At 36.3% G+C, this 103796-nt stretch overlaps 6 protein-coding genes across 12 annotated transcripts; 4 read left to right on the top strand and 2 right to left on the bottom strand.

Moving 5' to 3' along the window:
* Positions 1-7922: 7922 nt before the first annotated feature.
* Positions 7923-33199, top strand: LOC139145878 (protein moonraker-like). Of its 3 annotated transcripts, none has more exons than XM_070717306.1 (15): positions 7923-8204; positions 13929-14726; positions 15210-15340; positions 17593-17655; positions 18085-18306; positions 18691-18901; positions 19371-19502; positions 21510-21745; positions 22408-22689; positions 23699-23785; positions 25914-25997; positions 27085-27255; positions 29247-29467; positions 30146-30409; positions 30594-33199. In XM_070717306.1, the coding sequence occupies exons 2-15, from the start codon at positions 13949-13951 to the stop codon at positions 30703-30705; spliced, it is 2994 nt and encodes a 997-aa protein (XP_070573407.1). In that variant the 5' UTR covers positions 7923-8204; positions 13929-13948; the 3' UTR covers positions 30706-33199. The 3 variants fall into 3 exon arrangements, with proteins under 3 accessions (XP_070573407.1, XP_070573409.1, XP_070573408.1); XM_070717307.1 differs by having other exon boundaries at positions 8044-8171; XM_070717308.1 differs by lacking the exon at positions 19371-19502.
* Positions 33200-38359: 5160 nt separating this feature from the next.
* LOC139145903 (enolase-phosphatase E1-like) lies at positions 38360-46749 on the top strand. 2 transcript variants are annotated; one of them, XM_070717350.1, is made up of 4 exons: positions 38360-39733; positions 42439-42578; positions 43319-43441; positions 44381-46749. In XM_070717350.1, the coding sequence occupies exon 1, from the start codon at positions 38438-38440 to the stop codon at positions 39305-39307; it is 870 nt and encodes a 289-aa protein (XP_070573451.1). In that variant the 5' UTR covers positions 38360-38437; the 3' UTR covers positions 39308-39733; positions 42439-42578; positions 43319-43441; positions 44381-46749. The 2 variants fall into 2 exon arrangements, with proteins under 2 accessions (XP_070573451.1, XP_070573449.1); XM_070717348.1 differs by having other exon boundaries at positions 38361-39303.
* A 238-nt stretch (positions 46750-46987) lies between these two features.
* On the bottom strand, positions 46988-64526 carry LOC139145896 (tRNA (uracil-5-)-methyltransferase homolog A-like). Of its 2 annotated transcripts, none has more exons than XM_070717342.1 (17): positions 64367-64526; positions 62826-63122; positions 61938-62029; positions 60503-60578; positions 59661-59806; positions 59195-59344; positions 58844-58892; positions 58630-58693; positions 58316-58351; positions 57506-57723; positions 56916-57019; positions 56201-56322; positions 55585-55706; positions 53026-53101; positions 52610-52729; positions 51828-51924; positions 46988-51213 (listed from the first exon to the last, which is right to left on the bottom strand). In XM_070717342.1, the coding sequence occupies exons 1-17, from the start codon at positions 64367-64369 to the stop codon at positions 50880-50882; spliced, it is 2106 nt and encodes a 701-aa protein (XP_070573443.1). In that variant the 5' UTR covers positions 64370-64526; the 3' UTR covers positions 46988-50879. The 2 variants fall into 2 exon arrangements, with proteins under 2 accessions (XP_070573443.1, XP_070573442.1); XM_070717341.1 differs by lacking the exon at positions 64367-64526 and adding an exon at positions 63852-64006 and having other exon boundaries at positions 50084-51213.
* A 23-nt stretch (positions 64527-64549) lies between these two features.
* On the top strand, positions 64550-71994 carry LOC139145904 (ran-specific GTPase-activating protein-like). 3 transcript variants are annotated; one of them, XM_070717351.1, is made up of 6 exons: positions 64550-64854; positions 66276-66385; positions 66729-66889; positions 68265-68393; positions 69027-69083; positions 69506-71994. In XM_070717351.1, the coding sequence occupies exons 1-6, from the start codon at positions 64840-64842 to the stop codon at positions 69733-69735; spliced, it is 702 nt and encodes a 233-aa protein (XP_070573452.1). In that variant the 5' UTR covers positions 64550-64839; the 3' UTR covers positions 69736-71994. The 3 variants fall into 3 exon arrangements, with proteins under 3 accessions (XP_070573452.1, XP_070573454.1, XP_070573453.1); XM_070717353.1 differs by having other exon boundaries at positions 64699-64854; positions 69515-71994; XM_070717352.1 differs by having other exon boundaries at positions 64699-64854; positions 69509-71994.
* Positions 71995-73958: 1964 nt separating this feature from the next.
* On the bottom strand, positions 73959-80447 carry LOC139145905 (endoplasmic reticulum resident protein 29-like). The gene is made up of 4 exons (XM_070717354.1): positions 80245-80447; positions 77247-77385; positions 74742-77101; positions 73959-74077 (listed from the first exon to the last, which is right to left on the bottom strand). The coding sequence occupies exons 1-3, from the start codon at positions 80356-80358 to the stop codon at positions 76602-76604; spliced, it is 753 nt and encodes a 250-aa protein (XP_070573455.1). The 5' UTR covers positions 80359-80447; the 3' UTR covers positions 73959-74077; positions 74742-76601.
* A 3422-nt stretch (positions 80448-83869) lies between these two features.
* On the top strand, positions 83870-101946 carry LOC139145898 (TBCC domain-containing protein 1-like). The gene is made up of 17 exons (XM_070717344.1): positions 83870-84260; positions 84950-85074; positions 85754-85851; positions 86615-86726; positions 87085-87145; positions 88053-88128; positions 88539-88629; positions 90412-90478; positions 94545-94665; positions 95424-95502; positions 96050-96098; positions 96260-96339; positions 96532-96654; positions 97176-97351; positions 97652-97749; positions 98297-98446; positions 99029-101946. The coding sequence occupies exons 1-17, from the start codon at positions 84171-84173 to the stop codon at positions 99101-99103; spliced, it is 1671 nt and encodes a 556-aa protein (XP_070573445.1). The 5' UTR covers positions 83870-84170; the 3' UTR covers positions 99104-101946.
* The last annotated feature ends 1850 nt before the right edge of the window (positions 101947-103796 follow it).

The following is a 103796-nucleotide window of genomic DNA, read 5'->3' as shown; positions in this document are numbered from 1 at the left end:
TATGTAATTTTGTCGATGATTTTAGACCAAATGGACATAAAATTTAACTGGCTACAGTTTCTTATCAAATTTTGGCAAAAATCTGAAAAAAGTTGACTGTGTACATTTTGTAAAGGCTACAAAAATTGACTTTGGCGCCAAAGGGTTAATCAGATTGGTCTAATGTGTAGAGATGGTGAAATCGTATAGCATGTAGCAAGGCGAATTTATAATTATAATGTTGTCTAGTATAAAAGTTAGACGTATCATAGCCAAACTCGTCAAGTTGGTGGAAATCACTGATTCAGTTTTTTCATTACCTGACCCACGTGGCCATACCCAAAGCAATTCGTGGTAATCACACTTTGATAATAACATCCAGTATGGAGGGTGATCTTAAATACTCTATCTAATCTATATGTTTTCATGGATATCGTGAAAATACCTTGTGACGCCTTCATTTTATACAACATTTGCATGCACGTTGCAAAGGGAATCCTGGTAGTAAGAAAGACAGAAGTCACTTGAAGTTTGCATGCAATTCGTTAAATTAAGATGGAATAGGTGTATGAAAAATTAACTTATATTCTCAAATCTAAATCACTGAAAAACAAAACGAAGAAAATGACAAGAAAAATATGCTGTGATTTTGGCGATCCATTTCTGCCAGCCGAACTTGTCTGAAAACCACAAATATTTACAGTTGCCCTTAGTGGCAAGAAATATCGTTGTTCGGAAATGTGCATTGAACTTGTACATATGACGTAAAATTTTAGAAACTGGCCAAATTGCTTCGGTGAAGAATAAGTAACTTGAGAATGGAGAACTCTTTCAAAAAACAGAAACCAAACTTCGCTAGCTCTAATAATGGGGATTCTATCTGTTGACATGTGGACGTTCAGGTCTTTGACGTGTACAAAAAAACAACAGGTCAAATGAGCTTACGACCTGAAGGCAAGAGAACTTTATAATTCAAGCCCGTTTTTTTTTTTTACATGGCTTACTAGTCCAAAGCTAGAATTCTGGCCAGGTCCAAACGCTGTAAAATAATTTCGTATTGGGCTTGAACCTCTGTCGTTACAAGTTTACTCGATATTTGTTAGTTGTTACAAAACTATCAATCGAGTACAAATCTTGTACGTTGTAGTCGAAGAATAATCATTTATATAAATCCCTGATCAATAAAGGGACAACATGGCTATAGGGGATAGATATTCGGGCTCTCAAATTTTATCGATTCTTTTCTGATATACCACTCTTGTGGGTTCTCATTCTAAAGCTCTTGATGTAAGAAAAGTCTTTATTACAGTCTTATTTTTTCGAAAATCGAAATTTTTATTTTTCCTATAGCGTTTACACAGGGATGGCGGCCATTTTGAAATTCAAATATCGGAAAATCTCTGGTAATGTCTTTCTAGTACCAAAATTTGCACGGTGACCTCTGAATTTTATTCTTGATTTGGTAAGAGAATAGTTGAAAGTTTAGCAAAGTTTAAGTCTTTTACTTTTGAGGCGCATACAACCTCAAAGATCATTTCGGATTTTGTCTGAACTATTTTGAAGATTTAGCGTGAATGTTCCTAAAATAACGTCATTCAGATTTCTTTAAATTATCTTTAAATTTGCATGTTTGCATGTTTTGGAATTTCGCCCTGAGGTGGTTGAAATATTCTCGCAAACCGATTTTAACAACGCAGAAATCTTTCTGCCAAATAGGGGACGATTCAGAATTTACTTCCAGGGGGGGGGGGGGTGGAGGATTTTCAGGGGGGGCCACCCATTTTTCCCAAGAAAATTTAGGGGGGGCCAGACAAAAATACCACAACCTTTTAGGGGGGGGGCCAAGGAAAAAAAACATCAATTCAATATTTGCCCAGAATTTCTGATCTCTACAAAAGAGAACCATAGACGCTACCTGGGTGACAGATAAACTCAACATGTTTAGTTAAACTCCTTTAGCTGCCAAATTCGGTAATATTCACAGTGGTTTTGTTTTATGCATCTACTGCAGTATCTTGTTCTCCTCCCTGAAGCGTCATGAAATGTCCAGTATTTAGCATGTCAACACAAACCATACAGTGAACAGTCAGGGTCGTTTTTGTTGAAAAGAGATCTCGAATCAAGTCCAGACTAGAATTCATTTATCAACAATAACAATGGTCATTTATGTTCACACTTGTATGTTGCTAAATACAGCATTGGGTGTTCCATGTAGTGATAGAATAACAAACAAATGCTGATACAAAGAGATGAACATTGAACAAATGCTAAAAATTACAGCAAATGTCTTTTTAAGGTTTGGTTTACCTTGTAGCTTGTAAAGCAGTTGAAAGTTGTATGATAAAGAAGTGTTAATTTATGCAAATGTATGCAAATCACCCGATTTCTTGGCTTCTTTTGCCTCCCAATTTCAAAATTTCCAAAGAATTTAACTCCACTCTGGCTGGGTCAAATTTTCTGAAATTTCACATTATGTTTTTTAACATGCTATATAACACATCGACAATCAATTGGTTTTGTTTGGCAATAAAGCTCTTACATTTTGAATAAGAGGCATTTTGAATAAGAGGCATTTTAATTTTGCTGATCATGATTTTAATCAATTATTAGTGTATCAGTCTTTAAACCCCTACAATTTTAAAATGAGGATGGGTAATGCCAAATAAAATAGTTGTTTTTTTCTACATATACTCTCCTTTCAAGTGAAATATTACATTTCAGAAAATACTGTCTAGTTTTTGACTTAAATTTATTTTTATCATTAATACCAAAATTGAGGTTTTTTACCCCAAATATACACCCACTTCATCCTTTGAGTAAACTACTGCTACCATACTAAACTTTAGAGTCTCTGCTTTTTGAAAATATATGGTATGAGGGGGTTTCCTTGTCATCTTTGATGAGAAATGTTGCTTTGAAAAAAACTATTGGTAACATGCAGCTCCACCTTAATTCAAAACATAACGACTTGCTACTCTGCCACTTCTTAAAGTAACATGGTCACGTTGGTTCTCTGGGATTTTGTCAGTGTCTGTGTCACTATCATATTCAGAACCAACACCATCATCATCACTCTCGATGACTCCATTGACAGAGGTTTCCAATTCAGAGTCACTGCTATCTGACTCTGACTCATCTGTGACATAAGTTGTTACAATATCTTTCCCTGACAGTTTTCTTAATTTGAATGAAGAATGTGCATGTATATGTGCGGTTATAATTTGAACTTTTTCAGCTTTCAATTCTTTTTTGTTTTGGTAATTTATGTTTATCAAGGTATTTTTTTTAATTCTTTTACGTTTAAATTTTGAAGGTTCCCACTCGAGAGCAACTTTAACCAGTCATAGTCCTCGTATTTTTTATCCTCTCTTCTTTTCTGCTCCTTTTTTGTATGTTTCATTCTCATCAATTTTACCCTTTCTAAATTTTTTAAATGTTCTACATAACTTTTTACAGTGCTTACATCTACTATAAACTTTTTTGAAAATAAATTTATGGCCGTCTCATCTTCAAGTTGCTTTTCAGCGAATAGTTTTTTAATGTTTAAAATAAAAATATTATGTATTACTGTCAAAAATATATGGTGATAAATTTACAAAAGGGTTGATTTTCCAATAATGCTGTATGTACATCCAGAAGATCATGTGGCACTGCATCAATGCTATAGTGTCGGATTGTTGAAATATTGTGTACACAAGAAATTTGCTGTAGTCCAAGAAGTGATCTCAATGTGTATGAGGCTAGGATAAATGTGGATAGGCTTACACATTGTGTATTGATGCTACAGTAATACTTTTGTGTCCCATTCATTCTAATATGTATAATCAAAGATTTCACAGTGGAGGCTGGCAGAAAAGGCAAAAAAAACCAAATTAACATGTATTGTTTCGTGTCATCTGAAAACATGTGCATCACGACTATTTTAAATTAAAGTTTGTTAAAAAAATTTGAAATATGAATGCTCTGTCAATTTTGAAAAATACTGCTGACAAAATGTGAACTTTGACTTACACAGGGTAATCTGCATTTTAATATGAACATTGGATTGTGAATGGAATGAGCAGAATAACATGTGAATTCATGTTTTGGATAAGGTGTTTTGTTCAAGAAATGTTCTAAAATATTCCTCAGCAATTGTTGCTTTCAGTGGCAGCTACTTGGTCTTATGACAACCAAATTAGAAAAAAAGAGAAAATTAAAAATAAGTTGGCTTTAACCAATTTTAATTCCTAATGTTTAAAACTTTCACCGTGAGTCTGCAAATATTCAGCATAATCAAATGAAAATGTGTGCTGAACGTGTGCATGTACATGTACATCTCACTTTCCAGAAATATCTGGATATCTGCAAATGATGTACCATTAAACTTCAAGATATATATCACTTTGCCAATTATCTGCTCCTCTGATTTTCTGTTCACTATTTCTAACTGACATCTTTGCTTGTCTTTGTGTGCATCATATTTATCACTGAGACATAACGAAAAAAGTATTCATATTTAGTAATTAACTTTTCTTCAGAAATTTACAACCAGATATGTTTATTGCTACCCTTTTCAAAAGTGTGCAACTTGCAGTCCCTGCAAATCATTATTTTTATAGTCACATAACCCTGAAATGATTTGTTATATCATCGATTATGTGTCCACTACAGTTCCTGCAACTTGTTAGACTGGATATGTCTATAATGTATAAGCATGCATGTATATATTAGGGGGGGGGGCATGGAAAAAAAACAGGAAAGATGAGGGGGGCCATAGATTTTTTCTATAATTACAAGGGGGGCCGTGGAAAAAAATCACCAAGAAAATAGAAAATCCTCCACCCTCCCCCTGGAAGTAAATTCTGAATCGTCCCTAGTGTTGGTGGATGTTACTCAGTACATATAGGCCTAATACATGAAAACGTAAACACGGTTGAGGAGTAAAATTGTACGGTTCCAGTGATTATGCGTGTAATCCGTCGCAAAAGAACCAATCGGTCGAGCAATTAACGGATAAAATTCTACTTTGATCGTTCGCACAAAATGTCATTTAAAGTCGGATGCTTATAACTATAACGATAAGTTTACTGATACAAATCACAGTTTTTGCTAAGCTAAGCTTTGTAAGATGATTACGTCAGAACTCAATCAGATTCATCTGATATCGAATATCACACTCATTTGAACAGCTGTTTTCATCCAATCATATCATTAATTACTTTTGTTTCTAAAATATTCACAAATGCCTTTTAACATAGGACTGGAAAAACCCTGGGTAGGCCTATACAATATCAGCAATATTGGAGGGGACATTGTAAATTTCGTGATCAATTGTACGATTTTACTGATAAAGCGTTATAGGGTCCACCGAATACGCAGTAAAGCAATAAGACAAGAAGTGTTGGAGATAATCTTAGGGACTGGACACAAATTACAGGGGGGGGTGGGCCGGTGTTTTTTGGGGGTGGGTCGCCATTTTCGCGCAAGCATTTTTGAAGGGTCATAAAATTTTGTGCAAGCCTATGGGGGAGGGTCACCTTTTTTCATGCATCAAAGCTGAAATTGCATGTGCACGTTATGGAATACTGAAAAAAGAAAAAATACCTCCTGGCACTTTCATTTTCTGCCATTACCATTTTCGGCGCGCCCTTCGGGCGCAAATTTCAGGTATAATAAACAATATATTGATGATCCAAGCAGCCACATTGATTTAAGTTGTCATGATTTCTACTTATTCAACACTATTGTGCATAACTGTCCCCTATAATGACTCTTTCAATAACAATTTGGGAGATTACTTATTTGACATCATTCTCCCATTGACAATACATTGGGTATAGGTCGGTGTCAAACGTTCATGTCACTGTATGTACATTTTTTATTTTTGAGGACATTGACAGAATACAAACTGTTCAGAATAGTGCATAGTGTCATCAATAACAACTGGAAGCTTCAGGTCGAACAACTTTTGAATAACAATTTAGGATCAGATAACCTATGAGTTATTTATAGTTTCCTCATAGCCTACAATGTATAGTGAATCAACATTTTGGTGAAATTCCAAAATCAAATTTCTTGCACAACCATTGACTTGAAACCACTCTAGTCTAATCATGAATATTAATACTAATAATTAGGTGTACATAAATGCACAGGTTTACCAAGTTTTGTATTGGAAAAAAATTATTCATAGTTTCATCATAGACTACCATGTATAGTGAATGGACATTTCAGTGAAATTCCAAAATCAAATTTCTTGCACACCCATTGACTTGAAACTACTCTAGTCTAATCATGAACATTAATACCAATAATCAAGTGTACATAAATGCACAGATTTTCCTATTTTTGTATTGGAAAAAAATTATTCATAGTTTCATCATAGACTGCCATGTATAGTGAATCAACATTTAAGTGATATGCCAAAATCAAATTTCTTGCACAACCATTGACTTGAAACCACTCTAGTCTCATCATGAACATTAGTACCAAAAATTGAGTGTACATAAATGCACAGATTTACCTATTTTTGTATTGGAAAAAAATTATTCATAGGGTTTCACCATAGACTGCCATGTATAGTGAATCAACATTTCGGTGAAATTCCAAAATCAAATTTCTTGCACACACATGGACTTGTAACCACTCTAGTCTAATCAAGAACATAAATATCAATAATCAAGCATACATAAATACACAGATTTGCCAAGTTTTGTATTTAAAAAAAATTATTCATAGTTTCTTCATAGACTACAATGTATAATGGATCCACATTTCATGCGAAATTCCAAAAACAAAGTTATTGTACACAGATGCACGTGTTCCCACCCTCTTCTAATCAAGCACAATTATGTCAATTATTCAGGGTCATATATACACAAATAGTGCATATTTTTAATTCTGAAATTTTTTTTTTACAGTTTTAATTGTCATAGACTCCCATGTATAGTGGATCAACATTTTATGTGAAATTCAAAAAACAAAGTTATTGTACACAGATGCACATTTTACCACCCTCTTCTAATCAAGCACAATTATGTCAATTATTCAGGGTCCATATATGCACAAATAGTGCAAATTTTTAATTCTGAAAATTTTTTGACAGTTTTGTCATAGACTCCCATGTATAGTGGATCAACATGAATTTGACTTTGTTTGTACTGTCTATTTACTGTCTGTTCTGTGCTGTTTTGTGTCTATGTTTACAACTATTGTCTACAAATTTTGACCTAGTGTTATTGGATTATGGATTGGTATGATTGCGATTATTTTGAGAGAAATTCCAAAATCAAATATCTTGTTCACATGTGCACTTGTAAACAACCCATGCTAATCAAGTATATCTATATCAGTTATTAAACATCTGTATATGAACAGATATAGCTAGTTTTATACTGGAAAATACACGTTCGTAGTTTTCTTATAGTCGACTACATGTATAGTGAATCAACATTATCGATAAAATCTAAAAATTACATTTTTTGTAAAGGCATGCACTTTTTACCTGCCACTTCAAGCAAAGTACATTTACATGAATTATCACACACATATGATTTGATATTTGATATTATATCGGCCACATTATGCCTTCCTTTCGGGAGGGCGACTTACAAAGTATAGCAAGTCAGAAGGGGGTCTTTAACACATTCCGGGGTTTTTTTGGGGGTATTGAGTAACAGGGGAGGGTCACTTATTTTCATGCACGGATAAGGGGAGGGTCACTAATTTTTGTGCATGAACTTTTGAAGGGTCACTATTTTTTACGCAGCGGTTTTTCGAAAAACACCGGCCCACCCCCCCCCCCCCCTGTAATTTATGTCCAGTCCCTTATGACCAAAGATAAAAAAAGTGAAACTTCAAAACTATGACAATATGCTTATCGCGGTTTGAATGTGAATGTGCGTTGGATATTTTATCATGGTTTAAATCACAGGCTCTAGAGTCAATGAAGGCGAACCGCTAGCCGTCACTGATACATTGTATTGTATCAGTGACGGCTAGCGGTTCGCCTGCATTGACTCTAGAGCCTGTGGTTTAAATGTGTCCGAATGACATTACCCAACTTCTCGATCGCTTCGTCGCAAAAACTTCGTCTTGACGCACAAGTGACGGTAATCACGCGAGACTTATCATGTGACCAAACATTCAATATGGCGGATCGTTTGAAAGGATACTGAACATCATCGGGGACGAAACTTTTGCTTCCGTGTGTAAGTTTCCGAACTTGTACAATTGTCCGTCAGGTAAGTAATGTGGTCTGCCTGTTTTGGACGGATAAATTATCCGCGATCAAGCTTGCAAATGTTCAAAAATCCCCCATAGTCACGAATTTTATAGAATGACTAGCTCAGTAACTGCAGAAGTTGCCGTGTTGACATGTTGCAAAGGACATGTTCAAGCATGTCGAAGTATTCCAAGTTTTGTACAGTTGAGAAAATGAGCATATCGTCTGCCATATTGAAAGAGATCGTGTTATTATTATCTTGGTTACGACAATTTGCCCTCAAGATTGACATATTTTCTTTGATTGTTGAGAGTTCAGTCGATATTATATTGTTGCATTGTAATCAATTTGTCACCCAAATTATGTATACAATCACCTTGGGAACGCCATGGAGAATGTTGTGTCCGAGGTTACGTGTGTAGACCGGGACTGTGGTCTGTAATATTTTTCTTTCGTAAAACGTGCCCCAAAGAGGGACATCTATGCACAGCTTACTCATTACATGGAGGTAGTAGAGAAGCTGTGCATAAACGTAAATCGGTACTACCTGTCACAATAGTAATACGTACCTGATCGGTGAGTGTGGGTGATTGTGGAGGTCTGTGTGTAACCTCCATGGGGCAATCAAAATCACTAGACAAGTTCTTGGTGCAGTTTAAATTTATAGCAGGCTTTGGGTGCGGGGTCCAGACACTTCGCACCAAAACCAGTTCGCCCCACACAACTTCGTCCCAAAACCATTTCGTACCAAAACCACCTCGTCCCAAGTACTACTTCACCCCACCCCACTTCGCCCCAAGTACCACATCGTACTAAAACCACTTCGTAAAAAGTATAGTACCGTCAACTCGTCCTGAAACAACGATGTTACGACGTATCACAAGGTTGTTTTTACCTGCAACTTGGAAGTATTAATGTGTTAGGACATTTTGGCTACCACGAACCATTTATTGTTGCATGAAACCGTAAACGATAGAACATGGAGGTAGCAGAGACCTCCATGGATAGAATAAGAAAAAAGAAACACGCAAATGTTACAACTCAGGTGCCGTGCGCGGAATTGTACGATGTCAATTTCGCGAAATGCGTACACTTTCAAGATTTCAGTCCCAGGATGACAGAAAGGTGGTTATTTTCAGCTTTACCAGTTAGCGATAAGTTTCAGGCAAAGTGGTTTGATGACATGACTTTGGGGGCGAAGTGGTTTTGGTACGAGGTTGTTTTGGTGCGAAGTGGTTTTGGTGCGAAATGGTATGGGACGAGATGGTATGGTGCGAAGTGGTTTTGGATGCGAAGTGTCTGGGAACCTTGGGTGCCATTGTCTGATTTTCTGATCGTGTTTTATAGGTTAACCTATTGAGATGACTACTTGGCAACACAATCAAACTGTAAACTATGGGTGCCCAGACACTTTGCATCAAAACCACTTTGCACCATACCATCTCGTCTAATACTATTTTCTACCAAAACAACTTAACACCAAAACAACCTCTCATAAAACCTCTTTGCCCCAAGAGTCATGTCCTCTAAAACCATTTCGGGGCCCCCCTCCCAAAAGCAATGCCGTTTTGCCCCAAACTACCACCAGCGGTATAAATTAGATAGCAGGCTTTTACACATTGTTTAAGTTGACGTACCATTGTCTGATTTTCTTATCATGTTTTATAGGTTAATTAACCTATTGTGGTGCCCAACATGATGATTACTGGGCAACACAATCAAACAGTAAACTATTGGTTCCCAGACACTTCACACCAAAACCATGCCGTACCACACCTTCTCGTCCAATACTATTTCGCACCAAAACAACCTCTTACCAAAACCCCTTTGCCCCAAACCATTTTGCCACCCCAAAACAACACCACTTCATCCCAAGCTATCGCCAACTGGTAAAGCTGAAAATAACCAACCATTGCCTTTGGAGTTTTCATGACCTGCATATATCTATCATCCGGCAACTAAAGTCTTGAAAGTGTACACGATTCAAGAAAATGACATCGCGCAATTCCATGCAATGTCCCATTTGTACATGTAGCTGTTAATAGTCATGTGTGTAGCGTGATAGCATGTCATACCTGCCACACTATTACTTGCTGATCAATGATAAAACGTACAAATTCTCTAAGTTTCTCAAGCACATTTGCATCATACTTTTTAGCTACTATAGACTATAGTCTATAGAAGCTATTGGGATGGGTATCCGTCCGGCGTCCGTCGTCAGTCTGTATGTATGTATGTATGTATTATGTATGTATGTATGTCCGTTTGTGAGGCGTCCGTCCACTCAAATATCTTGAGAACAGCAGTACTTACTGATTCGATATTTGTTGTGTAGATTAAAAATATGATTTTGAGAAACTATTTTTTTTAATTTTTTGATATTGTTGAAAATAGGCAAATTAATGCCAAAAAAGGTGTTTTTGATAAAAAATCTTCTTCTTCATAACCGCTGGTCAGACAGCTTTGTTATTTGGTATACAGGTCCCTAGGGGTAACCCAACTTAGATTTGTTCAAATTGTGATGAAATATGCAAATGTGTATTTTTAAGGATTTTTTTGTCATTTTTGGTCAAAATTTGACTTGCATTGTATGTAATTCTTGTACTGTATAAACCCTATCAATTCACCCAGAAAAAATAATTAATATGATTTTAAATAATTGAATTAATTAGGAAATCATCAAAGCCAAATAATTTTTATGTAGAATTATCAGAAAGTTCAACCTTTTTTGACAGTTCGTAGTGAAATGCTTACCATCTTGGAGGATTAAAACATGTAAACGCAACTTTCCTGAATCCCAACTTTGACATATTCTGAGCCGTCATTTATTGTGCCCTGTATGTTATCTAACAGAAATTGCTCAAAATAGTCAATAGAGATAGAGATAGAGAAAGTTCTAATTTCCATTTATGGTTGACTTGGTAAGGATAAAATAAAATTACTTTTTGAGGAAAAAAATAGAGTGGTCAATTAAAAGAGTGGTCAAAGTGATAGGGTTTTTATGGTAAAGCTTCGCTGTAAGATTCCTGATGTGCTATTTATAGCAATTGTGCAATCTGTGTAAACAGTGCAATGAAAGTTACATGATTCCTTATAATGCTTTTGATGACCTTGAACTTCTTAAGTTTCAAACATTTGTCTCTTCAGTGTGCTTTCTCTGCGTATGTACAGTCTCAACTTATTCAACAGAACTCACTTACAATGTTAATGAAAGATATCCACCTTCTTCATCAATACATGTGTCACAAAAGGTTATTCTCTACATATTACACAGCAGAGCTCTGTAAACTGTTGAGTTGCTTGTTTTTTCAAAACCGCTGGTCAGACAGCTTTAACATTTGGTTTACAAGTCCCTAGGATGACCTATTAAAGTGAGATAATTTCATACAGTCAGGAAATACTTAATTTTGTATCCATGTCTATTGTAGCTTCAGGGACTTTGGCCCTATGTTTTCTATTTCTACTGTTTATGATTTTATGCAAGAATCTAAAATGGTTCATGGTAGCCAAAATGCTGTAATTGACAAAGTTATTCTTCAGAATCAAAGATGTTCACAAACAACACTGATGCATCATGATTTTAGGATGAGTTGGTAGTTAGTATGGTACTATACTTGGGCATGGGATGAGGTGGTTTTGGTACAAAATGGTTTGGGATGAAGTTGTGTGGCTTGACCGGGTTTTGGTGTGTAGTGTGTGGATTCCAAACTATGGACTAGTAGCTAGCCTACAACAGCCAGAAATGAACTGATACCGGTAATTCCCTCGTGTACCATGGATACTGTTTGGGCATCCACAGTTCCTGGCTCTTGTTGACTACTGTATACTACAAAACAAATCTATCCCCTCATGTTCAGCACCATGTTTCAACCAAACTTTTATAAAACCATTTTCAACCTTTCAAGTCATCTAAATCTATACGCTATGATTGGCAGTTATTTACTAATAAACTGATTGACCAATAATATTGGTAGACAGGACTGCAGAGTACTGCAAAGTACTAGATACTGTATATCCCAAATTTATCCTGATTTCTGACGTCAGAAATTCAAGAAGCATGTCTCCCATATGTAAAGAAACTAGTAGAATTCTGAAAGGATACATGACAGTGCAGTGTTTTTCTCATTTTCCATTTTGAAGTGTTTTAAAAATCATGACTGATAAAGAGAGAGTTGCAATTTCATAAATTTTGTTCAGTCCAGCCACACAGAATATTTTAGAAGGAAAATAGGACAACAAATAACATCTGATGTTGAGTTGTTTTAGTATGAAGTTTCTAGGGCCTAGTTCGATGTGATGGCCTGCCTGGCTTACAGTTTTGCACTTAGCCAATACTTGAATGAATCTGTCTCTAAGGAAGATTAAATATCCACTTTAATATAGTATACACCTTGAAATTGAAAGACTGAAACTTTGGCGTAAAATTTCCTCTATGAAACCATTCCCTTTCAAAATGAAGAATGAAATAAGGGTTCACCATGCAAAGTTGGTACCGGTACTAGAGAAAGAAATTTAGGAACTTTTACAGACACAAGAGATTTAAGGCCACTATCCCTATGTAAACTTTATGCAGAGGTACTAAATTATTGATATTCAAAAAGATTGATTGAAAAGTTGAATCCAAACTAAGTAATTTTGAAAGTCTATGGTAACCTCTATTATATGAATGTGATGGCAAGAAACTTCTTTTCTAGTCACTTACCAACTCTAATAGCTTGTACATGTTTTCTTTGACTCTCCAGTTTTAATCATATCACAGCTGTGAATCACTTGCTGTATATCCACTAGTAATACAGAAACCAAGCAGTCAAAGTTTTGCATTCAGTGTGAATTAGTTGACCAATGACAGAACTTTGATTCATAGGTATTTAGAGTTTTACTTAAGTAATATATTGATTGCAAGTATGATTATTTTTATAAGCATGTACTTACATATCTAATGGGCAGTCTATTTGAACAGTCCAGCTACACATTTTCTAATACATTTATTATGATAAATATATGCATATTGTACATCCATTCATGAAATGAATTCTCATTCCTGATTCCATCTTCCCACTGAAACTAAAATGGTCAGACTACGTCCATGACACATCAAAAGCCTATAATATGAAGATTGGGCATTTCAACCAAATTTGCACAAGGTGCATCTGTTGAATATTCTGAAAACATCAGCTTCAATTAGTAAAGAAAGGTAAAGGGGAACAGGTCTACAAGAATCATACTTAGTTCAAATTATTCCTCTAAGCCAAGAGGGACCATGGTAAGGCCTATTATAAATCACTTAGATCATTCCTATGGGTCCTATCACTCAGAATATGTGTATTCATGCAGATCCAAAGCTAGCTGAAACAATAGACCAGGACGAAATAAAAATGGATCACTAGACTGTTGAAAAGTTTGAGTCCTCTTTTATTGACATGCAAAGACTGATTGATTGATAATTTTGAATGACAAGAGTTGATGGACTGCATAGTGTCATAAAGCATAGAGACATGATGTCATTAACTTTTTAGCGGAGTCTGTTATCACCAGATAATAGGTGACGTCAACATACTGGTACCACCACAAGCTGATGCCGCTGAAATTTTGAAAGTCCCCATGATTATAAATATTTGTTCCATATCATGCCGGGAAATGCTCTTGCACAGTTTTAAAACATGACTATCTTATCATTATTATTTGTCCCTTATTATTACTTCTAGATAGGGAAGACTTACGGTGATTTTTTTTCTCTGTTCAGATCTTTGACAGTTTTTTAACATGGCTGGTGACATGTACATGCCAAGAAATCAACTTGACTTTGGCGTTCCAAAGCCAAACATGTTCACATCATACCAGCAAGGTCCAATACACAAATCACCAGCCATAGTGATGGAGGATATTGTTAGAGATCCTGTTGAACATCGACAGAATCAGCTGCAATTTAACTTGGATGCACCTTCAGACCCTTCAAACCTAGCGACAAGATACCTTAAGCCAGGGCCAATAACCATTGAGAAACTGACAACCCCACAGTCAAGGAAGGCAGCGGGACCACGGTTCTCACCTATGCAGTTTTCTGTCATCTCTGAAGATAAGCTGTCCCTGGCTATGAAACTTGCCAAAAGGGACATCAAGAGGAAACTGCTAAGTCAGGGATTCACCATAGCGCAGCATCCAGAAACTGAGATACCTAAAAAGACTAAAGTTACATACAGCAAAGAATACAAACAAAAGCTGAAACAGAGGAAAGAACGTGAAAACTTTAAAAGTACTGAACCTAGAATTGAAGAACGTTATAGAAAGGGTGATGTCAAGTCATCAGAAACTCAGACTTCCAGGCCAAAGGTCAAGGGACGACACTTGACCTCAAGCAAAGGTCAAGAGAAGGCTTCTGAAGGAACAGTCCTAGTCCATATGAAGCATAGAGAAAATATAGACATTCCGTCTCCATCAAGGGATGCTGACAGTCCAGCAACCAAACAGGCTAAAGAAATACGCAGACTTAGGAAAGAGTTGAGGTATTACATTGAAAGAATTGAACAACTCTCCAAGACAGGTAAAACATTTATTTAATGGTTTTATACTTTTTGAACAAAATCCAACAATTTCTTTTCCTCAATGTTAGAGTTTGTGTAATGGTTCTGAGTGCTGCTGGGTTTCTCTTCAGTCAAACATGGAAAAGAGATACTTACAGCCAAACGATATATTTCTACAATGAAAATGAAATGGGAAACCATCATTTGCTCTGTATTTGCTACAAGTTAAACATAACTACAGCTGAGAGTATGAAATTGCTCTGGAAAAAGACAAATTGGAGAAAGATTGCAAATGGATTAAAATACTACCAACAATAAATGGTAATTGAGAGCTGTGCTTTAACACTGATAAATTATATTCAAATATGAAACAAACATGGAAAAAGATGATGATGTAACCATGTATTATGATTGGTTATGACATTACTCATGGTACTTACAGTTATCATTGAGGCATTCAATCTTTGGTTTACTTTTCTATTTCATAATCACTTACTCTTTAGAGAAATCAGGGCAGGAAAGGAAAGCAAAGTCTGAAATTCTTAGAATGGGTGAAGAGGATCCAAGAAAAGAAGCAAGAGAAACTGAACAAGCAAGTAGAAGTGCAAGACTGTTGTATGCCCTGCAACAACAGGTAAGAATTTACTTACTTTTATCTGTTCAAGCGTAACTCTGATATTATAGCTATGCCCAACTGTTACCAATACATCATACAGTGTATTTAATTATGTGTGATATCTGCCATTATCTCAGTTCTATTTCAAACACTAATAACAAGATAGATTTCAAAAATAATTCAAATTGAGTTAGTGGTTGGAAACACCAGTTTTCTGTCGGTGATTGTTAACATATCTATCTTGTATTTGTAATATAATCCAATGTCTTTACAGAATACTTTGTGTACAGACGTTAATGAGAAAGTACAAAATGGGAACAACCTTGTGCTACCCTAGTAGGCTTGACTGTAACCCTGTTCAGACAGACAACATTGTGTTGCCACTACAACAATGTAAATTTTATGTCAGTGTTATTAAGGTAGAACGCACCTCGGGGACAGACATTCGGACTCTGAAACTTTTACAATTCTCTTCTGATATACCACATGTGGGGGTTCATTTTAAAGCTCTTGGTGAAAGAAAACTTTTCACCGGCTTAGTTTTTTGAAATTCGAAAATTTTCATTTTTCGCTATAGAGTTAACACAGGGATGGCGGCCATTTTGAATTTTGAATATTGGTAAATCTTGGGTTATTTGTTTCTCTAGTACCAAAATTTGCACGGTGACCCCCTATTTTTATTTTTGATTTTGAAAGAGAAAGATTGAAAGATTCCTTGAGGAAAGTTAGAGCAAAAGTTTAAGTCTTTCACTTTCGAGGTGCATATTACCTTAAAGCAATCTGAATGATCAGTGCTGGCCTAACGGTGTATCAGTTTTGTCCCAATCAGGAGAGGGGTCTAGAGTGGACACAAAATCTTGGGTTGGCCCAGATTTTTGTGAGTGGATATGTAATGCCAGTCCTAGACCCAGATGATCACCAAGTTTAACAGTCAAGTTTACATTTACTTATAGTTTTCAAATCAGTCCTCATCATCCCATGTAGTCAGAACGACCTTTTCTAACCAACTTTCATCGTTTTGAAAATAAAATGTATTTGCCGGATTCACAGTGCTTGTACAACTGAGAGATGCACATGTGAACATTGTCATGAAAAACACCATGTACTGATTTTGAAATAGTCAATGGCGGTCATAGCACTTTTTGCGTGTAAAACAGGTACGAAAATAGTGAACAGTACAAACATGATGTTATCCAACTTCCAAGCCTGTCATTTTGAACTGTTGAAGATCAGAGGTCACATGGATGTCGGCGTATTTTTTCATTGCAATTATGTCTGAATGGAAACCATTAAAATTTGGTCCTTGGTCTTTTGCTGTGTCAAACCTGTTTGGCCCTGGACAAATTTTCCTGTAAGAAGCTGGTTTTTGCTTCTCTACATCTAGATTATAACTAAGTGACTTTGCACATAAGAACTGTAATGTTGCCAAGTATTTATTTACGTGTTCAAATTCTGTGGATGGTAGATTCATCAATCCACTGCTGTGTATACAGTTTACAAAGCTGTGACAAACCTTGAAGAGGTGGAAAGTTTAATATCAGCACTGTTCAGTCCACATGTTTCTTGTAACATTTACTGGCAATTATGCATTGTTTGCACGCAACCAATGATAGCGGAAATTAAAATCTTTGGTTGTCAGGCTATGAAGAGTGATTGTATTAATAAGCAAGTTGGTCGAAATATATGCTTGTTTGGTAATGTATTTGTCATGATTGGTATTTTCTGAAATCTTTATAAAAAATTGGATTGCCTCAAGAAGAATTATTTGGCAATGCTTTGTTTTAGTACTCTGTGATATATTTCAAACTGATATTATTGTACTGAAATTGAGAATGACATCGCTTTGGTCCATGAATCCTTCTGTCTGACCTGTACATTTGGTTAAATTTCATTGTCATTGTTTTTAGGCAGGGTTAGGGTTTGTGTTGTGAACTTGGCAAAATGAGCGAACAGCAATGCACTTGACTGATATCATTGTTGTAACATACTAATAAATATTGCAACAAATCAGTGTAACCTTGATATCACTGCAGCTCTCATCTTTCAACACTGCTGAAACACAACTAACATTTTTACCAATTAAAGCACATGAAAAATCCAGAACTTGTACTTGACAGTAACTTGGATTGTTGTATGCTATACCAACATTATCAACAATTGCTTGTGTAATGCTCTTTTCCTAAAAATATGTACCACAAGTAAACTATGTACTACTGTACAACATTTGCCACTGCTCATGTAAGAAATTAACAAATATAAAATATTTTCAGGTACGTGATATTCAAGGAGAATTAGAAAAAGCTGGTCCAGGTGGCGCAAGCAGTTCCAAGAAGGTTAGTTTTGTATTTCTTGAGGTTACAAAGTAGCATGTTATGGAAAACCTGGTCAAGAAATCTGTGAATATAATCGGTCTTGTGCATTAGAGGTACATCTTACAATGAGATATCACAGTAAATATCCAAGGATTTCTGGATCCTCTGGGCAGACATTGCCATGGCCTCTCATCAAAGAACAGCTGTGTATACTTAATACTACATATAAATTACAGGCAATTGTACAGAACTATGAATGATTATCAGTTATCATTCATAAATCTCCTTGTGAATGTATCTGGCTGCGGTAAAACTACAACAGTCAAAAATCTAGTGTAGAAGGAATTACCTACCCTGCTTATTCTGATAAAATGGCTGAAAATTTTGAAAATTCATCTACAAAAAAATCTTGATGTCACTTCTGTACATGATTTTCTGTCATTTATGTAGAGTCAAACACTGACAAGGTTAGCTGCAGCTCACAGAGGTGCCGTGAGGGCGCTGCAGATGTTTATCCATCATATGCCAGATGAACCAGATAGTAAAACAGGATTGCCAAAAGTCTACCATGAACTTGCCACTTTGATCAAACAGCTATCCATGGTCTGTGCCCAGCTTGAAATTGGTGAAAGTGGCATTCCTGATATGGTACTCAGACTACCCAATGCTAAGGTTAGTATTTAAGTTTGCAGAAATCTTATATTCAGAGATCAGAAATACACATCTGAAGTTCAAACACACAAAATATGAAGTAGGCATTCACAACAGATTTGAATATTAGTGACTTGAGATACCTTGTAAGTAAGCCAGCCAAAACTTTAAGATACTTTGAACACTTATCATATCATATTATTCAGTTGTGTAGTCTCTGAAATCACTTGGTGTCACTAACTAGCAAAACATTTCAATTCACCAATCACTCAGCCACTACTCTCTCCTTAACCAAATTTTTACTATGCTTCCATGATTCCTATCTATATCTGTAGTATGTTAGGTTACATTGAGTGTTTAATCATATTAGACATTTCTGTTTCAATGTTGTACTTAATATTTCAGCAACAGCATGAACTGTTCAGTAAACAGCTGAGATCTCCACCAAGGAAGAAGGAACCAATTGTGATGTCCAAGCCGGCACAGTCAAAACAAACCTCTAGACGGAAACTTCTGAGTGACTTCCAAGACAGTGAGTTTGAGAGGAAACCAGTCATTGAACCTTGGGATGATGAGAGGCAATGGATGTCTGACAAGACAAGAGATACCAAGAAAAGTAAGACACTTTATACAGTTGTCTGCACTAGAAACCCATGGCCAGCATCTCACTTTGGTAGCTGCTTTACACTATCAGTCATCTGTCTGTGATTTTCATTTGCGCACATAGTACTTTCATTTCCAAATGCCATCAGACATCATGATTGCTTTTCTCACCATATACCTTTTAGAATAATACATAGGCATAAAGTACTCAATCAACCTTTCCATCCATTCACACTGGTCACAAAGACATACATTTTAATTCATGTCTACATATGCAATATGATATATTTTAAATTACTGTTACTGAAAAGGTCTTGTTTCTATTTTGGAAGCTCAGTAAGTACAGCAAAGTACTGGCAACTGAACTTATCAAGAACAGAATCTTATTAAAATGCTTGAGAGAACAGTGAAAATGTACAGAGACAATAGCGTAAATGTGATAGTTTTCACTACGTATGACAACTTTCTGTGATTTCCTCTAGAGAAAAACAGGAAAGTAAAGTCCACAGCTGTGAGACAGAACACCATGATGTATTCCACTCCAGGATACATTCCAAGTCACATTCCAAGTCATAGAGTTATGGATAGACTGAAACAACCTGTCACTTACAAAGGTTGGCATCACTGATACTTTGTAAAATCAGACAAAGGATTCCCTTGTCTTAGAGGGAAATTAAACCGTTTACGGAAGTTCTTGCACATTACTAAAATTGCACACCTTTGTTTGTTCATGACCAGTACCTCATCAGTCTATTATTCACAAATGTTATCAGGGCTCGAAATAATACCTGTCTGCCTGTCCCGGACAAGTGAAATTTGGCCTGGGACAAGTAGTTTTGAAAAGTACTTGTCCAAGTGGACAGGTAGCTTTTTTCAGCCTGCAACCAGTATTTCAACCTATTGACTACAGCAAATATTCATAAGTTTAAATTTATATAACAGCGTTTCTGTTACAATTTCAAAACCTGCGTACGATTTTACGCAGCTTGGTTTTTATTTGCGTAAAATGTATCAACAACGCGTACGGTGTCGATGGGAATCGGTATCTGAAGTGAGTTGGGCAGTCTTTTCTGTCGAACTTGGGGGGTTTCCTTTAATGTGCATGCTCTATTAACAAAAAACAATAACGTGGGGGGCTTCATGGTATAGCAGCTCAACGTCGTGATGCATGTCTCGTATACGATCGTTGAGCAGCCTAATGACTTTATGTTCAAAGAAAATACTTTCTGACAATGAAATTAGTGTTTTCAAAGGGCCAACAAAAAGCAGATACTGATCAAAGTCCAGCGGGACCTCTCAAGATGCAACCCTACAGAGTGTAAATCGTCACCCGTAAACACTTTCCAAATAACATGCCACCTAATGACCATGATTCACTGTATTGTGTTACCACCAACATAGACTCGATGGATTCTCGAATTTTTTGCATCTGTAGTGTCATTGTCTATACAGAACTGATTGACACGATGCTTTGTGATGATGAAATACAATGTTTAATAAAGAGTTGCGGTCCGCTAAAGTCTAAAATGTTGCAATATCATGATAAATGTCACTTGCAAGCAGGTGCATAAGCATATGTTCTATTTTTGTCCTGCATTGACGCACGTTGACTTGAGGCAGTGCGAGCCAAGTATGTCCGTTTCATGGGGCAGCATTTCTCAATGCCTATTAGTTTACGCAGTCATGATTTTCTTTGCGTATTTCAGACTATTTTGCGTAAAATACACAGGATTTTGCGTTAACGGAAACGCTGTTACAGTATATACCTTTTACAATTTTGAAAATCATTATTTGGATATTTACCTGTCAGAAAAAAGTAAAAAAAAATTCGATAATATCTAATCACTGTTTACAGGAGGCAGCCATATTGATTTATCTAAGGTCACGTCACATTTTGGACAGGTACTTTTCTCACTGGGATAGGTACTTTTTATTTTAACTTGTCCAGTGGACAGGTGGTTGAAAAAAAGTATTTCGAGCCCTGGTCATATGTTTTATTTATTCATCATGCTATTACTATCACAGAAATATTTCTGGAAGTCTGGCTGTGTACACACATATTAACATCTCATTTCAGCACATTTCTCCATTTTATATCACAGACTTTTTCACCATTTTACAAATGTGAATGCATTTTACATCATCCTTATGCTCACTGCTTCAAAAACTCTCTCTGTCTTTATGCACTAAAGACCATCAGATGCTTTAAGTTAAAGATTTTTTAGAAAGTAAAGTATATAAAATGAGTCCAACGTCAACATTTCTCATCCATGACAGTTGACCATTGTAGTCTGAGGTTCTGATAAAGAACTTCGATAATGCAAGCATAGGATTTTGATTTCAAAACTGTGATCTGATGTTGAAGTTTCCATGTTCCATATATTGTAATGCCGATCATTTTATCTGTTCCTTTATGTGTAAGTGTCTACATTTCAATATATGTACTATCGACTCGATACATGTACTATCAGCTGACATTTTGACTGTATAGACAAATAAAAAATTTTCTTTACATGACAGGATGTTATCTGAAACAAGTGTTTCAGAAATTCTTTGTGATACCACAGTGTATTCTGTATATTATTTCTAATTTTTCTTGATTTCCATTTTTGATCTCTCAGCTTCAGTTTTTGACAGTCCAGACAGAGAGTCTGCTCTCAGAGCTGGCATTGTATCATTACTCAGGGCAGCTGATGAATCTGAGAGGACAGCACCACCATTACGGTCAAGGTCAAGAACAGCATACCCTAAACATGTCACTTACCGGACACAGCAACCCAGTAGAACTTCCAGACCAATTCCACTTTTCCCAACTAAGCCAGAAAAGACTAGTGTACTGCTTCCTTCAAAACTCAAGGTAGGATAAATAGTTTACAAGGACATCCCATAGTTTACACATCTCAGTTGTCACACCATACCAAAACCTTGTACATATTCACTGGAATACAAAATGAATGACGACAAAGTTTGATGAGATCATGATGTGTCTAATCTTTCTCAGATTGTTATTCTTTGTAGTTTGTTGTTGTTACTTTTACCAGCTAATAAACAACACTCAGGAGAGTCAGAAAAAATTTGGTTTTAATGAATGAAATGTCACTGTTAGATGCCTTCCTGTCAAATGTAAATTTTTCTGGTAAAAGTACATAAAGTGTATTGTATAGTCCATATCTTTAATTGTAAAAGGTCTGAATTGTAATAAAATGAGACACAAGTAACTTATCTTGGATAAAGTGACACCCAACTGTGAGATGATATTTCATATTGTTCAAAGTAAACTCCTTTGATGACAAAGTTTTCAGGCAAGTCATTCTGGGAAGAAGCCATCTTATAAAAAATGATTGTGTGAAAATCTAGTACATCTTCAACCTTAAACTACTACTAGTTATGGTCAAAAATTGTGCCTTTTGGTCTGTACTATTAGCCTAGTGCCTTTATCTTTTGAACGTAGTATTAATTAAATCAGTCAACTGAAATATTCACTAATGACAATTTTAATGTAATTGTTTTACGTGACAGCATCAGCGTGAGAAAGTAGCTAAAATCACAGTACCTGAAATTGATAATCCACGTTTTGCCGACGCCACTGTGGCTTCCAGTAAGAAAGAACGTGAGCCCATCATTAAGGAAACTGTCAGAACTCCTGATGGCAAACCAGTGTGGTCACCTCCAGGAAGTCCTAGTGCAAAGAGACGACTTGCCAAGGGTGCCGGGGAGATGAGTTTGCTAGGAGATCTTGAAATGAGTCCACGGTTACCAAGTCCAAGACGTGCCTGGGTAGAGTCAGACATAAGAAGACCAGTAAGAATTATTTCACTACAAATATGTAAAATTCCATTCTAGCATTCATCCACACCATCATGTAAACCTTTTGTAGAGTTACAAGATATTCCACCTCTTTGTATATGCTTTTGTTGACTCCCATTTGCCCTATATACATGTATATGGCAATGGAAGCTTATCAGATCACAGATCATATGGTAGCTGTTGTCTACCAGTATATGAATGAATGTCAATGTGTTTGTATGTCCATCCACTTTGATAACTTGCAAACTGTGGCATCTATTACTGTGATATGTCATATTTTCTTGTCTTGCCTTAATCATCATTATACTCCAATTCTGCTCTTTCAATTTGATCACTGCAGTGAGAAGTGATGCATAGGTTTATTGAGATTGTTAATTAACAAAGAGACATCAGAGTACTACTGAACCTTTCAAATTCTGTGAAAAGAAATTTATCTTTGACGTCATCACCCTTAAACTTTGCATCATAATTTTGCAATGGCTTGTTGCTGACACTAGAGGGTGCTGTACACATCTATCCTTCCCCACTCTCATTTTCTCATGAGGTCAAGTTTCAACCACAGCTCTCACAAACAATTATGGTTTATAAGTGGATTGTGTTACTTTAAAACCACTTGGTCTGACCTGTTTTGTAATTATTGCATTGAAACATTATCAATGACTAGTGTTAATACTTTATTGTGTCTTGTAGTATACAATGTACTAATAATTTTGATGGCAGAATGGCAATTCTGTTGAACAATGCTTGTCAGTGATCTTTCAAATCTAAAAATAGGAAGTATGAAATAAATTACTACATTGATTTTAAAGCTTGTTCTGCTATTTTCAGCTTTGCCAAAATTTTTAAAATTTCAAATCTAATTGTCATATTCAAAATAAATTTTTAGATCTTCAGTTTGAAATAATGATTCAGACTTTACTACTCCTTAGTGAGAAGAAATAAAATGGCAACAGAAGAGTTCAGTTTTTGTTTACTAATCAGCATTATCCTACATTATCACCAGGTACATAGACTGGGAGGTGATACCAAACTTACTGCTGCAGAGGCAGTTGTCTTATCCAAGTTGCAACCATTATTGGACCAAGCTGAGGTGAGTCTGGATTTAGATCACTGATAATATGGAGTAGGTGGAGTAGTTGTCTTTAGTTGTATGATCTGACATCTATAAGAAGACTTTGGTATTAAATAGCTAAATCTCTACAAAGCACAAATCTAAACTCAAATTTTTGGCCAAACTGAAAAAGAATTGACCCGCAGGTCTGTATGTACCTTTTTAATTTTAATTTTGGCAAGCTGTAATCCCCAAAAAACAGCAACATGTAGTACAATGGTTCATCATTTCTGAAAATGCAAAACAGAAGTTTTTTACATGTATTCAGTAGGTAGTTGCACTTCATTATATCATAGCTCTTTGCTTTGCCACATTCAGAATTCAAATTACAAAAAGTCTTGTGAAATGCCACCGGATAGATACTAGGTTGGTCAAGTGTCTTATTGTGTTTCCCTGTGCAAATGATAACCAACTATTCTCCAGCTAGAACATATTTCACATTAAGAAACTTCCCACCAATTGTCACAGAAGTTTGGTATGATTCTAGAAGGCACTGATCAACAGCTTTGTATCACTGTACCAGATAGATGTCTTTACAGCTATGCTTAACCAATCAAGCAAAACAAACACGTTCATATCACTGTTTCTGACATTTTGGAAAAGATGTCATGGATGAAATTGTCAAAGATCTTCCTGATAAGATTGTTGTACCTAAAAATTCCTTTGTTGCACAGTGTTTTGCTCAAAGCAAGCATGACTTCAAAAAACAACTGTTACATGTTGTGGTATGCCAAATGTCTGTATCCATCAAAATCATGACACATAAATTATGTGAATTACTAAATTATACCGATTGCAGTATTGTGCTAACAGGGTCTTATGTTTCAATATTGACGACATACCGGTAGTTTGCTATACACAAGGCAACTTGCCAACTCTGCATGGATTATACACATTATGGTATACATATACTTCTTTGTGTACCTTATGAATGCCCCCTAATCATTATTTATGTAGTATGCGCCTTGAAAGTGAAAGACTTTAAATTTTGCTTAAACTTTCCTCAATGAAACTTTTAACCATTGTCTCACCAAATAAAAAATAAAACTCAGGGGTCACGCTGCAAATTTTGGTATTAGAGAAAGAAATTACCTGACATTTACCGATATTTTAAATTCAAAATTGCTGCCATCCCTGTGTTAACTCTATTGAGAAAAACAAAATTTATGATTTTTGAAAACTAAGGCAGTGAAAATGTTTCTTCCTCCAAGAGCTTTAAAATGAGCCCTTAAAGTGGTAGAATAGAAAAGAATTGCGAAAGCTTGGGAGTTTGAACATCTGTCCCCAAGGCACATTACACCTTAAAGTCCGTAAGTATCCATGATGAAGAGAGAAGAAAATTTATGATTCAGAAGACAATCAATTGCTTTTACTGCAAATAAATAGTAACAGATAGCACAAGATCAGAATGCTAAACATTAACAGAAAACGTAATCATAATGGATATATCCAGTTAACACATCTAGAAGAGCGCCCTCTATGTTGACAGCTGTATTGAAGCCCAGAGACAAATGTTTTCCCCACACTATGTACTATTGTATTCAAAATGACATTTACAATAACATTCATTGATTTAGTTCTAGACAAATATTTAAGTTTAGTATAAGAGATCCCTATCATTAGACAAAATCAACTTGATTTACACATATGTTGAGGTGAAAATTTGAAATTGAAATTTTTGAAATGTCCAAAGATTGCTTGAAAGAAAGATTGCTTGTGTTTATAGTTTCAGCATTTCCAATTGTAAAATCATGCAATGTGATCAGATTTACAAGTTGAGGCTAGTTGTCTTTCTGAACTTATTATTAGGGCAAAGGTTCTCACAATGGGCAAAAGTTCATACAAGGATTGTTTATTTACTTAACATCTTTATCCAGTAGCATTTGGTTTGACAAGTATACAATTGCACCTGTTGTAAAAAGAAAGTTTATCTGTTCACCATTTTGGTGTATAAGATGTGGCAAATAAAAGAGCATGTGTGCAAGACTGATAATTGCTTTCATCACAACATTTCTAAATTCTCTTCAGTGTTTCAATTTGTATCATCCTGTTTGAATCCCAAAAGATGGTAGCTATTGATTTTCATCATGTGTCATTCCATCCACAGGATATTGCAAACAAGTACCAGGAGTTACAGCGAAGTACTCAACAGTCTCTGAGATACAAGCTTTCAGAGAGATCATCGGAGTCGGTGAGTGACCTTTGACCTCCATTCTAAACCCTACCAGCATTTTGTTTGACTCCAGACTGAAGTACTATGACCAAAAAGCACACAATTTCACATAAATTCTCTATGTGCACAACTGTTCTTCTAAAATGTTATTTTCACTTCAACAAATACTCCAATCTCAGTGATTTAGTTACACATAAAGATGACTGACAGACATGAAGTGTATGTGCATTAACAAAGTGACATCATAAAATTATACCCCTGAGTCTGTAATGTTTTACCCCTGAGTCTGTAATGTTTTTCCATATTACAAGATATATCCTGTATTTTACTTCATTCTTATTGAAATTTTGCTTTAGTCTGTTACAGCAATTTTGTTAAGTTTTAAATTCAGCAAATACAGAAAATGCCATAGACAATAAATTCCACAGTGTGAGTCAAACACTATCCCTGCAGATCTGATTTGTGGATCTCACGTACTGGACAGTTGACCTTACCATACCACAAATGCAGAAGCAGTAATCTCATTCCCCCTGTAGCCCTTGATATTTCAAATCAACTCAGTGTGCTGGATTTTAGTACCGTGATGCATAGTTGACCTTGCCTTCAGTTGCCTTGCATTTGTTTTGTTTATCATCCAGTGAGTCCATTACATATGTATGCATATTTATGATAACTTTCAGTTCCAGATGATTATACGAAGACTTGAATTTTTTAGATATAATAAAAATCAATGAAAAATAAAGCACTGATGATCATTGAAAGAAGGAAGGGGTTTTGAATCAGATGTGGGCTGCAGATTTGACCTGCAATGTCATTTCAAATGAAAACATGGGTGACCTTTGCACACGGCAACTTCTAATCATCATAACGCCCTTCGGTGAATTTCTCACCATTTTCTGGTTTTACAAAAATCCAAGTGCAATTCACTTCAGTGTGATTGTTCAAGGTCATTTTTGTCTTCTGCAGCCAGAAATGTTGTCAACAAATTTAATGCCTAGTTAATCTGCCAAAAGTATTCTTCTGTGAAAGAATTTTCCTCTGATATAAGGACCAGAATTAATGTCTCTGAATTTCCTTTAATCTCATTTGTTTGTATCACTGACAGGCAGCAACTAATGCAGAGTTACTGAGTGAACTGCTGCTTGAAGATATTCTACTAGACACAGCAAAAGAATTCCAGAGAGTGGAACATGAGAAAGAAATGGAAAGAAAAGTGTTAGAAATACAGGAAGCTCCCACAGTGGAGAGTCTGTTACAGAGACTTGAACGCATGGAGGTTAGTTTTGAATATTGTCTTGTCAAGAATTAATATAATTATATAAGACGTTTAAAGTCATTTTAGGTCATTTGCCACATTGAAAAATACCCTAATATTGACCATGAACTCACACAGACATTTTCCAATTCATTAGTATGTATTTCTGAAATTCAAGGAAATATTTTGGGTCCTTCATTATTCATTGTGTCTCCACACAAGGATGAAGGTATGGTGACCTTTCTCTCAGCATTTCTCAAGGTTCTACACGATATAGCAGACTTTCTAAAAAAATACAAAGTTGACAAAAATGTACCCATCATGGTTCAATACTTGGAATTATCTTGGTAAGAAATTTATCCTGATGATCATTCTGATAATAGACACTGGCTGTCTATGTTGTTATGGAACACAGTGTTTAGAGTATATATACCAGTGTATATGTCTGCAGATTTAGAACTATGAAACTACCTAACTGCTTTGTTTTCAGCAGTGATCATTATACATAATAAAATTCTCCAGAAATTGAGCATTATGATTGAAGGATAAACACTGAGAGTTAAATCAGTTTTGTCTCAGGAATTTTATTTTTACAAACTTTTTTTATTTCTTCAAGTTCATTAATACAGCAACTCATTAAAAACCAGATGGCCAGTTTTGTGTTGCTCAGAGCGTCCTTACATTAACATACCAATATTATCTGACCATGCAGCGTCATCTAGGTATACACAGGCACATGTTGGCTACACGTGTTTTAAAGTGATGACGCCTGCATTAACATAACAAGCTAGAAGCATGCCATTGTCAAGTCCCTCAGTTGTAAACATGAGAAAGCTCACTGAAGGCCAAATGCAAATACAAGATGAACCAAATAGTGAGTTAGTCACGTTACGAGTTCACACTTTTACAAGTGTGTATACATTGGAACCACGCCAAGTTCTCACGGCTTTGCTTGCAATTTTGTAAAAGCATTCATCCAAGTTTTCAACAAACATGCAAATTTTACGTTTTCTAATGCATAATTTCTAAAGAAATATTATCCCATATTTTAGCCTTAGTTGCACCAAAGTGCTGATTGTAAAACGTAATTCCTGAATGCACAATTAATCCACTCACATACTAATATTACACTTAGCTCAGATTGTGTACATATCTGGCCATTTTCCAACATACTTTACAATAGTATACTAGTATTAACCCTATCCATTGTTGTGGCCGTATGATGTATCTTCATTGACAGCAGAGAGGTTTAGTTACACATATTACGTTCTATCAGCATGTCAGCATGCGTAGCGTCTTTGTCACGTGATAACAGGACGTCTGGTACATGCAGCACATACATTCAGAATGGCAAACAACAATTCTACATGTAGTCATAACTACATGTAGTATTATTTAGATTTTCTTGATGTTTTCTGTGAATTCAGACAGATATTCTGTAGAGTTTGCATCAGTATAAGAAATACTTGCTATGATTTTGCATCATGAATGAAATGTTGAAGTCTCATTCCACTTTTTGTCTGACGCCTCAGCAAGATTTCTTTAAAGCCCAGAAATATAGCTGATTTAATTTGAGGATAGAATGAGGTGTAAGAGTAGTCATAAAGTGAAGAATTTAATTTGCCTTGAAAATTACATAAATCTTGCATGTTTCTTAGAAAAAAATTGGGTAAAATTATTGGGAACACACAAGTCACTTAACCCAAAAATGTCCACATTATCATGGATACATACATGGCACTGTAAGCTGTCAGATGTACACATACATGTGTAACTAAACCTCTTTATGGTAACTGCTTTTTATACAAACAAGACCCTAAAATTTTAATGTAGGATGGTTCTCCACAAACAAATGAAACACACACACTCTCAACATGGAACCTGTAATGAATATTTTTGGCATATATATGAATGTTTGTGTAATAAAGCATATCTTCGTGGTTTTAATTTACATTATTGATACTGTTTCAAGCAAATAATATTCACTTGTAATTTCACCACAAATACTGCAGACTGAAGAAGACATAATCAGACAGCGTTGGAGACAGGTTCAATATGATGATGTTGATAAACCTCTCCTGAGAACAGTACGACATCAAGAACCACTCAGCGATATCTTTGCTGACCCAGAACCCATACAGATCACTTCTTCAAGACACAGAGATGGAGTAACCATAGCAACTGATGATGAGGGACTTGAACTTGAATCAGCCGACAGAGATGAAATAGTAAGGTGTGTTTGGGGAATTTCAAACATTTTATGGACCCATAACTTTGAAGATAGAAGTTCTTCACCACCCAGACATATAATGTTGTGCTGGTACAAAATTTTGTTTCCTCTTTTAATTTCATGTTTGTTGCTGGTACCATGTGTCTGCCATTACAATTTACACAGACCACAGTCATCATCAACATTGACTCTACCGGAAGTAAACCACTAACCAAACTATCTAGATATGAACCAAATCAAATCTCGCACCACCCTTTGACTTTTATTTTCCACAATTGGTAACAAATGCAAAATTCCATGTATACTTCACCATTTTTAGCTGTATCTTTCCTAATGACAAATATTTCATAATTACATCTTCTGCTATTTCATATTTTTTTCATCAGGACTGTTATTTGTCTTTTTCCTTTGGTAGTAACCAAGATTAAATAAAAAATGCTGTCTCAAAAACTCTGTTTTTTTGCCACTAAAATTTCACAAGTCACTATTATGATGGGGCCCATGTATGTATTCAAGTTAAAATGCATTGTGGTTAGTTCACACAGAATGCCATGTAAAGCTTGATGTACTTAAAGCTTCACACAAATGTTGATAAATTCCACTTTTTGAAAGTTTCTTCATGATTCAATGACCATTGCTAATGCTGGGGACTTCTATTGCCATGGTGCATTGCTATTTCAGGATTGAAAGAGGTGATCTGCCAAAGAGTAATCAACTCGACTTCCGCCGATCCGACCTTGAACAGAGTGAGGCAGCAAAACACAGACAGAAGACAGCTGTAGTGGCTTCCATTAACAATACACCGGACAAAGCCCCCATTCCAGTCTTTGTTCCCAGTGAAACAATGGAGAACATTAGGGACTATAGGGATAAGTTTGAACAGCATTTGAAAAGGACGTCTACACAAGCATATGGAAGTTTTGATCCGTGGAAACTTGTTGATGAGTAAGTATTGAGGACAATATTTTAATAATGTTTAGTAAATGATCAAAGAAAACTCTTGAAACTTTTTAAATCAAAGTCAAATTGTAAACTATGAGTTGTAGATATGTTTTTGACTCTTGCAATTTTCTACAATTGGAACGCCAGTGTGAATACAACCAATGTTTTTCTTTTCTCTGTCCTTCAGTGTTGCTGATGACATATTTGAGGAGCTTGTGGCCAGTGTATCTCAAGAGGTTAACGGTGTTGTGGATACCTATGTAGAAGATGTTTACAAAGCAGAATTCGGACAAGGCTGAACTTGCTGAATGTCAACACTAGACATGTTGTACCATCCATTGTTGTCTCCAAATAAAGAACCAAAATAATTTCCGATGAAAATCATTCCACACAAAGCATTGAATCATTAGTTACGTGCAGTTTGCCTCTGAAAAATTCAAAATTGAAGTATGATAAGCATATCAATTTGTCGAATATTTAAATTGATAAAAATTAAACCATGTGAAACTCCAGAGCATAGGTTTAGCATACCAGGTCAGTGATTGGGGAGAATGATGATCAAACTTGGTTCAAAGATGAAAACTAACACCTTGTAAATCCCTCAGTATGGTGCAGCCAATTGGAATACCTAAACCTAGTGACAAACAATAACAAAGCAGGCAGGTTGTATAATACCCAGGAGAATGTACTGGATTTGTGATCCTACTGCAGCCCAGTGAGGTCATTGGCTTGTAAATCACAATCCATGTAAATAACAGGCTTACATTTCTTTTGTTGCATCTGTATGAGAGATGCCTAATCAAAGGCAAAGCCACCAGTGATAACACCACATAGAAGACAAATGCTTTATGGGAAATTCCAATTACTTGCGCAATAAATTTACAATTGTATCAATTAAGCATTTAGTCCACATATCAAACTTTACAATTCCTACAAAGGTGAAGTTACTCTATGCAAATGCATGCCATTCAGCACGCAGAAAAACATTTCACATATCATACAGTTTGTGTCATCATCAATTTGAATGTACATTCTGAAATCTTGTCTGTGGTTTTATTTCATGATTGCCAAATGTAAGTTAACCTGTTCTATCAGATTATTCCTTATCTTTCATAACCATGATAAACTGAAATATGTAAATTAGCAAATCTTGATATATTGATAAAATCATTTATCATCACATTGATGTAAAAAGTTCACACCTGAAAATTTCTGGATCTCACAGACCAAAACAAAAAAAACTTATGTGACATGTTGATAAGTACATATACAAAGAGTTTAACTCATGTAACTAGTCAGGTTTTACTTTTATCTGATAGAGAATGATCTCAAAAAAATATTTCTTATCATTGTTACAATATGATAGTGCAAATACATGCATATGACTCCTATCTCTCAGTAAACCAAAAAGATAAAGCTGCTTTCCATGGTGAACGTAGGCAAACACAAACCCATCTTTTGAAATGAATTGTATAACTATGGTCAGTTGCTGACATTGATCTGTATGCTTCATGTTGAATTAACAATCCTATTATACAGTGTAAATTGAATTTTACCAACATAACAAGATAACATGAAAATGATACCCTGGTGTTTGATCACAGTACTTTGTTGTAAGTCTGACCTCAGACTTGGAATAAATACGCATAAGGTGTGACTGTCACTGTCATTCATCTAGCTTGTTAAGCTATGTTGGTTTTAACTCTGTGTAAATTATTGTTTCATAAAATATTCTGTATTTAGATTTCTGTCTTCTGTGAAATCAGTAAGTAGAGCATTAGACCAAGCCAATCAATGCTAAACCAGGTATCTCTGGGTGTGTGCTAAATATGGTATATCGGTGTGTCTCAAGGAATATACAAAGAATTGGGCATGTCAGGGTTTAAGGTGTGCATTTCCAGCAGTATATGCCAAATTGATAGAAATCTGATATATTTCAATACAGCCAGCACTATAAGCGTGAACATTTTACTACACTCAAGGTCATATTTTCTTCAGAGTAGACTTAAGTTCCGGTGGTTTGATTACACATAATGTTTTCCATTTCTAAAGAAAAATATTTTGCCTACTATGCTTATGTTTCTATATGGTAAACCTGCTTTGTCCAAAGTTTGTGATATGTAGCATAAGATACAAAATACACCAAATAATGTAGATTATCTCACATTATACAATGAAACATGTCTGTCAATGTCACCCTGGCCCTGGGAATGGCAGAAATGACCTTTATGGAGAGAGAAATCTTTATTCAACTCGAAAAGTTCTGATTGAAAAAATCTGTCCTTAAAAAGAGAGAACTGATGAAATATAGGTATTGACAGGTTTTGTTGTATAGTAGCACCTCATGGTTATATCTCCTAAGCTTTCACTTTTTCAATATTCTTGAAAACAGAATGAAAACAATGAAAAAAGAAACATATCTTCTCAGGTTTTTCTTCAGATTGTATAGGTAACTTTGATGTTATGTGACCTCATCTGATTTAATCCTACAAGTTACATGTGATCACATTTCAGCGTTGATTCTGTACTCATGCTTTGATGCAGCTAACGAGGTTTCAGACATTTTGTTTTTCAGAACTATCAAAATCATTTTCCTTAATTTTAAGATGTCTAAATTCACATACAGATATTTATCTTTTTTACATCAAAAAATGAAGTAAGTTATGATTTGTGTATTAAAAATAATCTGTTAGATCATAGTTACCAGTAACCGTGGTCAGTGTATATATATATTTGTGATTCTGTCGACCACATCTTATAAATTTAATAAAGAATGAGGTATTTTAGATACAATTGTGACAGTGTAAAGCGAGTTTTCTTTTCAATTATCTTTTCAGTCTTTTCAATCTTGATGGGTTAGATGCATATTAATTAACAGAGCCGCTGTGCCAAAAAGAGGCTTGACATTATGGTCAATGATATGGAGCTGACCCAAAGCCCAATATGCATTCAAACCTCTTACACATGGCTGTACACATACAGCATTTAAAGTTCATTTCTGATACCAATGCAACTTTCCAATAAATGCTAGGACGAAAACATTCCTAACGGGATACACTGTGCAGGCCATTCTCCCTACAGGTGTTGGATGGGGTGACACGATGGCATCCCTGTATTCCACCATACTGACTTTGTGTCAGTACACTGTTGTACTCCAATGATGTAGGCATCGTGATGTTGCCCATGAGTAACTAAGCAACAACAACAAAAGCCACCGATATCATCGGTGTGCCATAGTTGGATTTGTTCATGGCCAAAGTCATCATATGTTACATGGTTGTTAATAAAAGGGACGCTTGAAGGCGGCTACACTACTGTAGAAAAAATGCTTGCCAAACGATATTCCACAGTGCGCCAAGGACTTTCAAATGGCCAACTATAGCAATGAAACAGACAGACATGCTACATGCTGTATGATCAGCAAAATGAAAAAATAAATATCAATAAGATCAGAGACAAATGTCCAAGCAATGCTACAAAATGTAGCTGGTATTCGTACCAGATGGTAATTCATATTTAGACATCAGTATTTGTGTGAAAATCTGTTTATAGTGTGATTAGAGTTAATCATTCCATGATATATAAACATGTTTCAGTTTCGAAGCTTAAATTCTCATCTGAGGAGCTCACAAATAGATACCTTTATCATAGCATGGACGTATAAGGGTCCGCTCGCCCTCCATTCTACTAACTATGCATGTATGTTATGTATCGTAGTAAATGCTCCAGAGCCAACCGTAACAAATGAATATTTCACTCCTTTACTATTCAGCCGTCTCTTTCGGGTTCCGCGAATAGAACCCGTTATTTTTCAGTGTTTATTTTTCTTCTTTCATTATTTTCTTAGGGGTCGTGTTCTTTGGGGTTTGTAGAACCTGAAACGTGCAACAAGATTCAAATATATTCCTTACATCTATTAAAGCATGATCTGGATCTTTTTTGTGAAAATTGCAAACAATTGAACTTCTGGGTTCAAATACCACACAATACAAGTAAATTCCGAGGAACAAGTGATTTCATGATTTCGTAATCTCGTTTTATCCATTGCGTAACTTTATAGGTCTCCCAGCCACTTTGGTAATACCATGGCATGCAGGTTTAAACATGAAGGGAGAAATGCGAATAATATCTAACGAGGGCTTTTGGGCGGAGCAAAGAATGAGAAGATAAATGGAACGAAAAAAGCTACCTTCTGTTCAAAAAAGTTCCATGAATGAAAGACTGGTCAGTTAAAGCATGGTTAAAGCTAACTTCGGTGTTTTGCGGAACTTATCATTCGGTCCTACAATCGACATATTTAAATATTGTTCGAAATCATTACGTCTAACTATACAACTCTTTAGATATCTCAAAGATGTTGATATCAAAAGGACGCTTTTTTCGCATCCAGTGCTATTTCCATGATGAAGTCAGCATACTGCTTATACAGGTATGATTCCAGGTCGTACGTGTGGGAAGGTCAGCTTGTCAAATCAACGCCTCGAATTTATCTGAACTTGGGCCAATTAGCAACGTTATTTGAACACAGCGAATCGATGCTCTAGGGCGATCCAGTACAACAAAACACAACCTGCACAACTACTGTGCTCATCACACTCACAACGTCACTGCGGCTCGGCTGTGTAAAGTCACGTTTCTCCCAGGTACCTGAACTTCAGGTCATTCACCCAGTGTTGAATAATTCATGAGTATACGACGCCTGGAGGTCATTGACTTTTCATGAATAATTCATGAATTGTCGGCTAGCCCCGGACCAGACAAACATTGATAATGGAAGAACAATGATCATGAATATGTACATTGGGTATTCGTATGCGTCCGTCTACACACTATGAACAAATGGATCAGCTCTATTGATGGCAGAGATAAACAACACGAGACGCCTTGGATTTTTTTATTGCTTTAATAATAGCGTACAACAAAATTGAAACTGTTGATGACAAAAATAAACAAATGTGTAAAATATAAAATACTGTCGGAGTCTTTGAGGGAAACGAAACATGTCGTTTTCTTCGTGTTTCCCGTAAATTTACTTCTTCTCGACAGCGATTTTCCGTGATTCAATACTAAAAATCTTTACAGTTGTTCAATTGCGTCGACGGATTGATTTTGAAATCAGAAGAGACAAATAAGGCATCATTGAAAATGTTTTGTGCTGGATGGCCGTCCTTTCAATTTTAGATATTTATAAAATTTCGGGTAAGCTTAATTTTCTTCCTCAACCTTTTGATTTTGTTCTTTGTTTATGAAGGAGAACAGTTTGCCTTATGAAAAGAATGAACAAAAAGTGTATATATAAAGTTTTACTTTAAAATACCAAATCTCGATATCGAAACCATTATCGATTGTGTTAAATGACGGTTGTAGCCAATCCACCACCTTGTATCGGGATAATATATCCGATGGGTTATAAACAGTGATGCAAAACACGTGCAGGGATTTGGGTGAAGTTGACCGCCTCGCGTCCTCACCGCAGGCAACACCCTATCTATCAGTGTTTTCGATCTCTCTTATTTACATAGCAGTTTCTCCGTTGTCAGAGGCCGAATGAAAAGACAAAGCAAGCGTTCCCTTTTATGTATGCCTAGCGCCTCGCCTCGTCAGCACATGCACATACACGTGTCGTTGAACACGCAAGTTAATTTTTCGAAAGAAGGCAAGGGGTGGGGTTACATGAGCTAGATTTATTTCAGACGGGCAGTAATTGTCTAATTCTTCCATAATTATCACAGTCACTTGGTAAAATGCCGATCGCGCCAAGGAAAATTTTACTGTTTTAAAATTAGTCCTTGTGTAAGTTTCTTTATCCAGTCTGCGTCCCAAGGGAGCCGTCATTACATACGACCCGGGGGTCCAGTAAATTTTAGTAACATATGTATGTATGTATGTATGTATGTATGTATGTATGTATTACACTTCAAGTACTTTGTACTTGAAGTAATTTATATTAATATTTAAGGCTTATAACGCTCTGATTTAGCATCGAGCACTGTAATTTCCCACTAGAACATCTGTATACTATATATATATATATATATTATATGTATACCGTTAAGATGTGGTGAAATCGTAAAAGTATTGGCAAAGCTGCCCTAAAAAATAATAACCTTTTGTGTGATTCAGATGGTGTGGGGCACTATAATAGCTGCCTGCGTCAGTTTAATCTGAGAAAAACAACATGCCTGGCAACCAATGGAGAGCTATTGGCAAAATGAACAACATCACCGTATACGTAGCAATTTTAAAAGATATCTTCCGGGAATCTTATTTAGATGTTTTACACACACAATTTTCTTAGTCCAATATTGATAAATTGTTCTGTCGGTAAGGAATGAATTTCGGAGAGTATGCTATTTTCATTTTACTTTCCTCGATATTAAATTTATTCCTAACCCGTACAATTCCTTGGACAAATGAAGGTAAATCAATGACTCTCTGTTTTGTAGACACTGTTGTTTGTGACCCATACGATAATTTCAGAGTAAGATACATCCAATCTTATGTAAATCTCTGAGTGGAGATCTTGAATAGGTTTTGTTGCAAATTTGTACATATTGTGGCCAAACATGACTCTTTTGTTATAGTAAATGGTCAGACGTAAAGCATACCTAACGTTGACTCGATTAAAGCGATTCCATCCTAAGCTATATACGGCATCACTTCCACATTTGCCAATTTTAGACCAATCCCAACGGAAGTAGCATTGACTATTTTGCCAAGGGCCAATGGCGACGGGTGTAGGATGCCGACATGGTACGCTTACCCATCCGGGATACTAAATACCACCAATTACGTGATTGTACAGTGGTTCAGAACTGTCCTATACTCAATGTAGTAAATAAATGCTCTAAGGACCTTGCAATATTTCGCCTTCGACGGAAGTGATTATTGGACCAGTTTTGTCAAATTAACACTCTAACCTTATCATAATCACGATCCAATTGATACTTTTGATTATGTTTTTCATCCTGGGGATAACAGTTATTGATTACATGTCGAATTACCACTGTGCAAAGTCAAAACAACATGTTTTTTTGTTATACTATAAGAAGAAAGCTGCAAAGTAGGCCGTAAATATCCCTTCTTAAACATCTTGGCTTAGAGTTACCAGAGTCACCAACGACTATGACGTAGTGTGATTACTGACATGACTATAGATGCAAAATACGTACAGTTTAAAGGGAAATTTCAGCGAATTTCACATTTATCCCTTCTGAAATAACTCTTGAATAAAATCCCGCTCGAATTTGCCACATACTTGTGCATGCGCCGACGGTGCAATTGCATTATTAATAATGTGACGTAATGTCTCGTTATCATGATGTTGTATGTAGATGGTCCTCGCAAAGAAACTCGAAATCAATCAATTTGGCGCAAAATCCATTGAAAATCCTTGCATAAACTAATATGAGGTGGATTAATTGCAATACAGGTAATTTCACAGCCAAGATTTTGCCCGGCACAATCGTGCGTGAACAATATTTGAGTAGCTCGCTTTCAATCCGAAAAATTGAGCGACTCAGCTGTAAGTTGTTTTTTTTTTTTTTTTGCAATGACACCTTTAATTCATACGACACCCCGCTTCTGAATAATGATGGTTCCCTTAAAGCTGTTTATATCCATGCCCTCCTCAGAACAACAGTCGGTAGGATGGAAATAAATATTGGTACAGCCGATGCGTCGCACTGTACACTTTGAAGTGTGGTGTGCTTTTCCTGACAGAGGCAATCCTTGGACTAAATGATAACCTGTAGGGGCTAGAAGGCCTACAAAACTTTCCTATAACGTACAGTTGGTCCTTTTATATTTTGTTATAACTTTTGACAAGACATTGAAGGTGAAAAAACGAAAAGTTGCTAACAAACTGCATCATAAATGTACAAGGCTGTCACCCATCACTTTTGCATCGTACCCTGTCGGAAAGTGGTCGAGTCTTTGATGCTTACATAATCCGAAAAACAGTGCAGTGGGCCAGCGTCGGTGTAACTGTACAGGGTCGTGATTCATAGTTTATCGCGCACAGACATCATCATGCCTAAAAGGAAGCGTGCAGCCGCAAAGAAACAGAAGGAGGTTGCCCCTCCTCCCGAGCCTGAAATCGAACCAGAACCCGAATTACCGCCTAAGAAGGCAAAGGAGGAAGAGCCTGAGCCGAAAGTTGTAGAGGAGGTAGCACCAGATGTTAACGGCGACGAAACTGAACCTCCTCCGAACGGCGAGCAGACCGATGCTCAGAACGGTGAAGAACCTGCCCCAGTTGGTGAGGCGGAACCGGAGGAGACTCCAGTAGAGACTGAGGCTGATGGGCCTGATGAAGAAATTGCACCCAATGAAGAGGCTGAAGAAGCTCCTGCAGAGAAGGAGGAAGAGACAGAGGTTGTTTCTCCCACGGATGAAGGCGACGAAGCTGCAACGAACGATGATGAGAAAGAGGCAGTTGAAACTGCAGAGGAGCCTGAACCAGAGCCCAAGGCAGAGGACAATGTGATCGACGATGCCGAAAATGGAGATGCCGCTGAAAATGAAATCGCTGAGGTGGAGAACGGTGAAGAATCTGCCGAAACTGAGGATGCCAAGACCGATCAGCCCGAAGCAGAACCAGCTGAAGAAGTTAAAGAAGAAAAGGAAGTTCCCGAGGAACCAGTGAAAAAGAAGCGCGCCACACGTGGACGTTCAAAGACCGATGAAAACGCAAACACGCCAGAGGAACCAGAGGTCACGCGAAGAACAACAAGAAGCGCCACAGCGAAAAAAAATGGACCAGCAGTAAAGGAAGATAGTTCTGCCGGCAAAAGGAGGGGTCGCTCTGCAGGAAAAACCAGATCGACGACAAATGGAGCCGAGACGGTACAAAGTGTGATCGGAAAACGCAAACTGAGGGTTAATATTGAACATTGGTGAGTACATTATTCACACGTTCATGTTCACTTCTCTGCCGAAGTGTTACTATCTTATCACGGGGTCCACACTCCTATGCTCAAGAGGGAAATATGAAACTATGTCAATTTAATGTTCGCGTTAAAATTCAAAAGAACAACTTTAACCGTGTTTCCAAAATAAAAACGGAAAATGTAATGACAAGAAGTTTTTAGTTTATTCTCACAGCCGTTATGAAAAAATCCTTTTTCTCTAAATATTCCATTTCCACGATTTTTTTTTAACATTGCCATATTATGTTACAGAACGTTGAGAAAAGAATCAAGATTTTTGTCGCGTTTGCTTAAGGTTATAAATATCGGATGATTTTTCTCCCGTTTGAACACATAGCGACGGGTTAACATTGCACCCTTGACAGTCCAGACCGGTCTCAACCAGTCATCTCACAAGGTAGCAGTTTATTAGACATACCTATTCATATGTAAATTAACTTATCCAGGCTTTTGAACTGCACCATGCACCATTGCCATAACAATTTGTGAATTTTCTAGACGGTCTTCAACTTGCTACTGTTGCTGTTTTTGTAAGCTTTATGGATAATTATATAGTTAAATGTCATCTGAACAATATGACAACAAATACTATCGTATTTAGCAGTTATGTGGCTTCAAATTTTGCTTTTTAAAAATTACCAATTTTCATAATAATTAATTCACAGGATGGGAAAATTATTAATTCAATTAACTCTTCATAGTGAAATATTTTATGTGCATTGCTGAAAGTCTGCACCCTGTGAGTTCTTGAAAATAAAATATTTGTACTTACAAATTTGTGAATCTTTAGCAGAGTGGAACATTTTCAGGATGTAGACCACCAGATGGTGATTTCAATCAGATTAAAAAGTGCAAACTATCTAGATTAGTTGTTCATAAGTTGGGATCATGGCTAATAAGAGTTCCAGATATTCGTAAAAGTGAAGTACTTCATGTCTGGTCACTCAAAATGCATCATGCACAGGCCTGTTCAAGTTTCAACTGTAATAAAGGATTACAATGTCACCTGTCGGGTAATAGGTAAAAATAGATTGCTCTCTTTTAATGCACATGCTGTTTTGCACAATCAGCTTGCACAATCAGCTTGCAAAATCACAGTCCTTTTTTTCGTATTCATTCCCTTTTTCTTGCAATTTCAACAATATGAAAGCGGAGTTGAAACCCTCACAGTGGCCATGAACGGCTGGCGCACAACTAACTGTAAACATACTACAGTATGCTAATTTGAAATTTGACCAATCAGATCTTTAGGCCTTGAAACATCCTTTGCTTCTTATTACAGTGTGTTATGTAACTAATGCCATACATTTGGTACATAAATAGACAGCCTTGAGAGGCGTTGCTAGGATACAGGTGTGATCAATGACATCACAGGATCTTTTACATACAATGTTTATCGTCTAAAAGAATTGTGAAATATGTTTCTGTTTTTTCAGAATAATTTACATTGAATAGGAAATCTTTAGCAGTGTCCTTGAAAACTGTAATTGTGAATGAGCAACAAAGGTGTTTCAAAATATCTCAAGGACATATTGGTCAATTTATGCATGGTCACTTTCTAGTCACATCTCAAGTAGCCTTGCTCAGCAATTCAAGATAATCTTCTAACATCTGTTTTGATCACTGTAATTTGATCAGACTCAGAGAATTCTTCTTATCAACCATGGGCTACCTCTGTGCCTCTATCAAGTTTAGAAAACACTAAATTAAAGCGTGTAAGAGTGACAGAATTAGAAGGGGAGACTGTTTGAAATTTGGAGTGAACAGGAATATTTGAGATGCATTGTAGCATGTAATGCTTACATCACATTGTTCAGTGGAAGGCATCTTGTCTCAACTCTTTCAATGCTCTGCATGCTTGCAAGTATGATCAGTATTAAAGTAGATGTGAACCAAAGTTTGATTGTCAAATAACAGTGGATTTCCTTGAGTGAAAAGCATATTCTGTTAGCTTTAAACAAGTTCACCAAGGCAAATGACGAGAACATTAATTTGTACTAGGGCAGAACCATTTGATTTGGAGGGGGGGCTGCAGAAAATTGGTATGTCAGCAAATTGTTTTTCCTTGCCATTGTTGCAGCAATTTTTTTTCTATTTTCTGTCATTACTAGACATTAAGACATTACTTGATAAATTTTTATTTTCTTCTTTTCACCTGCCGACAGATATTTTTTTCAAAAATGCTACAGCCCTTTCCCCAGAAATCAAATGGTTCTCCCATTATTGTACACATAATATTCACAGGAGATTCTTTTACAAGAAGATTAGATGATTTAAAAACTGATGCTAAGATAGGGGCTCCATGATGTCACGTCTAAGAAATATGGCTCCCCTATGGGTTTAGCCTGCAAAAATTCTTGGGAGACTGGTTTGAATTGTTACATTGTCATGACCTGACTGAAACACAATAGCAATTTTTTTCTCATTTCAGAAAAGTTACTTTGAAGCATTTCAGAAAATGAAAGTTAATATATAAGAGTCACTATCTTTTTTACCAAATTGAATTCAATGTTGATTGCCTGTTTCATGTCCTCATGATAGTTGTCTCCGAAGGGCATGACAAATTCAAGTTTTAAAGAAACTAAGAATTAGAATTGGTAGATTTTGAAGTAAAAATCTACAGTCCATACAGACTATGAATGGACTGTTATCAGGTGGCTTGCCTAATCAAATTGAACTTGTGTAAAAGAGATAGTTTTGACTGTCAAACTGCAATTTCATCCAAATCTGGACGTGCATTCTAGGAAATGCAACCTAGTGATTGTGAACAATGACTGTTTTGGACAACAATGACTGTTTTGGACAAAAGATTTTAAGAGAGACTGTCAGGTGGTTTATACAAGAAAACCGGTTTCAAAGTTGACTTAGATCACCATTTTAAAAATGCTCATTTTACTTTTGGTAAATAAAGGATACAAAATGTGCTTTCAAAACCAGAACAAGAAATCTCCAAATGTTACAAAGATGATCATTATCAAAGATACACTTCTCACATATTCTTCAAATCAAATGACATATTGCTGTATACAGTACAGAAAATGCCAAAGCATTGGATTATAGGTTCAGCTTTTTTACCGCTAGTGTTTTGTTCTGTGGTTTCAGTAAATCTTGACATGTATACAGACGCAATGCCAAACAACTATCAGAATCTCTTGGTGAAGCATTTCCAGATTCTCAGGTTGAGTCTGCAGTTGGTAGGTCCAAAAGCTTTGAATGTGTGCTGATCAAAGAAGATGGTACTGGTAAGTGTAGAAATCAAACTCTGCGCTTTTGTAGTAGTTGTTCAAATTATGAATGCTTTGATCAAGAAAGAAGTGCTTGACTGGTTGACATATATCAGAAAAGTTCCTTTACATTTTAATAACAGGTTTAATGTATTATAAAATGTAAACTGTAGAACAAAATCAACCTTCCATGACCTACAGCTCTGTGATGGCTACTCCTTGTTTCTTTGGCACTGATGAGTTTGATATTAAAGGACAAAAACATTCTTCTGTAAAAAAATGTGAGTGTTATACTGGCATTATTGTACACCCAATGGCCTTTCGTGTTCCAGGAAAACTCTTTAACTGAATAAACAATTATCCCCAATCAGGTCAGTGTATTTTTAGCTCTTAACTTATTCAAAGCCCATTGATATGTGCTCTTAGTTTTATCAATCAACTTCATTGAAAAAAGTTAAGTTATGTAATCTCCATATCATGATTCTCTGTACAAGAGTTCTTCTCGCACCATTGCAAAACAATGGATGTGAAATTCTTGTCCCAACTACTGGTAGTTTTTGTAGACTTTATAACAATTGTAGCCATTACCAGGACTTTTCATGCTGCCTTGCTGCATACAGATGTCTATTCCAACAATGGAATTTAATATGATGATGATCATCTAAAAAAGTTTATTTTCAGACCATTCACCTTCATTGACAAATACTTGTAACGTAGGATTCATTGCATTTATTGTTCCATTTTTTCAACACTTCCAGAGGTTCTAGTGTGGAGTGGTATTAAGAAAGGACCACCTCGCAAGCTGAAGTTTCCAGACCCAGATATCATTATTAACACCATCAAGAAACACATTTAACAAAATGATTGGATTCTATCTTCAAGTAAGTGATGCAACATTTGACCTTTAGATCCTGAGATGCATACATGAACAGATTTTAGGTGCTAATGATCTGGCATAAAAAGTATGTGCAGATATGCTGTGGTGATTGAATTTATCACAGAGCATTGTGACAAAGGTTTTGCAAGGATGAGCAAGCAAAATCCACTGATCAGTTCTTCCATAGAATCTGACAGTATGGCCTGCATGGCTGTATGGCCAATCATATATTCACTATGATAACAATGAGAAGTTTCCATTCAGAGGAGACAAACATCAGCCATTGAACTTTCATTTTGCTATTATAGCATCAGTTTCTTTACAAATATAAATCCTCTGTCTCCTAAGTTGTAGTTATTTCTGTGGTTTGTCTATAGAGCCTGCTAGAAAGATCTGGCACAGATCCAAATCCTTTTGCACAGCATTGCCAAGGAAAGAAGCTGGATCGATGCAAAAAAAGTTTTTATTTCATTATGGCTGTTGCAATTGCAGTAGTGAATAGCAGATCACGGGTCAAAATGCCCTGACAAACTCTACACTTGCCTAGAAACCTTGTAGAAAGACACATGAACCCTAAGTATCCCGCCAAGTTCATATTTTGCCATCAGGTCAAGTTTGTTAAAACATTAGTAAAGCAAAACATGTCCCACGTTGTTACAAAAAATGTATATTAGAAGGCCCCCTGAAAACAGATACTGTGTGCTAGACATAACTTTTATGGACTATAGCTGCTGTAACAGACAAAGCAAGTCGGTGAAAATATATGTTTTGACTCAATGCCGCTATATTACTGACTTGGAAGAGGGGAAGTGATGCTGTCTGGCAGAAAAAGGTTAATGTACAAATTTTATGCCCTCGAATGGCAGTTTATTGTGTTGCCAACCGATAACAAAATACATCAGCATTACTCAAACTGACTTGTGTGTTTTTTCCCTTACTATAGGTGGAATATTCTAGACCGGTTGCAGGGTATGGTATCCAGTCAGCATTCATGACGGAAAATAATCTCAAGTTCATAGTTATTTATCCTGACCCCCAAGCTGTGGCTACCAGACTCTGTACTTTGAAAAATCCAGAAAATTCCACCTGATGAAAGCTCGGATAACCTACCAACTTTAAACTTTAAACAGCATAGACTCCTGGCAATGACATTTAATGTCAGAAAAAAGATATCCTTATTGATCTGTGAATGCTTTACCATGATCATGTAGATGTTATGGCATATATTTATTTTGCTTGTGTTTTTTAAGAAAAGTTTCAAATAGTTTGGCATGAGTGGCATTGCAAGTTTGTTTTGCGAGGATTTGACAAAAGTTATATAGTACTCATATAGTTGCAGTCTGTGTAGATTCAAATAGAATGTTCTTTTGTTTTGGAACACAAAGATTTCTCTTTCAAGACTGAAGATTATTTTGTGGATAAACTTTGACAATTTGCAGAATTTTTCAGTTGTATTGCAGGTGCCAATAGTTTTTCAATGTAGACTGTATCAAATGGTGTTCGTCTGTAGTTGTGTGTCAACTGATGTCCTCTGCAATAACTGCCAGTCCAAATTACATATGCTACAACAACAAGTTTTGATGGTTACTAGCAGTGACCTCAATGAGATTTTGTTCAAATAATGGTAAAATTTGTTTTATTTACAAATTTCATCTTTTGACCAAATCTGATTGAAGTTACTTAAGAGAACCTATACAAATCAAACATGAAAACTGTCAGTAAGTCCTGTGGAGAAGATCTTTTTACACAAAAAACTCACTTTCCTGCTGTATATTTCTTCAGGTTTATTTGAGAGGAAACAAACATTTTCTGAAAAATAGATGGGACAAGTTTTTCACCGTACTGTGTATGTTTCTGTTTGAACATACCAAGTTCATGTGCCTGAAATACATACAAGTTGCCAAGAATTTAAACACAAATTTTACACCTGGTTGCTATGTCTATAATAGCACCGTAATACCAAGTATTCAGTGCTGCAGCCATAACAGGATACAAATTGCTAGCTAAATGGAACATTCACTGTTATGCTTGAAGAAAGAAAAGTTTGCATGCTGCAACATAACAGCATTATTTGCCACAGGACCTACAATACCAGTCTATCAAAAGAATTGCCATAACATAGTCACTATATTCACATATTACATATGCTCCAACAACAGCAAATTTTCTTAGGTCTTACCTATTGTGCTGACTTTTACCGTCTACATTTCATGCTTTGGGTTTGATCAGTACACATGGAATTACAGATGATAAGCTTTGTCCATTTTGTAAGCTTGAACACAGACATCAAATGGTAGACTTCACTCTAACATCTGATTGTGGTGAAGTCTTGTGCAGTTGTTGGAAGGAAAAGATGGTTGCATAAATCACACCTGCTTGCAAGAAAGTTGAACACACGATGAACACCTGTTGGTTGAACACCCACCGCACGGCTTGCTGTGGTTTACCTCATGTTTATGCAATCAGACAGAAAGACTCCTTTTGCCATTGTGAACAGTTTCAGTTCATTTCACTGTGAAATCTTGCATTTTATGTCTGTGATCTCTCTAATAAGGTAGTCCGAAGCAAGTCAAAATCCACATAATGTACATAAAACTTGTATCGTAAAATAACTGTCTTTTCTCTGACATAGTTTCAAAGTTCTAAACTTACATGTTTGATAGTTGTTTTGATGAATATTTTTCTGAAAAATTGAATTGTATAATGGTCAATACTGTTCCACTTGAGAAGATTTATGTATTTTGTTGTATTTTTTGCATGTTTCTAGTTTTCATGTTTATATCGAAGATTCATTTGAGAAAAAAAATTGTGTATTATTGGCAGCTTTCATTTCACGTAATTGTTCAGATTCGTATATCATTTTCATCCCAATCAATGACTACACTGACAATCGTTCAAAATGATTGACATTCGAATAACAGGGTATTCCACGGAATTCAAATCATTTCAGTTGTCTCCAGCAATACCAAATCTTATACTTTCCACAATGTCCACCATCACATGTCAGAACAATATCATGTACACTTTTGCAAGCACTTTTGCTTTAAACAGAATAATTTGAGAATCAGTCTGAGTTATTCCTCTTGTATACTTTACTCAATAAAACTATTTTATCGTCAGTATTTTTACAAATGAATAAGATTCCAAAAAAAGTCTAAAATTTAAGAGATATTTCAAAATTACAGTTTATATGTGTAACGTAGTTGTTATTTTGTTCTTATCTTATCCACACATTCCAGAAGTATTGTTGTTTTAGCCTTAACTCTTGTATCGGTGACTTGTTGATTCAATAAAGATTCTATTGAATTATGACTGTTCATAGGAAATTATTTACTTTGAAGCAGTGATGTGATATGTGGAATTTCAACACTTTATTTTCTCACATCACCTGGGGCAAAATTCTGAAGAACTGAAAACAAAAAAGGAATGCACTGAAAATGCACACTGTGTAAGTGGAAGGCAAGGGAAAAAAGTAAAAAAAGTATTTGGCTGTAGTTATTTGAGAAGATGATCCAAAACCACCCAGAGCATCAGACATCAGAGCACAAAACACTTTCCAATAAAATTTTATTCCAGTACCTAAGTAAGTAATATTATACTTCTGTTAAAGAACTTATCAAAGGTCAGGCAGTGATATTACTATATGCTCCTCATTGGCAAGTGTCAAGGTCCAAATGTGCTGCTGAATTTGATGGATATATTCAAACTTTGGTGGCAAAAAGGTTTTGTTAAGATTAATTACCAATTAGTATCTACTATATCATTGCAGTCGCTGGTGAAGTGTCTCTGCAGATATCACAATGACAGCTTTGCCAAGGTTTTATGCTTCTCACTTTCGTAGATATTTTATTCCGAATAACCAGGATTGGCAAATCCTCTGGGCATGGTATTCCCAAAATTCTTACTGATAGATCCTGAAGTCATGTAGAGTCCCTTGGTAGTCCTGCATACATCAATCATACAAGTCTAGCTGTCTCATCGGATTGTTAAAATGGCGGAGTCACAAGTCTGAGCAAATAATTGATGTCGTCACAGACCTTAAACCATTGGTTAACTCTCTCCTGATATGTACATAATATTGGTAGTGTTACTTTACGTTCTACAAGTGAAGTCTTTATGCCAAGATAAGGACTTTTAGAATGCTCCAAGTATCACTTTAATAAACAATTGAAGTTTCAATTAAAACACTTTCTCCTCGTGTTTTCTCTTACTGTCTATCTCAATATCAAAGCAGATGTAGAGCTTTATGACATTCATCTTGGATAGACATTTGCAGTCTTAAAAATTAACATCATCATTTGACCGTAAAATCTCTAAGAGATCAGTGATGGTTCTGAAGGATTGTATGAGATGGTTGTGATGAAAAGGTGACATCGGAAGAACTACTTTGTAAACACTTATTACCGGTAACCATAAAGATCGTCAGAAAACTTCCTTAGGGTTTGTCAGTTGGTTACCAAGACGACTGTTATAGGGATTTATAATCAATAGTCTTGGTTCTCAATGAATACTGATCAAGTGCCACCACATCTCAAGATGTTGCAATCTGATGTTATGTACGTCTTTTGGTGATTTGGTGATATGGTCAAACCTATCTATATGTGTACAGAATTCAGTTTAAGAAAAAAACTCATTGAGATGTCAGTACAATCATTTATAAAGGAGGAAGTGAAATGTATGATATGGATAGCCAGTTAACAACAATGGACGGCAGACTGTAAACCACAGTCCCTTCCCTTGGGGTGGGATGGAGTGGACTGTGTGTAAACACTTTGGTTTGTTAGAAAGAAAAATGTAGTGACCACTTCAACAAAGTGAAGTCATAACAGAAACCATGCATTTGGAAGTTATGTTTGAAGTCATTTAGTTCAAGGGACAAAATTGGTGTCCATGAAAGGACAAACTCTTTCTGTAAAACACGATAATTTCTAATAACATTGGTGTCTAACATATTATAATATTGTGTAATGTAATTGTGCTGTGCTGGAGGATGATCAAGACGTAAGCTTATCACTGTACACATTTTTGTATATCTGTTAGATACCTGCTACACCATCCTTTCTTTTATCTGCTTTGTGCTGGGTGAAAATATTTGTTTACACTTTCATGACAACTTTAAGATACTGAACGTTACGGCTGATTTTTGATAATATAGATAAAATATACTAAAACAAATATTTGTCTATAAGTTTTGATGAGACTTTTTGGCAACGAGTTAAACAAAAGGTGTAATTTATAATGGTAGCCATCAGTGTAATGGATGGAAATTGTAAAACTCAAATGTTATGGCACTAATGCCTGAATTGATACTTGGCTCAAAGTCAACAATTTTCCCGTAATTCTGCCATCAAAACTCTATTTTCTGACAGAATGATGGTCAAACATTGTAAACAAACAAAAGGGGGTCAAAAGTCTACATTTTGTCAATATTTCCTCAGCTGTGTCCCCCCAACATTTTGCCTTTTACTTGTTTTACGAAATGTCAATTTACAAATGGTTCATGGATATTTCTACAGAAATTGAAGATGAATGGTCGAGTATTGTGAGGTGCATGCCATTGACCCATGGTATATTGTTACATGAAATGTGTAGAGTACTAAATATGAAATGTTACCATAGTACTTCCATAGAATCAAAAGTTGCTCTGATGTTCACATTATGTTATTTCATAAGACAAAGGTGACTCACTCTACAGTAAACAAAAATATTTAACTTTCACCTTCACTGATATAGAAAAGCATGAAAGTGGATTCTCATGTATGAGTGTCTGATGGACAGGTATACAAAACAATTCAGGTCTGGTTTGGCATTTCATGGACGCATATATAATTTGAATGTCTGAGAAGAGGATTAGCAATCAATTCTAGAGAATAGGATAAACCCAGAATTTGAACAAAACATGTACAAATGCTCACAGAAATATGTTTATTTTCACTAGTATTTGTAAATTGGGGCATGCTGAGTCTGTAGAACACATCACATCCTTTTCATTCCACAGTAGAACTCTTAGTGAGTACACTTTAAAAGGAGAATTGTCTGATCTGGGGAGAGCAATTAATGGGGCTTTGCCAAATGTCAAGCATGAGGATTGAATACGGTATCTCTGACAGTGGGGGAGGGCGATGTCAATATATTGATCAAATACCTCCATGACACGGAGGGGCTATGGGAGAGTTATCTGAATGCTGATATACTCCGTCAAAAGTCATCTAAAAGCAGTGTCCATCAAAAGAATCTATTTGTACATCCCTGTATATCTATCATTTTTATGACCGACTGTCTGTGTTCAACATGTCCAAGGGGTTTGATATGGTATGTTGCAACATTGACAATCTTTAAAAAGTCTCACTAGCATTGTCGTACTTGCTTATTTGTCCAACTGTTATGTGAAGATGGATTTGTTGTCTGACTTATTTGTTGTATCACTCCTGTCTAGTTGCTGTGATATAACAGGAGCTCCATCTTCAGATTGCAAGCAAATAACGCTGGCACGTTGAAAAATAGTGAAATAGGAAAATTTAAGTTAAATACATATATTTAAGTCAGTATCTCAAATTACTGTGACACAGAGAGATGTCAAATTCTGATAGCTATACTGTCAAGGTAGATTTGCATGTATTTTTCTGTTCAATTGCTAATGAAACAGTTGTGAAGTAGGAATTCACCTTTATTTCAGTTCTGATTTTGAAAGTTAGGATCCCTTTACTTTATTGAGGAAATCGCAATTAGGATCGCTTTAGTTTATTGATGAATTTGCGATGGATTAAAGTACTGTTGCTGAATTATTTAGCTTAGAATAATATCCTTTACAAATAAATTTTTGGTGGTTAAGGATCTCTGATAATTGGATTTGCCAATTTCCAGACAATCACAGAAGTTGATGTGAAAATAAAAATCTGCCATGGGTACCACACATTTTAAGGTTTTGAAGGCAATTCTGTATTTTCATTTAAACCCCCCCCCCCCCAAATAATGTATCATCACTCTTGCTAATATTCTCCCAATACCTATTTTCACTTCTCAATTATTCTTATTGTAAATTGATTGTTGATGATGGCAGAAGACATCCATGTCCTTTTTTATCATAACTGAAGCACTGACATCTATTCATGGTATGAAATATGGAAACATGTTCCTCAGTCCTTTTGTAAAACAAAATACTGCATGTGACAGTGTGTCTCTTATTTTGTGTCTTGGAAACACTCCAGCTGTTCTGAAATGCATCTGTTACAAAAATTCACAGATTGATGAATAAAGCATTACAATGGACCAATCACAGACAAGACGGTGAGACTGCTGTGGGTCAGCTGAGGACGACTTTTGACAACTCAAAATATGAAAAATACTCAGCCAAGAAGATCTGGATAAAACAGCATCCATCAAGCATAAAATACAGTATCTTTGAGTTGAAACTGTTAAAGGTCTGTTATCACTGGATGAGTTTATTCCTTTGTTTCTTTTTCAATGACATCTTCATCGTTTGTTTCATCAACTTTATGTTCTGTTTCATTCACAGTCACAGTTTCAGTTTCTCCCATGGCAACATTATCATCATCATCATCACCGGTAGTGTTTACATCCTCAACCGATGGCATCACACTAGACGTGACTTCACCAAGTGTTGGACTTGAACTCCGTCTGTGCTTCTTGCTACGTTCTCTTTCAAAGACTATGATCATTTCACAGTGTTTGGTATGAGGAAAGAGATCCACAGGAACAGCACACACTGGTTTGAAAGGCTCTCCTTTGATTCGATTTGATGTCGGCCTACAAAGACTGAACACAGAAATACTTGTAAATCTCATTCTATCCTTCACTGCAGTGTCAGTAAACTGCTAGCAAATATAGTGAGAGTCAAAAAGGCTAGGTGTACGGTAATGCTAGTAGTTCAGTCATTCTCTGTGATAGAAGGACAGCATACAGTATTTTGGTGATCTGCTTGGCTGATAAGTATCTAAACAGCCACAGCACTGTGATGACCATCAGTGTACCTATGTATTGATGTAGCTAACGTTTTTTGTGTTTTGACTCGCAGGTTTTTGAATTTGATGAAAATTCTGAAAACAATATCCCACTTGGCGAAGCTTTTCACAATGGGCAATCAGTCGAAATGGAGAAATGAGAGATAATTACTCAAGAAATTTGAGAGAGAGAGAGAGAGAGAGAGAGAGAGAGAGAGAGAGAGAGAGAGACTGCCAATCAAGCGTACCATGATTCAGTAAAGGTCAAAGGTTAGAAGGAGAAAACACTGAGCAAGTTTCCAAATGCATTTCCAGCATTAAACAATCCCTTTGAAATTTCAACCTTTCATGTCTCTACTGTTGTTAGATTTGATTTAGAATGATAGGAACGTACATCTGTCAATTACAGATGACAAGGATACTACTTACTCAGTAAAGTTATGTACAGCAGATCGCGGACTACATGAGACATACAGTAACTTGTTCAAAAACTGACAACCCCGTATTGCTCTGATCACTTTGTTATCTGCAAAACAAAAGAAATGCAATTCAAAATATGATCTGTAGGGTTGTTGCTTTGTTCTAACACTGTCTGATCAAAACGCCATCTTTGTAATGGCTCCGATTGCACATTTTCTGTGCAGTATGACTTTCAGTTTTTCTTATCTTATATCACTGACAATATTTTTTTTTATTTGATAACATTTATGCAGGCTGACAAGTCTATTTGCTGGGATAATTCAAGTATGATACTTGCATGTTAGATCTGAAATGGTTCATGGAAACAATTTTAATATCTGACATTGTCAAATGATGTCAATAGATTTATATATCCCTGCACTAAGTGTCTCCATAATAAAAACATCAAAGTTTGATCAGAAACATACGAGTGGCTAGACTCTTCTACCTTCAGTTGGTAATACATGTACTTGGTATGGCTTTTGCCTGTCCTGCTAATATGCTTATAACATTCAACTTGAGAAAGCTGGCACAGCCAGCCTGGTTCTGCTGTGCGTTTGCCATTGGACTGGTTAAGATACACCCTAAAGGGCACATTAGTGTAGTTCAAAGATCAGAAGCTGCACAATAAACTAGGAGTGATAGAGGGTCTAAAGTGTGGTTTGTTTAGGTTCCCTGTCATCTTTGTATTTGTTAACTCAGTCTAATCTTCCACTACAAAACATGCACCGTAGGAAATATGCAAAACTCACGTAATCCAGCTCTAGGCGGATCCAGAATTCCTACAACATCTGTACAACCAAATATATCATATATTGCCTTGTACAATATATCTTCAACTTTGCCACAGATGTACTTGACATTTTTAATACCTAGAATGAGAATAAAGTTGGTGACTAAAAGATGTGAACAGTTTCAGAAGATTTATGTGGTAAAAAAATACTTCCTGATAGATATTGATCCTAGTGTGTTATATGACCTTCACACTGAATTCACTAGCACAAATCATCAATAATTTAATTTTTTCTGTTGTCATTATTCTAAGTTAACAAAGTTGCCATGAAGACATATTTAAAATCACTTGGAAGAAATCTAAAGCCATTTTCAGCACATGCAAACATGTTTCTTTGTTCCATGTAATAGGGGATATTTTTTAGTCTTCTCTTACCATTCTGTTGTGCATTGTACTTAGCATCTTCTATGGCCTGTTCATTCATTTCAATTCCTATCACTTTTCTAACACCCTGGAAATATGAAAATAATAAAACATTCATACTATCAACATTTCACCCTAGTTTTGCTTATTTCTGTCTAACAATTGTCCAACATTACCCATAGTCTATAGACTGAACTCCGTGACAATAAACGAATAAACTCTAAGAATATTACTCAGATTTACAATGTAATTTGAGATTACAATGTCGTAAGAATTTTCCTCAACTTGAATTGACTGTTTGACAGTAACAAAGATAAAAAGGCCACAGAGAACAATACACTGGCGAGTGTGTAAATAAGATGAACACAAAAGGTACAATATTTACAGTTCGGGAATGACACCATAAAACACCGTCATGCTACAAAGATTTGCATAACAGCTATTTTGTATTAAAGCATTTTCACTGTAACTGATTTAATTATACCCCTGAATGGATTTACAGCACAGGTCAGAACTCAGACTGAAAGATCTGTTGCTTGAGGGCGCTCTCTACACTCCCCCTCAAACAACCGATCTTTCAGTCTGGTCAGAACTATTTCTTTGGATTTTCACAGGTCATCACAGACAGATTCCTTGATTGAAAACAAAAGTTTTGTTATTCCCGCACACAACATCAAAGATACATGCTGCTTGTTCTATCATTGTGTAAACTATTGACAATGAATGATAGTGTCCTCTGAAAATCAGTCTTCTGAAGACCCAATAAAGTGATCTGACAGCACATTTGTAAAAATGATGGACTGTGGAATACATGAAGGCCTAGAGAGTTACACATCTTAAGATTGTACTGGCTTGCGCACTATCATTTCCAGACTGGTTTGCTTGTCATTTGCACAAATACACACTATCAACTGCGCAAATCGTCCATCTTCCAGTGTAAAAATTTAAACTTAAATAATACCTGGTAATTAAATTCTGAGCTGTAAATTGTAAACAATGCCTGGTATTTGGTGACTTGGGTTTCTTCTAAAATTGTCAACATCTTTTAAATAAACGAAGATTAGATAAACACCAAGTACACTTTGTTTCTTGTTCAACCATATGATATTTATAAATAAGTTTTCATCAGGGCTAATTTAATCAATTAAAGTACCAGTATGTTATATTCTTGTTCTGTATGCTGTAAAGGGGCACATTCACATGAACAGACATCACTTTGTCTTCTTACAATTTCAGATTTGGTCAAAACACACATTCCACCGCTCAAAAATAATAGAACTTACTTTGTGTTGAAGAAAGTTCCATGACTGGTGTAAAAATGTTCTATAATAAGGTAGTATGCACCTCGAAACTGAAAGACTTCCACTTTTGCTCAAACCTTCCTCAATGAATCCTTCATACCATCAAAATCAAGAATAAAAGTCAGGGGTCACTGCGCAAATTTTGGCACTAGAGAAACAAATTACCCAAGATTTACTGGTATTTAAAATTCAAAATAGCTGCCATCTCTGTGTTACTCTATGGAGAAAAACAAAATTTCGATTTTCGAAAAACTAGGACGGTGCAGATTTTTCTTACACCAAGAGCTTTAAAATGATCCCCACAACTGGCAGATCAGAAAAGAATTTTAAAAGTTTGAGAGTCCAAATATCTGTCCCCAAGGCACATTCTACCTTAAAAATATTTTCTTCAACTTATTCTTCTTAAGTTATAGACATAAGTATTGATTATATTACCATGCCCTGTCCAATTGCATTGTAATTGGTCGAGACGCACCATGTGACTGCCCACAAATACACAGTAATTGTTTTGTTACGTGCCCGTGAATATGAATAATATCGTAAACATAGTAACTTTACAGCTAAAATGAAAATTGTGATTTGTACAAAGATCACAATAAATCACAAAATAAAATGGAGCACTTGTTGGCCAAATTTAGACACTATTTTTTGAAAAAAAATCTCTAGATTTGCAAAATTTTTACAGTGCACTAATCACAGACATGTTCTGGGGCCCCATTGTTGTAGCATGGGACTTTTTTGTAAATTTTAACCTTTTTTGGGGGTTTGTTGATAATATAATGGAAATAACAGACTCCATGCTGACCATTAACATTTATTTATGGGTGCAGGCGAGAGGAAAGCCAAAATTAACGGGTTCGGCAAGCCTTGCCCATGAATTTTTGGCTTTCCTCTTGCGCATAAATAAACATTAATGCTCAGCGCGTCTTCCGTTACAGTTATGTCTTAATCAAGAAATCTAACTGTGATAAACACTAACTCCATCATTGTAAGAAGTCTAAAAGATGCCTTTCTTCTTTTCGCAAAATACCTGATGTTTGTAAATCTCATTTCAGAGTTTCTGTGGAACAACAGAATTTGACAGCAGGAAACTTGAAATTCTGAAAACAAAATTGTTATGCAGCATATATCCATCAATGTGTGATAACTTGGGTTATGGCTGTTATCAAAGACAGTGGAACAGAAGGGAGTGGAATGGAAGTCATTCCGTTCCACTCCCTATGCCTATGACTGAGCTATGAAAATTGTGATAAGAACTGGAAGGAGAGACCTTTGCCAAGGATATTCCGATTGTGCCGGTACCACAGCAAATATCCAGTACTGTTGTTGTTTTCCCAGCTCCACTCAACTCTTGTATCGTACTATAGAGCAGTTCTGCAGCCTTTGTGTTTACTGCAAAAGCAAGGTGTAAAAAGATCATGACATTTTATCATGCAAGATGTTAATGAATATCCATGACACATTTACCAAATGTACAGCACTTTTCAACATTTGGTTATCTTTAAAAGGAAAAACTCTTTTTGCGCTGGACAAATTCATTCTGATGTTACTTTTAGATAATGGTTTGCATTTGGGTGATCAACCTATGCAGGACTTGCTACTATGCTATCATTAAATGTTGTCTGTAGAGGGCGCTCTTTCTTACAATTTGCAATGCTGAAGTCAAATGACAATCAGTGATAGTTTTACATAAGTACTGTTTAAGGTAAGTACTGTTCCTCTCTGAAAACTTGATGAAAATGTTGTTGCATCAAATATAGCAAGGGACAGACCAAAACATTTGTTGAACGATTTCAAAAATTTGTGTCTGAATAAAGACCTAAATAAGTAATGGAAGTCAGTCACTCTAAAACATTCCTGTAAAATTACATATAATGTCGTCTCACCTTGGAAGAAGGCATCGGGAGATATTCTAAACTTCATCTCCAGTAAACTTTCATAAATGAATGGTTCTCCAAACAATACTTCACAAGGCCCATCTACTTCATGGACACTTTTTTCACCAAGTCTAGAAAAAAATGCCCAGAAAATTTCTGAAGACTTACTCTTCAAAATTTGATAAACACTAACATTACTTGGAAGAAACGAACACAAGAATCAGCAGAGCACAGTCAATATAACATTGATATTTATCTGTATTTTGGATTTAATTTCAAATCTACTCAAAATTTAACACTCATTTCTTTAAGCCATTATTTATATACTGCAAACAATATCCAATCTAGTCACTGAAAATAAACTTTGCTGAATTGCAAAATGGTGTGTGTAGCAGAATCTTATCAAGTCATTCAGCATTTACATGTAAAATCGACTGTCTGTACTACAATCTATCAGACTTGACTCCCCAGTACAAGAAATAATCCCCAAAACTTTGATCCCCAACATCAAGGTAACAAAGCAGTATTAAAAAAGAAATCCCTTGTTTACGTTCAGTCAAAACTATAAAACCCTAGACATACCATGTACAGAGCCTACAATACAATTTGGCACGATGTAATTGCACCATACAGGTCTAAGGTTGTATAGTAAATACTAAACAACAGATTGGTTGGACATGTACAAACAGATGACATTATAGCTGTGATGTCACAGAAGTCGTACCTTTCCTTTTGAAGTTGCAGCAGCAATGAGCTTGGTCTGTGTTCCTTTCCATCACCATCATCAAAATACGATTTGAGAGATTTTTTCTCCTTGTCTATGTCTTCCTAAAAAGAAATCCCATCATGCATCACCTCTGTCATAGATAAATAACACTGATAATCGACAGCATCTGATGCACATCACAATATTTCATTTCCAAACCAAATATTAAATTCAAGGAAGAATATTGCTGTTAAAGGATGGGATAAGTTGTTGATGGTTTTTGTAACATTTCCATCAAATAGGATAGATGCCATATAGATATAAATAAATATGCCGGTTTAGATTTAAACCTCAACTTCAAACTTCAACTCAAAAATATTTAACAGCAAATACTGGTAAATGTGATTGACAATTAAAGGCAAATGTTAAGCAACTGAGCCATTAATAGTCAATTTCAACTGTCAACATTCAACAGTTATTTCCCAAATGCCTCATTTGTGTTGTCATGGAAGATACATAGAAAAGAATTATTCATAACTTTGTCACTGCAATAAACAGCTTTGAACTGATCAGAAAAATATAAAATATAAATCAATCTTTCCACTGACCTCTGTAAGGTCATTTGTGTTGATCAGCACGATGGCCATCACATGACCATTCAGTGATGTTCTCATGGTTACTTGTTTCCAACAGCCTTGATGGATATGATTATTGTATCCAGGATGAGACGACTGCTGTATGTAAGTCTGGATACATTTCACAACATCCTTCATAGACTCTGGTATGATGGTACACTGACTTGGCTCAACAACAGTGTCAAATCCCCCTGTCATGTGACAAAAATAGCTTGTCAGTATTTTGTGCTCTCTGTAATATCATAGAATTGCAAGAGTCAAGATAAATTTGTGCAACGTAATGTATATCATGACATATTTCCATGTCCGGTATACTGAACTAAATCTTACTATAGTTTTATATTTGTAACCATACTCAGAAGTTTACTTTTACACAGCAATATGTAAAGTTGAAGCAGCAAAGTGAACTGTATATTGTCAACTGATTCATTATAATCATTGGAAAATATCACTTTACCAAATACCCTTGGGTCTATGAACATAGTAACATTACATTGATACAAGAGAAATATGAATGTCACAGCTCAATGATTTGCGTACCATTTTTCTACATTCTATGGTTTGAAATATCTCTGCAATAAATTACATGTATGCTAAAACCTTCAAAAGCAAGAACTTGATGATATTGCATGTACTAGATTGCGTTGGAAAACTGCATATATTTTAAACTTGACATTGTCTGAGGATAATGGAAATATTCATCTTTAATTAGTTTGATTTATATTTAACACCTAAATTTCCAGTCATCGTGAAGCTAAACTCTCCAATGAATTTTTGGCTCACCTTTGTATCTTCCCATTTTAAAACCAACAGTTTTCTCTGTTGACGAAATTGAAATTTAAAAGAAGCATGTTAATAGCAATCATTAGTGAACAACTGTCACATAAACAATAAACAGAATTATGCATAACAAACATTAAATATTGTAGTATGGATAAATAAATGTGGATGTGATTAAAATTTTATCCAAACAATTTACTTCAATCCTAAACACGCTCATATTCATAGGATGATGTTGATAAACTGATTGTTCTAGCATGGGGTCGCTGAATTTAGTCTGGCTGGGTTACAGCTGTTTTGATTGGTCGAAAACTTACCTTGCCCATCTGGACTAACTCCAATAGAAAACTCTGATTTGTTCCTATAAGCATCTACCACAGGCTGGCCAGCAGAAAAACAAGAAAGACAACAAACATTAAAAGGTGACTTTCAATAATGTTAATGATAAAATCATAAGCTTTCAGTATATCAGAAATACTGACTGATCTACTAGGATATGAAGAAGGCTTGGATGAAATCCTTTGCACTTACCGAGGGTCGAATTGGCTCTAGTTTGCAGCACTGATATTTATGATGTTTTCTGTAAAAATAATTGCAAAGTCATCACAGTATTAGTAGCAAAATGGCAACGATTATACAGCGGAAAGTATGTAAGGGCCATTATCAAATCGTGTAGCAGCTTCTGTATTTCTCCATCAAAATTATCATCATTTTCAATATCAAGGATACTTTGTAAGTTATATCCATGGAACTGTCAAAACATCCTCTGAAAAAGCCAAGGAGTAAAACCTCAACCACCATCATAAGAGTAACACAAAAACTGGAGAATTTCAAACTTGTCAATGTGTAGTAGGGTTATTCCATTCCAGAATCTTAACTTACTTTTGTGTTCTGATATATGAAGTCATATTTGGACACTGCTTTTCAAGTCTTTTGGCCAGAAATCTTAAGAAATCTCTCATATCATCCTCCTTGATGTTCAGTTGTTCTTCATATGGTTTTTGCCACAATGGTGCCACTACATTGTTCAGCCTGTTTGAAAAGAAAATGAGAAGAAAGCAATTCCACTTTGTATCACTAGATGTGCTTGCTTTTATATACCCTGAACTTTGATTTGAAATTTCTATGTTTTTTCCATTTATCAAAGATTTCTATAAATTATCAATTTCACAACATAATTGAAAGGCTGTAAACACTGAACTATCATTCATCATAGACAGAAGAAGGAAACAAATTATAATTTACAAATTGGAAGAACTTGAAAATACTGGGTTGTACTGAATGTTTTTACTGTGTTTAAGGAGATAACCTTTGCCAACGTCTGTCAAATTAATGAATTGTAGATTACCTCACATGAAGAGGAATGCTATCATCCAAGATCATCTCAATTTCTTCTTCTTTCTTTGTTATCTTGTTCTTTGTTTCAGAATCACTGGATTCTGCTTTCCTCTTCTGAATATTTCTGATGAGAGGATCTTGTGATGGATTGGCTTTCTGCAGGTCAAAAATCTCAAATTTTCAGTGTTTGACAACCGTAGTAAATATGAGAACTGGGAATACTGGGAAATGGCAGTGATAGGGTTGAACTTTGTTTGTTATGTGCAATATATCAGAAAATTCAAACTGACTTGTTCAAGCCATGAGTAAGTGTAAATTTATTGCAATTCACTGAGGCCGCAAACAAGACTAAATTTGAACTTTCATGAAAACAGTAACACCTTTGGATGGCGCTACATGTTAACACATAAACAATAAAATTTGAAACAAATCAATGAAATCACAGTACCAACAGTATAAAATGGGTAAACAGATAATAAAGAAAATCATGGGTTTATGAAAAATATATTATTTAATTGCTGCCGTTTATAAACATGATATCGATTAAAGTTCCTAAATTATCAGTGTTTCTTCCAGGATGGCATCAACAAGGGGATTTTTCCCCTTTTCCAGAAAATTTAGGGAGATTTCACCAGTTCATGTGTTCTACTTGTATTTCCAAGGTGCGACTGGCTTCATTTCTTGGGGAGCTGGTCCCCCTTGACTAGGGGTCCCAACATGTCAACAGAGGGGGAATCCCCCATCCCCCTGTCTAGATGAAACACTGCATTACGCTTACCTACTTGATTGCATCCCGTCATTTGAAATAAAACTTTGGTACCTACAAAGTAATGATTGAAATGCTTTGTTTACCTTGGCTCTGAGTTGGCATTTCTTCCAGGTATGTCCATTGACTGCTTGCAAGGCAAATTCTCTGTCTTCTTCATTCCTGTGTTCAAATAACATGTATGGAGAAAATTTGAAGTGTTGTGAAAAAAGGAATACAACAAGAAGTAACTCTTCACAATAAAAAATACTTAAATTTGACACAATAGCAGTTAGGAGTTGAGGACAAGACGACATACTCCATGTCATTCATTTGTTTACAGGAAGGATGTCTTGGCTGCGTCAAAATAATGAAAGATTATTGTATTGTACTCTATACATGGACAGATATGGCAATATAGGGAGAAGGGCCTTGGGACAGACTAAAATGAGTTGATCTTTGGGATAAAATTGATACAATGAACATCTGAGCTGCAAGAACATAATGCTACTTTGTGTTACAGGTAATAAAGAACAGAAATATAACTCCAAAACAAAAAAATTATGGGCTTAGGTACCTGTGAACTGAAAACTGACATGTATTTCAGTAGCTGAAATATGTCAAGCAATTAGTATTCTTCTACATGAAAAATATATTAAAAATGTTCTATCACCTTGGAAAGTTAATCCTTGATTAGTTGAGTTTGATTAAGTGACTCATTTTGGCATTATTTTGTGCAGATTTGTACAGTATGACCATCCAAGATATGCAGGAGCATTTGTGCGTGTAAAGACATTATACTGACATAATTGATTTTTCCGTTTTGCATCACAGGGTACCCAGTAACCTGGTTGTTGTTGTTTTATGTATTGTTGTTTATGTTTATTGGTTTGTTGTTGTTGACCAACAAAATTCAACGAACATAACTATTGTTTTGTTGTTGTTTCAGACGTAATGTAGATGTCATAGTAACACTACAAGGACGCTATCATTTATTTGACCAAATTCAACTCTCTCCTGATGTACACTAAGTCTGAGAAGAGAGTTTCCTTTTGGAGAGAGTTGTTTTGGGTCAAATGATGATAGTGTCCTTGTAGTGTTTCTTGTGACATCTACATTACGTTAAACAACAACAACAGCATAAGTTATGTTCGTTGAATTATATTGGTCGTCAACAACAATAACAACAACATGACCAATATAAACATAAATGAAAATATATAAAACAACAACAATTCAGTTACTGGGTCCCCTATGTTTGCATAAGAGCTTCCACTTTGAGGAGAAAGGGGGTCTAACCTAAAATGAAGACATTACATTGGCCATGCATCAGCTTTTATTATCAACAATCCTTTACCAGTAACATTTTCTATTAAAGTGGTTAACCATGAGAAAATTACTTCAACATATATTTTGGTTGCAGAAATGTTGTGAATTTGTGAATGAGTGATATTCACATGGGTTCGTAGCTTGCTGCATGGAGACTGTAAAAATTTTTATCAGAATGATAAGTATTGAATTTTATGATGAAACATTGATTACCTGAATGTGACGAAGCAGTAGGTTGCACGATTGAAAATTTTTATTTTATTTGGTTTCAACTTGAGTTGATTGGTAAACATTTTTTTCAGTTGCTGTAAAAAGAATGAGACATCATGGAAAAGTTAAATGTGCAGTATCGCCATGGTATTATGCAATACATGATGTGAAATCTGTGGTTCTCTACACAGTATCTGAAGACAAGCCAAAGTCTGAGTGATTTTACAGAAGACAAATTGCAATGTTGAATAACTGCTGGTTGGTCTTTTCTGCTTTTGATATGGAAACAGATGGACTAGCTGTATTGATCAAATATACCGTTTTTCATTCAGCTTGCTACAATTTCTGCAGAGCTGAAACAACATGACCATATGTAATCTTAGCTTGAACTCTATCCTCAATTTTTTCCTCATACTTTGTAGAATAAATTGAAAAGTATGAAAACTGCTATATCTACGAGTAAATGGGGGTTTTTTTGAACGTGATCAGTATATTTATGTAATTTTTCCTATTCTGTAATATATATGGACGTGTAAAATAATAAATAAATAATAAAAATCATGGAGGTGTACTACCTTCATTGGTATACCAATTAAAGTTTGCAGTTCCAAAATATTTTTATTTGATAAGTAGCGAAAATTAATGAGAAGAATGACTTGTTTGACAAAGTATATGCTTCCTAATGCTATGTACACTAGTAATGGTTTGCCAATACTGTTGTCTTCAGTCTACAGGTCAGTAGCTGGTTGAATTTTACACCATCAGGTATAATGAGAGGTAGTAAGTACAACTGCATGTTTTTTCTATGTATACAACTTACAAGGCACAGAAGATGTACATAAGATAGCTGGACATTATCCCTCTAAAACCAATAGAAGAATCATGACTAACCCCATGGCCATAGTGTTTGGGCAAATTATTCACTTCAATTTTGTAAATTTCTGAAGTAAATTCTTGTCTCCTGGTGTAGGAATATGGATCAGTTTCCTCATTATCATCGTCACTGCCACACTTCTCATCTACATCAGCTTGCTTCTCAACTTCTCCTTCCATTGCTGGTTCATTTCCTTCTGCTCGAACTTTCATATCTCCTTGTACTGTCTGCTCGTCACTACTCTTGAGAGACGCTGAGCAGACATCACTTACTTCTGTTTCTACGGAAACCTCCTCATTGCCTTCAACTTCCATCTATGTGGTATAAACATCGAAATGGTATAAACATCGATGAGTGATGCCTATTAAAAGGGACATAAGCTGTAACTTGTGGCAAGTTTTTCAGTATTCTGCTTCTGTATATCAACTACCGTGTCTGACCCTAATCTGTTTGTCATGCTGAAATTTTGAGTATTCTTTTTTTCAACACAGCTTGTGTGTTTGTAGTGATCAATGCTTATTGTTTACAAATGAATTCTAGTCCGGACTTGAAAACAATTTTCAACAATAACAATGGAGATTATACTCATATAGGTTGTGTTGATATGCTAAATACTTGGCCTTAAATTACAGTTTAGGGATTAAATGCAGAAAGTGTAGGAAAACCACAAAACAAAACTTCTGAAAAAATAGCCAAAAGATACAGCTTTAATGGAGCTTTTGGTCGAGGTGTTAATGTGGCAACACACACCTTTACTGACAACGTACCTCTGCTCCGTAAACTGTAATGTGGCTCACAGTCCTTCCACAGTCCCTCTATACACAACCGGTGTTTGGAGGGACCGAGGGACTGTGTTTGGAGGGACCGAGGGACTGTGTGTGGCTGTAGAGTTCCCTTTGTTTCAATAATAAGCATGATAAACGAGCTATTGCAATTTGCATCTTCATCACAACACTGTACAATCACATTGCAGATTCACAGATTGCAGCGCAGTGCAATCTGTCACGTTTATTGATAATGTCACACCATGGAGGTCTTCCTACCTTCATGGTCACACACGGTCCGTGTGCCCCTCTTCCTGAGTAATGCGTGCTGTGGAAGGGCATGCGATAGATGGATACGACCAATATGTGCCATATTGTCGACACGTACCACCATGACCACAGGCGTGATGTTTTCTGGGTAGTTTCTATAAGTGTAGTTTATTCTACGTTTCGACGTTCTCTTCCGTAGCCTAATCAGTGATTAGGCTACGGAAGAGAACGTCGAAATGTAGAATAAACTACACTTATAGAAACTACCCAGAAAACATCACGCCTGTGACACGTACACTATCGATCTTGAAGGTACAGGCGATATCGACCGACCGTATGTCGAGACCTGAATTACGAAGTACGGGTGTTCGTAGAAGTTCACACCAAGTTAACATTTACGAAGCCCGGCCATGTCAGCACACGGAAACCGTGTGCAGCACGTCGAAAAAGGTCTAAACTATTAATTCATAAAACTGAAAATAACGGAGAAGGAAAATTATAACAGAAAAGCATTATCTACTAACCATATGCCTTTTGAAGAAGATGTTGATGCGAGTACACTCTCCCGTTACACAGACGAAGCCTTGCGATCATCGATCATGTGAATTGGGGACACGGGGTAAGTCTTGCACATGCATGGAGTCACCCCTGCCTCGTTTTGAAAATTGGGAAACCACCAACCTCCTAGCCTGGCAAAATTTAAAGGGAAAAGTCCTCTTTTGGGCAAAATGGACGCTCTTCTGAGAATGTATTCCGAGATATCGAATATAGAACCTTCTCATGTAGAAATTCATAAATTTTCTAGTGAAAATAAAACTGTCAAGGGTTAAGCACACCGTTCAAGAGGGCGAGATATTTCGTCATTACTTTCTCATTTAGACTGAGTTAAGGGTGCTTTATCAAGCGGGAAAGCCGCCATCGCGAAAGAGATATATTTCTACAGTCATTGGCAACTCTAAAGCTAGTTCGTCTTTCATCCGTCATCATCGAGATCATCATGGCAGAAGAGAAGGTAACAGTGGTTGACTCTCCTTTCCCTTTTGTTTCTTGGGTTATTTTAGGGTATTTTAAGGGATAAGATAGGTTTAAATTCAAAGTACATTTCATTCATTTGCCGGTAATTTCAGCATGATTCCCCATTGTATTACGAATGGATGACGCAGTCATTTTCTTCAGAGTGCAAATGTTCCGAAATCATGACAACACCGAAACGAACGAAGTTTAGTCCAAAATTAGCCCGTTTTGTGTTAAAGTTCGCCCGTTTCAAAGTTATCTAACGCGGCAACAACAGCTGTCCTGGAGCTGGAGGGTACATGGCAACACTGAGTCAGTTGTCATTTGACTTATAACCGCTAACCGGTTTGCTGTCACGTGGACTTCCTGTAGTTTCTAAAAATATACTACTCCCGACGATTGAACGTGGAATGCCGTGATTGCCAGCATGTCCCTGCCCCGTTGTATGAACATGCAGTCTTCCCCTTTTACTGTCTATGTGTAAACCCAGTGGACTGATTGGTCTTGCCATAGTACCATGGATGGAGGTAGAATGGGTCTCATTCTACCTCAGTGGTCCTACGCTGAGAAAAGAATTAAAGAAACTGAATCCATATATCCTGTAGAATCCAGCACTGTTGTAACAGTCACATTAATATATAGTTTCCATAAATTGATTTGAATTTTGGAAACGCCATGGCTCTCTGACCCTCAAACCAATCTGAATTCTGAAAAGCTCCTGTTGATAAAATGTAATTAGGAACTTCCAACAATAACAATATTCACTGTTGAATGGCAGTGGTTGAGTCATGTTACATGTTAGCTGTGACATGTAATGATCAAAGAGAGCACAAATACTGCGCTATTCAGGAGAGGAGTTTGTGTCCGGGATGGGGGTGGACAATGTTGGACCATGGAAGTAGAAGTGAGATGTTTTGATCAAACTTTTGATGAGGGCATGTGGTTGCACGATACCAAAGTACTGTGTCCTCCAGGGAGTTCCTAGTTTAGGTCAGGCACAAAGATTTTTAATTGTATATGGCATGGAGGGTTGCTCAAACCCTCACAGAGCACTCATGCAAGACTGAATCTCTGATTCTAGTTTTAGGTGCACATGTGTAATTTTGAGATGCAATAGATAACATGTCAGCTTTACCTGACTTACCTGGCTTCAAGCCATGAACTCATTAAAGACCACTCATTCACTGCACACATGTCACTGTCAAGGTGTTTGTATTCCTAATGCAAATTTTCCTTGAAAACATCAACTATTATATCAAATATTAGCTTCATTCAAGTTGACATTTTCCATTCTGCTCTCACGACCAAAAAACTTCATCCATCTTTGTGAAACACTTCCCTCAAATGATATCTTTTGCTAATTGTGTATCCTATCCCAGACCTTCTCAAACAGAACTGTATCTTTTCATTTGTCTACAGCGTGAAGATATACCCCCTAGCAGTCCTGATGTTCACTTTGAACCAGTTGTACGTCTTAATCCAGTTGAAACAAAGACTATGGAAGAAGATGAAGAGGAGATTTTTGCAATGTAAGTCATAAGTCGTGAAAAGCATTGTCTAATGGGGAAGGGAAGGCAAATTAACAATTTTCCTGCAAAAGCCCTGGTAATTGCATTGATTTTCAGGTGACCCAGAAGCTTGCCTTTGTGGGCCATGATGGTGGACCTACATATTCATAATGGCAAAGTGCAAGTCCAGTGTCACAGATCATGCAGAGATTTGGGCTCTTTGACGTGTTCAAACTGCCAAGCTCAGCACCAGCATTGCTGACCAGATCCAGATCTGTCCCTTTTAAACACCTTTACTACTGTACTCTGAATGAAGAGTCCAGAGAGAACTATATTGTGTGACTTTCTATCAATTTTATTTCAGGCGAGCCAAACTTTTCCGCTATGCAAATGAATTAGAGCCAGCAGAATGGAAAGAGCGTGGTACAGGCGATCTGAAAATCCTAAGGCATAGAAAAGATTTCCGAAAACTGCGTGTACTCATGAGAAGAGACAAAACACTCAAAGTCTGTGCAAATCACTACAGTAAGTGAATCACTTATGCTGTTGTTTGTGGTGATTGTTTTCTTTGACGACTTTTTGTGAAAAAAAGTTAAAGCATCAGTGTTTCCGTTAACGCAAAATCCTGCGTATTTTACGCAAAATTGTTCGGAAATACGCAAAAAAAATCATGACTGCGTAAACAAATACGCATTGAGAAATGCCGCCCAATGACACGACGTACTTGACCCGCACTACATTGCCTGAACGTGGTTCAATGCAGGACAAAGATAGAACATATGCACCTGCTTGCAAGTGACATTCATCATGATATTGCAACATTTTAGACTTTAGCAGACCGCAGCACTTTATGCAACATTGTATTTCATCAGCACAAAACGTCATGTCAATCAGTTCTGTACAGACAATGGCACTACAGATGCAAAAAATTCGAGAATCAATCGAGTCTACGTTGTTGGTAAACACAATACAGTTAATGGTCATTACGTCGCATGTTATTTGGAAAGTGTGTACGGGTGACCATTTAGACTCTGTCGGGTTGCATTCTTGAGAGGTCCCGCTGGACTTTGAACGGTATCTTTTTGTTGGCCCTTTGAAAACACTAATTTCGTAGTCAGAAGGTATTCTCTTTGAACATGAACCCATTGGGCTGCTCAACGATCATATACGGGACATGCATCACGGCATGGCAAGTGTTCAGCTACACCTTGAAGCCCCCCAGGTTGTTGTTTTTTGTTAACAGAGCATGCGCATTACAGGAAACCCCCAAGTTTTACAGAAAAGACTGCCCAGCTCACTTCAGATACTGATTCCTGCCGTACGCATTTTGAATACATTTTAGGCAAATAAAAACTCAGTTGCGTAAAATCGTACGCAAGTTTTCAAATTGTAACGGAAACGCTGAGCATTGCAGGTCAAGTTCAATCAAACTTGGCATTAAATCAACCTACCCTTATGTCTTAAGAGCACTGTGACACAGTATTACAATATATTGTACTGTCACCATCATGTCAAGTCAGTAATATCAGCTAATGTATCAGTTTATGTACATCATAGCAAGACAAATCTCTGAAATCTTGTCTATGTATGTTTGTAGGACTCTTTGTATGGTCAAGTCTGGAAAAATGTTACACAGGACAGTTACGCTTTACTAGTCTGAACCTACTTGGTAGTAACCTGACTGGAAAGGGTTTATAAACAGCATATTAAGAGTTGTGTGCCTCAGCTTTTCCAGCGTATGCCCTGTAAATGCCATCCGTATGCTCTGTAAATGCCATCCATATAATTGATAGTTTCCTTACACTCTTTGCATAATGTGTCTGATGACACCAAGGTGGCATGTTCATTCATTTACTGAGATGAAGGTGCCAACTGACCAAAGTTCAACTTGTTTTTGCAGTCACATCACAGATGGAGCTAGTACCAAATTGTGGCAGTGACAGAGCCTGGGTATGGAGTGTTTTAGCTGACTTTGCAGATGAAGAACCTAAAGCAGAAACTCTAGCAATTAGATTTGCAAATGCAGAAAGTAAGTTTAGCCATCTCACACCAATGTCCTCCGAACATTCAACTTTATCCTAGAGTACATCAGGGCTGAACCAGAAAGTGGATAAAGAATCATTTTATTAGTTTCTTCTGATAAACAGCAAACCTATCTCTGTTGAAGACTCTGAGATCTGTTTCATCAGTTTGTCATCTTAACCTATTGACATCCAATTGACAAAAGAAATCTTTAAATCGAGAAAAAGTCTAGACTGATGCAAAATATTATCCAGACACTGATAAATTGAAGAGTTCAGAAAGGTCACAATTCAGGACACAATGATCTTCATAAAGAATATTTGCAAAACACTTTGGGCGTTCCAAATTCATCTATCATCTTATTGTATGGGAAAACAAGTTTCTGCAACTGAATGCATAATGATTTTGGTTGAGAATGTCATTGTTAATACCAGGAACGTTTATTCCAAGCCAGCATGAGAAACATGTTATACTGTTTTCAAAATGATGACCCTTGAGACGGGCGGACTGAATGCCATCTGTACAACGGCTATAATACTGTTGATTGTCTCTTCTCTGATTGTTAATTTCCTTTCCAAACTTTAACAACAAGTTGTGATGTGCTGTCGGTAATCTCTGTTTATTGCCTTCTCTCCATCAGATGCACAGAAATTTAAAGCCAAATTTGATGAATGTCAACAAGCACTTCTAGAAAAAGGTGAGTTCTGAAATACACTTTTGTCAGTTGTTTATCTTGTACAAAAATGACTGATGTACTTAGTCTGGTTGTTTTAGGTTTTGACACAGTAATAATGTATCACAAGTTTACCATAAGATACCAAGAAGCCTTTCTGCTAGCCTTGCAAAAATGTCAACAAAGACATCTTGCTAATGTGGAGTTTGGAGGAAGGCTTACAGCTCTGCAACGTGTTAAACCACTGCCTTGAAATATTAACCGACAATGTAATATGACTGCTGGAAGATACCTAGGTGTTGCCATAATATAATAATTTGTACAAAAGCCATGAAAATATTGAGAGTGGCTCTACTAGGGCCTAATCATTACCATTCATAAAGTAATACATAAATATCCTTTGGAATGAGTGTCCCACATGCTAACGCATTGTTTCTATCCATAAGGAGAATTAGAAGCTACAAAATCATCCAAGGAAGAAGCCGATCAAGTTGCTGACAAATTAGGTGAAATGTCTGTCAAAGATGAAAAGAAGACAGAAGAAACATCAAAAGATAGTGAGGAAAAGAAAGAGGAAAAGAAGGAAGATGCTAAAGATGATAGTAAAGAAAAGAAAGAGGATAGCAAAGAAGAGACAAAAGACAGCACAGAAGAGAAAAAACAGGACTCATCATAGTAGTAAATTGTGCTGTCCAAATGACAGAGATAACACAGGTCTTGACGTTGCTATACCAAACTAGGTTAATGAGGCCCTACAATCTAATCACGTTTCACATTGCCCTAATTAGAATACTAGTTACAGCATAACTTCACTCATAAACTGGCTTTATGACGACAGCCTCTCTTTGGCAGTTTTGTTGAGTTTTTTGTTTACATAACCCTTTCATTTTGAAAAAAGTTCTGTCTCTGCTGGCCAGGTTGCAAGTGCAAAGCATCTTGTCAGAGTCTTTTGTGAAGACATTGTATCTCACTGTAGTATTGTAAAGAAAACTAGTGTCTAACAACTCCTCAGTGAGTCAATTGTCATGATGCAGCTTTAAGAAGAATTAAATTTACAGCAAAACAATACCCACTGAGCATATAAAGTATTTTTGGTTTTTCAATCGTTTTTAAGGCTGTATCATTGCCAACTAATCATTGCCCAGCACACTTCCCTGGTATGTTTACAGATTTGAAAAACTACCAAATCATCACCAAAATTATTTGATTATTTAATCCTGTGATCAACCTATGAATATATGCAGCTCCAATCTGATTGAAGTTGCATTGTCAACTGTTGAAAGGGAATAGTTTTGAACTGTTTCAGATTGATCAGAGCCATCTGTGTGTAAAGGACAACCGTTGCATTTATTTCTTTCATCAACTCTTCACATTTACATATGGTTTCCTTGTACTTATTTTCAAAGCTTCCATGGATAGAAGTACTGTAGATCCAGAAACCTGGCAACGTTCCTTGCTGTGTTTAAATCCCTACTTTTCCTATAAAATCTAAGTTCACAATGACTGCTATCAAACATCCTCTTATAACCTGTCAACCCCAATTCTTAGTCAACAGGTCCACAATCACCATTGATAACAACTAGTTTGGGCCAAACCATGGAATGGAAAGGTCATAGTGAAAAGGGACATGAATTGTTGAATGGAAGTGTTGGCAGCTGATTGCTTTATCAGAGAAAATTTGAAATGTTTTGATGCTGGAGTAGACCAATAGATTTGTCTCATTGCTGTGTGGGTTTGTTCAAGTCTTGTAAAACTACCAGCAATTAGACTTCACACTTTAAAGACTTCAAACTCTAACATAACATCACTAAACTCGTTTCTGTATATTTTACAGTTTTAACCCATATCCTGCCAAATTTGTAACCATCAGATCAAGTTGGTTAAAACCAGCAAGGTTTGTCATGCCCCGTATGTATCATTTTAACCCTTTGAATACTGTAGTTAATTTTTGTCACCTTTATAAATATAATCCTTTTATAAACTTGAAATTCCCTGAAAACATGATATACACAACTTTTACAGACATGACATGCTGTAACGGTAACGTACCACACCAAGTGGGTGAAAATATGTGTAGGGTCTGGCTCCATCCCGTGCTGTACTAAATTTGCTGATGTGGAAGTAACAGGCATGGCAGGATAAGGGTCAAATCACTGGAGTGTTCAGATATTTAGGGTTTTACAGATTTGTACAGATACAAGTATTTGATTATAGTAACTCATGACAATGACTAATCCACATGGATAATCTACCAAATATAACATGTTGTCTTGTAACTTTTTCAAGTTAGCAGTGTGGTTGCCTAAAAAAGCTGATTGATTTTGTTCAACAATTTGTCTAAGAATTTGAAGTCTGTCCATTCAAACTCATAACCAAAGTAAAAGGTACTGTTAAGTGCACAACTATGCTGTTTCCATGGTTACTGATTTGCAGTTGATGTGTACTTGATTAAACCCAGAAAATGAAGAAATTGTAGTAAATTTACCTTCAGTCCCGACAAAACTTGCCACTTAAAATTCATTGATAACTTGTATTTATTTAGCTGTCAACCTAAGAACAGCAGAAAACCTATCTCTTGTTGCAAGGTTAAATGCTGAACTACATGTCATGTCTTAATAACTACTGCATTTTTTGGTCCAGTCCATTATCTGGGAGGGGTGGTGTTCAAGGCTGCTTTAGTTTTTCTTCTCACAAGTTCATGCAGTAGTTAAGGCCTTCACTCTTCTCTGATGGATTTTACAACATTAAGAAAAAAGCATTTGCACTGATTTGTATTCAGCATATTGTGAAATGCCTTCTGTCATGCATAGATTATGTTTGACAATCTGTGGAAAGATTAGTTTCGTATTTTATAATTGGCGTCTTGTAAAATTGCCATTGTAATAAATTATATTTCAAAAAAGTGAACAAAATAAAACATTTCCTTTTCCTTTTACTGACAGAGTTGGACTTTTTTATTCCAGTCATGTCTACAAGTTACTAATCAGTCTTCAGGAAGACTGCATTAGTTTCATTGTAGACAGTCGTCTTTCTATGGTCTCTGTTTTTATTTAGCTGTGAGAACTTTGCAGTCACTGCTGTTATCTGAGAAAACTGACATTTCATAGATTACTTATTCAGATTTCATAGAGTGCTTGCCATATGAAAATATACCTAAGGCTGATTTTCTGATTGAAACTGGTCATCTGAACACTTGCACCCTGGCACATTCTTCATAATCCAGTAAGAAATAATTAGCAAGCAGTTCACTATGAAGGAGGATTTTTATGGTTGGTGAGTGGAGTTTGAAGAGGTGCTGTAGACTTGATGAGATTGCCATCCACTGAACCTGCATATTAGGATAGTAGTGACAATTACATGACTAAACACTACCACCTCACTGAGAAAAGATTGCAGATATCACATAACCACAGCTCTCAACCTGTCACAAAATTGATGCTAGGGTTGTCTGTTACCTGTATTAGTCACTGGGACATACGGCGCTACCATCGTTACAAATTGCAGCGCCTTTTGTTCTAGACTGGAAGATCCGTCGCTTGAGGGTGCCAGCGTCCTCGAGCAACAGATCTTTCAGTCTACTTTTGTTCTTAATTGCAAGCTGTACTTTTCAAAACAGACATTTTGCCAAGCGATGGTGCCAGACTTGTTCTCATCTACTTTTAAACTTGCTCAGAACACACATAAATCTCACATTTTCAGGAAATAAACGAAGAGGATCTTAATGTCAATTTTATCACGAGTAATGAAGTATTTGTGTTGCTTTAAGCCCAAACTTGACCTTTGTAAGTAACAGCAAAGTTTTAGGACTGCATTGTGCTTCTGACAGACAGGTTGGCAGAAATGAAAGGAAAAAACCTGGTAATGGCAATTGGTCTGTTCCACATTGGTAGCCAAAGATACTACTGTAATATCATGTTTTCAACGGTAGCATAAACTCTTCAGTTTTCTCACACCAAATGTGATGAAATCAGCATTTATAATGTAGTGTCATATGTAACTGACAGGAATCCAAAATGATCCATGAAGTGTGTCTTTGCAAACAACATTTCTATCTATTCACATTGCCTCTTCACAACACTTGGTTTATAAAAACGTGTAGCATGGTCTGCTAAACCAATCAGCATTGAGCAGTTAACTCAATTAGCTCCTCAGGCACGCATATCCACTTTATGCTTTACCACATGATTTATAGGCCTATTCCACCAAAGCTTTGGACGGAGAGTGACTCTCTGAATAGACCAGCTCGCAAATAGGAAGTTACCTCCTTGATTTACACACTGAGATCACAATTAACTGAAGCAAATTTCCGTGCACAGAACAACTTATTCTGTATCTTCAAATTCTGCCAGCATTGTTTTAGTGACCATGTCTGTCTGTCTAATATCCAACTTTGAATAATGAGAAAATCCTTCCACAGGAGAAATAGCAATTTCATAATTTTGTCAAATATTTTTGATAGCCGTACATAATATTTTCAATGAAATAAGCTGCAAATCTGTTGGCAAAAGAATGGATGATTTTTCTCCATGACTATGATATTTAGGAAATCTACATGTGGTATGATGAGAACCATCTCTGTTGCTGATGATTTTACTTTGAAAAGTGTACAATGTCCCACACCAACACATGTCAGCGTTTCATTCAATTCACTCTGAACTTTGATGATTTTGAAGTATGCTTTCAAAAAATAATGTTGAAATGAAATTTTAGAGTCTTCATTTGTTCAGAAATCAATAAAATTGGACGACCCTTTTCAAACAATATCTGAGTGCAGAAATCAATAAGAACCATGCGTGCTTGTAATGTTAAACATCCCTTGACAAGCAAGTGTCATACAATGACTATACAAGGTGGAACAATGTAACATTCAAACTATCATTACACATGATAGACTTCATGTACCTTTCACCATGTCTTTTATTTTCACATTTTATCTGCTTACGAATTAAATTTTTAAATTAAAATGTTCCTTTGACAACAAAACAATACATATGTGACATTTCTTCATTGTAACACACCTCATCCGCAGTCTGTGTTCTAATTCGCCAATTGTCAGTCACGTGGGATGCGTTCTTTTTGTGCTGATCCACGTAAACGACATCATCAGGCATCATTTGTCGGAACTGTTGCCTGCCAGGCATCAGTTCCGAAAAATGATGCCCGCTGACGTCAAAAAAACATTGGCGCATGCGCGAACTGGAATGTAAACAAAGATGCCGTCTGCGGACGAGCGAAACGATAGTCGAGAAATTTCTCGGTTTATCCTACTTTCGGAAGAAGGACTGAATGCTCTGGTTTCAAACAAGGACTCGAAACGAACGAAGACGATAATCAAAGGTGCATTGAACGTTTTGCAGAAGTATTGCGACCCTGTCGGTTTTTCTTGCTGAACCACTCCAACATATTACATCATATAGCTTACATGCGACAACTTTTGTGTATGGTACGTTCTTATGTATGACTACGGATGAGGTGTGTTACAAAACACATATTGACTGGCCATGAGGGCAACAGCATACGTCTTTAACCCCTCGGGCCTGTGAGTCACCCCCAAAAACAGACTGTTTCCCTCGGCCTACGGCCTCGGGAAACAGTCTGTTTTTGGGGGTGACTCACAGTCCCTTGGGGTACAGACGTATGCTGTTGCCCTCATGGCCAGTCAATATGTGTATACTGTTTTACAGTTCATAAATTGTCTTTGAATATTGATTGAAAGGTAGCAATTTGGGCTTACAACAGAAAGATAAATGTTCTTTGTCAAAAGTATCTTTCAAAAACTATTTCACTTCATAAGAATATTGAATGAAAGAGACCAGGATGTAAGACCTCTTAGGACACGCTAGTTGAGATCATCAGTTGCTGGGATGCGTATGGGTATACAATTGGACTCATCCTCATCATCAGAATCAGCCTCAGATGTCACTATTCCAAATTGTGTTCCATGGAATGATTGGTGAATCATGCATTTCAATCCAGCATGAGAAATGTACTCTACATTTTGCATCACTTTAGATTTTACTCAAAGCACTGTAGCCTTTATTCTTGTAATGTTGACAAAGTTCAGAAATTTAATGTCAGTTTACAACAATGCAGTTACAACAAAATGTTCTTAGCCATAAGATCAAATCCTGTGTGTGTTGTTTCTAAAAGTTACATTCAATATTAAGGTATAATATAATATCTAATCAACTTACATTTGGTTTCTTAAATCTACTGTATTATTAGCACTTTTATATCTCAATGAATAGTTGAAATTTTGACATATTTTTATTTGGCCTTCAAACACAGTGATCGTGATGAATGAGTTGCTGAGACACTAACACAGTCTCTGAATCAGAAATTGGACATTTCAAGCACTACAAGAAATGATTCATTCAAAATTTGTTTGATGTTCTGCTGAAGAAAACTTGGATATTCTGATATTTTCACAAACCACTTTCACAATGTTTTAGGTACATTTCACCATTTGTTATCATTGGGTTGAGTCACTTTATCATTATTTGTATCTGACCCTGACACTGACACTGAGTGGTGTCATTTTCAAGTCAGCTAGAAAACATGAAGCTGATTCTGAGGATTATCCAAATGTTACACCAGTGGGATGTGTGACCTCTTAGACCAGGTAGATTGAGGTCATCAGTTACTAGGATGTATGAACTTTTTATAGATGAACAACAGTCCCTCCACTAGAACACAGCACTCACATTGTAATGAAATAGTTTCAGAAAAAATTCCAGGCAAGTTTGTTTAATTCACACTTAACCCTTTCACCACCATGGTTTGTCCCAAATCCATTGTTTTCTATGGTAAAGTTGGACCTGTATACAGGGAACTGGGGTTTAAAGGGTTAAGGTTTGTATCAGTTATAAGAAATATAGCCGCTGAGTATATTTGGTGTTTTTTTTGTTAAAGGCCTGTGTTGGCGTCAGATTGTCTTGCAAGGAAATCTACTTACTAGATTACAATTTGAATGGAAAACAAAAGGCTATGATACTCCATATACCTCTCATAGACAGAACAAACTTATCCCAGGGATCAAGTCCTTGGCCTTTAAGGGTGGTACATAAGTTTCAACTGGTGAATGTTACCAGTTTCTCTTGGTGTATCAATGCAGTCATGTATTGGTACAGAAGAAAAGTAACGGGGTTCCTAAACCTCAACAAAATACTGACACAGGTACAGCATAAGTGAAAAGAAGAACATGAATTTTATGAAATGAAAGATAAAGGAGGAACAAAAGAACAATTTCTCATGCTTTGAGAGAGCCACTTTTCATTGTATGTATTTGACATTTTAACTTGATGATCCTCATAATCACATGAAAGAATAAAGATAAGATCTATTGTCAGACTAACATTACATCAGACCAAAACTAAACATGGATTATCTCACTTGATAATTAACTGACAACATCAAAATGAAAAATGAAATGCTCCCATTATGCTTCATATCATTAACCTTGCTGCAATACCAAATTTACATTCTGCACAGATTAGTACACATCTTACTTTCTAACTCAAAGTAGCTTTAGTTTTCTGCACATCAGAGCTCATCTTTGCTTTCTGTTGGCAATCTGAAAGAATTTAAGATATTCAATCTCTCTTTAAACTGCTCTTTCTTTTCTTCTTTGACTTTCTTGTCTTGCAATGTCTGCACTCGTGTTATTTCACTTTCAATAAATCCATTTCCCTTCTGTAAAACTTTTTTCATTGTTTTCATGTATATCTCTGCTCTGGCTTTTTTGTCTCCTGTCACCTGCTCTATTTCTTTTTCAATTTCACTGACCATCTTCTTTCTTTCACTGTCTTCACCAGTGGCCATGAACTTGGCTGCAATCTTATCATACTCTTCAATGCATCCCTGAAGTCCCACCCATAAACCACTTTGCACTTTAACAAATGATAATATATCATTTGCTTTGATGTCACCTTCATAATCAATTTCCTTCTCCTGTTCTTGGATGAATAATTTGTACTTTGGGAAATCAGACTCTTTCACACCAAACCTTTCTGCCAAATCACTGTTTTCTTTTTCTCCATATTCTGAAAAAGAAGTTAGGGATACGTTGTTATTCCAAGAAACAGTAGACAAAGGTCACACATTCTCTGGTGTACTAGCATTGCAATACAAGGTAAAACTGCTTGTTAACAGTACAGTAGATCAGCAGATGGAAAGCAGGGAACTTACTTGAGACACCCACTTCAGCAATCAACAAGTCATCCTGGCTAGATGCCATCGTGGCAAGACTTTTAAACTCATCTTGCTTTTCACCATATGGATAACTTTCATCAAATTTAACCAGCACAACTTTATGATTCTTTACAACCTGCAAATGAATGAGGAATGATAAAATGACACGTGGCATTTCAACTCAGTAGGAAATATTTCATTACCCCAGGAGATGGAGATGATTTATCACAAAAAAAGATTTACATCAAAGCCTGCTGGGTCTGGAATGAGTTTTAAAATGTCATATGGATCATTTATGATTATGAAATAACCACACCCAGCAACAGCTATACCATAGAGATTGGTGTGTACAACATGTATGCAAGTGAAATATGGAATGAATTGGTCAAAACTGAATGGTTTTTCCATTGTTAAGGTGGTTTATTGGTATCATACAAGAATACTGGAATTCTGGTATGAAATGTTAAAAAGTGATTTTCCTCTAACTGAGACCTTGGATGGGTTTCAACTGTGCTATATCACAAATATAGCACTGTTATTTTCTCATCTTGACCAATCAAATCACTGTATTTGTTCTTTCAACATATTGGTATGATGTAATATTGATTATATCAGACAAATTATTTAATGCTACTTTTATTGTATCTATCAAACACAAAGTCTACTTCCAGATCTTTCCTAAACATTTCAGTGATACTTTCCAGCTTGACTCTGCACAACTTTGTCACATGATTACTGATTTGTCTGAATATATTCTATTTGCTACAAAACTCATTACCCTAATCAGAGTCCATTCATTATTTCTGTTTATTGAACTGTTGAAAGGATTACTGCAATATGTGTCAACTCATAAAAATCCCTAGCAATATTACATCGTTTGTGGGTTGTGTCTGTGTGTGTACAAGTTGAGGATGAACAGATACATGTCTTCCATTTGCTACAGACTTAGACACACTGTCACTCCACTGGTCTATTAACTTCTAAAATTGGTATGTCACTTAATGAAAATAAGTCAGTGTGATAGCAATGCGGTCGTAAAAATCAAATTGTTCATTGGCTGATGGATAATGGTGATCTTATCATTGATAGGAATACAACATGCTAAGTTGAAATCACTGTTGGAGGCTTTATATGCAACGTGATACCTATGAATTGAACATTATAAATTCAGTTGTGAATGATGATTGCTGATCATGGTTGTCCATACTTCAAAGCATTGACTGGGCAGGTAATCAATTTTAAGAGCTGTATGATGTTTGCCTGGCTCAGTCTACCGGTATCTCTATGCTAAGAAATCAGCAGGTAGAGAAAGACCACTATAGCCTGTTGTGTTATATTAGTTTGTAGTCCATATATGGATACAACAGAAGAAGTTAACAGATGTTAGCTCCATAGTCATGGTGCCTGCAGTAAAAAGAAATCTGCAATTGAAATTTTTCATCTATATTTACTTCAACCAACCACTCCCTTGCCTCTTGCTCTCAGGTAAAGTGCTACAAAATAACATCTATGACAGACAGGCAACAAATTAAAAAGGATTGTTAAAAAAGCTTTGAGGTTCCAGTTTAAGTATTCTGAGAGTATCCTTTTTTTTTGAAGCTGGTTATGAAGTCTGAATATTTCAAGCGTGAGGGAAAAAGAGCGCTCATTAACACCTGTTCAAAAGAATGTTGAACTTTTATGTTCATCTGCATCCAAATGAGAAAGGAGCTTTTAAAACTTTGGAAACTGTCAACGGTCTAATCCATGCAAATTTCGTTATATTTGAGAAGCTTCAATCTGGTCATGGGTTTAAATTTTTGAAGCTGAAGGATATGTCAAGTCTGTCTATGCTTCATTCCCTCTACCATCAGATAAACACTCAATCTATCCTGACGTAGATGTATAAGTACAAACACTGAACAGTTAAGATGTTAATTATAGTTTTTCTAATGAAGGTATCATTTTGTACCTGATCCTTCCTATCGTTCATCATGTAAGTATGAAATTTGTCAAAGCAGACACCTCTCTATAGTATTTGGGATACAAGAATAATCTATAATCTAGGTGTAATTTTGTTGACTTTTTAATCCATAACATACATCCAAGTACTTGCATGGTCATAGTAAATGTCCTTCCAAGAAAGTTGGTAAAACTGTGTAAGAAGGTGAAAAAGTTTTTTTTTTCCAATGCAGTGTGTACACTGTTAAGTATTCAAGGAAATTTATTTTAAAGAGTTTACAAACATAGAGTTGTGTCGATATACCTCTCCCAGGAGCGTAGAGCATGGAGGTACAACCATGGAGGTACCAGAAGACCTCCATGGTACAACGTACAAGATTATCTGTATGTGTAGAATACACATGCAGATGGTTCTACAGCATAAAAACATGGCACGGCAATGAAATTTTACACTGTGAGCAAAGCTAAAACATCATTGCCCCCTGGTCTTCGCCTCAAACTATTATGCGTGTTGAACCAAGCTGCAACTTTGACCATCGGCGATCTGACGCGGATCAACCAATCACACGGGCCCACGTGGTAGCCGGTGCACTAGTACTACTAGTGGTATGTGATTTATCAGATGGTCATGCTATAGTGTGATACAACGTAGATGAGCACGTAGCTATCGTAAGTTTACTCTCAAAAATCTCAGTATAGAATGTTCTGTTTTTGACAAAACGATGAGTAATTTTGAATTAGCAGTATATGTTTGGCGAGTATACGATCAAATTCAAACAACACTTCCGGAATACAGAACGCAGCGTCCCTCAGCAATGGTTTGTGCGAGCCAGCAGACGATAATGCTAATTCATAGAAGGTATACTTTGCTTGCACGAAATTACAAAAACAAGATGAACGCGCGGGAAGGGAAAGAAAAGAGATAAATGGTGCGAAGATTTAGAAAAGTACAGACGCCTCTGCAGACATGGACATAAATCGCGGCATTGTGAATGGCAATCGAATCTTGACACGTATTATCAATATCATAGTGAAAAAAATAAATGAAATTTACCTTGTCAAATGTCAACGAGTCAAGAGGCACTGAGCCTTTCGTGGCTATAGACACCGTCTTCTCAAAAATAGCAAACGTTAGCAACAGACTGAAAACAGCGATTTTGTGATCCATCTTCTCTCTCAGATAGCGATCCGTATTCGGCACTGTACCTTTCACAGTTTCAGATCTGTTGTGTTCTTCACGATGATTTCTGCTACACTGAACCACCTAGCTTGATGGAAATTAGTAATAAAACTACGGTTTCACGCTGCGCGCTGCATGCAGTGCAGTCGACGCCCGGTCTCGACTTATGGGCGCTGTTTTTACGTACAAAGTTCCCGGAGAGGTGCCCAAGCTTTTGCCTGTAAAGTGTCTTCGTTAAAATTAAGAAAACCACAAGAAGGTGCAAGTCATCAAAGTCATATTTCAATGGTTTCTAAACTGTCATTTGTAAGAAGATTGTATTGAATATTGACAAAGCAGAAATTAGTACTTAGGGGCCTAGTAACAAAAAATGATGCGGAGAAACGATGACAGACTGTGTAATATTGTCAGCCTTGAAATCTCTAGCAATAAAAACAATGATCGATGCATGTCAACTGTTTTTATTCACAAAACAACTTATATTTAAAGCCTTCTATAGAGACAGTCTCCATTCATTACCTGTGACAGTTTATTGTTGCAAATGAATCAAAGATGAAGAAAGAAATGCCCCAAAAATACCCATTCAAAATATTTGCACAGCTTTATTCCAAATTTACTTTTTAAAATTGCGTATGACAAGATTAATATGCATCAACATGACAAATCTTAAATATCTAATCATGTATAAATGGGGATACAGACTGTTACTATAAATGGGTGAATACTCTTGAAAAGTGACAAGAAATTGAAACATTGTAACAAATTTACATAGAGATATTATTGCACACTATCCTCTTCTATCTTTTTCGATATTATCTATTTCCATGCCGGAAAAACAAAATGGTATCTTGGTCGATCGTCACCACAGGAGTATTTCTGAGTTATTTCAGGCTACATTAAAATGCCTACTGTTGCCAGTTATTCTGCTATTTCCATAGTCATATTGAAGAACAAAAATATCAGATATTGAGAAGCTGAGCAGCATTTTTCCTCTCTGTTATTTGTAATGATGACTGAGTAAATAGATACAACGAACTTTGCATTCGTGTTCAGAAATGAAGACTAGAATCCTACTCCGTCCGCTTGCCTCCGTATACCTCCGAACCACTAGGAGGCAAGCGGACGGAGTAGGACTAGGCTTCGTGTTCAGAAATGAAGAACTGATGATACGACCACACAAGAATCATTCAGGCAGCCCTCTATTGTCGTGACATAGAAATGTTTGCGACTGCCTTCATAAAATAAATTTTCAAGTCCGGCGCCATTTGTCAAAGAGTTTTACAGATAGAGTTTTACAGCCAAAAGCAATGTCATAGCTCAACCTTTTTCACATTTTGAAATGATTTTGAAAGTTAAAGTAATCGATATAAATCGTCAATAATGATTCTATTGTTGTTGACGTTTACTACATTCTAAATTAAACTAAATTAAAAACAGCAGCAGAATATTTAAAAAAAAATGAAAAAACTTCACAAACATTCTATAAATATCTGACTAGCTGTTGAAGATCAAAGCTCATCTTTAGCCTTTACCTCAACATTAAAAGAGTACAAGATATTCAATCGATCTTTGAATTTTTCCTTCATTTCTGGTTTCACTTTTTTGTCTTGTAACTTCTTCACCCGTTTAATTTCATCTTCAATAAAACTATCTCCCTTTTCTAGAACTTTTTTCATAGTTTTTGCATAAATCTCTGCCCTTGCCTTATCATCTCTTTGAACTTTGCAATTTCATTTTCAGCTTCTGCTATAATCTCCTTTCTTTCTTTCTCTTTGTTAGAAATCATAAACTTTCCAGCTAGCTTGTCAAGCACTTCGATGCATCCTCTAAGAGTGATCCACACACAGAGTGTTTCTTTGCGAAGTCAAGGAGTTCATTGGCATTGATATCACCTTCATAGTCAATTTCTTTGTCCTGTCCCTTGATGAACAACTTGTATTTGGGATAATCTGTCTCCTTTACACCAAATCTCCTTGCTATTTTTCTGTTCCTTCTGTTGAGATACCCTGAAGATAGTAGGAAAAAATGTTTCACCATAATCCGAATCATGCTTGAATTCATAAGGTAGAAAAAAGCATCACTTTCAAAGTGAAGTCCAAAGTTTTATTGTTTTCCACTCAATCAACTCATTTTTCAGAAAATTGGGTTTCAATCAGTGCAATGAAGTTTTAATAAGACGTATTGTAGAAACTTGTAGCCTGGTCTGTGTCACAAATGTGGCTGACATTTTCAGGGAATGATTGTTCAAAAGTTCAAAATTTCTTTTTTGTAACTCTCTCTCTGCTTGCTGGCATCCAACAAAATCAACTACCCCGGGTAGAGCTATTGCAATATTTGTAAACTTACGTGCAATTGGGACTTCGGCAACCAGAATGTCATCCAGATCGGCTGCCAATTCAGCAAGTTTTTTAAACTCTTCCTGAGCACCTCTTGGGGATGGAAACATTTCATCAAACTTTACCAAGCTGTTCAAGCTTTGAATTTTCGTACACCTGCAAATGAAAAAGAAACTGGTTAGAAATATCTGAATTGAAACACCCATTTAATGTATGAATAAATCGATGTCCATCTGTTCCTTTATTTACTTGCCATTCACTTTTCAAGCACTTTGCATTGGAACTTCAAACTACTTGCTTCAATAAAGGATGGACCAGTCACTAGGTAATTAAACCAGTATCTCAAAATGTACAACAAAAGAGCAACCAACCACTGAGGCTCAAATGTTGGAATTATTTGTAAAGCTAAATTTGAAGAATCATTACATGACGAGTGAAGCCAGTCTTTCTAAAAGTATAATCAAAACACACATCATGGAATATCTAATTTTGAAAAAGGGATGAGAACAATAATCAAGACATTTTGACTATTGCGTTATCATAGTGAAGAATAAGGACTTACCTTATCAAAGGTGAGTAAATCAAGTGGTACCGCTCCCTCTACATCCTGGCTAGAAGAGAACTGTATTAAGACTCCAAAAACGAGGAGCAGACGATAAACCAGTTTTTCGCACATCATCGTTATCTTCCTGTGATCTCGACTTCAAAAATCATTGCCGCACGAGCGCATGACAAAGTATTTTAAGTTCGGTTAGAATTCCATATTTGGAGGATGTTCGTCCCTCCCCACTAGTTGTCACCAATCTACACCTGCCACATTTGTTGCCATTTCTTTTATACCTATCATTAGCCACTGTAGCGGCAACACGCGAAACTGATATTTTGAGTAAATGCTCTTCCGCTTGCTTTTCAGGCTCCCCAAACTGGTAAGAAATTTACCAACATTTGCCGATTTTTTAGACAATGGAACGAGAGAATACCGTTTACTCTAATAACAAAGTAATGTTTCAACTATGTGCAAATAATGGGATGAATGGGATAGGAAACATTAATTTTCTCGATTTGCTAGGGAGTTGCGATACTTAAACTTCGACCAATGGCTGCACGTATTGTAAACTAACTTTGTGATCTAACGTTTGACATAACGTGTCCTATGATTGGTCAATCTGTTAAACATGGCGGTCTCTCTCTCAGTTGTGAAAACAAGGATCGTGTAGATGTTTTTTTAATTCCTGACCACTTCACAATCTTCCTTCACTGACGTGTGGACATAGGAAGCATATTGTTCTACATGAATAGAATAGAAATTGTGTCCTATTTGACTGGAATTCGAAGCTACTCCGATTGCTCGATGCTCAACGGCCGCGGCGACGGCGACTCACCTTGAGCTCCGTGCCGGAGCGTGTATGAACGGCAACTTGTGATCACCTGTGAACCGGTACATTCAAAATTACCATATAAGATATGGCGGCCGGGCTTTCTATGTGGGTTCGACCCGAACCGTTCAATTTTGGCGCTCTCCAAATCGCGCCCCATCCGAAATTATCGATGCATGTAAGTATACTTATTGGTAAATAGTGTACATTTCATCGCATTCATACATACCGGAGAAATCCGTTATCGTTACACCTACACAGTAACGGTTGAACGTTATTAAAGAAATAACAGCTTTATGTCAAACTTTATATGTCAAACCTTAAACTATTACATTTATCTTTTTGATTCATGTAAACAGGATTGTCTTTTATACGATACTTTTCCCCACATTATTTACAAGTGAATAGTCACTACAGTGAAAGTACCAGTCTCTCACAACACTTTCTGAATTGAACCTGTCAGACCCCACTGACTGCGAAATGCAATTGCAGTAGTGATACTGACACACGGGTAGTTACGAGAAAGAGGATATTCTCAGTGGCTGTCATGAAAGTGTTATTCCTACTTCAAATATATGACCACTACTACCACTGCTGCTACTATGACAATAATAAAGTTAAAAATGTACATTCTGTGAAGAAAAGTTCTACAATGATGTTTAGGAAATCAATTTTGGAGGTATTGAATGAATGAATTGATAAAGTTGCAAGCTGTATTTGAAGCGTTACTGTGATTCAGTTCTTATGTACAGTGTTCTACGAATCAATGCTGAAGGAGAGAGAAACTGATCGAAACACAAGGCATTTGTTGTATCTTAATTATGTAAATAAACTTTAAAGACAAGCCATGTATTCTGTATATTTCAGTATCTGAAGAAAGTGGCTGTTTATGCCAAGACTAAAAAGCAGTCTGGATATCCAAGAATGAGTTACAATACCTGGAAGTACATTGCATGTAATAAGATGGGTATGAAGGAGGAAGATGCATGGCTGTATGTATATTTTTATAGTTTCCAACTTCATTGATAAAACCTGGTACAGGAAAAGCTGACATGCACATGTACATTAATAGCAATACAAAAGTGTGTATTATTGAAATGCAAATGAGGTTAATTTTATGGACCATGGGTATTCTTATTTACATATTCAAATAATATTATAATTTTCACTTTTTCTGATATGTACAAATTGCTGAAGGTTATGGTTACAATCGAAAATTTCTCATAACCAAAGTGCAGTGACTCGTACTTAACATCCCGTAAATTTGTGTAACTGCTTGACAAATGCTCACAAAAAAAGAAAATCAGGAGAGAGCTTTACTTCTTTCAGTTAACATTGAAAAGCACACTGCCTACCAGTGTGAGTGATGGCAGCCATGCACTAGCTATCTTGATACTTTTAATACTGTGTAACAATTATACTGATTAGTCAGCCTCGTTGTTGTATATGACTCGCTCATCAGAGGTAATGAGATGTCATTGCATCTCTAGTTTTCAAAGATTTATCATCGAAATGCTCTTCTTTTCTGTGTATTACATCTACTGCTATTTAATTCACTGATATAAAAGAGAAATAAAATCATGGGTAGATAGACTATGATAGATTCAACACAGTGAAAAACAAAATTCAGAGACAACCCCAAAGTTATACTTAATTTTATTTTGCTTGTAGATACTTTGAAGGATTTGATCTGTTGTGTGAACATTCTGCTGAGGAAAGATTGCAACTTGCAGAAAAGTTTACGGATAGCAGATCACAAGAAGAAACAGGTAAAAATAACGTCACACACTCAAAATGTTTTTATCAAACAGAAATTTAGATAAAAGTCACCTCAAAGAAAATTATATTTTAAGTTTTTAGTCTCATCTGTAAAATTAAATCAGCAAAATTTAAAAAGTGATATTCGCCTTTGAGTTTGTGAAAAAACTTTTTCATTGGTTTTACTCTTTACGTTTGTGCCTCTCATGTCAATTTTCTGCAGTGTAATTTTGGCTTTAAGATGTGTAAAATATTGATTGTGCATCGTGAAAGATGAATTACGGATGGGACATTTCAGTCATGTCTTCTTCTCTGAGAATTTCAAAGCAATATTGTTTGTTATACAAGCTTCTCCAGCAAAATTTGTATTCTGTACATTACAAACAGTGGTCCAAATCTTTTGTGCGATATAACATTTCACTGAAACATGTGTTGTTAGGTTGTCACTTAGTTTAAAGTAATTATTCTCCTGCCATAAAACAAAATAATTCTGGATATATATAAACATGAATGGATTTACTTTTCAAACATGCATGTCCATATTGTGAACAGAATCTGCCAGTATGGTTTCTTGGTAGAGGAGCATATTGAGCATATGTTGACCATTTTTCATTATTTACATATCTTTTTATTGATCCTTATTTTACTCTGAGATTTACATTTGTCCAATCCATGACCCCTCCACTAATGTGGCTGGAGGGATTGTGATCAAACCAAGCAAATTTTATCCTAGAATTTTCCCATTCATACACTGACAGCATCTTTTGTTTGCAGAGAAAGTGAAAAGTCAACTGTCTGTGAGCACTCTTCAGTTCCTGTTGTACCTGTTTGTTCAGCAAATCTACAAAATATCTCTGAGAGTTTCACTGGTTGCATCTGGTGAAGAGTATCCTTTTCATTTAACTGAAATTCACATCTTTAGCATATCTTTAGGATTCCTCACTCTGTGTTTTCTTGTGTGTTTTGTGATTAGTTGCTAGAAAATATCTGGTGGACATTTCCCATTCCAAATGTGTTTGTACCAGGGTAGGAATGCATTTCATTGTTCTACATGAGACTTGCGTCATACCTGTAGATTCTTATTCATAAAGTCCTTGTCTTTTAAGGTAGACCAATTCACTAAATTTCCTGCAACTTAAATGAAATATTGTATTTGTATTTGTGTCATGTGTTAGCAAAACACAAATCAGGGAGTACATAAACTGTTGTGAACCAAATATGTACCTTGACCACCAATTCTCTAGATGGCCGATGAGGGCAAGGTCACCTGATATCGAGGGGAGGTCATCAGGTGTAGGTGCCAAGGTAATGTTTTGTCATAATGATTATATAGGGTTATATAAAGTCATGCACAGGCAAGGAGTATGTTTGTGGCATTAGAGGAGTCGCATACAACATGTCACATGTAGGAGCTTTAGTCCATGAATACCAGTAGCTGTATTTTGTACATTATCCTCAGTACCATATTGTTCAATATTGTACACATTTTTTCTCTGAAAATTAAATAGGAAATTTTCTCTCAATTTTGTCATTTTTAAAGAGTTTTTATAACATCAGGTTGTTTAACTACAAGGATGGTGATCCATGTCACAATTTAAAGTACAGTAGCCAACAAATAATTTTTATTCTGCCAAAAATGGAATGAAGGCTGTCATACACATGCGTAGAATATACTGGTATAAGTTGTAATCTGTTGGCAAAATTCGAAGTTGCCTGTCGCTCACTTTTTCACAGAATTAGGTATGCAGTAACAAATTTTTATTTTATGAAAATTATGCTAAGGCACACTTTTAGGTTTCTTTAAGCATTTTGTTATGAATAACTCTATGTAAAACTTGTGAAAATTTCAATAACACACAGCAAAATAAAAATATGGCTGTTTGCATGGGGGATTATAGGTCAAAGTTTAGTTACACATGTCACTTAACATGTGTATCCCCCCCCACGCACCCTTATTTGCATGGGAGATGTGTGTACAAAATAGCATATTGCAAGATTTTAACTGTATAGCATGCAGCAGTAGTACATACATTTCTTAACTTTGTCAAACATTTCAAGTCTTGCAGAAGAATTTCATTCAAAGTACAGTGGAAGGTTCACTTTAATGTCATATGGCATCCTAGATACAAATGAATGGAGTTATTCTGAGATAATGAGATAGTTTTTTGTAAAGAGATTGGTTCAACAAATGATATCTTTATTTTTATTTCAGAGCTTGGATGAGAATGCTCATTTGACATTTGTTTTGAATAATTTAAATGATATTCTGCAGTTACTTGTTGAAACAGGTATGCATGTTTTTTGTGATATGCTGGTCATTTTTATTTTTGCATTTTTCAATATCACATACCTATCATGGGCCATTTCAGCATGTTTCATTTTCAAGTAAATTGAACTTTATAAGTTTGTCAGTTTGTCAGCTGTTTTATTGACAAATGTCTGCCAACACCTTTTTGTTGTGATGATTTGCAACCAGTAAACAAGGAATGAAAGAATGCTTTGGATACTTTCTCTTAAATATAAAGAAGTAGGAAAATTTACAAGCATGTATTCACAGTCAGTTATCCTTGCTCATGTATGTGATGAAAATATTCACAAATCCTTTTCAATGTATCATCATAGGACTTAAGCTGTGCCAAACTATTACGTTTACTGAGTTGTAGTTTATGCAACAGATTTTGTGTGATTTTTTTGTCAGATTCGTATGCCGGTGCCAATGACATGTTGATCAGTATACCAGCTGTTGAAGCATTAGGATTTCTTATATCTGGCTCCTTGGACAGAAGCAGGTAAGTTTGATTTCCATATAGACTTGGTTTCTAAGCATGTGGCTGGAGGTGCTGATGCATCACTGATAAAAAAAGTTGTTTTCTAAGATGTGTATTGCTAAGGATTGAAAATGACAAAGGGAGACATTGTTTGAACGACCAATTAGCAGATATAATTTATAGTAGTTGACGTAGCTTTTAACATCTGATGGAGATAAAATTTATCATGTGGCCGTATTGCAAGCGTCCTTCTGTTCCACTCAGTGTGGTAGCACTGGTTTATTACTGTATTTCAATAAAGTTAATTGCAGGCTATTAAAATGGTCAATCATATGGTTAATGGGTACTACAAAATAAAATTGTGTACAGTAATTTATTTGGGAAGCAAGAATGGAGACTCATATCATAGAGAAGAATCATGATAGAGAAAAAGATAAATGTTTGTATGTGATAATGTTACTGAGCATTTTTCCTAAACAATTGCTGTAAACTGTTTTTATCTGGTTACTCAGGCAAGTTTACATCCATCGCTCATTTCAGTGGCTTTATTCCAGTAAGTTAGCGTACTCATTTTTCAACTACAGATAAGATACATTTGAATTTGATCGAGTGTCTGTTTTGCCTTGCAGAGCTCGACAAGTCTACATGCTGCTTATCATTAGAAAAGTAAACATTTGCAACAAAGTGAGTCTTTGATGTTAGATTATACAGCGCGCGCGGCGAACGTTTCCCATACACTGTCTAGTCTACAATCATGACAGTCGTTTCAGCATGCCACTCATGCACAACAAGCTTGACACCGCACTATAGCTATAGCACATCATCAAAGTTTTCTTTCAGCTATTTGTGTACTTTGATTTGGGAAATACAACTCGGACAAAACTCACTGGCATATTTTTCGAGTGTCGGATCTATATCTCGAGGAAAGTCCCAAACATCAACCGGACTGACTCTGGGCGTTTTATTATAGTAGAACATTGTATTTCTTCAGCAAGGTGAAGAATATTTTGAAGGCAGAGAGCTATCACAGTCCCTTCCATGCTAACCCGTTGCCGTGTATGATGCCGTCCGGGAAATTCAGTGCCAAAATACAGTGAATTATTTCAGAAACACTGGGTGTGTTATTCAATGGCACAAAATGTACCGTGCTGATTGAATTGCACTTGAATGTGCAAAATCAACACTTTTCTTCAAGTCTATTTTGTAGCTCAGAGAAGTGAGAGAGTTTCATTTAGCTGAGACAAAAGAGAAAGCGGGATTAAAGTTTCATGCAGGAGTGTTTAAGCATTTTCTGGTTGACAATATTCAGTGTCACTTGTATCGTGTCAAACTTGTTGATAGAGTAGACTGCACTGGCAATGCTACAGACTGCATGCTGAAGGAACTGTTGTCGTGATTGCTGACATCGAGAGGAGAAGAAAAGTTTTTTTGTAAAAATAATTTACTTGTTTCTTCATAAAGTTCCCAATTTAAAAGTAAACACCTAAAAGAAAACTGGTGATGTGCATGTAGTGCAGTGTTATGCTTGTTGTGAGTGACATGCTGAAACGACTGCAGTGATCGTGACGAGACAGTGTATGGGAAACGTTTGCTGCGCGCTGTAATCTAACACCAACCAAAGACGAAGACTCAATTTGTTGCAAATGTTTACTTTCTAATGATAAGCAACATGTAGACTCGTCGAGCTCTGCCAGGCAAACTGGACACTCGATCAAATTCCACTGTACTTGATCAGTGAAGAAAGATAGCCATTCAGCATTTTCCTGTTATAACCAATAATTCATTTTAATTTCCCATTGTTAGGTCTCTCAAGCAGCTTGTCGATATCGCTCTGATGCAACATGTACAATCAAAGAGTGGCTTTTCAAAAGTGAGTACTGATTTTAACTTCCCCAAACAATCTTTACTAAAAATAAACATCTCTTGTCAATTTATCTCAAATATAACCCTTTCGGATCTATTTTGAATCATGTAACATGTTTGCACCAGCTTCTGCAGAAATTTTGAAACTCCATCAAGTTGACTTTCATGTTAAAATGTGGACTTTCAAGAGATAAACTACCATGGCAACCTGAGAAGTAACCTTAGAAAAAATTGTACAAAAAAAATGTTGAGTTATCATGTATTCATATTTTCATACAACTGTTCACTTAGTGAGCGTGATTTTTCTCCTCTTCCTCTTCTTGATATTATTAGTCCCCACGGACCGTCCGGGGGGACTTATAGGTTTGGTCATGTCCGTGCGTGCGTGCGTGCGTCCGTCCGTCCGTCCGTTCACGCAGATATCTCTGAGATGCCTGAAGCGATTTCATTCAAACTTGATACAAGGATTACTTCATATGGCATACAGATGCACGTCAATTTGTTTTGTGATACGATCCAATATGGCCGCCAGGCGGCCATTTTATTACAATTTTTTCATATACAGAGCCATAACTCAGGCATGTTCCAACCGATTTTATTCAAAGTTGGTACAAGGACATTGACCAATGTCATACAGATGCACGTCAATTTGTTTTGTGATACGATCCAATATGGCCGCCAGGCGGCCATTTTATTACGATTTTTTCATGTACAGAGCCATTACTCAGGCATGTTTTGACCGATTTTATTCAGAGTTGGTACAAGGACATTGACCAATGTCATAGATATGCACGTCAATTTGTTTTGTGATACGATCCAATATGGCGCCAGGCGACCAATTTATTACGATTTTTTCATGTACAGAGCCATTACTCAGGCATGTTTTGACCGATTTTATTCAGAGTTGGTACAAGGACATTGACCAATGTCATAGATATGCATGTCAATTTGTTTTGTGATACGATCCAATATGGCCGCCAGGCGGCCATTTTATTACGATTTTTTCATGTACAGAGCCATTACTCAGGCATGTTTTGACCGATTTTATTCAGAGTTGGTACAAGGACATTGACCAATGTCATAGATATGCATGTCAATTTGTTTTGTGATACGATCCAATATGGCCGCCAGGCGGCCATTTTATTACGATTTTTTCATGTACAGAGCCATTACTCAGGCATGTTTTGACCGATTTTATTCAGAGTTGGTACAAGGACATTGACCAATGTCATAGATATGCATGTCAATTTGTTTTGTGATACGATCCAATATGGCCGCCAGGCGGCCATTTTATTACGATTTTTTCATGTACAGAGCCATAACTCAGGCACGTTTCAACGATTTTATTCAAAGTAGGTACAAGCTTATTGACAAATGTCATAGCTGTGCACGGCAATTTGTTTTGTGATACAATCCAAAATGGCCGCTGTGCAGCCATTTTATTACGATTTTACCTTCTCGTGTCTATTTATAGACAGAGAAGGTATTAGAGTTGAAAACCAATATGCTGCTGTCAAGAACTTCCGTCTGTCAAGACTTCCGTCTGTCAAGATCCGTTGACGTCATGCCATTGTGATGGGTCATATCATAAACTGGTGGGGGTGTTTCTGGCTCAGGTTGAGGTGTGGGAGAACGATTTTGAGCTGTGACAAAAATCAAAGGGACTTAGCGGCATAGCCACAGTGTTAAGCCTTTCTCCAAGGTTTCTTAGTTGACTACAATCTATTACAGACTACTGAGCTTACGTTAGGGGTACTCACTTTGTGTTTGCTCACTCTGTGAGCGCTAGTGTTTGGTACTGAGTTGCGTGGATATCCCCTCATGGCCTCACGTGATCTGGGCCTGTTGCATAATCTGCAGAGATGATCATATGCCTCCGAGTCTGTCAGCATTTTCCTTGCATTTTTTTCATTTAATTTTGCAAAATATCGGCGAGTACCTCAATATTTCAAGATAACCTTTCTTCCCAATCGTTTCCTGGAGTTTCAGAGCCATATGAACGAAAATGAGTGAAAGTTTTAGACAGGAAAATCGGACGTCGGCCATGTTCAATGTTTACAGTACAATCAGAAGTTTACGTGGAGGAATTAACCAACAAACACAGGAGTGTTCATGATGCCCGCCCTCTAGAGGCAGACCCTCCTATATGAAGTACCACATTTGATGCTGTGGAAAGCTTGACCACACAATGGAGCATTTAAACTTTTAGAAAATGACAAACTGAATAAGAAGGTATTCAGAAAATGTCAAATATTGAGGAAAAATGCGCAAATATTCAAAATAAACAGGTTAACTGATTGGTCAGCTATAAAAAACAATGAAAATGTTTATGATCAAAAGTTTTTGAGATGCGCACATTTTAACAAATACAGAAATTATTAACATTATAAATATAAGACCAAACTATTTTTTCAGGGATGGGACAGGTTGGAAATGAGGGGTGAGAGACAAAGGCACTCCTATTGCTGCATGTGGATGCAGCCACACCATTTCATTTACAGCATACTTATTCACTGTGTTGTGTTCAAGTTCCATATTGTACTGACTGTCATACAAGGATAACATAAGCAAATCAAATCAAATTAGAAAAGGATCAATGCTGTTGTGTGGATTTTGCTGAACATGGCTGATATTTCGCCCTATATATTTGGTATCCAGCAAAGGCATATTTTGATGTCAAGTCAAATTAACACTACATTGCTGACAATATATTTTACCGTTTCTGCATGAATTTTTCTTTTTTAAATTATAGTATATTAGTACTTCAAACAGATTAACAGTTATCGTGATGTCACCCCATAATTTTACATCACAAAGACTGTAATTCTGCCAATTTTTTTTGTTTTTCAGTCATTTTATAAATTTTGCACTGCACAAGATGATTGAACAAATTGCAATGTTTGAATTTGTAAACTCAAAGAATAAAAATCCTTTGGTCACAAATTAAATTATTTTTTGAAAAGAAATTTACTCTTAAACACTTTTAGCATATATTCTTTACACGGTCATGTATTTCAAGGAAAATATGCCTATTAAAAACTGTAATTTCTTCACTTTCAATTTTTTTTCAATACTATGACAATTATCAGCAATGAGGTTATACAAACACAAGACCAGATAAGCGTTTTTCATCATTTTCAACAGGACTCTTTGGAAAATCCATTAAAAACAGTTAAAAGTGACTGGAAATGATCACTTGGTATACATTTAATTTACAGATGCCAGGTTGTGTATTTCACATGCACTCAGGTCAGTAGGGAAGTGCGTCATTACTATTTTGGACTGTTAATTCTTATTTCTGAATTGTTTAACTTTTTTCCACATTGAACTATCTTTAGGCAGTTTATACTGTAGCTTAGAATTTTTTTGATTGATGTATTTAATCATCTTTTGGGTTCTTTGGGTCCATATCCCACCTCATGCCCCTACATCATCAACTATTTACCAACAACTCCATGCCAACAACCAATTACCTGACCTGGCCACACATTAGAGAAGGTACAGCGTCATTGACGGTATTTTTTCATGTACAGAGCCATAACTCAGGCATATCTCAACTGATTTTATTCAAAGTTGGTACAAGGACATTGACCTATGTCATACATATGCACGTCAATTTGTTTTGTAGATACGATCCAATATGGCCGCCAGGCGGCCATTTTATTACGATTTTTTCATGTACAGAGCCATTTCTCAGGCATATCCGCATGTTTTGACCAATTTTATTCAAAGTTGGTACAAGGACATCGACCAATGTCATAGCTATGCACATCAATTTGTTTTGTGATGCGATCCAATATGGCCGCTGTGCGACCATTTGTTACGATTTTTTCATGTCCTGAACCATAACTCAGACATGTATCAAGCGAATTCATTCAAAAGTATTTTTATCACAGACCTAATGAAGAGGACTCTATCCTCTTTGAGGACCTGTAATCAAAATACTGATTAACAAGTGGGGACTGTGTCATCAACGATGACTTGTTTCCTGTATTTTTATCGCCATATTGCTTTCCATAGATTTTGCAGTATTTTGGTGTGATGACTGTGAGTGTTCATACTTTCTTTTACAGATATCACAGACATTTTCATTTAGAACATTTGGATCCTGGTTGAGATCAAACCTTGGAAACAATCCCTATGGTTTATCAGCTTGTATCACATCAGGTAGAAGACTGTCATGGCCAACATCAGGTATTGCTGAAATCAACCAATCATGAATAGCCACATGGTCTACTCGCTGACACAATGAATATCTTGAGGGGGGAAATCACAGTTCTGTTGTTTTCTACACTAGGCTAAGGGGTCTCTAAGAATAAGCATACCTGTGCTGGGATAGTAGTGATAGGGAGAACAAGTTGGGTCAATTTAGAAACAAGAGAGAAACAGCTGAAATATTTAAAATGGTATTGGCAAAGCTTAGTTAAATCACAAACAAGCAATTGAAAGAGTGACGTGTGGGTAAATCTTTGAAAAGTGAGTGGCAAAAAATTGGACAAAGCGGCCGACTGCAAAGAGATATTGGAGGATTGAAGTTACTTACAAAATGATGCAATCAGCTGGCAGTTTGCATAGCATATGTTGGTGTGGCAGTAAACTGTAGACTGAAGTAGTGACTGCTGTTTACTGTAGAATGAAATCTGATAAATGGCTGTCGAGGTCTGTAAGCAGTGACTGTACTTGTAGTGGTTACACTCTGTAGAACTGACTGGTATTTTGGCTCAAGCTCACAATTGAAACCTTCTCATGGAAAATTATCTACTGCAACTGTATGCAGATTAGGGTTTGTTCACTCACAAGGTGCAGTGCATATCTAACATGCAAATTACTTAATCAGTATCTAAATTTGTGCTTGTATCATCTCTATGGTCAATAATCTCTTCTCAGAAAAATTCACAAAGTCAATCCTGAGATGTTGGCATTGATAAGTTATGTATGTTGTACATGTACAGGTGGTGAGACCAGTGAGAGAGAAGACAGTGGAAGCAAGAGAGGCAGGATAGCCACCAACGCACAGTATGCGCCCTCTGGGTGAGATCTATAGTCTATGAATATTCATGATTACCATATGTGCCCTCTGAGTTAGGTTTATATCATATGAATATTCATGAATTGCAGATCAATATTGATCTGTATGTATGGTTTATGCTGAGCGTAGAATTAAAGTTGCAGTCTATGATATCTAGCAGCTAGACCTTTGGATATGCTTATATTATTATGCAAGATTATTGATAGGTTTTAGTGATATGGCTCTGTCTATGCACAGAGTGCTTTAGAAATTAGATAAGATAATCATAGATTTTACTCTGAACGCTACCTGTATGTATTTCCTAATTATGACAATTCTCATTGTCAAAATTATTAAAATATTCAGCAGCAGATACAGATTTTGTTCTGTGCAGTGTTACTAGCTGAAAATGATTACAAATGTCCTGGAAGAATTACTAGCATTCAAGATTAAATTCCAACTCCATGCTTGAACGGACACAGTTTTGTACAAACTCAGCAAAGATAAATTTTAAAAGAAAAATTCGTTACTGCATACCTAATACCTAATGATGGTATCTTTGTCTTGCAGGTGTAAAATTGTTATTATCTCACAAGTGTGCAAACAGACTCTGGCAAAGGTGAGTGCATATGTTATCTTTCATCAGATCATCACCCTAACATACCATTGCCATAGCAACAACCCTAAGATACTCACTATCAAGCTACTGCTCAGGCATGTTGAGATGTTTCAATTTCACAGTCGCTAATCATAAAATCTTTTTACGATATTTCTCTCCAGAGTTCTAAGACTCTTGAAGACGCTGCAGTCAAGATTCACCGATGTCATTTTGCATATATCTATCTTCTGTCACCACTCAGGTAGGCCTGGCCAACTTTTGTACAAACAGTTTGAATGTGAATGAGGAAGAATATAAAGTCAACAAAATTAGAAATTACAGAATTGGACTCATTTTTCAATCCTGATATATCTCCCACAACCTGGATAATGTATTGTGTTGTCCTGGAAGATTGCTTTCCAAATACATCGTATGTTTTGTTTTTCACTTTCAGATCTGTAAATATTGAAAAATGTCGCCATTCCACTATAGTGCTTGGTGCCGTCCAAACTACAGTACATGTCAATGCTTGTGAAGACGTAACGTTGATCACACCATGTAGGAGACTATCTGTCAAGTGAGTTCATTTCAACCTGTTACAACCTGTTAAAGTTGTTATCATCAAGTTCTTTTGCTCCAACCACTAGGACAGTAATTGTACCAATTGACAGTAATTCCATCAATTGACAGTAATTCCATCAATTGACAGTAATTCCACCTGTTGAAATCTTCTGAACCATTGACATTGACTTTAGATTTGTAGTCAACCTGTAGAGTTTATTGATACTTTATTTACTTCCAATGGAAAGATAAGGTCAGATGCAATTTGTCAGGTGTTCCAGAGGTACTGATTCCACTAAAAGTATCATTCAGAAGATTTTTCAGGAAATTTTCCACATCCCTTTGGCATTTGTGAACTTGGAAGTTGTGTGCTGATGTACAACATGTACTCATCATAGATTACTGATTCCACACCTCAAAGATGATACTTTATTGAGCCATCGGAAGTCATCAAGACAACCATTGCACTATTGCAACCCAGATTATCAGATATTGAATGAATTAGATTAATCCAGGTTCTCTTTTCAACCTCTACAGTGCATCAACATTGTGTACATTTCATCTGTTGACTTCAACAAGACCATTGATACTTGGAGGTAATGACACAATAACGCTGGCTCCATACCATACCTTCTATGCTGTACTGGAAGAACACATGGCAAAGGCTGGAATTGCTGCCACACCAAATTTATGGGATCAGCCATTATGCCTTGGTGAGTTTACAGTCATGTGTGATGTGAGTTAGGTTTAATCTAATTTATCGCAAGATACTGCATATGACAAGTTTGTTAAGATATCCAGTATCAACTCCAGTTCATCAACTCTGAATTGTCACAGAAATCAATCACCTCATTTAATCATGAACCGGGGTATATGATAAGTTTTAGCATTTGTAGTATAGACTACAGTTGGTCAGAATACATATCCATTTGTATCATTATGCATATAACAGATGGGTTAAGAGTATATTACACCAGTATATTTTACCCAGTCTCTTGGCTCATTTATTTCAGGTCCAGACCACCAAGTAGGTAGACCAGTATGGGAATTAATGCCTACCAAGGAATTCTTTACCTTTGTTATACCATACACTATGGAAGGACTTACTAGGGTGAGTATTGAAGCCATCACACATCTCAAACAACATTACAATCTTGGATGCTTCCTCCCAAAGTTCATACTTCATAGCTCACAGCATAATTTACTGGAGTGTTAACTTACTGTAGTTGTGTTAAATTTACACATGAAGTAATGTTTAGGCACTTCAGGTCCCAGGCAACCTATCAAAAACTTAGTGCAAGCATAGTGTCCATTTCTTGAAATTTAAAAAATGAACCAGTTATAATCCTAAAAGTGTCAAATGTGATTCTCAGTGTCCGTTATATGTCTAAACCTGCTTGTACATGTTTTCAATCAAATAAAGAAATATCATTGTTCTGTCTGCATCACAGCGTAGAAGACATTCAATGAAACATTGATTGACACACATACTAATATGTCTGTTGATAACTCATAAGGATACAGGTTTACTCTACAATGCAAGTTTTATTCTACAGTTAGTTCATATGTAATATCTGAATTCATTGAAATCTTTCAATCAAATGATGAGATGAAGTATTGCGAAGAAGCCAAATTAAGTTTTCAAATTTCTGTGACAGGAAACACCAGGTGGATTACCCACCAAGTATGAGAGAGCTCTGTCTCAAAGAGAGAGAAGCATACAATCTTGGCAGAAAACTGTCAAAGAGGCAGGACTGACATCAGAACAGAGAAAGGAGTTCCAGTCACTGGTTGAAGCAAAATTCCAGGTAAATATTTCCATCTTCTGTTTGACTTTGAAGGTGTGATTGTTTTTGTAAAGTGACTTTGATGAGTCAAACAGCAAAATACTTAGACATCTATACCAAACAGATTGATCAAAGTCTTACAGGCAACACAATGCAAGAAAAAAAAGAAAGGTGATCAGAGTTGGAGTACAGAAACAAAGTGAAGGGGGAATATGACAAAACATACCGGTATGGTTAGATAGAGAGTTAAGCATAGACAGGCAGAACAATCTGATGAAATGAAAGAGTCCTGCTAAGCCAAGCTACTCAAACAGGCCATCAGAACAGCTCAAGACTGTAGTTCCATATACGGATAGTGAATCCTTATTGTTGTGCAACACCATGCAGTACATACATAAGTGAGATTTTAAGTACCAGTCTGGTAACTTTCAACACAACAGGCATTGCTGTGGTGATCACATTTGCTCACTGGGAACTTTTAGCTTTATCCGATGTTGACACAACTAATAGTTAAGTAGGAAGACGGTAAGCTGAAGTATAAGCCATGCGAGTTGGACAGTGTTTTGTGGTGACTGATGCATTGCTTTATTCATATCTTTACAGGCCTGGCTAGCAGAGAGTGGTCACAAGAGAGAATTGGATGGACTTGTAACACCATCACCCAGCAAATCCTCATGATCTTGGAGTTGAGATGATCATAGCATATTGGAGACAGTTATTGATATGGCATTATTCATGATGGGTGTGACACAACTCATGTGTGTCTCTGAACTTCTAACCAAGCATACAGTCAGTCTGAGGTTATGTAGGGTACTTCTCATGTACATCAGAAAGACTGACACTCACAATAAGCAATGGACTGAAGCTTTCAATGCAGTTGTTTACAAATTTGTCTCAGTCAGTTTTCCTGTGTTTTTTCCATCTTTGTTACAACACTGAGAATATGTTAGATGATTTCAATATTGACAATATGTTGAGTTTGAGCATCTATGCCCCATGTTATTCCATACACATTGTATATGCATTTCTGCAGGGTCCTACTAATTACTGCCCGTGACTGCCCGTAGCTGCCCGAGGACTGCCCGAGAACTGCCCGAGGAGCAAGTAGGCCAAATTTCGCCAATTTTAACACTAAGCCAATAGCTTGAACTTATATTATGCCTGGCTAACCAAAAATATCATTGATTTAGTGTTATCTTTAGCGGCTTTAGAACCCGAAAGACGCCGGGCTTTCGACGAGAAAGACGTCCCCAACTTGATTGTAAGATCATACCATTCAGTGTAAGGGGTGGTAGGCTATCAAGCTGTACGCACTCGGCGAGGTTCTTGTACCACCCCTCGGACTAAATGGTATGATCTCACTATCAAGCTGGCGGATGTCCTTCGAGCCGGCCGTCTTCAGAGTTCCAAAACCGCCGGAGAAAACATCAGGTTTACGCCAAATCAATGATATTTTTGGTTGGCTGGGCATGATATAAATTGAACCTATTGGCCTAGTGTTAAAATTGGCGGAATTTGGCCCACTTTTTCCTCGGGCAGTGCTCGGGCAGTTCTCGGGCAGTCCTCAGGCAGCCACGGGCAGTCACGGGCAGTAATTAGTAGGACCGTTTCTGCATCCCAGTACAGGGTTGACAGTGTATTTCACCCAAATCCATTTCAACAACATGTCAAATTCCTATTTGAAATGCAAAGTTTTATCTGAACAACTCGAGGTATCTGTTTACGTGTGACAATGACAATCGTACATGCTAAGAAGTTGCATGTATGCTTGATTTCAGAATAGTATTAGTGAAGTCATCAATGACATGTACTTAAAAAGGATTCAGAACCATGCTGCGACTAAAGTTTGTCCTTAATTCCTTGGTTCTGAGTTCAAGACATCGAGCTATATGTAATGACAAAACAGCATGATTTAGTGCATCAGGTGGGTGCAGTTCTTGAAGTAGGGCATAATTTTTGATTTGCATACACGGCTTGATGCTGAGATGTACAATTGTTTCTGCAATTGTAGTCTAGATTTGAAATTGTAATGTAGATTTGATACCTGTAGAAACAGGGTTGCCATACCACACAGTGCATGACATAAGCTGAAGAGTGTGTAGGTAGCAAGAAGAGACAGGAACTGTGTACAGTACTCTATAGGTAGTGATGAACCTCTAACCAAACTTTACAATGTCTGTATGGTGATGAGACTTATTTTCAACCACAGATTTGACATTATCATTATTCAATAATGCTATGAGATTACCGCTACTTGTGATTAATGGGCCTCACATACGTACCCCTAAATTAAGCAGTTTACAGGTCCACCCTACCTGTAAATACAATGAGGACGTACCAAGGGTAAGTTATGACTGGGTTAGTAGGTCCTCTTGTAGTTCCAAATGTCGTATAGTCTACTGATGAACCAGCCCTGCAAAGACGTTTATAAAAGTCACCAGTGTCTGCCAAGAACAAGACTTGGAAGCATGCTGGCATGGAATGTGACAATGTCTCGTACTTAAAAATTGATATCAACATGTACTTATACAGCTACTTCTGCACTGCAGCTGATTTGCTAATTTTTTCCTTGTGTTGTTTCATTGTTTGTGATTTTGTTACAATTCTTATGTGTACTACTGGTACTGAAAAAGTAGCATATGCTGAGACTTCATTGACTTTTGAACGGTTTCATGGAAACAGCGAAATGAGATCAACACAGCATTGTACCAATATGAATCTGGTTCAGAGACTTGATACATACCTGTAATTTTCATTTTCTTAGACAAGGCAGGGATCCATTTCTAGAACCTTACATTCACATTCATAGAGTAGATGGTTCTATTGATTTCTGTGCCCTTACTGAGAGTATCCCTAGGTGTATAATAATTTGCAAGATGGCAAAGTTTGTCACATTCCAAGATCTTGCTAGAGGAATATTTTATAAACATATTCTTAAATGCTGCACTCTTTTCTTACAATTTTGATGTCATGCTTTTCCCGGTCATCCTGGCATTGAAGCTTGTCAACATGTTCTGACTTTTATCACAATGTCAGACGAATTCAGAATGGACAATCTGCACAGAATCACAGCATGTACAAATACATCTTTAATGAAATTGAATTTGTTTGTTAGAAATAACAAAGGGAATGTAAAATATCATATAGAATTGAATGTTTAAATCCATTCTGAATATTTCAAATAATATTTACCTGTACTATGTCAGGCACAAATTACCCTGATTGTAATTTTTGTCTTCAAAATTTACTTTGCTAAAGGTGATTAACCTAATTGACGATTTATTTCTTATTATTTACACTATTTGATTATTTCTTATATAAATACAGTAAATTATTTACAAATCTGAAATAGAAGAAAATTCTATGAAATTTGCACCTGATGCTTTGTGATTTATGTAAATCTGTCTATAGTTTCAAGTATCTGTACTTTTTGTGTACTGAATATTTTATAGTGACTGTTTATCCTTTTTCTAAGACAAATAGTATCACTGTGAGCTGTAATAAATGGTATTTTTGTGAAATATGTGGTTCATCATTTGTTTTAAACTGACTTTGCAAATTTTGCATCTTGTTGCTGTACAAATGAAGCCAGAGAAATTTTTACAAGAAACACCAACATCCATGGTTTTATTGAGTTTCAACGTAACAGGTCCTTACTGGGATATATCACCCAGGCTCTGATGATAGTATGTCCTCCAGTAGGAATACATCATGTTTATATCTAATTACAATTGAACAGAAAGGATCATTCAAGGCCCACATACAAAACCACAAACACAAACTTTATCATACTATTAGTTCAATCTGTTACCAAGACAACCAGACGTCCAAATTTAAAATGACCGTTATTCAAATGAATTTAAAAATTTACAAAAATCAATCACAATAACACTCACATCATCATTTGCATGAATGGAATAAAGGCACATAAATTTCAATACTTGTCACTTTTATTTTTATCAAAATCCTATTTAGGTGCCATACAACATGTACTTTGCCATGCATCAATGTAGTGTTACTAAAATGCTACACATTTCTAAAATACACCTGTTTTGGAAATGGATGCTTTGAAAGCATAGTATATACAAAATCATCATAGATTGTAAGGTAGATAGCTGGCACACATTTTGATCAGTTCATCCAGAATTCCCTGCAAACAGGTCTACACAATCACCATCCATGAATTGTTTTGGGGCTTTCCCATGGTGCCTGGGTAAGACTTGTTGAAATTGCTATAATTATCTGAAGTTTCTCGCTTGAACATGATCATTACACAGATGTAGAAACACACTATTGCACAGCAGGCTCACATTTATTGTAACATACACATAGATGTGTACATTATCATATCATGTGAACATCAAAATTGTGATGTTTTGAAACACTGATATTTTTATTCTGTTCCAGAAGTGTTTTCTATTGTTGTATCCTTCAAGCTGGGTTTAGACAACTGTTTCTCAATATATGTTCATTGTATATTTAAGCAATAAAGCGCACACAGCAATGGTATACCACTTTATTTTGACCGGTCCACTTCATATATGCACTCACTATCGATCGTGCATATATGTCCTGAACTGGTCAAAATCTCGTGGTTTACCATCGCTGGGGGTGCTTTATTGCTTAAATAGACCCTAAAAACAGATTATATACAGATTTCACATGATCCATATCCATCTTGGATGAGTACTTGATCCCAATATAGTAAATCTGTTAATGTAACACTATGTATTGTACAATATATGTGAGTCTGCTGTGGATGACTTGTATTTTCTACAGTAGTCTGGTCATCTTGTCTTAGTTGAACTTCAATGACTGCAATTTAAAGTTAAATTGAAAACATAATCATTGTCTACACACTGCAAGCTGTGATGATTTGCCATGGATTGTGATATACTGCTCAGGAAAACCTGTGAAACAATACAAACTTGTAACAACTGGCAATCTCCATATAACAACAAAATGTATATGCTTATCTTGTCTTGGGCATTGATAATTGCACCGTGTTGTGACCTTTCGTAATTTCATAAAAAGCGTAACTAAACTGTACTGTAATATGGAGGAAAGAAACACCATGTCACTTACATGATTATGTTTGGTTTCTGCAGTTTAGTGTTATGTCCCTTAAATCAAAAATGGTTTCTACCATGTCATCCAAAATTATTCACTTGTACCACCGTCCCTCCACCCACCGGACCGGTGGGTGGAGGGACGGTGCTTGTACCAAAATAAAATATTTGACTACAGCCCTTCTCCTCTTGTGAGATGCAACTTCGGTGAGGCACAGTAATATTAGAGCTTGCATTAAAATGAAGAGCCACAGAATGTTTGAGACAAGGACGTGTAGTTTTGCTGTGGAAATGTTAATCTC

The sequence above is a fragment of the Ptychodera flava genome, chromosome 12 (genome assembly GCF_041260155.1).
Source record: "Ptychodera flava strain L36383 chromosome 12, AS_Pfla_20210202, whole genome shotgun sequence".
Taxonomy (NCBI): Eukaryota; Metazoa; Hemichordata; class Enteropneusta; family Ptychoderidae; genus Ptychodera; species Ptychodera flava.
This window is presented reverse-complemented; position numbering and strand designations above follow the sequence as displayed.

What these genes read in the sequence shown, in the direction of transcription:
- LOC139145898 (XM_070717344.1), top strand. Translation starts at nt 84,171, where the DNA reads ATGGCGGCCGGGCTTTCTATGTGGGTTCGACCCGAACCGTTCAATTTT. An exon ending in ATCCGAAATTATCGATGCAT is followed by an intron (nt 84,261 to 84,949) that starts GTAAGTATACTT and finishes TGTATATTTCAG; the next exon opens with TATCTGAAGAAAGTGGCTGT. An exon ending in CATCAGGTGTAGGTGCCAAG is followed by an intron (nt 87,146 to 88,052) that starts GTAATGTTTTGT and finishes TTTTTATTTCAG; the next exon opens with AGCTTGGATGAGAATGCTCA.
- LOC139145878 (XM_070717306.1), top strand. Translation starts at nt 13,949, where the DNA reads ATGGCTGGTGACATGTACATGCCAAGAAATCAACTTGACTTTGGCGTT. An exon ending in ACAACCTGTCACTTACAAAG is followed by an intron (nt 19,503 to 21,509) that starts GTTGGCATCACT and finishes TTGATCTCTCAG; the next exon opens with CTTCAGTTTTTGACAGTCCA. An exon ending in AGAGACTTGAACGCATGGAG is followed by an intron (nt 27,256 to 29,246) that starts GTTAGTTTTGAA and finishes CAAATACTGCAG; the next exon opens with ACTGAAGAAGACATAATCAG.
- LOC139145904 (XM_070717351.1), top strand. An exon ending in AGTCTGTGCAAATCACTACA is followed by an intron (nt 66,890 to 68,264) that starts GTAAGTGAATCA and finishes TTGTTTTTGCAG; the next exon opens with TCACATCACAGATGGAGCTA. An exon ending in TAGATTTGCAAATGCAGAAA is followed by an intron (nt 68,394 to 69,026) that starts GTAAGTTTAGCC and finishes TCTCTCCATCAG; the next exon opens with ATGCACAGAAATTTAAAGCC.
- LOC139145903 (XM_070717348.1), top strand. Translation starts at nt 38,438, where the DNA reads ATGCCTAAAAGGAAGCGTGCAGCCGCAAAGAAACAGAAGGAGGTTGCC.
- LOC139145905 (XM_070717354.1), bottom strand. Translation starts at nt 80,358, where the DNA reads ATGGATCACAAAATCGCTGTTTTCAGTCTGTTGCTAACGTTTGCTATT. An exon ending in ACTCGTTGACATTTGACAAG is followed by an intron (nt 77,386 to 80,244) that starts GTAAATTTCATT and finishes ATTCATTTGCAG; the next exon opens with GTTGTAAAGAATCATAAAGT. An exon ending in TGCTGAAGTGGGTGTCTCAA is followed by an intron (nt 77,102 to 77,246) that starts GTAAGTTCCCTG and finishes CTTCTTTTTCAG; the next exon opens with AATATGGAGAAAAAGAAAAC.
- LOC139145896 (XM_070717341.1), bottom strand. Translation starts at nt 63,914, where the DNA reads ATGCCCTTCCACAGCACGCATTACTCAGGAAGAGGGGCACACGGACCG. An exon ending in TACTGCTTCGTCACATTCAG is followed by an intron (nt 60,579 to 61,937) that starts GTAATCAATGTT and finishes ATTTGAACACAG; the next exon opens with GAATGAAGAAGACAGAGAAT. An exon ending in TAAAATGGGAAGATACAAAG is followed by an intron (nt 57,724 to 58,315) that starts GTGAGCCAAAAA and finishes GTCACATGACAG; the next exon opens with GGGGATTTGACACTGTTGTT.